The sequence below is a fragment of the Trichomycterus rosablanca genome, chromosome 12 (genome assembly GCF_030014385.1).
Source record: "Trichomycterus rosablanca isolate fTriRos1 chromosome 12, fTriRos1.hap1, whole genome shotgun sequence".
Taxonomy (NCBI): Eukaryota; Metazoa; Chordata; class Actinopteri; order Siluriformes; family Trichomycteridae; genus Trichomycterus; species Trichomycterus rosablanca.
The window spans coordinates 38,636,639-38,769,112 of NC_085999.1; the positions used below are offsets into that span (position 1 = coordinate 38,636,639).

Consider the following 132,474-nt stretch of genomic DNA (forward strand, 5'->3'; position numbering starts at 1 on the left):
CGTACACTCGCTCAGTGGTGATCATGTTCCTCCATAGGGCGTCTACATACAGACATGATCAGTGTCGTGGGGAAATGAGATAATATGTTTGATATTTTGCTGCTTGTGCATTAAATATTTATAGTTGTTAGATCCTTATGTGGCTGCTTGAGATGTTGCTGTGATTCTAAACTACAGAGATAAGCAACGTGTCTGTTGTAGGCAGATAAGAAACTACAATTAGCACAGAATGGAGGTTGCAAAGTCCAACACCTAATGTGATGTGACTAGAGCAGTATGAAGGGAGGCCCACAGTTCTGTTCCTTGTTCTTCAGTTATTTCACTGCTGTAAGAACCCCCGATCGTGCCAATAAATTCTCCAATCCAGTCAAGTGTAATCTTTGGTTTTTTTTATTATCTGACCTTATTTTTCCACGACATTGGCATGTCTTATCCTGGATGACCACACACACCCACATGACAGAAGTGACCACTAAGTCATTTGATGGGTATGAAAATAATAAATGACCTGCTATGGTTTACAATCACTAGTTCAGCCCAGGTTAACATGTTTGGCAGACTTCGGAGTGATATTTTAGACAGAATTTTCCAAATCCACTATTAAACAAAACATTTATTGGATTTAATTTGAAACAATGGGGTTCTAACCTGTCAGAACAGTCCCAGACGCTTGAAGAATCGGGGGTGAGGTGAAACACTCCTGCTTTATTGTGATACGGATTCATTTTATTTTCATCCCGTCTGTGCATGAAGTGGATTTAGCGTCTGCACACGAGTGGATACGCATGACTGAGTACACACACACACACACACACACACACACACACACACACACACGCCTGCGTCATCCACTTTTATCATTCCAGTGCTGACTCACTGACACAGGAAAACGAGTTTTGTGGTCCCACTTGTGTTCATGCCATCTCTTCAGGCCATGAATGAACACGAACACACACACACACACACACACACACACACTCAGGAGAGCAGCACTCTTACAGGGATGGTCCTTATCAGGACCTTGAGCTGCCACGTAGCAGGTGTCTATACTAACTAGCTCTTCTTTCTAGCACCCTTCTACACACACCGAAAGCATCATCGCACCTGATTGTAGCCTAGTGGTCAAGGTACTGGACTAGAAGGTCACTGGTTCAAGCCCCACCTCTGCCAGGTTGCTGCTGTTGGGCCTTTGAGCAAGGCCCTTAACCCTCAACTGTAAATGTATTATAATTGTAAATTTGGATAAAGGCGTCTGCTAGATGCAGAAAATGTAAATGCATTGCAAGACCATAATGCATGACTACAAGGGGGCAAATATTTATGCAAATGCACATACAGTATATTTCTGGCAGAGTGGTAGAAACCCAAAGGGTCTGGGTTCAATTTATGATCTTCCTCAGCAATCTCTCTACACAGAAACATTTAACATCATCCTACGCTCCAGAGAAGAGGGCATGTCTAAATTCTTACATCCCTTAACATGCTTCCCTTAAATCTGCCTTATGAGTTCCATGTCGCATTAGAACCCTCTCGACTGAGGCAGCTCACCAGTTTCTCAGACAGACCCACTGTATATAGACGTACTCTATAACGTACAGGAAGAGCTGCAGGATGGTGGTATCACGCGTCTGCAAACCGATGGAGCCACAAGCTTCCTGTCTCACTATCTCTCATACGCTTTCCTTCTCACTGTGGCTCTCCACTCACGCATAAACACTCGCAAAAACATCCAGCACCTCTCGAGTGCAACCCCCCACCACCACCACCACCCTTATTGACGTCATCGCTGTACCCATTCTGATGTTCATGCACGCTGGCACATTCTTAGATGACGGCATGTTGTCAGTGCCAGCTCGGTGTGCGAACGGGGCCGTGTGTGCACCGTCGCTGGTGATGATTTCATAAATATGTGCCGCCCAAACATCTGGATGAGAATCGCTGTTCATTTAAAACTGAAAGTGCTGTTGTGGATTCAATATACCAGATACACTGTTCTGTTTCTACACTCACTGTCCATTTTATCAGCTCCACTTACCATATAGAAGCACTTCGTAGTTCTACAATTACAGACTGTAGTCCATCTGTTTCTCTGCATGCTTTGTTAGCTCCCTTTCATGCTGTTCTTCAATGGTCAGAGCAGGTATTATTTAGTGTGTGTTGTGCTGGTATGAGTGGATCAGACACAGCAGCGCTGCTGGAGTTTTTAAACACCTCACTGTCACTGCTGGACTGAGAATAGTCCAGCAACCAAAAACGTCCAGACAACAGTGCCCTGTGGGCAGCGTCCTGTGACCACTGATGAAGGTCTAGGAGATGACCGACTCAAACAGCAGCAATAGATGAGCGATCGTCTCTGACTTTACGTCTACAAGGTGGACCGACTAGGTAGGAGTGTCTAATAGAGTGGACAGTGAGTGGAGACAGTGTTTACAAACTCCAGCAGCGCTGCTGTGTCTGATCCACTCATACCAGCACAACACACACTAACACACCACCACCATGTCAGTGTCACTGCAGTGCTGAGAATCATCCACCACCTAAATAATACCTGCTCTGTGGGGGTCCTGTGGGGGTCCTGACCATTGAAGAACAGGGTGAAAGAGGGCTAAAAAGTACAGTATGTAGAGAAACAGATGGACTACTGTCAGTAATTGTAGAACTACAAAGTGCTTCTATATGGTAAGTGGAGCTGATGAAATGGACAGTGAGTGTAGAAACAAGGAGGTGGACACCCTCTTCTCGGGTTGTGTAGTGTGAACTTATCATAGGTAAAAATGGTGTATATTTAATTCTGTACAGAATCATTCCCTAAAGTTCTCTCCCACCGTATATACTGTACTTTTATAACCAGTCGGGGCGCGTGCGCTTGTTTAATCACGTCGAACTTGATAACCCGTACGTTGAGCGCTCAGGTGAATAAGCGGCCGATAGATCATCGGGTCGTTACATCAGCATCAGCACTTACTCAGCCCGTACTGACGCACTTACAGGCCGAGCCATCAAACGACTCTGACATTTTCAGCTCCCTAGATTATAGCACGCACTAGAAAGCATAACGCTCAGGGGGGACGGAGCGCGTTTGGACCGCTGACCTGTCCGAGAAGAGTCTGAGAGAATGTTACGGCGGCAGACTGGAGCTTAAGTAAAGGTGTGAACACAGTGATATTATTTAGACCAGGAATGTCCACACGTTCATGGCGTGAGATCTATTATTTCAGTCGACGGATCATCGTGATCTACTGTTTAAGGCTGGCCTCTATAGGTTGCCTATATCGATAATCAGCATTACAGGGTGAGCGAGTGAAATATCACACTGACCTTATTCTGATGATTTACTCTGAACGGTGTCGGTCAGTTCATGTATCTGGACAGGAGCTGCTGATGCTAATTCTCAAGCAGCTTCCAAGAGTTCATCAGTGTGGAGAGATACTTAGACTCATTATTTTTATGATGGAAAAGGCCGATTCACACAAGTAGGTCGATCCAAAAATGCTGTCAGTCAAATATGTGGCAGATTTTTATATGTTTGGATATTTTTCCTCAGCCAGCAGGTTCCAAAACTGTCCAGCAGAGGCGCTCGACTTCATATGAACGTCAGATTGAGGGTTCAAATTTCTCCGTCAGCCTCTTCCCCGAATCGAAGCGTTTTTGGTTTCTTTGTGCTCGGTTGTGCACAAACAGTGCAGGTTACAAAAGGAAAAATGCGAAAATGGCGCAAACTGGCTACTGATGAATGAAAACTTTCTAGATTTGCGGTGCTTTAGGTGGGCTGAGGCGTAGCTTTCGTAACGAACCACAAATTAAAGAAACAGTGGCCACATTTCATGTTGATCATGTCGACCTGTTTGAATGAGGCGCGATGCGATCGAGTGGTAGATCGCGATCGACGTATTGGGCACACCCGATTTAAACTAAAGATATATTTAAATGATAAAGAGGGTAGACAGAGGGTAGGGACAGATAGACCAAGGGAAGAAAGTTATATTATTTATATTTGGACACGGGCTTAATCATACACTATGATATGAGATAAATCTAACTTTTACCACAAGTAAAATCAATTAATTCATATTTATATGCACAAAAGATATAGTAAACTCTATATTTATGAATGAAGCACTCGGATGGATATGCACAAACTGCAGGAAATCACCCTTGTTTACTGAAAAGTGCTTATATATATTATATAGTGCATATACAGTGTATCACAAAAGTGAGTACACCCCTCACATTTCTGCAGATATTTAAGTATATCTTTTCATGGGACAACACTGACAAAATGACACTTTGACACAATGAAAAGTAGTCTGTGTGCAGCTTATATAACAGTGTAAATTTATTCTTCCCTCAAAATAACTCAATATACAGCCATTAATGTCTAAACCACCGGCAACAAAAGTGAGTACACCCCTTAGTGAAAGTTCCTGAAGTGTCAATATTTTGTGTGGCCACCATTATTTCCTAGAACTGCCTTAACTCTCCTGGGCATGGAGTTTACCAGAGCTTCACAGGTTGCCACTGGAATGCTTTTCCACTCCTCCATGACGACATCACGGAGCTGGCGGATATTCGAGACTTTGCACTCCTCCACCTTCCGCTTGATGATGCCCCAAAGATGTTCGATTGGGTTTAGGTCTGGAGACATGCTTGGCCAGTCCATCACCTTTACCCTCAGCCTCTTCAATAAAGCAGTGGTCGTCTTAGAGGTGTGTTTGGGGTCATTATCATGCTGGAACACTGCCCTGCGACCCAGTTTACGGAGGGAGGGGATCATGCTCTGCTCAGTATTTCACAGTACATATTGGAGTTCATGTGTCCCTCAATGAAATGTAACTCCCCAACACCTGCTGCACTCATGCAGCCCCAGACCATGGCATTCCCACCACCATGCTTGACTGTAGGCATGACACACTTATCTTTGTACTCCTCACCTGATTGCCGCCACACATGCTTGAGACCATCTGAACCAAACAAATTAATCTTGGTCTCATCAGACCATAGGACATGGTTCCAGTAATCCATGTCCTTTGTTGACATGTCTTCAGCAAACTGTTTGCGGGCTTTCTTGTGTAGAGACTTCAGAAGAGGCTTCCTTCTGGGGTGACAGCCATGCAGACCAATTTGATGTAGTGTGCGGCGTATGGTCTGAGCACTGACAGGCTGACCCCCCACCTTTTCAATCTCTGCAGCAATGCTGACAGCACTCCTGCGCCTATCTTTCAAAGACAGCAGTTGGATGTGACGCTGAGCACGTGCACTCAGCTTCTTTGGACGACCAACGCGAGGTCTGTTCTGAGTGGACCCTGCTCTTTTAAAACGCTGGATGATCTTGGCCACTGTGCTGCAGCTCAGTTTCAGGGTGTTGGCAATCTTCTTGTAGCCTTGGCCATCTTCATGTAGCGCAACAATTCGTCTTTTAAGATCCTCAGAGAGTTCTTTGCCATGAGGTGCCATGTTGGAACTTTCAGTGACCAGTATGAGAGAGTGTGAGAGCTGTACTACTAAATTGAACACACCTGCTCCCTATGCACACCTGAGACCTAGTAACACTAACAAATCACATGACATTTTGGAGGGAAAATGACAAGCAGTGCTCAATTTGGACATTTAGGGGTGTAGTCTCTTAGGGGTGTACTCACTTTTGTTGCCGGTGGTTTAGACATTAATGGCTGTATATTGAGTTATTTTGAGGGAAGAATAAATTTACACTGTTATATAAGCTGCACACAGACTACTTTTCATTGTGTCAAAGTGTCATTTTGTCAGTGTTGTCCCATGAAAAGATATACTTAAATATCTGCAGAAATGTGAGGGGTGTACTCACTTTTGTGATACACTGTATGTTATATGGTGGATCCCTGATTGCAGTCGAGGTTGATATATTGCTGCTCACACCTCATCCGACCCGCGCTCAGCCCTTAGCCGAACCCTTTTCCCGCCATGCATTCTGCACAGGTGCCTCTCTATTTGCCAGTCAGGGTCCTTACACAACGTTTGAAGAACCAATCCACATAGTCCGGTCATCCCGCTCAAGCAGAAACGTGTCTGCTCCAGGCATTGCCAATTATGCCCACTAGACGGTGCTCAGCTTTAGTTTAGTTTAGTTTAGTTTAGTTTAGTTTAGTTTAGTTTAATTTAATCTAGCCGTTCAGGACAGCAAAGTGCATGTTTGGTTTTAAGGCTAATAAATAAAGCTTTAGCTTATTTTACAAACAAGTAATACAAATAAATCTTCTGCACAACTGCATGCCCACACGTTTCCCTTAAAATCACATTTAGTTTATACGTTCCTTCACCTGCTGATCATTTTATTCGCATTTTCCCCCAATTTTTTCCTCCCAGTCTAATAAAAACAATAGAATTTCATTTAAAGCGCCTTTCAGGACACCCAAAGACACTGTACAATTCAAGTATGATTAAAACAACTTACCAACAATAAAGTACAGTAAATATAGATAACAATACAAACAACACAAAACATCAAAGCAACAAGAAAGGGGAAAAAAGAAAACTTAAAGATTATGAGACCAAGAATAAAAAGAATACACAGTTAAAATAAGTAGCATTTAAAAACTCATCTTCTTAGGATTGTGTTTCCAAGTTTGTAGTTACTTATTTTAGGCCGACCGCTTCTTTTCGCCTGCACAAGGTGGGTTTAAATAGGGAGATCAAAAATTTACGCACTGCACTCCATTATTCCACGTCTCATTGTGCAGACGGCATCGCAAATCTAGGATATATGATTTCAAACGTTCATAAAAATTTTTATTTTTTTTGTCTGCACTCTCTTTATGACACTTTACAATTAAATATAATATAATAGAGTCAAATCTGTCAGAAATTCTTTAATCCTGCAGTGATCGGTGACTCCAGATCACATCCATGTTTTTAATCTTTATTTTCCATCAGAAATGTAGAATAATGTGGTTAAAATCCATGTTTTAGTCACTCAGTCCTGTTACCCTCACATTTACCCTCAATACTCTCATCAATCGAGTCACATTATGAACAGAGATGTTCATCATCTGTATTTTCTGAAGGTCACAGGAAGAGCATTAGTAGGTTCTCCCTTTTTCCCCTGTATGTTTGATAATATTGTAACTCTGACTGAGAAGATTCGTCTCCACGGTCATTCCTGTTACCCACATTTATTCTTAGTTGTTATTTGATTACATTTTGTGATGAATTACTAGACGGTGCCTGGTGTTCTTGTACTTTAGCATGTTCTCCACTGTGCTATATTTCATGCAGTACTAATTCTAGGTTAAAATTAGAACCCTCAGTCCTCTTACCGTCAGTCCTGTTACTCATATACAGCTCATCTTCCACTTAGAAACCTCGTAAAAATGAAACATAGGTGCCCTACATTTGATCAAAACACATTTTGATTAAGTGTGTGTGTTACTAGATTCACTGTTGAACAAAGATCTAATTAACAGTGATCTCATTCACTGGACCAGAAAAACCAGAAGGATTGTGGCCACCCGGATAAACACAGACGTACTTTCTACCCTCACATCAGTAAACCTGCAGCGCTGAACAGCCTGGCCATCGAAACGTGTCTTGCATAAGATGTTTATACAGATCACTTTAATTTTAGGGCGCTTCGCTGACGCAAGGGGAGCTCGTGTTGCAACAGACACCCACCTTTACCCGAGAAAAAGGTCGGTTCTTCACACAGCTGAAGAACTCTCACACTGTCGACAGAGTTACGCAGCCTGTACACACCTCAGCGTCAGTCCTCTTACTGGCAGTAATGTGGAAACTCACCTCATTTACTCCCGGCTCTGAATTGTGCATTGACACTGGAGGGCATAAAGGGTGGTATGTTTTGGGGCACGGTAAGAAACAGCGTGGGCCTCAGGGCGAGAGTGTACTAATATTACTCTCACTTTTATTTCTCAGTGGCACAGCGGTGCATTTCAGCGTCTCAAGAAGAAAAGCTGATACTCACAAAATACAGAGATTAAACACAGACAGAATTACTCAACAGTTATTTATATTTATGTGCCTGGAACAAATAAACTCAAGGATTAAATGAAGTAAACAAACTTGGTACCAAACATTACAGCGCACAAAGCTACGCTAAGCCGTGTTTTAAAGCACTAAATTCCACTACAAAAACAAACATTTCACCTCGTCTTTAATTCCACAAAGCTTTTGTTCTTATCTGTGTATTAATCAATATGTCTTCTGCTGCTGGTGGATCCCTGATTGCAGGTGAGGAGGGTATATTGCTGCTCACGCCTCCTCCGCCTTGGTGCAGACCTCAGCCGAACCCTTTTTCACCCATGCATTCAGCACAAGCGCCTCTATATCTGCTAATCAGGGTCCTTACACAGCATTTGAACACCACGCCCACATAGTCTGGTCATCCCGCCCTAGCAGAAACGTGTCTGCTGCAGGCACTGCCAACTACGCCCACTAGATGGCGCCCAGCTGACCGGTTTCGAACCGTGGAGTTTAGAATCTCGGCGCTGTATATGTGTATTGTTGTACGTTCTATACTACTGCGAGGTGAGTTTGCAACCCTGTACAGACGTGTGTGCAAGCAGGAATTACAGCCGTCCATTATTTATGTACGCTTATCTCAAGCGACCCACATTTTACCACGACCCAGGCAACACAACTAAGCATCAAACTCAAACACAACACAAAACTACATTTACTTTATTAATGAAAATGGTGGTAGTCTGGTCCCACTGTGGTTTACAAGGTGTAAAGTAAAGCCTCCACAAGAGGGCGTTAGTGTACAAGTTATTTTTTTAAGTGCCTGTTAAATTCCTTTATTTATTTATTATTATTTTTTTTTTTTCTGCAATCCATTTTTTGACCCACCCAAGGGTTGCAGCCCCTGATTTAGAAGATGCTTTTATCCAAAGCAACTCACAACTGCGACCGAATACATTCCAAGCAATTGTGGGTTAAGGGTCGAATGATTTTTCTAAGCTACACTTTCTTACCCCCTGGGAGTCTCTATTTCCAGCGATTGTTTTGCTTTGTTGTGTAAATATGATGCCGTCCAAGAAATATTAAAGCTGTTTTAGAAGCAAACCGTGTTTCCAGTATTTTGTTCACCCTCAGCACATTGGTGGCTAAAACTTCAAGTCCTGTGTATGAACGTGACCAGAATACAAGTGCCAAATTATAAAAATGCTCAAACAAATTGGACATGCAGCCAAACACGTAACTCTAAGCACCAGTGCTGCAATTCGCATGGTGGTTTTCGGCGTATATATTTTTCCATAAGAAAGTACATTATGTGCCGTGTCCCAATGGTGCCTCTTCCAGACCTCCCATTAATCTTCCAGTTAGGGTCTGATGTCTGAAAGGGAAGCATGTTTTACATCATTTGTCTTAATATATCAATAATCAAGGATTTATAAATTGGATCCTAGATCCAAGAAGATCTTCTGTCCAATGGGTTACTTACTAACTCATAAGAACAAGTAAAACCTGTTTTATATATGTAAAAAACTGCCTTTCAGTTCTTTTCAATTGGAGACGTGTCTGGACTGCAGCCTCCTGGAACGAATTGTAAACAAATACTGAGTCAGATCCCACAACAACCCAGAAATAACTTACTTGAGCCTTAATAAAACCTTCAGATTTGTTTAAAGTATGTAAGTATGTAAATAAATCTTGTAATCTTGTTTTTATCTTGCACCTTTTTATGTAGCATTCATCTTCACTACACATACAGTAGTAAATGTTACTTAATGTACCGGCTTTCCTTCACTTTCTTTCTATTTTCATAACCCTAATTATTGTAGTGATAGTTCCAGTGGCATCTGGTAAACGCTGGGCATAGTGGGCACCACACACTCACAGTTAGGGGCTGATTCAAGCAGCCAGTTCACTTTCTGCACACTTTCATGAGGAAGAAGGAAACAACAGTCACACAAACACAGGAAGAACATGTGAAACTCCTTGAAGAAAGTGATCGGAGGTGTTTTTCAAACCCTTTAAACAAGACATTGGGCTATTTTAATTGGGTGTGTGTGTGGGGGGGGACACACAGGTCCAACACCAAACTTTTACAGGACCCTGAGCCCTACAGGATGGAATCGTGCACCCCTGCTTTTACTGTGTATGTAAGGATCTATTACCTTGTTAACCAGCGCCACCTGCTGCCTTCCACGCGTAAAACGATCTCAGCATTGAATCGATTCAAGTGAGTCAATTCTTTTGATTCACTTCACTGCCTTCTGAAGAGTTTAGAAGTGCTCTATTCTAGAATCAAAGAAAAGTCCACAAAAGTCAGCTCCATATTTAGTCATTATTAACTATTAATAATAGTCTTTTAATAGGGTTTGGGTCAGGAAATTGGACTGATCTTGATTCTTTGGTGCGTATTTTGTAAGGATTTGAACATTTTTGGATCATTGTCCTGCTAAAAACGACAATTCCACAATTTAGTAGCCAGATTTAATGTCCACAGTTTCATGTACATGTACTTAATAGTTGGGACTACTTTCATTTTTGTATTGCCATTGGTTCAGCCATTCTTCCACCAAAGCCTGTGGAATTGGTGGCCTTGATTGTTTATTGCCAAAAAGCTGTATTTCTGTCTTATCTGATGAAATAATACTTTATTGATCACCAAACAGAAACCACAGAACCCAATTTCTGTATGTTTCAGTAGCGTCTAGTAAACTTGGTCTAACATTTGTGCCTAGATTCATAGATTTAAATCTAATTGACCAATCATTCTAAAATGACTACATGCTACTGAACCTGCACATACCTTTTTGTAAACAAGAACTTACTTTAGTGGTTAAGAATGAACTTTATTAATGCATAATGACTATTTTGTAGTAGTATTCTGAATAATATCATGTATAGTAGCTATGGAAGTGATAATACAGTATAAAAGCATCCTTTGTAGTTTCAGACTGTCACCAGCTTATGAACTTAGCAAAGTGGTAAATAATAAGTGGTGTAATGTAAAAAGAAATGCATTTCATTATGCAAAACTAACTAAATGAATAGACTATCATGTAAATAAATATTTTGTATTTAAGAAACTTTGAAGTGTATACAGCAATTAAATAAAAGTATCACTACTAATAACATACAATGGGAGAAAATATCCAGTAATACATTTAATTGATATTTTAGTAGACACAGTATAGTTGGGCCCAACAGGTGAGGCGGTCCGGGTCCTTTCTGTGCGGAGTTTGCATGTTCTCCCCGTGTCCGCGTGGGTTTCCTCCGGGTGCTCTGGTTTCCTCCCACAGTCCAAAAACATGCCACCAGGCTCATTGGAAACACTGAATTGTCCTATAGATATCATATGATCCGCCGAGAGCCGACCCCGCAACCGAACGGGACAAAGGCCGAGGGAGAAGAAGAAGAGTATAGTTGGGCCCAAAATAATGAAGGAAAACAACTGGTGTAATTCAGTCCAATCCTATGGAATGAATGTTAAATAAAACATTTATGTAGTCATTTATTTCATTTACAGCCACCTAACTATGCAGGTTTGGTTTCATATTATATCTCAGCTTTTGCAAAGCCAGTTTCTGGTGAGACCCTGATGTCAACATTGCAAAATTAATAAATAAATAAATGGATTAAAAATGAATGAATTAAGTATTTGAAAGCTTTCAATTAGCTGATACCTAGACTGGCTTGGTGGAGCCTGTCTGGTCTGTTTGTTAGGAGTTTGGTATGTTCTCGCCATGTTCTTGTGGCTTTCCTAATATTTGCATGCAGAAGGTGGATTGGCTGCTCTAAATTGTCCCTAGATAAAGTATAAGTGAATACATGGTTCGACTGGCAACCTGTGCAAGGTGTTTTACTGCCAAGAATTGAAACGAAATAAATGACGAGTTCAGAAGAGTTGTTTAAAAGATCCGATTCATTTGGGAATCGAATTCAGACCTGTGTAGGAACAGACGCAGCAGTTAATAATAAACACGTTGTGAAGACGGATTGTACAACTTTCTCTTCTGCAGGACGGCGGAATTAGTACACAGATTGATATCAGGGGTTTGGAGAAAACCTATATTACAGTGGAAAAGGATTAAATGCATCGATTGGGACTAAATTAGAAGCATGCTGAACCCCTTAGCTGCCAACGGGGAGTCTCTGCATGTTATTACAAACTACGTGGAGGAATATCTGGATCTGGTCGAGTCCCTTCCACTGGATCTGCAGAGATGTGTTTCATTAATGAGGGAAACAGACGGAAAATATCAAGGTTGGGTATTAAAATGCTTTATTTTTTTTGTCTGATTCAAATAGTAAGGAAGAGCAGTTGTGGCTTTGGTTAAAACTATGCAAAATAGAGTTAATAAGGTTCATTTGACGGGTTTTTATATATAAACAGTAGTACATTGAGCTGTAGTTGTACAATATCATTAATAACAATTAAGTTTACACTGTTTACGAAGCACAAACTGCGACTTAAACAGCATACTACCATACTACCATACTACCTAGTATGCTACACAAGAACATACGGAGCAGTGGCGCTTGTATACTTGCATACTATCTAGTAGGGTAGTATTTATTTCTAAATACAGTCTGTAGTAGCTCAACGCCGTGTTTTATTTTATCGAAATTGGCTTTCCTTTATTCGTTATGAAAGTGTGTATTTACTTTAAAACCTAATAACTTAATAAATAAGCCAAATTTTGCGAACACGTTCATATCTCATCCAAGTGCCCGCCTGTTAGTGACGAAGATAAACAAGCTAAGCTAAACAACCGAGCTAAAGTTATCATTTATAGTGTACATTTAAACCTTAGATGACATTGACAACACGTTTACAACTTCTAGTTGCTGTAAATTACTAAAATAAGTCATATTCGTATTTAGATTCATTAATCTCGTAGCCAATTGCCAAATTAGCTCAGCTAGGAAACAAGCCTTCGTAGGAACTACGACAAGGAGTCAAACTCTTAAGAGTCGAATCTGCGATTCAAGAATTGGGAATCGACTCCTTCAAAAGTAGCCATAACTGGGTCGTAAACAGCATACTACCGTACTACCTAGTATGCAACAGTCGAACATACCGAGGAGTGGCGCTTGTATATTTGCATACTATTTAATAGGCTAGTATTTATTTCTAAGCAAACAAACAAGCCAAGGAGTCAAACCCTTATAGTCGGATCTGCGATACAGGAGTTGGGAATCGACTCCTACAAAAGTAGCCATAACTGCGTCTTAAATAGGATACTACCGTACTACCTAGTATGCAACAGTACAACGTACCGAGAAGAGGCGCTTGTATACTTGCATACTATCTAGTAGGGTAGTATTTATTTCTAAATACAGCCTGTAGCAGCTCAACGCTGCGTTTTTATTTATCGAAAGTGGCTTTCCTTTATTCGTTACGAAAGTGTGTATTTACTTTAAAACCTAATAACTTAATAAATAAGACATATTTTGCGAACACGTTCATATCTCATCCAAGTGCCCGCCTGTTAGTGACGAAGAAATGAAGCTAAGCTAAACAACCGAGCTAAAGTTATCATTTATAGCGTAATTTTACACCTTAGATGACATTAACAACACGTTTACACCTTTTGTTTATTTCCCAAAATGTCCTGGTTGCTAGAAATTACTAAAATAAGTCATATTCATTTAATCATCTCGTAGCCAAGTGCCAAAATAGCACTAGTGGGAACTATGACTCGGAGTCAAACTCTTAAGAGTCGAATCTGCGATTCAAGAATTGGGAATCGACTCCTACAAAGGGTCCAATTCTTAAGCTTAAATGTCTTTTATATTTTGATTGCAAGTGTCATCCAGAGAAACTAATGTGTGTATATACATAATTAGAAGCAGTTATGCAAAACTATGTCTAATTACTAATTTTGCAGAGATACTGAAGGAGCTGAACGATGCCTATGAAAAACACAAGCAGGAGTCTGACCCGGTCCAGAGGCGTCGCCTCCTCCACTGCATTCAGCGCTCTCTGATCCAAACCCAAGAGCTGGAAGATGAGAAGCTGCAGATCGCGAGTCAGATGGTGGAGCTGGTGGAGAATCGCACCCGGCAGTTCGAGTGGCAAGTGGAGCTCCTCCAGGCCTGTCAGAGTTCGCCCGAGAGCCCGGTGTCCGTGTGCAGCACGGCTTCTCCCGCCGTTACACCGGGGAGCCTGACCCCGCTGTCCACTCCGCTGCTAGCGCTGGGCAAAGCGAGCGCAGACAGAAAGCGCGAGGAGACGCCAGGGTCGGCGGATAAGTCCGGCGGGAAGCGCTCGCGGAGGCAGAAGAGTGGCTCGGAGAACAGAGACAACTCCAACTACAGCACCGAGCAGCTCGAGGACACGAGCGCCGGGACGCCGAGGGAGAAGAAGGCCAGGACGTCGTCGACGTCGTCGAAGAAAAAGAAAAAGGGGTCGAAAACCAAACAGGAGCTCGACGAGTCTCCGGTCGAGCCGGCCATCGATCCGGACGAGCCGACTTACTGTCTCTGCGAGCAGATCTCGTATGGGGAAATGATATGCTGTGATAACGATAGATGCCCTATCGAGTGGTTTCACTTCTCCTGTGTGGGTCTGAACCATAAGCCCAAGGGAAGGTGGTACTGTCCCAAGTGCAGAGGAGAGAACGAGAAAACCATGGACAAAACCCTAGAGAGGTCGAAAAAGGAGCGGGGCTACAGTAGGTAGCCTCCGACCGAGGGTCTTATGTGCTGTAGTAATACGGTGGATTAACACTGTACAGCTCATTTACTGTCCAATGGAGCAGAAGTAAATGTGAGCGATAATGCTAGTCCTCTTTTTTTCTTTGTTTTATCCTATTTCTGCATCTAATTTGCAATGACTTCACTGCTGCAGACCCCAACCCTGACCGAGGAGGGGTATACTGACACATAAGCAGTAGCCGGCCGCTTCTTTTCACCTGTACGAGGTGCGTTCACACAGGGATCACGCAGTGATGTCCATTATTCACCGTCTCTCAACCAGCCAGAAGAGGCCGCAATTGCAGCAATCGTGAGGAATCTGTTCCCCTCCCTTCTTCAGACATAGCCAGTAGGATTAATCGTAGAATGTTCTGTGAACGTATTTAAAACTGATCTGTACAAATATTTGACAATGTTGAGTTGAAATCTTGTATGAATAAAATCTCCACCCTGTAATCTTGCCTCTTCTTGTTGAATCTCACACACACACACACACACACATACAGCACATACACCGATCAGCCATAACATTAAAACCACCTCCTTGTTTCTACACTCACTGTCCATTTTATCAGCTCCACTCACCATATAGAAGCACTTTGTAGTTCTACAATTACTGACTGTAGTCCATCTGTTCTTAAATGGTCAGGACCCCCACAGAGCAGGTATTATTTAGGTGCTGGATGATTCTCAGCACTGCAGTGACACTGACATGATGGTGGTGTGTTAGTGTGTGTTGTGCTGGTATGAGTGGATCAGACTCATGTCACTGCTGGATTGAGAATAGTCCACCAACCAAAAACATCCAGCCAACAGCGCCCCGTGTGCAGCGTCCTGTGACCGCCGATGAAAGTCTAGAAGACGAGCGACTCAAACAGCAGCAATAGATGAGCGATCGTCTCTGACTTTACATCTACAAGGTGGACCGACTAGGTAGGAGTGTCTAATAGAGTGGACAGCGAGTGGACACGGTGTTTAAAAACTCCAGCAGCGCTGCTGTGTCTGATCCACTCACACCGGCAAAACACACACTAACACACCACCACCATGTCAGTGTCATTGCTCTGTGGGGGTCCCGTGGCTACAAGCTCAACCCAAAACATTGTTTGCTGACGGCATTAAAAAGTCGGAACGACGCTGGAACAACGCATCAGAAGGCGACTGTGTAGTAAAGTCACGTCATTTGTTTTTGAAATTTTGAATAAATAGAGTTTAAAAAGTGATAAAGTTTTGAAGAACCCTCTTATGTATGTATGTATATATAATTATCAATACATTCTGTACAGTCAGTTTGAGAGAATCGGCACTAACAGGCTGAATGATGTTTATCTTTACTTACGGCAACTCGTTCATTCACATCCTCATACGGACACGGAGAAGGTTCGTGTGTTTGATACAGTAAAATAAAATAAACACTTGGCATGAAGAACAGGACAGAATCAGACTAAGCTGTGATTGATTAGAGATTACTCACCTGTCCACACCATGTCAGTGCTCACATGACCTTAATGAGCCAATGATTGGTGCGTTGATGCTTAAAAAAGCCAATTTTATTCCCTTTATTTACATTTTTGCATTTAGAGGACGCTTTTATCCAAAGCGATTATAACTTATTTCTATTCTATGGGTTTTAGGTTTAGTTGTTAGCCCATGTGTGCAAGTTTAAACCTCTCCTCTCGTGCATTAATATTTTTATACTTTTATAACAAACATTTAGGGCTGAAGTGAACCCGGATCATTACATTTAGTACTTGAACAATGGTGCTCGCTGCAGTCAAAACAAGGAAGCCGCCGTGTGCAGAATAGCTGCTTTGAAGCTTCTAAACCACACGTAGAGCAAAATGTTCTGCTACCAGGTTTATACTCTTAACAGGAAAACCACACGACACAGTACTGAGGGTACCTGCTTTTTATTTCCATTATTTACAAGTGCTGGAAAATGACTGATAACCAGTGCAAAAAATCTGTACATATACAGTACATTCTGTTGTGTTTCTTATATACAGGATTACCGGCTTCTGCTACGAGCTCAGGCGTTCATGCACGTTATAGCGTACGACACGAAAACGGCGTTTACTGAGATACTGAGTGAAGTGAGAAGGGAAACGTCTGAAAACACCTAGCAGGAAATTTTAATGCAGAATAGAGAAAGCTAGGTGCTCAATTTCACCTGATCATGAGAAATAAGAACCAAAAATGTAAATCAGCCAAGAAATGAATGCTGGCCAAACTTACGTTCTGTAACTAACAAGTAATAGAAGCTTATAGCCATGAGTAGCTGTCGTAGATTTGTTAACAATAATAATGACTGCATATGAATCTATCCTGGTATCGTGTGTAGATGATGTTTTGAAGCTGATTTGAAGTTGGAACTTAATAGTTTGGGTTGTATTTTACAGCATTTTATCAGTTATAAATCACATATCACTATAAAAAGTCACGAACGATTTAATTTGCAGGTTCTACCTTAATACAGGTTTGATTTTGTTCATGTTTTCAGGTGTCGTGCCATCACTTATATAAACATTTTTAAGCTGAAATGTCGTTTATACTTTGATGACATAATAACAAATGAATAAATGTGTATGTACATAATCAGAAGAAGTTATCCGAGTATGAGTCTGAGGTTCTACACAGTCTAATCACTCATTTTTGATATTTGATATTCAGTCCCAGTATTTTTCGTTTCACGTTTGTGCCTCATTTTTCTCTCACGTACGTTTAGAGGCAGAATTTCCACATTTTTTTATCATTCTGTTGTAAAAATGTGACGGGGCGCCCGGGTGGAGCGGCGGGATATTCCGCCAGCACACCAGCGCCGAGATTCTGAACTCCTCGGCGTTGCCACCGGTCGGCTGGGCGGAACGCAGGGCGATAAGAGGAGGGCTGTACACGTGTCGGAAGAGGACGTGCTCTCCTCGGATGCAATGGTTGCAATTATGCACCAGTCTAAATGACAATATCTAGAAATAAAACAAAAGAAACTCCTGCATAAGTTTGTAATAGTTAATGTATACAGAGATTAATTTGATATTTACTATAAGTCACGTTTAAACATCATACTACACACTGCTCCCGTAATTCACTTAAATAACATTTAATATAGTGTGTTTACATTTTTGGCCCCCCTCTCTCTCTAAATATATATATCTATACATCTATAGATCATATAAAATGTTAAACTTGTGTGATTTTCCCTAATATAAATCGTTTTAAAGCGAGTCAGTTCAGTGCAGAATTAAATCAGGCAGCAAACACATCTTGGCTGATGTACGGGCACTTTCGCGAACTATTTCAGTACAGATCCAGAGAACCGATCGTCCCACATCCGAAACTAAGCAGACGGAACCGTGCACCACACGTGGAATACCATATCTCCGATTCCTGTACGTGCTCCACCCGGCAGCTCTGCTACACGAACTGAAAAACATGGACTGGTGTGCGACGTGCTAAAGCCAGGCAGGTTTGTAACTGAACGTTTTAAGTCGGCCGTGCGTTAATAACGAATGCTGTCGAACACAAAAGTGCATTAAAAAAAAAAAAACTTTAAAACAAACGTAGGAGTAAATATTCTTCCACAGACAGCCACGAAGGAGTGAGGGGGGGGAAAAAAACACATCAGGTCCGAGTGCGTGGTCAACTGTCTCTCCAGCTCTGCTCGACGATGGCCGACACCCGTTTCTCGTATTCGCGCTTGTTTTCCTGGTACAGCTGAGCCGCTTGGCTGTTCGCCGGGCTGTTGGGATTCGGCTCATCTAGAAGGGACTGTAGGGAAAGGAGGAGGAGTGGTGATGAGATAAACATCAAATAGACATCATAACTCTTCTACAGTATATCGCAGGGCGTAAATAAAACAGAGGTGTAGGTGGTGCGTAGTATCGGGCATCGCATTGTACTGCGAGACTAAAACATGAATTAGCAGGACTAACACAGTTTTGACCACAGGGTGCATGTTGTACACAGTGCAACCATACAGAAGCACTCTGTAGTTCTACAATTACTGACTGTAGTCCATCTGTTTCTCTTTCACCCTGTTCTTCAATGGTCAGGTATTATTTAGGTGGTGGATCATCCTCTGACACGGTGCTGATGTGTTAGTGTGTTGTGCTGGAGTTTTTAAACACCTCACTGTCACTGCTGGACTGAGAATCGTCCACCAACCGAAAACATCCAGCCGACAGCGCCCCGTGGGCGGCGTCCTGTGACCACCGATGAAGGTCTAGAAGACGACCGACTCAAACAGCAGCAATAGATGAGCGATCGTCTCTGACTTTACATCTACAAGGTGGACCGACTAGGTAGGAGTGTCTAATAGAGTGGACAGTGAGTGGACGCGGTGTTTAAAAACTCCAGCAGCGCTGCTGTGTCTGATCCACTCATACCAGCACAACACGCACTAACACACCACCACCATGTCAGTGTCACTGCAGTGCTGAGAATCATCCACCACCTAAATAATACCTGCTCTGTGGGGGTCCTGACCATCGAACAAGCCTCCAGATGGACTACAGTCAGTAATTGTAGAACTACAAAGTGCTCCTATATGGTAAGTGGAGCTGATCAAATGGACAGTGGTAGTTTGTTATATATATTTCTCATGAGTGGTTACAGACCTGAATTGATGTCAGTATAGAGGAGACGTCGTACGTCGGACTCCAGCGATTTTGAAGAATATCCAGGCAAATGCTGCCGTCTGCGTATACTATCGTATACAGACAGGGAGAGCACTTAAAACCAGTTACACTTACACAAATCAACAAGTACACACTATTATATATCATTTATACGTATAACGACTACATACAAGTAAGATACTTTAAATATTTTGATGTCTTGATGCAGCGGTGGACTGTGTTAAATGACAATGGTTTTCTGAAGTAGTTCCCAGCCCAAGTGACTAGATAATCGCAGCAGTTTCTCACACAGTGCTCAAATGGGTCGAAAGATATTCAACATGGGTTTCTGGCCTTGCCCTATACGGATTACGATGTCCCCGGCTTCCCTGGATCTTTTCACAATATAATGTACAGTAGATGGAACATACGAAAGCAAAGCTAGTGGTGATTTGACATTATTATGTTTGAATCCCTGATCAAATTCATTTGAACCTCCTACTCATTGTTTTTCGGCCCGTGGACAAACAGCTGGAGTAATTTTTAGCTGAATTTTATCGTCCTGTGAGAGTAATGCACTTGATTTTTGTACAGTTAGACACAGAACAGGCGCTTGAGTGGCGCAGCGGTCAATTACGTTAGCCCACCACCTGGGTGTGAATCTTAGACGTGCTATTGGCCAGCCGAGCATCTACACATTTACATTTTCGGCATTTAGCGGACGCTTTTATCCAAAGCGACTTAGGCAAGGCAAGTTTATTTGTATAGCACCTTTCATACACAGTGGAAATTCAAAGTGCTTTACATAAGGAAAAAAAATAATTGAAAGCATTAAAACATTCCTGAGATCTAAAACCTCAGAAAGACTTCTAGCAAACATTTACTTACAATTAAGAACATGAAATTCAAACAAGAGATAAAAAAAAATTAAGAACATGAAAACTAAAAGAAAATATAGTAAAATATACCCTACAATTTAGAAGAGCATGAAAAACTAAAAGAAATATGGTAAAATGAGGGTAATAGCAAAAATTTTGAGCTCAATCATAGGCACAAGAAAAAAGAAAAGTTTTTAACCTGGATTTAAAGATTTCTACATTTAAGGTACATCTAATATCTCCTGGCAGTCTGTTCCAGTTATATGCAGCCCAACAGCTAACTTACAGTATACAGTCTAAGCAATTGAGGGTTAAGAGCCCAACAGTGGCAACCAGACAGTGGTGGGGTTTGCACCAGTGACCTTCTGCTTACTAGTCCAGTATCTTAACCTCTAGGCTACAACTGCCCAGCACAGACATGATTGGATATGTCTGGTGGTGGGGACGAAGATCTGTGATGGATTGACGCCTATTCAAGTCATCCTGTCTTGCCCTAGTGTTTCCCAGTGAAACCAGAACCCACCAAGACCCTGACCAGGATCAAGCAGTCGATGACAATGAACAGCAGAAGTAGTTTTTCTTATTATTAACTTAAGACATTAAACGAGTGAGAACAACTGACCGTTCGGATGAAACATCTTCGAGACGAATCGCACAGTCGGAGGCTTGTTCGGATATTCCTCAGTGAACTCCACCGTCAGCTTGAACGTACCTGCGTTACAAACACGCAAAGCACGTTCAGTTTGTGCTGGACAGCATTTTCAGCCTATAAAATGCTGCATGTCAGGATTTATAAGACTTACCATCTTCAAACGGTGTTCCCTCTGGGCTGCGTTTAAAAAACACACACACATTACAAATCTATACGTACAAACACACATCAGAACGTTGAGAAGGGAACACAAATGTCTCTACTGACCCAAAAATTACGGCATTCCAGACCATTATGTTGTTTTCGGATGGGGCGCCGCTCACGCCAGCGGGGGGATCCTCCTGGAGCCTAAACAGCCAAATATCATTTATATAACAACTACATACAAAAGAGATATACACCGATCAGCCATAACGTTTCTACACTCACTGTACATGTTATCAGCTCCACTTACCATATAGAAGCACTTTGTAGTTCTACAATTACTGACTGTAGTCCGTCTGTTTCTCTACATGCTTTGTTACCCCCTTTCATGCTGTTCTTCAATGGTCAGGACCCCCACAGGACCACCACAGAGCAGGTATTATTTAGGTGGTGGATCATTCTCAGCACTGCAGTGACACTGACATGGTGGTGGTGTGTTAGTGTGTGTTGTGCTGGTATGAGTGGACCTAGTCGGTCCACCTTGTAGATGTAAAGTCAGAGACGATCGCTCATCTATTGCTGCTGTTTGAGTCGCTCATCTTCTAGACCTTCATCAGTGGTCACAGGACGCTGCCCACGGGGCGCTGTCGGCCGGATGTTTTCGGTTGGTGGACGATTCTCAGTCCAGCAGTGACAGTGAGGTGTTTAAAAACTCCAGCAGCGCTGCTGTGTCTGATCCACTCGTACCAGCACAACACACACTAACACACCACCACCATGTCAGTGTCACTGCAGTGCTGAGAATCATCCACCACCTAAATAATGCCTGCTCTGTGGTGGTCCTGTGGGGGTCCTGACCATTGAAGAACAGGGTGAAAGGGGGCTTAGAAAGCATGCAGAGAAACAGATGGACTACAGTCAGTAATTGTAGAACTACAAAGTGCTCCTATATGGTAAGTGGAGCTGATAAAATGGACAGGTCAGTGTATATAAAGTAAACAAGGGAGTCACTGATTCTGTCAAAAAAAATCTTAAAGATAAATATTACTATTATTAGCAATTTTAGAAAAGTTGGGACAGCATGTGAAATGCAAACACAAAAGCAGTGGTTTGTAAATCCACTCTAAACCTAATCCACACATGCAGACACTTACAAACAGAGGAGAAACGTAAACAACAATAAACGCTCCAAGTGTTACGTTCCAAGGCACGTAGTCAAAGTGTGCTCATGTGAGATAAAGAAACGTCACGAGAAAACACACATGACGTCACTCTAGACGGTGATTGAGTGAATAATCTACACCAGACTCTAGATTAAACATTTACCTATGGTTTTTGGGGTAAATGTTTAATCTTGAGTCTGGTGTAGATTATTATGTTTCATATTCACCAGTCGTATTAATAATAAAACCAATATTTTTTATATCCATACAGTGCATGTTCTGAAACGTATTAAAGCAAGACACTCTCTGCCGTGGAAGACAAAAGATCCTGGATCCCTTATGATTCTGGATATATTAACTGTTATTCATTGGGAATTAGGCTGGACAATTTCAGACAGGTCCTTGGTATCCCGTGAAACTTTACGTATGGATCATGTATCATTCCTTGATAATTTAATTTGGTTAACAAACAAACAAACAAACAAACAAATAAAACATTTAACAGTTTTGAGCCCCAAACGCCAACTGGCCATTTGGATCAAACATCTTTGAGACGATTTAATAGATCCTAGAAACAGAAAGCAATAGATCCCAGTCTATTATGATTATAGGACATATTAAGTGTTAAATGAAGCATTATATTTGTTTAGTACAGCCAAGAGCTTTTTATTTATTACTGTACAATCCTCCAAGTCCTCTACAACACAACAGGTCTCATCTTGTGCTGAAGTTGACGTTGTCTTTGTTTAAAAACATTGAAACAAGTATTAAAATAATAATAATATTAAGTGTCAAAAATCATAGATACTTTAAGCAGTGATATTAATTCATTTTAATTTAAATAATCCGAATATAAGGGTAAAATTAAATAGATGAAACTATAAGGTAAACAGAGAAGTGTAGGAATATCTTGACCTATACGGTTTTTTATTCATATTTATTTTCAATAGTGTAATTTTACGCTTTTAAAGTGCACATTAGTCTATTTAAAAATATGTACTAATATGGTAAAAATATAAAGCTATAAATTTAAAGAAGTGTCTCAATATTTATTCTAGCTTGTTGTTGACTTGTTTTTTTACTAACTTCCTAAGCTAACCAAATGAGCCGAGCTACAATGTTCTGCTAAAATAATTTACATTTAATTGATCAGATTTTGTTAGACATGATCAGTATATATAAAAAATATAATTTAATAATTAACACTGTACATTTTCTGCTTCTGTACGACAAATCACTCGAGCTACCCGAAATAGCCGGTGTTCTGTCGATTTGTCCTACCCTATCGAAACTTCCTACCGTAGCGCAGATTTATAGATCTATCTGTCGATTTGTCCTACCCTATCGAAATGTATTCCTGTAGTAAATATTTAAGTTTTATCGATCTGTTCTTATTAAAATTATGTCTATCATATTATAAATTATAGGTATCTTATTATAACTAGTGGTAGCACATCTCGATAGGTATGTATCTTATTATAAACAATAGGTAGGACATCTCGATAGGTATGTATCTTATTATAAACAATAGGTAGGACATCTCGATAGGTATGTATCTTATTATAAACTATAGGTAGCACATCTCGATAGCTCTATATCTTATTATAAACTATAGGTAGCACATCTCGATAGGTATGTATCTTATTATAAACAATAGGTAGGACATCTCGATAGGTATGTATCTTATTATAAACAATAGGTAGCACATCTCGATAGGTATGTATCTTATTATAAACTATAGGTAGCACATCTCGATAGGTCTATATCTTATTATAAACAATAGGTAGGACATCTCGATAGCTCTATATCTTATTATAAACAATAGGTAGGACATCTCGATAGGTATGTATCTTATTATAAACAATAGGTAGGACATCTCGATAGGTATGTATCTTATTATAAACAATAGGTAGCACATCTCGATAGGTATGTATCTTATTATAAACAATAGGTAGCACATCTCGATAGGTATGTATCTTATTATAAACAATAGGTAGGACATCTCGATAGCTCTATATCTTATTATAAACAATAGGTAGGACATCTCGATAGGTATGTATCTTATTATAAACAATAGGTAGGACATCTCGATAGGTATGTATCTTATTATAAACAATAGGTAGCACATCTCGATAGGTATGTATCTTATTATAAACAATAGGTAGGACATCTCGATAGGTATGTATCTTATTATAAACAATAGGTAGCACATCTCGATAGGTATGTATCTTATTATAAACTATAGGTAGCACATCTCGATAGGTCTATATCTTATTATAAACAATAGGTAGGACATCTCGATAGGTATGTATCTTATTATAAACAATAGGTAGGACATCTCGATAGGTATGTATCTTATTATAAACAATAGGTAGGACATCTCGATAGGTATGTATCTTATTATAAACAATAGGTAGGACATCTCGATAGCTCTATATCTTATTATAAACAATAGGTAGGACATCTCGATAGGTATGTATCTTATTATAAACTATAGGTAGCACATCTCGATAGGTATGTATATTATTATAAACAATAGACAGCGCATCTCGATAGATCTATGTCTTATTATAAATAGTGTTAGCACATCTCGATGGGCTTATATTTTATTACAAATGATAGGTAGCACACTTGATTTATTGACCTGTCTCTCAGACATTTATCTTAATTTTTAATTTATTTATTAGGATTTTAACATCATGGTTACATTCATGACAGGGCAGGTAGTTACTCATTACACAAGATTTATTAGTTCACACATTTAATATCAAACACAGTCAGAGACAGTTTTGTATCTTCAATTTACCTCACTTGCATGTCTTTGGACTGTGGGAGAAAACTAGAGCACCCGGAAAAAAAACCCCACATACACATGGGGAGAACATGCAAACTTCTCACAGAAAGAATCCACCTGTAAATGGAGCCCAGGACCTTCTTGCTGTGAATCAACAAAGCTACCCACTGAGCCACTATACAGCCCATACATCTCAAATAATTGTGTAATTTTTAAACTAGTTTATTAACAACAACACATCCTGAGTCTCTGGTGGATGTGTCTACATTTTTTACATATGTATTTTGGGTGTGATTTGTTATATTCTGCACATTAAAATGTACCCATCTACTGTCACACTGCACCTGAGTAAAACAGGTAACAATGCTGTACAAATCAGTAAATAATGTTCACAATAACTTTTTAATAATAAAGGTAAAATTAGATAAAATATATCTGTATATCTGTATAATATAGCTGCTCTAAATATCTATCATTTCAATCATGCTCTTGTCAGCTCTGTCTTGCAGCATGGAGCAACTTATGCAGTAATCCTCTGCATTGTCTTAAATCACCACTCAGCCCTGCTGTCATGAAGTTCACTTGGCTTTATAATTCCTATTAATTAATGGAGACAGTGGCAAAATCTGGTTTAGCAAAATTCTAACTAGTTTAAAATATTCAATAACAATATTACCTCCAGCTATTTATACATGCATATGAACTTGAGTTCATCCTGAAAAACTTATCATGTATAAGCACTCTGTAGTTCTAAAATTACTGACTGTAGTTCATCTGTTTCTCTACATACTTTTTAACCTGCTTTCACCCTGTTCTTCAGTGGTCAGACCCCCTACAGGACCACTACAGAGCAGGTATTATTTAGGTGGTGGATCATTCTCAGCACTGCAGTGACACTGACATGGTGTTAGTGTGTGTTGTGCTGGTATGAATGGATCAGACACAGCAGTGCTGAGTTTTTAAACACCTCACTGCTGGACTGAGATTGGTCCACCAACCAAAAATATCCAGCCTACAGCACCCTGTGGGCAGTGTCCTGTGACCACTGATGAAGGTCTAGAAGATGACCGACTCAAACAGCAGCAATAGATGAGCGATCGTCTCTGACTTTACATCTACAAGGTGGACCAACTAGGTAGGAGTGTCTAATAGAGTGGACAGTGAGTGGACACTGTATTTTAAAACTCCAGCAGCACTGCTGTTTCTGATCCACTCACACCACCACCATGTCAGTGTCACTGCAGTGCTGAGAATGATCCACCACCTAAATAATACCTGCTCTGTGGGGGTTCTGACCATTGACGAACAGCATGAAGGGAGCTAACAAAGCATGCAGAGAAACAGATGGACTACAGTCAGTAATTGTAGAACTACAAGCGAGTTCTTTTGGCTATGTAGTGTGTATATGTAGTGTTGGCTATGTAGTGAGTATTATATGTATATACAGTATGTATATATATATATATATATATATATATATATGTGTATGTGTGTATGATGTATGTATGATGTATGTACATTTTGATTTTGTAGTAAATAATATTCTAACCCGAAGAACATCTTAATCTCAAATAATTAGAACTAAACTGACAGGGGAGCAGCAAAAAATAGTTGTACATATACAAATAACTGAGTACATAAAAAACGTAATAAATGCTCAACATATTCATTCAGTAATTCACTTTAAACTCAACTTTAACTTCAAACAACCGTTACTGTACATATTGAACTGCTAATAAAGCACAAAACTGAAAAATAACCTAATACATTTTGTGTTGTCATAATGTTAAGGTCGCAGATGGTTATTTAAAAATGATTGGCTTTTCTAGATGTATGAAAAACGCATCTAAAATTACCAAAGGCATGTATAAACGTGGTTAAATACAACGTTAACACAGCATTATTAAGATACACAGTTATTTAACTGTAATCAATCAAGTACAGCTCATTTAAGCACTTTGAATATTTTTATATAGCTTTTTTTTTTTAAAGTCACATAATAACAGCATTACATATACATACACTTAAACTTTAAACTTTTTAAAGAATTAAAACGAAACCATACGTTACTAACCGCTAGAACAAATAAATTAGGCAAAGGTAGCACAGAATTATAGGCGTTCCCCGCAACGAGTCAAAACCGATGTGCGCATGCTCAGTAGGACAAATCGATGGGTAGGATAAATCGACAGAACACCGGTTCCTGTATCTAACCAAATAGTAAGTCGCGTTTTCTTTCATATCCGTATTCTGACAAGCGTGCCATCTGTATTTTGATTGGCTGTTGCCTCATAGATACAGCTGCTCAATGGCGGAATGTTCATGAATGGCGTTAAAATCAACCAATCAGCAAACAGAAGGCGGGCTTTGTACGAAAACGGGTGCGAAAACGCCTAAAAAGGCAGTTCGCGTATTTCTCTAAACTTACCGTTTAAAATCTCTCATCAGTCGTCTTCTAGCAGGAGTTGACATTCTTATCCGATCAGGGTTCGAAAATTAGGACGGTAATGTGGCGAAACTGGGGCGATTTAATAAGCTAAAATAAACTACAGCTAAGCTAAAGCTAGCGACTACTTAACAGAGCGTCCTGCTGTTCTCCTTTTCGTTACACGCTCTGGAATGAACCATACTGAGCACGCAGGGGTGTGACGGTAAATTTGAATTGAAAATAATACTAAACATTTCCAATCTTTACGCTAACGAATTAATAGATTCACACTGTACACGTACAAATGCATTAGGAATAAATGTAAATGTTGTACAAATGTGGAAAAAGTGTTAGGTGTGAAACATTTATAAATTATCCCCTATAAAAATCGCTTTGGTACAGTCTGTATTGGATGGGCAGTAATGAGGTGTTAGTTGGTAATGCGGAACTGTGGAGGCTGAAAGGTCGATGTACTCTCATAGATTACATCAATACCACCACTAATTCATTAATACTTCTATTTTTGGTGTCTCCTCGTTGTAATACATCATTTAACCCCATGAATGTGATAATAAACTGGTTAGTTAACCCAACACGGCATGTTAAAATAAAGAAACACTAGAATATGTTTGTTTATTAGGATTTTAACGTCATGTTTTACACTTTGGTTACATTCATGACAGGAACGGTAGTTACTCATTACACAAGGTTCATCAGTTCACAAGGTTATATCAAACACAGTCATGGACAATTTAGTGTCTCCAATTTACCTAATTTGCACGTCTTTGGACTGTGGGAGGAAACCGGAGCACCCGGAGGAAACCCGTGCAGACACGGTGAGAACATGCAAACTCCACACAGACAGGCCCCAGACCGCCCCGCCCGGGGATCAAACCCAGGACCTTCTTGCTGTGAGGCGACAGTGCTACCCACTTATCCACCGTGCCGGTATTCAGGCTTAAGAAACACCTCAAATTTACGGTGTTGACAGAAACCAGAGGCATTATATGAAAAGGAAGTTTGACTCTAGAGTTAATGTTTATTTATTAGGATTTTAACGTCATTTTACACACTTTGGTTGCATTCATGATAGAAACGGTAGTTACTCGTTACACAAGATTCATCAGTTCCAGTTCTCCCCGTGTCTGCGTGGGTTTCCTCCCACAGTCCAAATACATGCAAGTGAGGTAAATTGGAGATACTAAATTGTCCATGACTGTGTTTGATATAACCTTGTGTAAACGAATAAACCTCGTGTAATGAGTAACTACCGTTCCTGTCATGAATGTAACCAAAGTGTAAAAACATGACGTTAACATCCTAATAAATAAATCATCAGTTCAAAAGTTTAATATCATACACAGTCATGGACAATTTAGTATCTCGAGTTCATCTCACTTGAACGTCGTTGGACTGTGAGAGGAAACTCACGCAGACACGGGGAGAACATGCAAACTCCACACAGAAAGGACACAGACCGCTCCACCTGGGAATCGAACCCAGGACCTTCTCGCTGTGAGGCAACAGGACTATCCACTGAGCCATGTGCCACCCCTAGAGTTACTTAACAGTTGCATTTACATTTTCAGTATTTAGCAGACGCTTTTATCCAGAGTGACTTACAGTACTGTGACAGTATTTTGTCTAAGCAATTGAGGGTTAAGGGCCTTGCTCAAGGGCCCAAAAGTGGCAACCCGGCAAGTCCAGTACCTTAACCACTAGGCTACAACTGCCCTACACTAGTAGGTTGAGTGCCACCAGCATCAATCAGCTATTAGAGATTTTACTATTATCACTTTAAATGTAATACATAATGTAATGTCCCAAAGCAACACAATGCAACTAAAAGGCTCCCAGAAAGACCAACAGTATGTGAACAATTTGCTGTTATATCAGTTACAATAAATGATAAAAAATTTACTGTCAAACATACAATTCAGCAAATATGAACAGTGATCAATAGTCAGTGTATTGTTTTATATATCATTTGGCACAGATACAAAAATTAGGCAGGTGATACATAAGTGATATTAGCAACTAATTGGTGTAAAGTCCATAATTTTAAAGTTTCCCCATAGACACTCATTTTCAACGGACCCATTTCTACAGGTAACATTTAGCTTGTGTTTTATTACAGTAATTCTTTTAGGCACATAAATAATCAAAATCAAATCAAAAATCTACATTAACCTTTTTCTGTCTTGCGATCAGCCCCACTCACCTAAACCAAAATGTCGCAATCTTTCGGTAAGCATGACCGGCCTATTGGGGGAACTGTACCTACTCGGGTGATAAATCTTTATTGGATGGATGAAGTTTAATTCTAGTTTGCCTCAAATGATGTTTTCTGTATGTAGGAGCCAGATGAACTGAAGGTGGAGACTTCGTAGATTTCTGCACAAGCCTCTCAGCACTCGACTCAACTTTGAAAGCATTTACCGAATAAATAAAAAATGAATCTATAAATTGGAATTAATCCTATAGGTTTACACTGTGCACGCAAACACAGACACACACATTAAACCAGTGAGCTGATGATAAAATGATGGAACGTTTAATGAATACAGAACGCAGTGACAGTAAAGATTTCGCTACAGATACCATAAATATATAGACACACACCAGCCTGATCGTCCTAAACACTACACCTCTGTCCATGGGTAAAGATATACTGTATACGCTGTATATGTGAAATCATAATAAAGCTTTTTGTGAATAGGCATCAAAGCTAATCTATAAGTACTGTATAAAATAAAAAAGCTAATGCAAAACAGCAAATTCCCTCAAAGATTCAACGTTACATTTAACCTTAAAAGAAAAACAATTTATTATTGAACCGCCAGTCTTAGTACTTGGTGGACCAATATTTTTGCTTGATAACCTCTAATATACATTTCATTAAGTGCTAACAAGCTTCTGTTTATGTTTAGAGTTACAAATCCTTATTCTCTTAAAGGAAAGGGTTGAACATTTCTGATATACAGCATCATAAGTTCACACATACACATTCACACAGAGTACAGATTTGCTTTGGCATAAAAATATTCTTTATAAAAGTAAGAAATAAAGAAACAAGGGATTAAGGAGACCTTTCTAAGCGAAAAATTTCTTAGACAGTCAGTGTAAACCACTGAGTTTAACATGTTCCCATACACAAGTGCAAAAGCTGTTCTGGGGAAACACTAGTGTTAGTGCACAGGTTTATTCAGTGCACAATGTCACTATGATCAAAATAGAATTAGACATTTATTCAATGAACATAATGAACACCTTAGTGGTGAAAAGTAATTGTGCATTTCCCAAAGCTAGTAATTTAGTCTAGATGCTATTTTATATCCCACATGTCAGTACCAAAAGTGTTTTTTTTGCGGCTGGCCTTAGCATATGTGCATTTTGCTTGTAATAGGGACGTATTTAATATGAAATGGTAATTACCAATGGGGATTATTAGGACAGACAAACTGAAACTACTGATAAATGTCATTTTTGAGGTAGCTAAGCAAACTCCAATAGTTTATGGTTAAAACTGCGAGTGACTGTGGGTTTCCTGTTAGGCATTTTAATGACATTTCTGATTCTGATCAATACCTTTTGCACTAATGGAACCTTAACACAGGCCAACAGCAGCAAATCTATATATCAAACAGACCATAATATGGGAAAGATGTTGGCTTAGCATGTGGGTTGACATATAACATCACAACCCCGTTGAATAAACCAGTGATGCTTTCGTTGCATCTTGGTTAACGCTGTGTGAGCAATATCTGGTAGGTCGATACAGGCGATATAGGCTCGGTTATTAATGATTTATAGCAAACAAACAATAAAAAAATGGCAAAAACAAGAATTCGAGCACTTAGGACAGAATTGAACAAGAACAATCGTAAAACAAAGGTATTTAAAAGAAAGACATGTCAAAAGTACATTTTCAATTCCAATTATTGATTAGTCAGAAATAGGGATGTAACGATGCACCACAAGGCAGGTAAAAATCGGTGCACATGTGCCACGATTCGAATCGGTTATTAATTTAAGATAAATCGATATTCACTTTAAACAGCAGAGGGCGCTGGCGCTATTCACCCCGCCTGGTTGACGTCACTACAGGGTTGCCAGGTTCGTTTGTACCTACCTCAGAAATAAAAGGGCATTCATTATTTAGATAAATAAAAGATAAGCACAAATACAGTATTTTTTTTTTATTTTTTTAAAAGAAATAATAAAAGGAAACTTTATATAATAATTTGTCTTCAATTTCCTTTTGTTTAAAAAAAAAAACGGGGAAAAAATCGTACCGTGAACCCGGTATCGTGAATCGTATCGCATCGTGGGTAGAGTGTATCGTTACATCCCTAGTCAGTACCATTTGAGTTGTAATAACATCGACTCCTGACTGTACTGTCCAAATAATCACAAAATTCATCACTTGTTTGCCTACAAATACGAACAAAATGCTATTAAATAGCTGCTCTTTTAACTAGTGTGTGTAATAAAATAAAAACAAATGCAAATAAACTCATTATGGATGGAAACTATATTATATATACTATATTTATACCATAGAAGGAGGCACCAATCTCAACATTATAAAAATGCACCAGGCAGAGATGTAGTTTTCTGTATTTAAGCTACTGAATGTCTTTTCTGGATATTTATAAGAGTAAGAAGAATCACATATTGCACAGTGGAGCTTTAAAAACCTGCATACTACCTAAAAACTGACTAAAAAACAGTATTTAATATTGTAATAAGCAGTACACACAGTGAGCCAAAACACGACTATTTAGGCCAATATTCTCAGTATAAAAACAAACAGTTACTGTGCACGTACTGCAACTCTGCAATACAAGGTAATTATTTATGTTTAAAATAATCGTATCGGGTAATTTTACTGAATAATACATAATACTGTGTAGATCATATACACTGATGAGCCATAACATTAAAACCACCTCCTTGTTTCTACACTCACTATCCATTTTATCAGCTCCACTTACCATATAAAAGCACTTTGTAGTTCTACAATTACTGACTGTAGTCCAGCTGTTTCTCTACATACTTTGTTACCCCCTTTCATGCTGTTCTTCAATGATCAGGACCCCACAGGACCCCCACAGAGCAGGTATTATTTAGGTGGTGGATCATTCTCAGCACTGCAGTGACACTGACATGGTGGTAGTGTGTGGTGTGTCAGTCAGTAATTGTAGAACTACAAAGTAATTCTATATGTTAAGTTGAGCTGATAAAATGGACAGTGATTCACTGATTAATTTTTTAATAATTAAGGTTATTTTTGTGTTTATTTAAGTAAAAAAACGTTTTTAAATACACAATATTTCTGGAAATGATTAAGGATTGTGTTTAATTTCTGTAATTTCTGACAGCTTAATACTTGGACCATACAAAAAAACAGCAAAAATGAACCATTTATTCTTGGCTTTAACCAAGAGAAATAAAATTTTGAGTAACAATAAGTGAAATTAAAAACTCTACACACAAACGTGAGTAGTACATTTTGCAGTACGCCAGTTCGAACGCAGCCCGTGGCTTCAGGAACGTTTCCAAACAATTAATAAAAGAATAAAATATAAAGAGAAACAGACTAAAACATCCAATCAAGTGCTTATTATTAGGAGTAGCGACGCTGCTCTGAGTAACACAGGTACTGGCGTGATTTTTTTGGCCCGATATAAAAGCCCTCGCCCCTGATGAAGGTACCAGCTACAGGTAGGCGTAGGAGTTAGTGCAGCGACAGGGTATCTGCATGGCAGCCACGGTGAAGATCTCCATCTCTTTCGGAGCAGGGGAGGACGAGTCCTTCATCCCGAGCCCCTGATCCGCCTCCACCATGCAGCCAGCGTCACCGGAGCTCAAAGGAAACGAACCGTTCATGGATCCGTTCCCACTGGGCCCAAAGTCCACGTGCACGGTCTCCATCGGGTCCTCTCGGCCAGAGCCGCTCATCCCGTTCATCAAGGTCGTCTGAGGATCAGGATCTGCGGTTAGATAGTAGTGAGGAGTCAAAGCGTTCTAATTGTACTGGTCTCCAAATATAAAAACAAATTGTGAACTATTTCATCTTTAATTGAACTGATGCAGTGGATTCAGGCGCCTTGACATCTTGCAGACTTTATTATTTTGTGAATTTGATTTTGACATCATTGCCACTTTACTGATGAGTCTAAACTTGATCAATCACAAAACATGGTTTTAACATTTGCTGTAGCCCTCCAAATTGGTCAGGTGGATCCTGTTTACTTTAATTACCCTTGAGACGTGTCTAGAACTCAACTGAAATCCACTTGGGTCTGTAAGGGACCCCAAATTACACTGCATCGAAGTATCCTTATTGAGTCTCCTAATGTCCATAAATGGTCCCTTCAAAGCCCAGATTTACACACCATCTAACTTCTTTGTGGAGGCCTGAAGATCCCAGTTTATAGACTCTTACCATCCAATCGGCTGAAGCTTAAGAGTCTCTGCCATGAAGGATGGGATAAACTGCCTAAATCCAGGAGTAGAAGTAGAAAATATCTACTATTTCCCATCCTGCCCTGCCATTGATAAATCTTGGAGCTTCTAGTTTATGCCACTAGACTGAACCCTGGGTGGCATGTCCAGGCCTGTCCAGGTATTGTTTTGCAGTATTCTATGCTGTATTTTGTCCCACTTGTAATATGCTTCGATTTTAAAGCACTTGCCAATCGAATAAACAAATACAACATTGACTCCTGACTTTACTATCAAAATAATCACAAAATTCATCACTTGTTTACCTTTTTAGACAAGGGGAATACATAAAGGCTAAATGTTACTATTAAATAGATGTTGTTTTAATTAGTATTGTTTGTAATAAAACACACGCAAATAAAATATTTGTGGATGAAAACTAATAACAAAAACAACAACGACGATATTTTAAAAATGCATTGGGCAGAGATTCATTTCTCTTAGTGTACACTACTGACCAATGCTGACCAAAAGAATTAAATACTGGGCAGTGAAGCTTTAAAAAACCTGCATACTACTTATAACACACCAAAAAAAACCAGTATTTAATACTGTAGTAAGCAGTATGCACACAAAACCAATATTTCCAGTGAGCAAAACACGACCAATATTCTCCGTTTAGAAAATCGCAATACAATGCAGAATTTGATTTCCAAAACAAAAAAATGTGAATTAACTAAATAATTCATATTTATGCATCATTTACTCAGCATCATGTTGAAACCTACCGCTGGTTCTGGCCTTTTTAAACTGACTGGACTCCATGTGGTCGAGCGACCTCTTTCTGCTGGACGAGCCGTTCAGGAAGCTCCGTGCCTGGTCCAGCACCGAGTTATGGATGGGGAAGCTCGTACAGTGCCTGAGCGGCTGATTCTGAGCATTGGCCAACAGCTGAGCGCACTCATGGAAGCCCTGGGTACGGGCTATGTCCGCCGCGGTCACGCCGTTAGCGTTCCTCAAGCTGCGCAACGATAAAAGTCACGTGTTAGCGATCCTGGTCTACGGTGAGAGAAACCCAACCACCCGCCATCATACATACAGACAGTGTAAACATCAATCCATACAGTTTATTCCTTAACATATCGACATGATTATTTTGTGTTATAGGTTTTGACTGCAACAGAAAATGAGGAACGTTTCAAACAGCCTGAAACCACGTATAAGAGAAAATAATAAAAGGATCCGCTGAATGAAAGTGGATCAAGTCGTTTAAGCACCAAGATGACGAGTTTAAGACCACAAATGGAAGGTCTACGCCAGATAATCCAGATCCGACACACCAAGCCAGGACAGACGTCTTGAAGAAGTGAACATGATCAGATTTAGACTTCAATCCCTCTGGTTTAAAAGGCACAAGACGTCTTGAATCCATCAGAAAATCCATCAGAATACAGCCGTGTGGGTAGAATGAGAGTCTCGGGTAGAATTAGGACACAGCCAAACATCCCATGTTGAAACAAGAGGCTAAAAATAAGCTGAAAATATGTATTAAATCTTCTATATACATTTTATTTCGGCAGATTTAGTGTTGAGGTAAAAGCATCTCTGGAGAAAGTAGAAATACAGTAAAGCAATATCTTGACGAGGAGTGTTTTTCTTCATAGGGAAGGATGGTCATCATTTCCTCGTCACCAAATGGAAGCATCAATAAGAAACTCACTCATTAAGAAAGACATTTTCATTAAAACCTAAGAAAAATGTATTAAAAGACCAGTTATTAGCTGATAATTTCCTTATAATAGTCTTAAGAACCATAATAATTACTGGGGAATCAAGTGTAAACAACAGAGAGTGACGTCTGGAACAAGAATGTGAGAACTTGGTTCATCATGGTTCAGGCTCATGTATAAAAACGATCTCTATCATCATATTCTATTGCAGTCAAAAACATAAACACACACACACCACACAACATGGACAGTATGGATGAACAAACCATTAGGCAGCAGTTTCTGCTCCGGTTCATTAGCCGTCCCGAATGTTCCGCTTGGTTGCACGTCACAGATTTCATTACGTCCTTCTTATATCATTAGCTATTTTTAATAAAGGTTGATTGAAGACGTGCACAGTGTCAAATCCCTGTTTTATAGCTTTACAGCAAGTGATTCATCTCGAACCGCCAGTAAAAATTAAAAGACCGCTTGAAAATGATCAATTAATTTCACCCAAATTGTATTATTTAGTTATCATGGGGCGGCACAGTGGCTCGGTGGGTAGCACTGTCGCCTCACAGCAAGAAGATCCCCAAGGAAGCAGAACCACAGGGTTCGATCCCCAGGTGAAACGGTCCGGGTCCTTTCTGTGCGAAGTTTGCGTGTTCTCCCTGTGTCTGCGTGGGTTTCCTCCGGGAGCTCCGGTTTCCTCCCACAGTCCAAAAACATGCAGTCAGGTTACAGACATTGCCCTATAGGTTAATGGGTGTGTGTGTGTGCCCTGCGATGGACTGGCACCCCGTCCACGGTGTTACCTCGTGCCTTACGCCCATTGAAAAGCTGGGATAGGCTCCAGCTGAAACTTGGGCTCATCAGAGAAGAATCCTCTACTGGAGTCTGGATTAAGATCCCAACTATTTTTGCAAACCTCAGCCCTGCTTCTGAGTTCATTCAAGTCATTTGACATTCTTATTGTAGGTCACTCGATGTCCTCTGACAGTTGTTGAGTGACATTCGAATGAGCTCTGTTCTAGCGCCGAAGTGGTGGAATGAACTTCCTCTGTCTGTCCGAACATCTGAGTCTCTTGCTGTCTTTAAAAAACGATTAAAAACCTTCATCACCTTTTTACTAAACACTTAGGCTGACTTGTACTTATTTACTAACATTTTGTTCCATTCTTTTCCATTTCCAAAAAAAAAAAAGAAAGGCACTTTGGTTCTAACAGGTTTTAGCAGATTTATGTTCTTCGACTGTTGTTTACCTAAACTTGAGAAATGAAATGTTCACTATAGAAGCACTTCTGTAAGTCGCTCTGGATAAGAGCGTCTGCTAAATGCTGAAAATGTAAATGTAATGTAAATGTAAAATGTAAATGGTCATCCTAGTCAGTAGAGCCGTTTCTATCTGTCGTCCCAAATGTCCACTGCTTCTAAACATTGTTTTTATGATCCGATGTCTTTGAAAATGTAGGACGGAAGCAACCTGATGCAGAATTGAACCCTTCTGTAGTTATTTTTTTATTTTGGTCACATTTAAGGTTTGACTTGCACTGTTTCTGCCACCTAACTATTTCCAAGAGGACAGAAATGACTACAGTAGTGTTTTTATATGTTTCAGTGTTAAATAAGATTTGGTTTGAGTGATACATATTATATGTAGTGATGCTGATTGCAGAAACAGAAATGTGTGTGTATACTTATATGTATATAAATATTTCCAATAATAAAAACAACTCTATAGTGTTTTTGTGGCATGACGAGCATTTTTTTCTCTTTTTAAGCATGACCCAAATGGTGTAGACAGTGTATATAAGGTCAGCATATCCAATCACCCTGGTTGCGTTACGCTTCACTTCACCTCATCCGATACAACCCTCCACTGCTGACTGAGGAGCTTCGCAACTGACGCACGCCCCCTCCGAAACGTGAGCAGTACCGACTGCATCTTTTCACCTGCGTGAGGCGAGTTCATATGTGGATCAGCCTTGTGTACGGAGAGCCACACCCTGATCAGCATTATTCCTCGACTCTGCACAGGCGCCATCAATCCAGTTATAAGGAACCCTGGTCCGGCCCATCCCATCCCTGAACAACAGCCAAACGTTGTTCATGTGGCCGCCCGATACGATGTGCTCGAGATCCCAGCTCTGGTGTGCTAGTGTATTTTACCACTCGTGTTACGCCACCTGAGCGACTGAATTCCTTACTAAGGCTGGTATGGACTCCACAAGTCTGTGCAAAATCTGATGATCCATGTAATCATAATCTCACAATATTCCAGAGAGCATCTTGCGATGTTACTGAATGTTTGGTTTCTTTGGCTGCGAGTTCTCTATGAAGGCTTGATAAGGTTTAGGTTCAGGTGACTGTGAACTGTAGAGGAAAGTCGACACCAGTCACCACTCCTTGATCTTCAAGTAGCTTTGGGATTTGTAATAAAACAAAAAAACATCATATTGAGAATTTTTAAGATTTTCACCAGGGGTCTCAGACTGTCGGCACCAACCGTATGTGTAAAGATCCATAATGAAAAGTGAAGCTTGATCATGACTCCCACGGTGCTTCTTACAAGTGTTTATAAGCTATTAACACGAGGAACATTTATACTGGGGATATAAGAACACTACATGAGAAAGCACAGTCCATATTATTATTATTATTATTATAGTGGGATATTAACTAGGACAAGGTGGAAGGACGATAAATCAAACCATGTGTGTGAAAAGTCTTAGTATTTCATATTTATTTCTATTCATTTTAACAGTATTAAATAAGAAGATAAGATGTAAGATGTATGAATGTGAGATCTGTGCAGCGCAACCAGTGAGCATCATTCAACATTCACTCCTCCCAATAAAACCAAACTGGACGTGTTTGTTCATCCATGATCACATTGCATCGTTCAAATCTAAATATCTGACTTTCTAAACCAACGTGACACTCAATCATTCACTCATCGACACACACAAACGCATTTCAAAAACACACTTTTAAACACTGCTGGATGAAAATTAAAGTTCAAACACAGTTTCAGCTCAATTCCTACCCAGAGTTAAAGAAAAATAATAAAACACTAACAAAAAACAAATGCTTTCCAATAGTTCTGCAATCAAGAGAGTTAAATGAATAATAATAGAAATGTCTTGTTTTAGATCAGCAAGGTGGGTCTCAATTCTCTTTAACAAAACACATTTTTATATTTTTAATTTATTGGATCATGATTTTATACGACATTAGTGTAAGTGCGTTTAACTATTTTATCAGTGTTACTAAGATTTAGTTTGTAGTTTTTATGAGTTTCCTTAGAAACTCCTTACAGAAGAAAGCAAAAACTAGGTCATTTGAGTCACTCATCCTCTAATATCATATAATTATATATGGATTAATTATAATTAATCTTATCATTTCTCCTATTTTAATTCAGATATCCAATTAAAATTAAGTTAGATTAAATTGACACACAAAAAATAAACAAAATAAAAAATACCTGTGTTTAATACCCTTCACACACTACACCATTTCTTATGCCTGGTTCACACTACACGATTTTTGCCCAGATTTTCCGGCTCGGGAGCAACTCGGCGTTCGCTCGGCGATCGAAACTCTGCTCTCAATCGCCAAGTGTGAACTACCCAACAACTCGATCCGAGCGGCTTAACTTACATATCTAGCTTGTCAAATATCTGGATCCGACTCGGCCGACTGGCAACGAGTGCTATGTCTAACAGCCAATGAGAACGCAAGATACGGTGTGAGGGGAAACGCAGGGTAGGAGTGTGAAAACATGGTACAGGGGGGTAATATAGTTTATATCAGAAATACATCAGCACACACACAAGTTTTATAGTATTTCTGACCTGACCGTTCTTTATTAAACACCCACGCTGCATTGCAAAAAAATATTTATTAACCTCCAACTTACTATAGAACAATCCATGCTGTTCGTGTTGCCAAATCCACTCAGATTCATTTATTTTTCCTCTTTGATTTTAGGCTGCACATCAGCGCACAAACACTTTGATCACTCGCTTCTTGTTGACGTGCATTTTTGGACGTGGTATCATTAAACCCCTCGTCACTTCTCACGTTTGTTTTCGTGACAAAACGTAGTTTGGGAGACCAGAGAAGCTCGCCTGCGATTCCAGTCGGTGATAGATGGTGTAGTGTGTGACCCCCTATCACCCATCAGTCGTGTAGTGTGAAATACACACCGACTGAAAGACTCCCGATTACAAGAGATCCAGTCGTGTAGTGTGAACTGTACAGCGACCCGACCACTTGGAAAGTCGTGTAGTGTGAACTTGGCATTAGTCATCACCAGTATCCTTATTGTGTCATAAAATCCTAGTGTTTGTTTGTTTATTAGGATTTTAACGTCATGTTTTACACTTTTGGTTACATTCATGACAGGAACGGTAGTTACTCCTTACACAAGATTCATCAGTTCTCAAGTTTATATCGAACACAGTCATGGACAATTTAGTGTCTCCAATTCACATCACTTGCATGTTTTTGGACTGTGGGAGGAAACCGGAGCCCCCGGAGGAAACCCACATAGACATGAGGAGAACATGCAAACTCCACACAGAAAGGACCCGGACCGCCCCACCTGGGGATCGAACCCAGGACCTTCTTGCTGTGAGGCGACAGTGCTACCCACTTAAAAACCCTGCCGCCCTTATATAGTATTAACATTCGGCTGCTCATCCGTACGTTGAGAATGCCTGCTGTACATTTCCATTCTGAGTAATTATATCCTAATTAAATCTAATAAAAATTAACATTTTTTTGTTTATATCTAAAATATGTGGTCGGCTCTTTTTCAGTGGGTTTGATAAAATTTCTTTATTGATCTCAGTGGAGGAAATTCAAGTGTTACAGCAGCTCCTGCACAGAGTAATAAAAGACTATATATGTACATGTAATTATTAAGCAAACTGATTTGTGCAGTGATTGTAGAACATTATAAGTTCTAAAATGTAAACAATCAGAATAAAATGATGAACAATAACTCTCACACGTTTGATTAATGTAACGACATCTTTTACATTTCAGTTCCTTTAAATACAAGAAGAAAAAGACGCTGAATGACGCCGAGGTCTGAGGATTGAGACCCACCAAGCTTTGAGCAAGTTTATTACAATGTTTATTTATAACAGTTTGATTTAATGAAAGCATTTATTTTTCTTTCCTATTTTCTTCAGTTTTTCTGCTTCATTCTGCTGCCTACAGAAAGTCCCTTCACTTGTCGCCTCAGCCTGACACATCCTAAACACAGACCATGCTTATTCTGAACGTGATGAGCCGAAATGATTAGACTCGTCCTACACAACAGTCCTAGGGTTAGTTTATAATTAAATTAAGAATTATAATCATACATTAAGAAACAGTTCTGATTTAAGGGCATCATTCTGCTAGCATGCAGGACTACAAAGCAAAACATCCTTGACGTCTGAAACATGACTACGTACAATAAGTGCCTATCAGTAAAACCAATCACCGCAAGAAATACCTCGACAGTTTGTGCCAGTGTGTAGATACTGAAGGAGCGATAGTGTGAACACTCCTAATGCCACAACAGTGCAGTTTCGCTGAGGGAACTGGGAGTGAGTCCGCAGTGCCTATTTGGATTGCTCTCCCCCTTTTCTAGGATTACTTGAAAAAGTCAAGTCATTTCGAACTCAATAGCTGGAAAAACATTGAGACGTGTAGATTTGTTCCTTTATTATAGTTTGTGGCAACAATTAACAAAATCAAATACGTTCAATCTGCAGAGTTTACTAGCTGTGTCACTTTCCTAAGGATAAAAGTGACAACATTAATAAAACATCATGTATCACTGTAGCATGGACATTAAATTAATAATTAATAATAATAATAAATAACCTCTGCAGATGACATTTGGAACAAAATACACTGAGCATGAACATAATACAGATCTAGTTTTACACACTTTATTATTCTGAGCTTCATCCTACTGCTGTTTCTAACTAATAAAGATCTAAACTCTTCAGTCTTTTTTTTAACCAGAGGATTAAGGACTCAGGAGAAAATAAATAAATAAATATATACATATTAAAAAATATATACTAATAAAGAAAGAAAGAACCAAAGCATGTCATTATTAGATTAAAATCTGCAATATTACATTTATCTAAAACAAATGAATACAAATGTGGACTTATAGTTCCAAAGCAATTTACACAACTAAAAGATTTATACCTTTAAACTTTATATTATTATTGTTGTTGTTATTACAGTTATCTTTATTTTACTATTATTAATATTTTTGTTTTTATAATTTTATCATTTATATTATTATTATTACCAATCCTTGAAATTAGTCTTTTTGCTTTCATTTAATAATATGCTAAGATTTAACAAGCATCTCCCCAAACACAACATTAAATATAAAATAAAGAGCCTTTTTCCCTCTTCACTGTTTTTTGTTTTACAAAGGATTAAGGGCTCAGGAGATGTGTATGTAAATATGTAAATATATACATGTAAAAATATATACTAATAAAGAAAGAAAGAACCAAAGCATGGCATTATTAGATTAAAATCTGCAATATGAAATATATCTAACACACACTGTTTTTAAAATGATTTAACCTATCCTATTAATTTAGAGTTAAGTTTTAACACCATGTTTAACACATAAGTGTCATTTATTGGCAATATAGATATATAAGTATGTTTCTGTCTGTTTATTTTATCTGTTTATTGTTTAATTGTGTGTAATGTAAGCTTGTATTTAAGATGTTTACAACTGTGGGCTCACAGTTCCTAACCAATTTACACAACTAAAAATGTTATACCTTTGTACTTTATATTATTATTATTATTATTATTGTGGTTTTTATTGTATTTCTATTATTAATATTATTTTTGTTGTTATTTTATAAATATAATTTTTGTGTTAAACATATTATTATTAATTTTTTGTGTAATTGTTTTTATTATTAGTTTTAAAATTATTATTATTATTTTATTATTATTAATATTATATTGTTGCTGTTTTTATTTTATAAATAATATTTTTAGTTTATTATTATTATTATGAATTTGTTATTGTTTTTATTATTAGTTTTTTAATTATTTGTATTATTATTGTTGTTTTTTTATTTCTATTATTAATATTATTTTTGTTGTTCTTATTTTGTAAATATAATTTAATTTTATTACTATTATTACTTTGTGTTGTTTTTATCACTATTAGTTTTTTAATTATTATTACTTTATTATTATTTCCCAATTTTCATCAATATTAAATAAAAAAAATAAGAGCCCTTTTTCCTCCAGCTCCTAACTGTACATTTCCTCCAAATCTACTGAATTTAGATGCTAACCAAGCTGTAAACCTGTCACAAAATAAAATAAATAAAAATAAACATACATACGACATTCCTCCGTTCTACGATAAGTTGTAAGCTGATAGTCCTACTGACATAAACAATCATACAGCAATAACAAAATTCACATGTGAACACATCCAGGTAAAGAGGAGCTGCAACATGCACAGTTCTTCATCCATTCAAAGCACCGGGGGATAAAAACGTTCATACACGATATTTTATCAGTAAGATCAGTAAGTCTGAATTCTTGAATAGAATTAAGTAAAGATGACAATATGCATTGATTCAGTTTTGTACTTCAGCACATTTGATTAGATTTAATCTGATATTAAACATCGCCTGTGAGGTTATAGTGCAGAAATCACAATATTAAATAAGAGCTTCAATATCAGAGTACGAAATCAACAACTCACTTAGAAATCATTCTTACTTTAGTATAAAGCCAAAATGCTTTTAATTTCCAAGAATAATATAAATATACCATACATTTAAAGCCATCATCTGATCTCGAACCATCCAATCATGCTATGAAATTATGCATAATTTGTTTATAGTTCTGATAACAGAACATAAACAGCAATAGAATAATGTATACATTTTGACCAAACCCTTTTAGGTAGGTGTCTTAGGAAGGGGTGTCCCCATGTCCAGTCTGGTTTGCCCAGCCGTGACAGTAGGGCTGTACAATCTTAAATGGTCAAGGGTCGATCAGAATTGGTCCATTTTAGTCCTGCAAATGAGACACAAGAGCTGATATACTGGTTTGTGTCACACTATTATGATGCGTATATACTATAAATAAGTGCAAACAAGTAAAAAGTGAAGCTTTAAATGTAAATGCAAACTTCTATTCTATTTAGCATTTAATTCTAAACAGGCAAGTCATTTTTAGTTTAGGAACGAGCAAAATGAAGCAGCAAATAAAAGTGAAAATGTGCAGATTTGCTTATAATAATTATATTAACAAATTCATATCAAATGAACTGTTTGGGGAAGCGATTGATACCCGTGTGAATGTAAAAACTACTGGCATTCAGACTTACTGAAACAGCGTTTTATTGATTTATTGCTCTGATTTTACAACGTTGGCCGATCTGCTGTTTTACTGATGGCAGCTTTTCATCTAAATTCCACATAAAGCAGAATTTTACACTTTTGTTCAAGTTGTGTTTGTAACTACGGATCTAAATCTAAATACGTCCACAATATGTCTATCAAAACAACCCAACAGAATAAAAACCTGATGATTCAGTTTTAAAGGTCTGAAAAGACGTCACGTTTTAAAAGGAACTAAATCCAAGTTAGTCTAATTAGTCGTACCGCATTCCAACAATGACAACAATAGCACAATGTAGTACAGACAGGGTGAATAGAGCTCATGTCCTGTATTTATTTCTATCCAAATAGATAAATAAATCATTTTAAAAGTCTATAAATTACTTTTTGTTGTGAGATTGATAGATTTGGTTTCAAAAGCTGCAAGTCCAAAGACGTCGAGCGAGCATATTCTTCCTAATTATACTACAGACACAAATTACCATTACAAAGTAAAAATGATGTAGTATATTCAAAGCAATTTAGTCCAAATAGATAAATATAAAGCTTTGAAAGTTTGTAAATTACTTTTAGTAGTGAGATTGATAGATTTGGTTTAAAATATGAGCCGCAAATCCAATAAAGTCAATCCAACAAGCGAGTATAATTTCTTCCTATTGTTATAGACACAAATTACTATTAAAAAATGAGGTATATTAGAAGCAATTCAGTTCAAATTGATAAATATAAAGTTTTAAAAGTTTGTAAATTACTTCTAGTAAGTTGATCTTTAGATTTGGCTTAAAATACGAGCCGCAAGTCCAACAACGTCAAACTGAGGAGTATAATTTCATCCTAATTACCCATACAGACACAAATTACCATCAAAACTATTTGTAATTAATATAGTGAATTATCACTTAGTATAAAGGTGAATCAGTGAAACAGCAGATCGTGTCAAATCCCAATGAGTCGTTGGATTATTTTTTGTTTCTTATTGTAAAGAGATGCAAACGGAGACATCACACACCTTCATTTAATACTTTTACGTTACTTTAGTTAAATATGTGACTCGAATTTACACCTGTAATGATTCACTAACTAAAGCAGCTTATTATCGATAATAATCCATCAAGTTCTGCAGGACCCATCAGGTTCTTGAGCAGGTATTCAGCTGCGGCGGTTAAACCACCACACCCGCCTGAACCCGGTCCTGCTCCACCCGCCTGATTCATGCCTCATAAAGCAAGAGACTAAAAATAAATATGTGACATTTAGCTTTTATTTCCTTTAACCATTGTTCTAACGTTTAAACGCTGCTGGAATGATTGTGGAGATTTGATTGCTCATTGTTCAGAGTAACTTGTTGTTCCTGCTGTTTTCAGGACGTCCCGCACACTTCTCTCTGCCCTTCATTATTATTAGTGTGAGAACTTATTGAAATATTGCGCAGCTCAACAATTTAAGTACAAATTATTTGTGTTTTCTTTAATTTTTCACTTACAGAAGATATAATTGTACCGACGGAGATATTTAAGGTATTTGCTATGGTCCTGTATTGATTAATAATGTACAGAGTAAAAGCTCATTTACCTTCACCATATTTCTTTTATAAAAACGGGCTATTTTTTTTTTACTTATTTGCAGCAAACAATTTAATATAATAAATACATGTTTTGACTTTCTCTATCACATTTATTAACATATCAAAATTAGATGTTTTTTGTTTCAAATCCAAATTATTTAAGCTCATCAAAAACAGATTCAAAAGAATAAACAGTTTTAAAAATACTACTTATTGTACTTATAGTACTCATAATAATAAATAAAATATCGTATTAACAAATAAGCAGCACATCATTTAAATGTGCTTCTTTTTTTTTATATAAACGAGCAATTTGTTATATACATTATACAGTATATGGACAATTTAATATAGTGAATACATGTTTTCCCCTCTATCAAATCACAAAAAACATGTTTATAATGCGTATAATACAATGCTTTTGTACATTATTTGTACATTTTTACACTTGTATATATACACAAGTGTAAATATAAAGTGTATAAGTCAAAGTCGCACCCATAAATTAAACACTGTGGGGGACTAAATCTACCTTTGGGAGGTTTGGGGGTATGGTAGTCTTGCCCTTCTAAAACATTCCTACGATATCAGCAACTAACAGGAACACTGACGGAAATTATTTATATTTTTTACATCATTATATTGAGAAAACATATATTGTGATTAAAGCATTGATATAAGTAAACTAAATAATAATAAAAGCGCAAATAGTTAAGCTTTCCCGTTAACTGTACACAACTCTGTTAGCAAGTATTAGCAATTAGCTACCAGTTCTGTTATGACAGGTTAGCATTAGCGGTTAGCGATTACTGCATTTCGTGTTGCGATCATATTTTCCGCAATAATTTAAATCTGATAAACGTTTTATTTTGCACATCTAAAGCCCCAATCACGCCTAAAATAAACAAATCCCAATTCTATATTAATCTAGAGGACCAAATCACGTCCGTTATGTAGAAAATGTTGGTTGGCTCACTTGCCAGTGTGACTAAATTAGCTGTTAGCAAACTATTCATTTTAAATAACAATTCATCTCATTTATATTTTTATATTGACATGTGTCACAAGTAATGCTGTACGAAGCTGCTGTACATTTTAATACACATTAAAATAAAAATGATTACTGGACTGAGTAATAATAAATACATTTCAGCATGTACACTGTGAAACCCTATGTAATAAATATATAGAATTATTATATTTAATAGAATGAAAGAAATTCTGTAATGTAAAACGTATTAAGTTTGTAACTGTGATAACTGTAAATAAATTATAAAGATTCTGGCCACACGCAGCATTAATTTTAATAGTTAAAAGTTACACATTGAATAGAAACCCAGTTTGACTTTGAAATACATAAACGCACTGACAAGCAGAATTAGAATGTCTACAGTGATCAAGAGTTCCTTTCTCAGCGATGTTTGCATCTCTCGACAATGGAAAAGAGCCTCAACACACCAACACACCTAACAACGGATCAGTGCTTTGAATCTCTGATGAACTGTGCATCTGACTTTGCAGCGTGATCATAAAAAAACATACTTACCCCCCAAAAAAAGTAAAAACAAAAACATAAATAAAAGGAACATCACCTCTGCACATGATAACATGTTATTATAGACAAATAATCAATAATCAATTCCAATTTCATGATCACATGACATATTTAAGCCAAAATCGTATTAAAAATATATTATTTTTTATCAGATCTGGCAAAATATTCAAGCAGGACTCTCATCAAAAACAGATTCAAATGAATAAACAGTTAGAATAAACAATAAACAAATACTAAAATCATAAATCACAGGTTTAAATTGACAAATAAGCAGCATATTGTTTAAATGTGTGGTGTTTATTATACCAAATCAATTGTAAATATTCAAACCCCCCCACCAAAGACAAATGTCGAACTCTAAACCTTTCTGCAGAGCTTGATTTGTTTAAAATTAACAACATTTACGAACAAAGACAACTAATGATGTTGGATCTTAGATTAGCAGGATGTTCAATTATTCAATCCCTACAGAATACTGCTGATCTTACTACCTACTGCTAGTCTGTAGGACCTACAGTTGGGTTACTACAGGATTAAACCTTTGGGAATTCATCAATGACTCTTGATGTGCTTCAGCTCTGATGTTTTATATAAACACTACCCTGAGATTAGAGTCTTGAAGGTGTCACAAAAGCTGATAGAAGATCAGTTCATGGGCACCAAAAGGGCCAAGCAAGGGTATGAGAAGATTCCTAGAGAGCTGTAGGAGAAAGTCCAAAATGAGCAATCTGACCAAAACAATGAAGAAAAATCCATGTGTTACTGCAGAGGACCTACAGAACGACCTGATAAAGAATGGAACAAATACGTCAGTGGAAACCATGGGAAGATCAATTAACAACCGAGGACTTCGTGGTCAGACTCTTTGACTCACGCCACTCTTGATTACGAAGGACAGGAACGGTGGACTGGAATACTCCAGAAGGAACTTGATAGACCTGCAGAGCTCTGGGACACACTTCTATAGAGGAACGGATCAAAACTGGAACTGTTTGGTTGCATAGACCAGCGGTTTGTCTGGCACTTTATTGAAGAACGTTCTGCCTCCTGTGCTGAAATTGAACCTTGGTGATAATTGGACTATCCAGCAAGATGACAATCCTAAACACTTCCGAATCAACTAAAGCTTGGTTAAGGAATCAGTCGTGGAAGATCCTGGAGTGGATCTTCTCAGTGTCCAGATTTGGATCCCATAGAAAGCAGCTGCAGAACGAAAGCCATCAAACCTCAATGAGCTGGAAGCTTCTGCAGGAGAATAATAATGAAGGTTCCACAAGAGGAGTCAGACGTTCCACCAGGTACTGAGACTGGGGGTTGAATATTCGTGCATGTGGATATTTATCCAGTTGCCATGGTGATGGTGGACGCTGGCGCATTTGGCTGCCGCTACCGTTACCGTATTTTACCGTATTTTATTGTATTTTTTATCGTTTTTCGTTTTCATCTTTTTACACACCTTGTGGATCTATTTCTTTTATGTTACTTTTGATACTTTTATTTGTGCTTTTGATACTTTTTGTTCTTTCTACTGTACATCGCGTCTGCGGCCGGTGGTGAACGGTGGATGAGTTTTCCTGGGATCGGCACGATGTTGAACTATTCCGTTGACCAGCTGAGGAAGTTCAACAACTGCACTACTCCATCGTGTATTTCAGTCATCAAACAGCTTGGACTCCTTCGCCGGCCTCGTTATATTCACAGGGGCTCCCGGAGAAAGCTTGTTTATCTTCGAAACGGTAACGCTATTCCATCCTTCTGGTCAGCCGTGCGCACTGTCGCTCCGCAAACACGTCATCAGAGCGCTGCTGCCTTGCACACCAGTAGCGGTGTAGTCTCCATGACAACGCTGTCCACGGAGTGGGATGGGAAACGCGGAGTGGACTTAGCAAATCTCCGTTCTCTTCCTCGTTCCTCACAGCCAACTACACAACAATACCACTTGAAAATGGCATTGCTTAATGTTCGTTCACTCAACACAAAAAGTACTGTACTTAGTGAATTTATATCTGACAGTGAACTAGACTTTTTCTGTCTCACTGAAACTTGGCATAAACCCTTGGATTATTTTACGTTAAATCAGACCACGCCAATGGGATACTCGTATATTGATGAACCTCGTATGGAAGGGCGAGGTGGTGGTGTTGCTGCAGTCTATAGGGATGATATTAAAATAACCACTTTGTCTTTTCCTGCTGCTCTTTCTTTTGAACACCTGGCTTTCAAGTTGTCAGGGCCTACTCCTCTGGTCACTGCTGTAGTTTATCGTCCGCCAAAGCCAAACGCTTCCTTTCTCTCTGATTTTTCAGATTTTTTAACCCAGCTTAGTGCCCTCTCATCCTCTGTACTGCTTATGGGTGATTTTAACATCCATATTGATGACAACAACTGTAAATTTGCCAGGGAATTTTTGGAATTGTTACAGTGTTTTAATTTCACACAACATATACATTTTCCAACTCATAAAAAAGGTCATACTCTTGACCTTGTCTGCTCTACTGGTGTCCTAGTTCATCAGCCGTCCAGCCATGACCTTACTGTCTCTGATCATTTGACAATCATCATGGACATTGAGGTCACTAGGCCCATCACTAGAGCTAAACGTAAAATATCCTTCAGGAATCTTCAATATATCTCTCCCTCTGCTTTCTCAGATTCTCTTGTTAAAAAGATGTCTGTCTGTCCTGTACTGTCTAGTAATTCATCTGACCTTGTCGATTACTATAATGACATACTCGCCTCATGTCTTGATGAGCTGGCTCCTTTGAGAACCAAATTTGTTTCATTTAGTCATTCCGCACCATGGTACACAATTGAGCTTCACCAAATGAAATCCCGTAAACGCCAGCTTGAAAGACTTTATAAGAAAACCGGTCTAACAATACATTATCAGATTTATTCTGATTATCTTCAACATTACAAAGACGCTCTTACGGCAGCCCGATCCACTTACTATTCCGAACTCATACATGCTGGATCAACAAATCCTAAGACTCTCTTTTCCACAATAAATAAACTTCTCAAACCAGTTGACAATACTACCAATTCCTTTACAGTTGACAAGTGTAACTCTTACCTCTCATTTTTTCAAACAAAAGTTGAGAATATCCACAATTTTCTGACAGTTTCCCCTGTCATCTCTGTTTCTCCGCCTATCTCATCTCAATTTATTACCCAGCCTCTGTCTCAGTTCTCACCTGTGTCTCTTTTGGACCTATCTGAGATCTTAACAGGGATGCGAAGCTCCACTTGTGTTTTGGATCCTGCTCCATCAAAACTTGTTAAGGGTTGTTTTCCAGTTATCTCATCACTTATCACAGAGATAATCAATTCCTCTCTTAGTTCTGGCTCAGTCCCTCAATCACTCAAATTGGCTGCTGTTACTCCCATACTTAAAAAACCTGGACTTGACTCTAACATTATGAGTAACTTTCGGCCCATTTCCAATCTTCCATTTCTGTCGAAAATACTGGAACGTGTTGTTGCCTCACAGCTCAAAGATCACCTAAATTCCAATAATCTATTTGAATCATTTCAGTCTGGTTTCCGCCCCCAGCACAGCACTGAGTCAGCCCTCCTCAAAGTCACAAATGACCTTCTTCTTTCCTCAGACTCTGGACAAATTAATATTCTCGTCCTCCTTGATCTTACTGCAGCTTTTGACACCATTAATCACTCCATTCTTCTGTCCCGCCTTGAATCCTCTGTCAACATCACTGGTACTGCCCTTTTGTGGTTAAGGTCATATCTCATAAACAGACAACAGTTTGTTAATATCAACAATTGTAGTTCTGCCATTGCTCCACTGTCCCAAGGCGTTCCCCAAGGCTCAGTGTTAGGTCCCCTTTTGTTTATTCTTTATATGCTCCCCCTTGGTGACATCATACGTCGGCATGGTTTACATTTCCACTGCTATGCTGATGATATTCAGCTTTACATCTCCTCCAAATCCATTAATACTGAACTTCACTCCACTCTGACAAATTGCATCACTGAAATGAAATTGTGGATGAAAGCTAATTTCCTCAAATTAAACTGTGAAAAATCAGATATGATCATCGTAGGTCCTACAACCCTGGCAAAAACCACAAAAAATTTTCAAATTACCATTGATAATGACACTTTGTCTCCGTCTTCTAACATCCGAAATCTTGGTGTAATTTTTGATAGCAACCTCTCTTTTGACCGCCATGTAAATCACATCACCAAAACTGCTTTCTTTCATCTAAAAAACATAGCACGTCTACGTCCATCACTCTCCTTTTCTGCCGCCGAAACCTTGATTCATGCTTTTATTACATCCAGAATTGATTATTGCAATAGCATCCTTTATGGTACATCTAACAAAATCCTAAAAAAACTTCAGTATATCCAGAATTCAGCTGCTCGCCTCCTTACTCATACTCGCTCCCGTGATCATATTACACCTGTTCTACAAAAACTTCATTGGCTTCCCGTTGCTCAACGCATTCAATTCAAAATTCTTCTATTCACTCACAAAGCTCTCCATAATCAGGCCCCATCCTACCTCACCGACCTGCTCCATCAGCACATTCCCTCCCGTAGCCTTCGCTCTTCTGAGGCTAACCTACTGTCCATACCCTCTAGGACCAAGCACCGGACCTGGGGTGACAGGGCCTTTTCCATAGCTGCTCCATCTTTATGGAATGCTCTCCCCAAACACCTACGAGATTGTCCTGACCTGTCCAAATTCAAGTCACTTCTCAAAACTCATCTATTCAGAGTGGCATTTAACTTGTAACAACACAAAATAAATGCTTTTATTTTTGCTATTCTTTTTAATAGTTTTTATACTTAGATCACGACAGAAATGTGAAGTCCTAGATCCTAAAACTTGTAAAGTTTTCAGTTTCCTGATTGCATGTAAATCTGTCCTGTTTCTGTCTAATTTTAAGAAATTGTTCTATATTTGTTGTTCTCTCTCATAATTTAGCTAATTTTTAATGAACTGTCTTATGCTGCTCTCTTTGTTTTTATCTTAATTATTCTTGATGTTGATGTACTATTTTGATTTTGTACTATGATTTGTATGGTGTATGTACGTATTTGTTTTGATTATTTGTCTTATGTAAAGCGTCTTTGAGTATCTTGAAAAGCGCTATATAAATAAAATGTATTATTATTATTATTATTATCTAGACGTTCTTCCATTAAAACTCAACATTATATGGACTGATGTTCTCTGTTTACTGGGACGTCCTGTTTTTTACTCATTTCTGCACATCAGTGTAAAAGCTTTTAAATCGAGGGTGGGTTGAATATTTACGACTTATATAAAGCTTTTAGCAGAGGCTAAGTAGAAGATGCACACACCACTTAGTGCGTCTAGTTGTTTAGGTTAATTTAAATAGCATTTAACACAATTTGTTTGTGTATTAAAGTGAAACTGTAGTATCAAAACACAGATACCTAAAAATATCTAATATTTATACGGTCTGAATAATTAGCATGATTGCTTTTTATTATTCCACTCGTTGTTTGTCCGTTCCAACTCTAAATCGTCCGTGCCGGTGCTGACACCACGGCTTGTACACAGCTTTTGGATACGTGCACCCGTTCACCCACCACGCTCGTTTTAATACCCATTTTCTGCAGGTTGATCTACTGAACCTCTACATGCATGACCAAAGGAACTTGGACGCCTACCAGCGTTGAGCTGCAATCACACTCACATTTTCTCTAGTTAAAAGCTATTTTGGTTTTAAAATCAGGTTCATTAAAGCTTAATTTAACTTAAAAGTACACTGTAAATAACATCTGATGACACATCAATAGAGTAATTATATATATTTATTTTGACTGAACAAATTTAATAGTACGAGTGAATTAGAATTTTGTGCTAATATTTGTTAGCTAATATTGAAATAGATTTAAATTCTAAATATTTACACGTTATGTTGTGTATTTTAAAAGTGTTCCCAGGCTTGAACCGAAAGGGTCTTTGATGCACCCAAATCAAACCCCAAAACTGTGGAATTATAATAACAAACACTGACTTGTAACCTGTCATTTAGCGCAGACGTAATTTTTGATGAGAGTCCGTACTGAGTCAGAGCTATTAAAGCATGTTCAGGTAAGCTCCGGGTACAGAGATGCAGGTAAAAGCATTTTGCAGCCTTTAGGATTTTTCACTTACTCAGCTTTCACCCCCTGCGTCAGAAGAGCGTTTACGCACTCGGTGCTGCCGGCGCGCGCCGCCTTGTGAACCGGGGTTTCTCCAACATAGTCCTGATGAGAAGGAAGGATTCGATTAAAGAGAGTGAACAGAATAGGAAGGAAAAGACGAGAGAAAGAAACAGAGATGTGAACTCAACTTCGATATTTAAGCACAGAAATTTGAGCAACATGGCGATTTGTGTCAGTCACAGCGCCAGAAATATGCGTGATCATTCCCTGCCCTCTGGCAGACATGCCCTGTTTACCAAGGGAGAAAGCCACAAACGAGACTAAATGTTCAGCGACGTTCTCTCTCTCGCTCGCTATAATTTATGAAGGGAATAAGGTCTGTTTGGTGCCTGGCACTTGATGCCAAGCAAAATCATGCACAATATAGAAGACTTGAAGGAACGGACAGGTTTTTTTCATGTAATAATCATCAATTTCATGCAGCAAACCTAAAAATAAACAAACTGCTACGTGTCACTGACCCATTAATCTGATTTCTCTGCTCAGTGTCAGTGTTGTAGAATCAGAAATACTTGGTACAAAATGGGCATGACTGTACTTGTTTGGCTCAAGAAACATGGGCATGGCCGAATTGGCTCATGCCCACAGATCACACAAGCAGCATCACCTCTTTGTGTGATTTATTTTTTGCCTGTTCACTCATCATCAATTTTGCCTACTGGGGGGCACCCAGCCGACTGGTAGCAGAGCTGAGATTCGAACGGAGAGCTCAGAATCCCAGTGGAATATCCGTCTGTGCCACCTGGGTGCCCAAGAGAACATTTCTTGTGCTGTACAATATTGTTCATATTAAGTTCGTTTGTTGTTATTTGTTTGAAATTATTCCCCAGTCGTGCAATAAGCAAAGCCTTCTATAGACGTAACCTCTTACACGTTCATGATGCACGTCGTGTTCTGAGCATTACTCACCTGCATGTTGATGTCGGCCCCGGCCTGCAGGAGCCACAGAAGGCATTGTGGGTGGCCGCCGAAGGCAGCGATGTGAACGGGAGTCTGAGCGAAACGAGACGTCATCAAGTTCACACTACAGCCCACCTGCACCAGCTGCATGATGCACTCCAGCTACAGAGAGTAAGAGACCGAAGAGAGGGTAATAAGTCAAGGTGGATGTTTGAGGTAGAGTAATAATACAGCATAAATAAAACAACAAAGCAAAATTAAGCAGGACTGGACGTTGACCATCACCCTACGTTCAAACCGGCAGCGGCATCTTCACCAGTAGGCGTTTGGTTGGCATGGTTAAACTGGTCACAAATCAGATCCCTTCCCACCAGTTTTTTTTTTACCACAACTCAGACGTGTTCCCACTAAAAATAAAAATCCTGGAGGAAAATCGCTCGTCTATAAATTTGATCTGTTTGCAGAAGTATTACACAGCGCTAATGAGTTTCTCTTTCAACTCTAGCAGAAACTATAATTTAGGAACCAAAATGGAGTGTAACATTTCACTGTGGCGTAGATAAACTCAGATAAGTTCAGAAATCAAAGCTTTCATGCATCTTGGCATGGTTTACACCAATCCTCTACAATGCTGTTGGGTGGTGTAACGCCACTCCTGGAACAAAAATCCTGGGAGCTCGGCTTTGTTTGATGGCAGACCATGACAGGGTCTTGATCTGGTGCATCCTCAGATTTGCAAGAACTCTGACAGATCAGAAGGAAGCAATTATGTACATGACTTGATCCATGCGTCACTCACAAAAATGAATCTGCCCGAATCCACCTTTGCTGAAGCACCATGAGATCATTACTAATCCTCCACCAAATTTCACAAAGGCACGAACAAGAGACGGTGTCTTGCAGGACTCTTCAGGTTCCTATCCAATGATTAGACCACTAGTTGATGAGCAAAGCTGAGAATTTGGCTTAACATGGATGACAACCCAACTCCAATCCTCTACACCAGGGGTTTTCAACCTGTGGGGCACACCAGATTTTTTTTTACTTTTAAAACTAAAGCAATTCATTTTTCACCCACAGGTGAAATGAGACACATTTGATTATTCTTGCTGACCACGGACGTTTAATGTTATCCAGTTCAGTCTGAAAAAAACCTTAAAAATAGGGCTAACAGTAAAGATAAATCGGTGACAAAAACAATGACTGCTGTTATAGCGTCTGTGTGTGTCTTTAACAGAGATGCTCTGTTCACAGTAACGATATAAGTGATTCAGAAGTCGATTCATTTTATGCGAAGTGTAAGTTTCTTTTCTCAGTCGTCTCTCTGTGTTTACTGTTATTAATGATGAATGCTGCGGTTTTAAATAAACACCGGCTGCTAGAGAAACATTCTGTGTGACTCACTTACCTTAAAAAGCTCAGGCTTAATTAAACTGAGTATTACCACAGAGCGGTAACCGACTCAGATTCGTTCTGTCTGTGGAGCTAAAAGTTTTCTGTCAGTCAGAGCAGATGATCCTGAACTAACCAACTTAGTAACTGATGCACTTTTGCCTCTGCTCGGCTCTGTAACGTTTTTTGCTCTCATCTACATCAAAAGCAAGAACCGCTCACGATTTACAAAAGTGAACCACGAATTTATATAATGTGCTCATAAAAAATGCTCAGATGGAGTCGGGCTAAATTATTTTTCTGAAGTAATATTTTCAATCAGCAAAACTGCACATGTCCAAAAAGGTTTTAAACCCCTGCTCTACACTCCAATCCTTAAGAGTTTCTTCTAGCTTTGAAGAACTTCAGTCCTGCCCTGAGAATCACCCCAGCAGCCGTTTCGCTATTTATTTTGGTCACTTGATGTCATCCTATGGTTGTCGAGTGACATTCGAGTTGGTGTAAGTCCTTTTTTACAATATGCCAGTCTACAGCTTTGTTATTCCTCCTCATTTTAACGTTTTAGAGTAAAAGCTACCTGAGGCTCACCGGATCCATCAGCCAGTACAGCTGGAACTGAATCCTTCTTTTCCTCGCTCAAAACTTCTCTTTCCCACTCATCAATAATCAGTTTTTAATTTTATTCCAGTTACTTTTTGAGGTACTACTTGCACCGTTTTTAGAGACACATCACAGGCGCCCACCACAACTTCCCTCCATTGAAAACGTGCAACACAAACACTCTGTGAGAACATTATCAGAAACAGTTCCTATCCGAATCCTGGACTGTTAGAACTTCTACCATCAGGAAAGCATTTTGAGAACCTCTGGCTTCTTTTACTGTGCTGTCAATCTCATCAACAGCTCCCGTCAACCACCACCATACTGTCTATATTACTGTTTAATTTAAATAAGTACCCTGTTATGCTTTGTTATACGTCTGGTTTCACTATGTTTACTGCTATCCTGCCTTTTAAACAAGTTTCTGCTCAATGTTATTGTTCCATATTTGCACATTAAATCTACCTCATCAGCATTTGTACTATTTATCTGTGCACTTCTTTGCACTTCTGTTTAGATGCAACATGTTTTATAGACCTGTTTGTATATATCGGTTATAATCTATATTATTTTATCTACATATATTGCTATTATCCGTATAATACCACTCTTATACTCAGCCATACCTATATCTGATATATTTTATATCTGATACACAGTCTATATTCATATTCTATTATATATGTATATATTTATAATTATAACAATATCTCTATATTTATTCTTATATAACTGTATATATTGTTTATAAGAATAGATACACTACCAGATGCACAATTTGCACATACTGTTTTTCTGTTGCATACCATATGCTGTATAAATGCACCTTGTTTACTTACTTACTTAATTTGTATTTGTATTAGTTTCTCTTCTTTCGCTTGTTAAACTACTGGAGACCAATAATTCGGGATAAATAAAGTATCTATCTCTTTTTACATGCTTTTACTCATGTTTAAGTTTAACTATGCAAATAAAGACACTAATTTAAATTGAACCTGGTAGGTGTGGTTCAAAAATGCATGTTTGCTTGGCGTACCTGACAAAGTGACACTAAAATATGATGACATTATGATTACACTGAATAATACAGTAAGAGAACGACGCCAGCTCTAAGGTTGCAGGTTCTAATGATGCACCCTGCTAAATGGAGAATATCTGTACAGTAGGGGTGCAGTGTTTTACCCTGCCGAAGTGTGCAGCCCAGTGCAGAGGGGTCCATCCATAAAACGAGTCCTCCACACACAGAGCCTCTCGGTGTGTTAGTGTCTGCAGCAGCGCGCTCAGAGTCTCCACATCCCCGTCCCTGCAGGCTCGGTGCAGGGGGAAGCGTAAACACAGAACCTCCTCACTGGAGAAGCCGAACTCTCCTCCTGCAGACATGACCAGCAGCACCACCAGGACCACCAACAGCACCAGCAGCACCACCTAAATCTCAATTCTTACTAAATTAAAGCCTAAAGTGCAATGAAGGCCTGCACACGCGCTGGAGGCGCCCACACCAAACAAAGCACGCATGCGCAAACGGAAGAAGCGCTATACACCGCTCCTACCAAAAAACAAATAAAGCCAGGACTGGATTATAGAGCCGGACTGGAGTCATCAATCCATGACTGGATCCGTAATCTTAAACATTAAGAGTGGAAAGCGGGGACAAATATACGAATGTGAAGGAAGTGCCCCTTCCATTCTTTCCTCTAGTACATGTACCATCGCTACAATGACTGATATTTTAATTACTTTACTAATTAAAGTCTCATTAGTGTCAGTCACATAGATTCGTTGTACTGAAAAGGCAAAAAGGAAAACCCGGAATGGATTTCACTGCTAATTCATTTATTTTGTTATTTATTTATCAGGATTTTAACGTCATGTTTTACACTCTTTGGTTCATTCATGACAGAACAGGTAGTTACTCATTACACAAGGTTCGTCAGGTCACACTTGGACAAGTCTTGGACAATTTTGTATCTCCAATTCACCTCACTTGCACGTCTTTGGACTGTAGGAGGAAACCGGAGCACCCGGAGGAAACCCACGCAGACACGGGGAGAACATGCAAACTCCACACAGAAAGGACCCACACCACTCCACCTGGGGATCGAACCCAGGACCTTCTTGCTGTGAGGCGACAGTGCTACCCACTTAGCCACCGTATAATGACACGAAGTACGTTTAGACCCAGGACCCATTTTATTCACACTTTACCCCACTTAATAGCAGGTACTGTTAATTGGAAGGTTGTTTGTTCAAGTCCCATCACTGCAAGCAGGTGGACTATTTTACATTGCCACTAAGTGTGGGTGAATAAACAGGTTCATGCACTAGACATCCTGCGATAGACATTGGGCTGTATGTTAAAATTGGGCTTCGAATGCACCGCAACCCTGATCAGAATAATGTAATAATGTAATTGTAAATGAATTCATGTATAAATGATAGAAAAACGTTTACTGATGTACATTTGGGTGACTACAGTTAATGAGTAGGCATGCACATTTCTTAACTCTTTAAACAAAAACAACAACAGCAGGTTTGCATTATTCATTCATTCATTCATTCATTCTAAAAGACTTTTATTACCATTTCAATTAACAATTTTAAGATAATTAAACATTAAATCGTAAACAAGTTTAACAAGCATGTCAGTTCCCAGCCTGTGCCAAGCCCAAGTCTAGACTGTGTATTAGGCAATGGTTGCCACATTGTTGAATACTCCTCCCAAATCTCGTCGTAATGATTTGGGCTGGGATAAATAGCTGGGGTTGGTTAGTGCGCTTTACTTTTGTTTTGTTTGGGCCAAACCCACTGTATTATGGGCTATAGCATTATAATGTCTTACAAAAGGCCTCAGATCGACTTTAATCTCATACTTTATATGCAATCAGAGGGAGGATTTAAAATGGTGTGTCTGATACCAGGGTAAATTATCTAGTTATGATAATTATTGAGTAATTTATTTAATTTTAATTAATTTTTTGAAATACTACAATGATGTATAATGCTGTACTGATATATAGAAAATTCTTTTGGGCTTTGCAATATACCTTTTGTGAGTTTAAGTGGTGCTGGACACGTCATGACCCTGATCCAAATAAAGTGGTCAGTAAAGATAACTATTCTTTTAATCTCTTGCACTTTTGCTGGTAGGTTCAGTTATTTAACACAGTAAAATTGCTCCTGATGTCCTAGTTCTGATCCCTGTGTAGGACTATTATCTGTAATGAATTTTGCATATTCTGTCTCTGTTGAAGTGACTGTGTTGGTTTCTCCTCGGTTCTCCTCCCACCTTTCAAATCAAGGCAGAATGTGAATTGGCTCCTCTGAGAAGCCTGTAAGTGTAAGCGAGTGTCTGTGAGGTTTTGATTGTTCTGTCTCTGTGTAGATTTGCTCCAGGTACTTTTGTTTATTCACAGCCCATTTCTCAAACGTGTATCATGGGTATAAGTTCAATGCCCTGTGATGGAATGATGCCTTCATCAATCAATTTGAAGTGTGTCTGCTAACTTATCTGCTAGGGCAGTCGTAGTCTAGTGGTTAAGGTACTGGACTAGTAATCGACATGTCGCTGGTTCAAGACCAACCACTGTTGGGCCCTTGAGCAAGGTCCTTAAGCCTCAATTGCTCAGACTGTATATATACTGTAAATGTAAAATGTAAGCTATGTAGGGCGGTTGTAGCTTAGTGGTTAAGGTACTGGACTAGTAATTGAAAGGTCGCTGGTTCAAGACCAACCACTGGCAGGTTGCCACTGTTGGGCCCTTGAGCAAGGCCCCTAACCCTCAATTGCTTAGACTGTACACTGTCACATTACTGGATAAAAAAAAAAAGCATCTGCTAAATGCCGAAAATGTACATTTTCCAGATAACTTTGCTGTGATAGCTAGACAAGCCAGGTTGCCAATGTTGGGCCCTTGAGCAAGGCCCTTAACCCTCAATTGCTCAGACAGTATACTGTCACAGTACTGTAAGTCGCTTTGGATAAATGTCGAAAATGTAAATGTATAATGTAAGCTATGTAGGGAAGTTGCAGCCTAGCGGTTAAGGCACTGGAGTAGTAATCAGAAGGTCGCTGGTTCAAGCCCCACCACTGCCAGGTTGCTGCTGTTGGGCCCTTGAGCAAGGCCCTTAACCCTCAATTGCTCGGACTGTATACTGTCAGTCTTTTTGGATAAAAGCGTCTGCTAAATGCCAAAAATTTAAATGTAATGCTATTGCTTGTTTCTACTTTCTAACATGTACTGACACTTTGAATATCTGAAAACAGACAATATTTGGATAATAAACTGTATATTGTGATTACAGGCTTGATCCTGAGGGTGAAACCGCCCTAACTAGTGCACTACGTAGTAAACAGGGTGTGGTTTCGGACACACTGTTCCAGACACACCCAGGTTTAACCCAGCGATTTAGAAATTCGTGTTTTTGAAATGCATGGCAACCCGACTCCAGACGGTTTCTCCTCTCTCCACCAATCAGAGGGCGCGCAGGTGTGGTTACGTCATGTAGAGAGAGAGAGAGCGAGTGTGTGTGACAGAGCGGGTTGAACCGGCTCCCATAATAAACCAGTAACTTTGATTCACCAGTACAGTTCTGTTCTGCTCCCAGTTTATAGATGAGGTACCGGTACTGGGTCAGGTCCATGTTCTGCTCTACACTGTCCACACGCACTGGGACCAGTGATGGACAAACTGGTTTATTATCCTGCGGACCAGAAGAGCTAGTGCTTGTTCAAAACCAACTACAATAGAATTGCTGGTGAGTTCAAGTTTTCAAGTTCAGGCTTTTATTTCATTTAGAATTGTTAGAATTGATCAGAGCTGCAGTTTCATCAGGGTGCTAAATTATATGGTATCATTATTTAATGATACATTAATAATAGAACAGATTAATAATTCATAAGAGCTGATCATCTATAGTGCTTTATGTGCTTAGGAGTCGAGTTTACAATTTTATTTCGGGTTAAATAGAATATATTATTTTCATTTATTATTGTCATTTATTTTCAGTGCATGAATACAATTCAGATTAATATATACGTATATATTCGCAGCATTGTGGTTCAATTTTGGCTCATTCCTCTTGCTTAGAGGAGTCAAGTTCAATATTTTAGTTCAGGTTTAGTTTTTTAATAGAAGAAGGGATGTGAAAGTGTAAAGCTGTTTTAAAAAAATCAGTGCTGCTTTCTAAAATTGTTTATAAGAAAATGCTGAAGACTGGACCAGTGATGTCACCGTGCCTTCAGTGCATATATACACCGATCAATCATAACATTAAAACCACCTCCTGGTTTCTACACTCACTGTCCATTTTATCAGCTCCACTTACCATATAGAAGCACTTTGTAGTTCTACAATTACTGACTGTGGATGATTCTCAGCACTGCAGTGACACTGACATGGTGGTGGTGTGTTAGTGTGTTAGTGTGTGTTGTGCTGTGCTGCTGGAGTTTTTAAATACCGTGTCCACTCACTGTCCACTCTATTAGACGCTCCTACCTAGTCGCTCCACCTTGTAGATGTAAAGTCAGAGACGATCGCTCATCTATTGCTGCTGTTTGAGTCGCTCATCTTCTAGACCTTTGGCTGGATATTTTTAGTTGGTGGATTATTCTCAGTCCAGCAGTGACAGTGAGGTGTTTAAAAACTCCAGCAGCGCTGCTGTGTCTGATCCACTCATACCAGCACAACACACACTAACACACCACCACCATGTCAGTGTCACTGCAGTGCTGAGAATGATCCACCACCTAAATAATACCTGCTCTGTGGTGGTCCTGTGGGGGTCCTGACAAAGCATGTAGAGAAACAGATGGACTACAGTCAGTAATTGTAGAACTACAAAGTGCTTCTATATGGTAAGTGGAGCTGATAAAATGGACAGTGAGTGTAGATGTGTACTGATTAACCTCTGGTGTCTGAAAGGTGTACAAGATTTCAGAATGTGCCTTTGGAATTTGTGACCATCATTCGGAAGGTCATGCACATCAGGTCTGGTTTGCAATTGGTATTCCAGTTCATCCCAAAGCTGCTCAGATATCTTTATGGTCTTCATCCATAGTGTGTTGGACATGGGCACAATCATGTAGAAACAGGAAAGGACCTTCCCTAAAGTCCAACCGGGTGGCACAGAAGTTGAATGCATATTTTTTATTATAATTACAATGTCACTAGACTTAACCATATAGGCTACGTTGGCTTAATGTACATCTACGGCTTTCAGCAGACGTTTTTATCCAGAGCGACTTACAGTTGTGACCGATACTGTACAGTGCAATCAAACGAGGGTTAAGGGCCTTGCTCAGGAGCCCAAGAGTGGCGAATTGGCAGAGCCGGGGCTTGAACCAGCGACCTTTTGATCACTAGTGGTTACAGTAAACACTGGGAAATCCTGGATGGTTTGACTAATATTTGATGTGTGGATTGGTTACAGTGTCGGGTGTGGTGAGTAAAGACAAGGTTAATGTTTTACCTTCAGAATTCTGCAACATGGGCGGCACGGTGGCGCGGTAGGTAGCGCTGCCACCTCACAGCAAAGGGCCTGGGTTCCATTTCCCGTCCCGTCTGTGTGGGTTTCCTCCGGGCGCTCCGGTTTCCTCCCACAAGTCCAAAGACGTGCAATCAGGACAACTGGAATAACGTGTGGGTGTGCGTGCCCTGTGATGGACTGGCGAACGTCCGGGGGTGATCCCTCAAAATTGAACCACAAAGCTGCAGAGGCTCAGCTGGGCGCCCCCTAGCAGGCACGATCGGCCGTTGGTCTGCCGGGTGGGAAAAGACGGGACTAAACAGTGGGCGGGGTCTTCGACGCCATGTAAGGTCCCTGGTTAGTAGCCCGAGGCGCCTGTACAGAAGTGGAGGAACGTGGAGATCAGGGCGTGACTCTCCATGAGTGAGACCGACCTCATGTACCGATGTGAGCGATCCACCCAAGTATGGGGGGATAAGAAGGGGTCGGTGGAGCGCACACGCGTCGGAGGGAGGGCGTGTCAGGAGAATATACCCTCCTCAGTACGCCATAGGGGTCTCCAGCAGCGGGAGAGGAACTGGGTACGACCAAATAGGGAGGAACAAGGGAGAAAACGATAACGTACAAGCGTCTGTGTGTTACCAGTTTGGTTTGAAGGTCAGATACGATCGTGAGTAAATCGTGTCTTTGTGCCCCCTAGTGATGGCGAGCGATCGCATGGCAATTCTGACCGATGATGAGGAGGATCAGAAAAGGAGGTACGTCCTGGCGGAGCCATTTAACACCCTGTCTCTGGGGCAGACCGAAAGCGGCCCGCCGCCCAGTCAAACGCCGACACATCCGTCCACCGACGCACCGCCGCCGAGTCCGGCCTCGCCCGCTCCGGACTGCCTGCAGGGACTCTGCTCGAGAATCGATAAGCGCCTGCTGGTCTCCAAGATCTTCTACTTCTCCTTCTACTCGGCGTTCGGCTCCTTGTACCCGCTCCTGGCCGTCTACTTCAAGCAGTTGGGCATGGTGCCCAGCCAGGGCGGCCTCGTCCTGGGGATCCGCTACTTCGTGGAGTTCTGCAGCGCACCGTTTTGGGGCGTGGTGGCCGACCGGTTCAATAAGGGCAAGGTGGTGCTGCTGTTCTCCGTCTTCTGCTGGGTGGCGTTCACCTGCGGGATCGGCTTCGTGAAGCCGGCGGACATGACGTGTGTGGCGCAGGGTTCGGGGTCGGATCCCCAAACGAACGCGAGTGCAAATCACACCAGATTTAGAAGGTTCTTATCTGGTGAGATGTTCGGCCCGTCTGTGGGTTCGTATGAACGTCTCGGTCGCGGTGCTAGGTCTTTAAGTAGCGATAACGGAAGTGAAAGCTTGGCATCACTCACCACCATGTTAGCGTCCGAAAAAAATATCGTAACCTACGATAAAGACCAGGTACGTATGATTTTCCTGATTATCCTCCTGGTCATCCTATGTGGCGAGTTCTTCAGCGCTCCGACGATGACCATCGTGGACACGGTGACCCTGAAGTACCTCGGGAATCAGCGCGACCGCTACGGACTCCAAAGGATGTGGGGCTCCCTAGGCTGGGGTATAACCATGTTATTAGTGGGCATCTGGATCGACCACACGCACATCACCCCGATAATCAAGGGGTCAGGGTGCACCCCGCCGGACTTTAAGAACTACCAGATCGCCTTTATCGTTTTCGGCGTCCTCATGACCGTGACTCTTATCGTCGCCACGCAGTTCAGCTTCGAGCCCCGGCCCGCGCCCGAGCCCGAGCCCGGGGAGCAGGGCAAGGAGGTCGAGATCCCTCACGTGGTTCAAAATGTGTCCGAGTCCAGCACGGAGGAGGTCCCGGTGCGTCCCACCTCGGACAGCCGGCAGCCTTCTTCCTACAGTGACCTGATCAAGCTGCTGTGCGGGATTCGTTACGGCTCGGTGCTCTTCGTGGCCTGGGCCATGGGATTCGGGTACGGCTTCGTCTTCACCTTTCTCTACTGGCACCTGGAGGACCTGAAGGGGACCACCACGCTGTTCGGGGTGTGTTCGGTGCTCAGCCACATCTCCGAGCTCGCCACCTACTTTGTCTGCCACAAGTTCATCGAGCTGGTCGGACACGTCAGGTACGGAGTGATAAATAAATACGAGTTTTGTTTTCTGATGGGACCAGTACACCGATCAGCCACCTCCTTGTTTCTACACTCACTGTCCATTTTATCAGCTCCACTTACCATATAGAAGCACTTTGTAGTTCTACAATTACTGACTGTAGTCCATCTGTTTCTCTGCATGCTTTGTTAGCCCCTTTCATGCTGTTCTTCAATGGTCAGGACCCCCACAGGACCCCCACAGAGCAGGTATTATTTAGGTGGTGGATGATTCTCAGCACTGCAGTGACACTGACATGGTGGTGGTGTGTTAGTGTGTGTTGTGCTGGTATGAGTGGATCAGACACAGCAGCGCTGCTGGAGTTTTTAAACACCGTGTCCACTCACTGTCCACTCTATTAGACACTCCTACCTAGTCGGTCCACCTTGTAGATGTAAAGTCAGAGACGATCGCTCATCTATCGCTGCTGTTTGAGTCGGTCATCTTCTAGACCTTCATCAGTGGTCACAGGACGCTGCCCACGGGGCGCTGTTGGCTGGATGTTTTTGGTTGGTGGACTATTCTCAGTCCAGCAGTGACAGTGAAGTGTTTAAAAACTCCACTCATACCAGCACAAAACACACTAACACACCAGCACCATGTCAGTGTCACTGCAGTGCTGAGAATGATCCACCACCTAAATAATACCTGCTCTGTGGGGGTCCTGACCATTTAAGAACAGGGTGAAAGAGAAACAGATGGACTACAGTCAGTAATTGTAGAACTACAAAGTGCTTCTATATGGTAAGTGGAGCTGATAAAATGGACAGTGAGTGTAGAAACAAGGCGGTCAGTATCAGGGGGACCTGTGGGGAAAGTTAAAATGTTAAAACTGGGTTTGTGGTAGCTTGCTCCTCCCGTAATTTTAACCATCTGAACCCATATGTATTATCCCCGAGGAGACGTCACACACACTGTGGACCTGTTGCACAATGTAGCGTGACGTATATCCGCTTTCCGAACATGCTAGTGCCTCAACCGGACTGTAGGAGTCGCTGTTACAGCAGGGGTCACAGTCGAGTCTCTCGTTCGTGCCAGGCTGGCGTATTAGGCCGCTCCGCCATCCAAGCGCTCTAAAACTAACGTCACTAGGATAACGGGTCGGGTAAACGATGCAGATGCAGCTTTTCAAAACACTGGAAGGACTCGGCAAGGATTTAGGTGATAAGACGGCGCTCAAGACGTTCCTCAAAGACCTCGAGGAAGAACAGAGTGTTTCTGGAGTGATTATCTAAATATAAATAAAGATTTAATAAATCAGGTCAAGATCACGACTCGGGTGTGGCGAGTTTCTCCTGCCTGGGATGTAGATCTGATTTATTATTGTAAAACTGAGACTGTTTTAAATATTTACTCAGGTTGGCTTGTGTGGTGTTTACACCGATCAGCTGAGACTCCTTCCTGTCTTGAAACTCTTCAAATCTGTGTGTACGTTTACTTTGCTGCAGAGGGTGTGTTTACTTCCATCTTTAAACGTCAACAAAAGTCTCATTTGGCCGGTTCTTATGGCGTTACATCAGCCATCAACAATCACTGACTGTAGTCCATCTGTTTCTCTGCAGGTATTATTTAGGTGGTGGATGATTCTCAGCACTGCAGTGACACTGACATGGTGGTGGTGTGTTAGTGTGTGTCGTGCTGGTATGAGTGGATCAGACACAGCAGCGCTGCTGGAGTTTTTAAACACCTCACTGTCACTGCTGGACTGAGAATCGTCCACCAACCAAAAATATCCAGCCAACAGCGCCCCGTGTGCAGCGTCCTGTGACCACTGATGAAGGTCTAGAAGATGACCGACTCAAACAGCAGCAATAGATGAGCGATCGTCTCTGACTTTACATCTACAAGGTGGACCGACTAGGTAGGAGTGTCTAATAGAGTGGACAGTGAGTGGACACGGTGTTTAAAAACTCCAGCAGCGCTGCTGTGTCTGATCCACTCATACCAGCACGACACACACTAACACACCACCACCATGTCAGTGTCACTGCAGTGCTGAGAATCATCCACCACCTAAATAATACCTGCTCTGTGGGGGTCCTGACCATTGAAGAACAGCATGAAAGGGGGCTAACAAAGCATGTAGAGAAACAGATGTACTACAGTCAGTAATTGTAGAACTACAAAGTGCTTCTATATGGTAAGTGGAGCTGATAAAATGAAGGAGGTGGTTTTAATGTTATGGCTGATCTGCTTTTTGGTTCTCAACACTTTTGGCGCTATTTTGATGCCCAACATCCTGCATACAGCTGCTCTGTACTGAGCGTTTACTGTAAACTCTCTGTATCTCTGACGGTTTGGAAGGATGGACTCTCGAGTTCTCGCGCAGCGGCTTTGATGTGGTTAAATTATCAGCAAGGTGCTCGTGCAGCTTTCCGCCGAGAGGGCCGATGTTGTACCCGCGTACTTTTACACATTTGCATCAGCTAAGCAAGGAAGCTGCTGTGTGTGTTACCAGACGTTTTTCTGCTGTGTCATGTCTTCAGTACACTGAGCGAGAAGCAGATTCTGGAAAGTAAATAAACTGGAACACAGCAGACCAGGCAGTTGTAGCTTACTGGTTAAGGTACTGGACTAGCAATCAAAAGGTCAGCCATAACATTAAAACCACCTCCTTGTTTCTACACTCACTGTCCATTTTATCAGCTCTACCTACCATATAGAAGCACTTTGTAGTTCTACAATTACTGACTGTAGTCCATATGTTTCTCTGCATGCTTTGTTACCCCCTTTCATGCTGTTCTTCAATGGTCAGGACCCCCACAGAGCAGGTATTATTTAGGTGGTGGATCATTCTCAGCACACTGACATGGTATGGTGGTGGTGTGTTAGTGTGTGTTGTGCTGGTACGAGTGGATCACCTCAACTAAACACGTCACTGTCACTGCTGGACTGAGAATAGTCCACCAACCAAATATATCCAGCCAACAGCGCCCCGTGGGCAGCGTCCTGTGACCACTGATGAAGGTCTAGAAGATGAGCGACTCAAACAGCAGCAATAGATGAGCGATTGTCTCCGACTTTACATCTACAAGATGGACCGACTAGGTAGGAGCGTCTAATAGAGTGGACAGTGAGTGGACACGGTGTTTAAAACCTCCAGGAGCGCTGCTGTGTCTGATCCACTCATACCAGCACAACACACACTAACACACCACCACCATGTCAGTGTCACTGCAGTGCTGAGAATCATCCACCACCTAAATAATACCTGCTCTGTGGGGGTCCTGTGGGGGTCCTGACCATTGAAGAACAGAGAAATAGATGGACTACAGTCAGTAATTGTAGAACTACAAAGTGCTTCTATATGGTAAGTGGAGCTGATAAAATGGACAGTGAGTGTAGAAACAAGGAGGTGGTTTTAATGTTATGGCTGATCAGCTGCTACACACACAAAAAAGTTGGGACGGCGGCGTGTTCCAGTAGCGTTCTTATTAATGCAACTTTTTAATGGTCAAGGACACTAATGGTTGAGGTTTTGCAACCAGACTAGACACAACAGTACGATACCCATCAGGTGTGGTCTGTCTGGTTCCTCTTAAGGTTTCTTCCTGGGATTTTAAGGGAGTTTTTCCTTGCCTCCATATAAGTAGAGCGTCTAAATAATCTGCCTCATTAGTTCCATGTCTTATTAGATTAAATTGGATCCTCCAGGCTACATATGGAGGACGTGGGTCCCTGTTTAGTCTGGTTCCTCTCAGGGTCATTTTAAGGGAGTTTTTCCTCGCCATTGTCGCCCTCCTGGTCCTGGATGCTGTAAAGTTGCTTTGAGACGAAGTCTATTGTAAAAAGCGCTATACAAATACATCTGACCTGACCTTGACTTTGACGACATTTGTTCACCGTACTCTGCTCTACCAAACAAAGCCATAATTAATTTACGATGTTACCCCGGCAGTGCAATAATGAAGGCTCTCTTTACTTTAATTCAGCGCTGAGGGAGTGTTCTGTTCCAGTTTGTTGACTTTAGCTCTAGAACTGGCACCACGGACTGAACTGGGAGTTTATAGGCCGTACAGAAGCAAACAACACGTGATCAAATATTGTCAGAGCTCCGGATACCGTACGGTCCGAGAGGCTCGTCAGCTCTTTATAATAGCACAAAAATAGATCACAAAGGTGAGCGGGGTGAAAAATAGAGTTCCTAAAACCTGCTTACATTCATATGAGGAACGGAATTAGGCAACACCCCTGTTATTCTTCTGAAAGTGTCATTCCACCTTCACGTAGCAACTGGTTCCACTAACTTTGGCCACAATCGAAGCGCTTTTCTATTTCTAAAATTTCTATCATTTCATACACTATATGGACGAAGGTATTGGCCACACTGCAACCGTTGCTACCAGGTGTAATAAATCAATTATAAAAAAGAAAACCATCTGTGCAGCAACAGTTTAGGGAAGGCTCTTTCCTGTTCCAGCATGATTGCGCCCCCGTGCCACAAAGCAAGATCTATAAAGACATGAAGAGCTCGGTTTAAAAACCAGGAAACTCCGGCGGCCTGCACAGAGCCCTGACCTGCACTCAACAGCTTTGGGATGAACCGGAATGCCAACTGATTAAACCATTATGACTGAAAGGGCACAAATTCCCATACACGGACACACTCCAAAGTCTTGCGAGAAGCCTTCTCAGAAGAGCGGCCGAACAGATCACACAGAGGTCACTCTTGTTTTAATAGCGTCTGTTTTCTAAATGGGACGTCCGACAAGCTCATGGTCAGGCGTCCGAATACTTTTGGCCATGTCGTGTGAATTCGGTATCTCCCAGCTCGCTTTGCTTTAAGCTCTTGCTCCAGCACGTCAACTGGACTCAAATCAGGACAAAGCTTCAGTTCTGTTTCTTTACAGGAGCGGGCACACTTGTGGCACAGCAAAGCATGCCAGGCTATCGTACCACCACTGCCAGGTGAGAGTCGTCCTGGCATGAGAATGAAATGAAGTGTTTATATCGATTGTTGCGTTTACGTTTACAGCATTTAGCAGATGCACAACCTTCTGATTACCACTTCAATAGTAAGCAGCTTACAGCCTTGCTCAGGGGTCCAACAGTGACACCTTGGCGTTGGTGGTGCTTTGAACCATTGACATTCTGATTTAGTATAAAAGCTCTCTTGTTAAACAGCCTTTACATTTCCAGCATTTAGCAGACGCTCTTTATCCAAAGTGATTTACAGTACTGTGACAGTATACAGTCTAAGCAATGGAGGCTTAAGGGCCTTGCTTAAGGGCCCAATTGTGACACCCTGGCAGAGGTGGGGCTTAAACCAGTGACCTTTCAATTACTAGTCCGGTACCTTAACCACTAGGCTACAACTGCACTCTACTGTTTTTAAATAAGACGCAACCCGAACATTCACTTTAAAATCAAATGCAAATATAAACACCGATCAGGCATAACATTATGACCACCTTTCTAATATTGCCCTGTGACGCCTTTCTATCAGAACCAGCATGAACGTCTTCAGCAGTTTGAGCTACAGTAGACCCTGTCGCCGGTTTGGAGCACTTCTGATAGATCCTGACCACTGCAGACCGGGACACACCCCACAAGAGCTGCAGTTTTGGAGATGCTCTGAGCCAGTCGTCTAGCCGTCACAATTTGGCCCTCAGATCCTCACGCTCGCCCATTTTTCTGCTTCTAACATCAACTTTGAGGATAAAATGTCACTCGCTGTGTAATATATCCCCCCCACTAACAGGTGCCGTGATGAAGAGGTGATCAGTGTTATTCACTTCATACAGAATCTACAGAAACTGCGTCCTTACTCAGCCGCCTGATTTCAGTCCTGCGTAACCCGACCCGTCCATTAGCCGGCCGTGCTTAATCTGTGCATCATGGATCGATCTCGCGGCTCTCCTGCCCTCCCGGATGGATGCAGAAGCGAATCGTCCACGCTACAGTTAGCGACGGGGCAGGCGGAGTCGTTTTCGGATTTGCATGGGAATCTGAGGCGTGCGTCACCGCCGGCGCCGTTTGCATGTTGTAGCTTCTGGAGGGTCACGTGATGCCGGCGGCAGACGAAAAAGTTTGTTTTGTAAAAATCCCTCTAAAGGGGGGTGAGACTCAGCCCTACAGCACATACACCGATCAATCATAACATTAAAACCACCTCCTTGTTTCTACACTCACTGTCCATTTTATCAGCTCCACTTACCATATAGAAGCACTTTGTAGTTCTACAATTACTGACTGTAGTCCATCTGTTTTTCTGCATGCTTTGTTACCCCCCTTTCATGCTGTTCTTCAATGGTCAGGACCCCCACAGGACCACAGTGGATTGGAAACAGCAGCATTGCTGGAGTTTTTAAACACCTCACTGTAACTGCTGGACTGAGAATCGTCCACCAGCCAAAAATATCCAGCCAACAGCGCCCCGTGGGCAGCGTCCTGTTACCACTGATGAAGCTCTAGAAGATGAGCGACTCAAACAGCAGCAATAGATGAGCGATCGTCTCTGACTTTACATCTACAAGGTGGACCGACTAGGTAGGAGTGTCTAATAGAGTGGACAGTGCGTGGACACGGTGTTTAAAAACTCCAGCAGCGCTGCTGTGTCTGATCCACTCATACCAGCACAACACACACTAACACACCACCACCATGTCAGTGTCACTGCAGTGCTGAGAATCATCCACCACCTAAATAATACCTGCTCTGTGGGGGTCCTGACCATTGAAGAACAGGGTGAAAGGGGGTAACAAAGCATGTAGAGAAACAGATGGACTACAGTCAGTAATTGTAGTATTTTAGGATTGGTTTCACACTATAAGACATGTTGGGACTGTTTTACTCTGGTTTTAATGGATTCCCTCCTGTTTTTTTCACTCCCCCTGCAGAGTGCTGTATATCGGGCTGGCCTGCAACACCGCTCGCTACCTCTACATCTCCTACATAGAGAACGCTTGGCTTGTTCTGCCCATGGAGCTCCTTCAAGGTGAGGAAAATAATGTTTGTTCATTTGCAGAACTCCGGCCTTTGTTCGTTTATCAGCCAGGATGTGTTTGTACTGCGTTGAGTTCAGCTCGGACCGCGAATCAGGTTTTAAGCTTCGGTTCGTCTATACCAGGAGTCGGCAACCTTTAACACCCAAAGAGCCATTTGGACCCGGTTTCCACGGAAAAGAAAACACTGGGAGCCGCAAATACTTTTTGACATCTAAAATGAAGATAACACTGTATATATTGTTTTTTTACGTTTACGCTTTGTATAAACAACTATAGTGTGTTGCTTATGAAATCCATGAAGTGCTACAGAGAAAATTAAATTGTATTTATGTAATGAACACATTTTGAACTCTTAAAAAAAATTATAAATAAAACACGCCGAGTTGAAGGTCTCTTTCAAATGAATTAAAAAGCTGAACTTTAATTATTTTATTTACTTTGGGCTTTCGGAGCGTGTAGCGGAGCCTTGACCTGAATTTAAAAAATAAATTGGAAAAACACTATGCCACTAAACAATGAAAAATAAATATTTGCAAAATATCTGCATAAATACTTATTTTACCTGGTTAATGGGACTTCTGCTCCTGAACCTGAACAGCGTCTGCAAATCGGGGCTGTACGAAGTCACTTTCATCTTTACGCAGGACTGTAAGCTGCCGTCTGTGAGGCGTGAGCGGTGTTTATTTTTAACATTGTTCATGGTGGAGAATAGCTGCTCACATACATATGTGGGCAAATTATATATATTATACAAATTATATACTTATAATTAATTTTCCCAAGCCACGCGGAGCCGCAGTATAAGGATGAATGAGCCGCATGCGGCTCCGGAGCCGCGGGTTGCCGACCCTTGGTCTATACTAATACTCCCTTATAATACTGAGACCTCTTCACCTGAGCTCCACGGCACGATACTAAATACCTACCTGAAATCAGAATTGCTGGTATATTTTCCATGTTTGCTAACTCCTATCCGCCCATCTTGGCCTGGCGCTCTCGACTTTGCCCAGTCTTCCCTGCAAAAGTGCTCCAAATCTGTCCGATTGTGAGGGCATCTCCTGAGCAAAGCCCTCCTCAGGTCACCCCACAGATTTCCAATTGGATTCTGGTCTGAGATCTGGCTGGGTCATTCCAAAACATTGATCCTCCTCTGGATAAGCCAATCTTTTCTGGATTTGGGGGTATGCTTTGGGTCGTTGATGTGCTGAAAGGTGAAATTCGGCTTCGTTTTCAGCTTTTCAAAAAGTTCAACCTTGGTCTCCTGAGCAAAGCCCTCTTCAGGTTACCCTACAGATTTCCAATTGGATTCAGGTCTGAGATCTGATTGACTTTAATCTTCTACTGATAAAGCCATTCCTTTGTGGATTTGGGGGTATGCTTTGGGTCATTGATGTGCTGAAAGGTGAAATTCCGCTTCATTTTCAGCAGAGATCTAATGGACTAATATTTGGAACTGTTTAGAATTCCTTTCACCTTGACTCAAGACCCAGTTCCAGCTGAAGAGAAACAGCCCAAAGGCATAATGCTGCCACCACCATGCTTCACAGTGGGTGTGGTGTTTTTTTGGTGATGTGCATTGTTGTTTTTGCGTCAAGTTGAACCTTGGTCTCCTGAGCAAAGCCCTCTTTAGGTTACCCCACAGATTTCCAATTGGATTCAGGTCTGAGATCTGATTGGGTCATTCCCAAACTTTAATCTTCTACTGATGAAGCCATTCCTTTGTGGATTTGGGGGTATGCTTCGGGTCGTTGATGTGCTGAAGGGTGAAATTCCACTTCGTTTTCAGCTTTTTAGCAGAGACCTATTATTTCCTTCCACCTTGACTCAAGACCCAGTTCCAAAGGCATAATGCTGCCACCACCATGCTTCACAGTGGGTGTGGTGTTTTTTTTGGTGATGTGCATTGTTGTTTTTGCATCAAACCTACGGCCAAAAAGTTCAACCTTGGTCTCCTGAGCAAAGCCCTCTTCAGGTCACCCCACAGATTTCCAATTGAATTCAGGTCTGAGATCTGATTGGGTCATTCCAAAACATTGATCCTCCTCTGGATTTGGGGGTATGCTTTGGGTCGTTGATGTGTTGAAAGGTGACATTCCGCTTCCGATTCCGACCTAATTGACTGATATTAGGAACTGTTTATAATTCCTTTCACCTTGACTCAGGACCCAGTTCCAGCTAAAGAGAAACAGCCCAACGGCATAATGCTGCCACCACCATGCTTCGCAGTGGGTGTGGTGTTTTTTTGGTGATGTGCATTGTTGTTTTTGCATCAAACCTACGGCCAAAAAGTTCAGTACTTGCCAGAAGTTCCTACAGGGTGAGAGCTAACGTGCTTCAGACATGTAAAACTAGTATTTGGGGTTTTAAGGTATCTGCACACCCCTGGGCAGGTCAACTTTGCTGAGCAAGGGAGGAGGGCGAGGTCACAAAAGCCTGAAACTGGTTCGGGTTATTGTGTTAAACAGAGGAGATTAGAAGTCATTTTCTCACCTGTAGGGCGTGGCCCATTATGCTCTCACTGTCAGGGAGTGAGGTCATGAATTCCTCATGAGAAGGTCGCAGCTCGTAGATGCTCGGTTCTCTTTACACGCCGTTTCAATAGGACTGAGGTCTGGTGAGTCTTTATCTTAGTGTCCCATTAAACAGGTCCTACACAGATTTGGGCTCATGCACCCCTATAGCTGGTACCACATGGTTGGCAGTTTGGATCCTTACCATGTTCTCATCCTTTAAAAACACAGCCTTAAAACTCGCCTGCCTAATATTGTTGACCCCCTTAAGTCGCCAGTTTATTGCTGCTGAATGGTTTCCTGTTCTATTCACCAATAAACTCCAACAAGCTCATTCTGATTGGTCACATTGGTCATCGCTCTCGTCGTCCAGGTCTCACGCATGCGTCCGTCTGGGCGGCGTGCATCTCGTACGTGAGCGCGGCGGTTCCTCCGGCTCTGAAGACGTCGGCGCAGGGGATCCTGCACGGACTTCATCTGGGACTGGGCCGGGGCTGTGGCGCCATGATCGGAGGAGTCTTCGTCAACATCTTCGGTAAGAAAACCGATGCAGACGTGAGCCACGCCTGTGATGATCGCTCATTGAAGGTCATGTCGTCTTGTATCATCACAGTTCCAACTTATTCTGTCCAAGTAGAATAAATTTGTTTTTAAATAGTTAGTAAATTAATATTTTGACGTGCTTAATTACTGTTGGGCTTCTTATACAAATATGTACAAAAATATATTGTGTTTTTTATTTATAAATTCTTACTATTAATCATAGTGGTGGGCAGCACTGTCGCCTCACAGCAAGAAGGTCCTGGGTTCGATCCCCAGGCGGGCTGGTCTGGGTCCTTTCTGTGTGGAGTTTGCATGTTCTCCACGTGTCTGCGTGGGTTTCCTCCGGGAGCTCCGGTTTCCCCCCACAGTCCAAAAACATGCAGTCAGAATTATTGGAGACACTGAATTGCCCTATAGGTGAATGGGTGTGTGTGTGTGCCCTGCGATGGACTGGCGCCCCGTCCAGGGTGTTACTGAGTGCCTTGCGCCCATTGAAAAGCTGGGATAGGCTCCAGCACCCAGCCGCGACCCTGATTGGATAAGTGGTTAAAAAAGTGAGTGAATTATAGTGGTGGGCAGTTGTAGCCTAGTCACTGGTTCAAGCCTCACCACTGCCAGATTGCAGTGTTGGGCCCTTGAGCAAGTTGGGCCCTTGAGCAAGGCCCTTAACCCTCAATTGCTGATTAACCAGTTAATCCAGGGGGTCAGGGCAGCAGGACTACTTAAACAGGGCGCCAAATCATCACATCAACACACACATTCACTCATTTCCACTGTGGGGCAATTCAGAGTCGCCAATTCATCTTCTGCATGTGTTATTGGGGCATGTTTTGTGGCACCTTCTCTGCCAGCACCACTGTGCCACCCTTAAATTAATCCATACACACATTATATGAAATGGACTGTATATCAATTGTTCATTATAAGTTGCTGCTAAGCGCCCAGGTGGCACAGCGGGACATTCCGCTAGCACACCAGCACCAAGATTCTGAACTCCTTGCTTCGAAACTCTGCATTGCCACCGGTCGACTGGGCGCCCTCTAGAGGGCATAATCGGCGGGGCCTGCAGCAGACTCTAATCGGCTACTGTGTCTGCTAGGGCGGGATGACCGGTTGTTTTTGGACTGTGGGAGGAAACCGGAGCTGCATGGGTAAAAAGAAGGGGTCCACTAGGGCTGTGCACGGGTTGGAGGAGGCGTGAGCAGGAAATCTACCCTCCTCAAATGCAATCAGGGATCCCCGGAAGACAAACTGACTACGATAAACCGGGAGAAAAAGGGAGTTGCTGTTAGTGAAATAGTTTGATGTTTTTGTACAGGGGCGGCTGAAACCTTCAGGGGTTTAGGGATGGCCTTCCTCGTCATCTTGCTGGTCTTTGCCCTCATCCAGAGTTTCATCTGCCAGAATGACTCTAAACGTAAGTGCCGTCTACCGTCCTGACTGAATGTGATCCTGAAATGGAACTGGTTTTCAGTACAGCTTGGTTCCCGGTTTATAAAAACGTTCTGCTGTTCCTGCCACAGGAGACACGACGCTGGCCGAGAACGTCACGGTGCCGTCTGGTCCGGTGCCCGTCGTCTCGGTACAGAGCCAGACACAATCTGAGGTAAGGTCTGAGAGTGTAGCTCCTGCCAAGAAGACCAAACATCAGGAAGAACAGGAGGATGTGAGCAAACCGGCCTGGGTGGCGTCCACTTCCCCCTGGGTCTCCATCACGCTCGCGCTCTGCCAGATTAAAGAAATGATCAGTTCTGCTAGGAGCAACTTTTCTACAGGACCACAGGTACTGAGTTACATACACACTGGTACAGACGCACAATTATATTTAACGTATATAATAATATACATCATATGGCCAAAAGTGTGTGGACACCTGAACATCAGATATGTATGCTTGCTGAACACCTAATTAAAAAACAATAAGCATTTATAGAGTTGGTTGTCCTTTTTTTGGAACATGACTGCTGGAATTCATTTCTATTCTAGTCTATGTTTACTTATGTTCATGCAAAGCAACTTACACTTGTGACCAATGCCGATCCCCGCTCCGATTGAGGAGAACGGAGCTAACCCACACCCCCTCCGACACGTGTGCAGCAGCCGTATGCATCTTATCACCTACACTTTGACGAGTTTAGTGCAGCTCAGCGTTGTGTATGGAGAGACACACCCTGACAGCACTCTTTTCTCATCTCTGTGCAGGCGCCACCAATCAGCCAGCAGAGGTCGTAATTGCACCAGTCATGCGAGAGAGACCCCATCCGGCTTAGTCCCGCCCATATCTGAACAACAGGCCAATCGTTGTTCATGTGGCCGCTCAGCCTTAGCCGGCAGGCAGAGCCGAGATTCGATACGATGTATTCCAGATCCCAGCTCTTTTTTTTACCGCTGTGCCATTTAAGCGGCTGCCCAGCCCTCTTTTGCATCTGTAACAGCCTCCACTCTGCCGAATGGAACTGACTTTGGTGCCACAAGTTCTTTAAAACTTTAAACTTTGTGGCATTTGTGTGCATAAACATCCACGAACACGTGGTTTGACGAGTTTGGTTTGGAGGAACTCTGGCGCCCCTTACTCGACTGCTTCACCACTCGAACTGTCGGCAACGTGACACTCGTGCTCAGACTTGTACGGGTTAAGACGCCCGGCCTTGGATGCCCTTCCAGCCAAAACAAAGGAGCGTGTGCCAGACTAGCTTCAGTAGCATCGCTGTGAACTTATCTAAATTACTGTCATTGGAATGTCGACAGCAAGCCAGGACTCTTGTCCAACATCAGTTTCTAACCTTAAAAACACTCCTAATATTGTGATGGTCCCTCTTTTGCTGCCAAAACAGCCCAGCGACTGTGATGCTCTGTGTATTCTGACACCTTTCTATCAGAACCAGCATGAACTTCTTCAGCAGTTTGAGCTACAGGAGCTCGTCTGTTGGATCCACACGTGCATCAGTGAGCCTTGGTCGCCCATGACCCTGTCGCCGGTTTACCACTCTTCCTTCCTTGGTCGTCTAGCCATCACAATTTGGCCCTCGTCAGACTGGCTCAGATCCTCACGCTCGCCCATTTTTCCTGCTTCTAACATCAACTTTGAGGATAAAATGTTCACTCGCTGTGTAATATATCCCCCCCACTAACAGGTGCCGTGATGAAGAGGTCATAATGTTATGCCTGGTCGGTGTATTGTGGAACGTCTTTCAGAACAGTGCAGGATTGTATAGTTGTGAAGGAGGGTGGGGGGTGGTCAAGTTCACATTAACGTTCATGGTGTTGGCATGGGCTGTTCAACAAACCCTCAGGTGTCCACATACTTTTGTCTTATTAAAATAGCAGCTTTCCTTTTTTTTTCTAACTTGCTTGTTCTTCACTGAGCTGCGGATCTAACGGCTTGTTTCTGAATATTTTTTCTGTTAACCAGTTTCAGAAGTTCCACAACTGACTCTCTTTTTTCCCCTCATGCTTTCTCTGTGCTCAGAACTAAGGTGAGACTTCATTTCTTAACTTGGGAACATACCAAACTCTGAACTCACCTGCACTTGCTTCCTGTTTGTTCTGAACACATCACGTTAACATGTAGCTGAAACCTCACTAGTCACTGACGTAAAGCATTTTATCAGCTCCACTTACCATATAGAAGCACTTTGTAGTTCTACAATTACTGACTGTAGTCCATCTGTTTCTCTGTTCTCCAATGGTCAGGACCCCCACAGGACCACCACAGAGCAGGTATTATTTAGGTGGTGGATCATTCTCAGCACTGCAGTGACACTGACATGGTGGTGGTGTGTTAGTGTGTGTTGTGCTGGTATGAGTGGATCAGACACAGCAGCGCTGCTGGAGTTTTTAAATACCGTGTCCACTCACTGTCCACTCTATTAGACGCTCCTACCTAGTCGGTCCACCTTGTAGATGTAAAGTCAGAGACGATCGCTCATCTATTGCTGCTGTTTGAGTCGGTCATCTTCTAGACCTTCATCAGTGGTCACAGGACGCTGCCCATGGGGCGCTGTTGGCTGGATATATTTGGTTGGTGGACTATTCTCAGTCCAGCAGTGACAGTGAGGTGTTTAAAAACTCCAGCAGCGCTGCTGTGTCTGATCCACTCATACCAGCACAACACACACTAACAAACCACCACCATGTCAGTGTCACTGCAGTGCTGAGAATCATCCAGCACCTAAATAATACCTGCTCTGTGGGGGTCCTGACCATTGAAGAGCAGGGTGAAAGTGGGCTAACAGAGCATGTAGAGAAACAGATGGACTACAGTCAGTAATTGTAGAACTACAAATGTATTTATTTAAAGAAGATATTTGGATCTGTTGAGATCCCTGTTCTTCCATCCTGACTTTACTGCGCTGTTCTTTTAGACGAGCGCTCAGCAGGCATCCGAAGCGCCACCCGCTGGAGACCTTCCATCTCCGTCAACTGAATCCTCCGGCGCACCAGGGGCAGCCGCACCACCCGATCATCCGGATCGGACCGTTTCGCATCAGACCGTCTCGCATCGAACAGACTTAGCAGGTTCGACAGAAGATCCAATCCAATCTACAGACTCCGCACCGGACCAACAACCCCAAGCTTCCCAAACGACTGACCGGTGACCTACGGATCTGTACGTCTGCTGTGAGAACTGAATGTAGAATCTAAACACCGAGTACTGTAACGAATGAAGACATGATATTGGGTGTTATGTATATATAAATATGTATATAAAATAATGTTATAGATTGGTGGAGACTCCTTGAACATGCTTTGCACTGCCAGTGTTTGTAGCCATGATCAACGTACTGTAAACTTCTACAATCAAGGTCTGAAAGCTGGAACAAAGTCACACCCAGTTGTGTTTGCTCTCACTCGGCACACACCGACCCAGCGTGTTCCACTGAGCAGAGAAGAAACTCTATTTAATAAAGATTCACTAAAACTCCCATCAGTTTCACAGAGTTTTGACGTACTGTACATATTTAAGTTAAACATCCATGAGCTGTTCATTTTTCACCCACCTTTTCACCCTGGTCAGGATTGCCGTGTAAGTCCATCACAAAACACCCTCTGGAAAGTGACCAGCAGGGGTGTAGCCAATGTAGACCATGTTTCCTGCACATATAAACAAATATGCTTGGCTTTCTCATGTTAAAAAGGTTTTGAGAAGTGTTTCATACTTCCACACTACACTGTTACACCCTTGTGCCCTTGTTCATGCCCAACATCTACCATGTTACCAAAGTGTCTAGTGAAAATAGGGATTGATACACAGCCTTTGTTTATTGAAGCTGTGTTGGACCAAACATACGTTTATGATGTATTTCCTCAGTTTACTAATGCCTGGTTCACACTACACGATTTTTGCCCTGATTTTCGCTCGGCAACTAGTGGGCGCTAGATTCGCCCGTAAAGTGTGGTGGAGGGGGGGATTATGGTGTGGGGGTGTTTTTCAGGAGTCGGGCTCGGCCCCTTAGTTCCAGTGAAAGGAACTCTTAATGCTTCAGCGCACCAAGAGATTTTGGACAATTTCATGCTCCCAACTTTGTGGGAACAGTTTGGGGATGGCCCCTTCCTGTTCCAACATGACTGCGCACCAGTGCACAAAGCACAAGCTCCATAAAGACGTGGATGAGTGAGTTTGGTGTGGAAGAACTTGACTGGCCTGCACAAAGTCCTGACCTCAACCCGATAGAGCACCTTTGGGATGAATTAGAGCGGAGACTGTGAGCCAGGCCTTCTCGTCCAACATCAGCGTCTGACCTCACAAATGCGCTTCTGGAAGAATGTTAAAAAATCCCCATAAACACACTCCTAACCCTTGTGGAAAGCCTTCCCAGAAGAGTTGAAGCTGTTATAGCTGCATAGGGTGGCAACATCATATTAAACCCTATGGATTAAGAATGGGAGTCACTCAAGTTCATATGCGTGTGAAGGCAGACGAGCGAATACTTTTGGCAATATAGTGTATTTGCATAGTAATGTAACCATGAAATTTGTGAATGGTTGAACCCAAGTCCTAGAACTAGAACTCTAGTGCTGTACAGCATCCTGTAACCCTTTAGCAGCATCACGTTGATGCTCAGCCGCTTCAGGTGAAACCTGTGAGTAAAGATTCTTCACTTGTTGACATCTTCTGTTATTAAACACACAAGTCTGGTATGTTTGTGTTTAAAGAATTCAAACACAAGGGCACAAACCTGGGGGCACGTCCACCAGAGGCATGTCCACACTATTACTGTCATGGTACACTGGGACGTAAACACAGAGTCCAGCCCAGACCTGTTGTTTTTAGCGCCGTGTTTATCCGTCATACACTCGCTGAAATCAAATTGCTTTAATAATTACATTCTTTAGTTATGTCCAAAATTATTTGCACCAAATTTCTTCATTAGAACTTTACTACTGACATGAAACACCAATTTCCAAGAGATATTTCAACAGTAGGTGTTTTAATAATGGTGCTGGAGAGCACTGAACACTCTGTAAGGGTTGAAATGTGGGATGTAATGTGGATAATAGCATCATCAGTGTTGAATAGGACACTTATCAGGATATAGGTACATTTTCCATCACATTATTGAGGTCAGCAGTCAAAATCACACATTTATATGCAGCGAGAAGAAGTGTACTCAAACCATGCTTATAAGAGTATCACAAAGCACCTGGACCCTTTTAATTTAAAGGTCAAGCATTCAGGCCATTGTAATTCTCTTGGTGTATCCACTATCCACACATACCATGAAGCACTTAAAAAACCCTCAGTCACTTAGATCTGCTCCTATTGCCATATTAATCCAAAACAAAAGTCAATTTGGCTCATCATTTCTATACATGTACAGTTTTAGATAGATTAGATAGATAAGATGATAGATAAGATGATAGATAAGATGATAGATAGATAGATAGATAGATAGATAGATAGATAGATAGATAGATAGATAGATAGATAGATAGATAGATAGATAGATAGATAAGATTAGATAGATAGATAGATAGATAGATAGATAGATAGATAGATAGATAGATAGATAGATAGATAGATAGATAGATAGATAGATAGATAGATTGATAGATAAGATGATAGATAAGATGATAGATAGATAGATAGATAGATAGATAGATAGATAGATAGATAGATAGATAGATAGATAGATAGATAGATAGATAAGATTAGATAGATAGACAGACAGACAGACAGACAGACAGACAGCTAGCTAGATAGATAGATAGATAGATAGATAGACAGACAGACAGCTAGATAGATAGATAGATAGATAGATAGATAGATAGACAGACAGACAGACAGACAGCTAGATAGATAGATAGACAGACAGACAGACAGACAGCTAGATAGATAGATAGATAGACAGACAGACAGACAGCTAGATAGATAGATAGACAGACAGACAGACAGACAGCTAGATAGATAGATAGACAGACAGCTAGATAGATAGATAGATAGATAGATAGACAGACAGACAGACAGACAGACAGACAGCTAGATAGATAGATAGATAGATAGATAGATAGATAGATAGATAGATAGATAGATAGATAGATAGATAGATAGATAGATAGATAAGATAAGATAAGATAGATACGTACATACATACATACATACATACATACTTTATTGATCCCGAAGGAAATTAGTTGGTACTTAATTAAAACTGTCCAACTCCACTTTTATTTAGTCACACATGGCTAAACTTTATCAATTAAACTCTCTATGGTGTTTTGTCTATTCAGCACTGTTTTTAATCAGACCCAAAAACAAAACTAAAAAATACATTATAGAGAATTAACTCATCATGATATGGTATGTTGGACATAAAATGATCGAATATCGATGCAATTTGCTTAATATATTTGTTATATGAATTGAAATACTTTCCAAAAGCTTATTTAAGCTAACACTAAACAGATTCAAACACAGAGAACAGTGACGTGAAAGGAATCGACTCCATACTTTAGGTCGACAGTTCTTATTGGAATCTGAGGAATCGAATCTTATTAAGTTCGAATCCTTGCAATTCGAATCAGAACCATGATTTCAAATTATACCCAAATCAAAACTAAAAATACATTATAGAGAATAAACTCACCATAAAATGGTATGTTGGACATAAAATGGTCGAAAATTGATGCCCTAATATATTTGTTATATTAAGTAAATTTAAATACTTTCCAAATGCTTATTTTAGCTAACCCCTGCTAAACAGATTCAAACACAGAACAGTGACGTAAAAGGAATCGACTCCATACTTAAGGTCGACAGTTCTTATTGGAATCTAAGGAATCGAATCCTATTAGATTCGATAAAATCTTTCAAATGTATATTTAAAAATACAAAGTCAGAACGTAGATAGTCATTTTCATTTTATTTTATTCAAAGAGGCAAAGAAAACAGAACAATGAAACTTATTAAATAACAAGCTGAAAATTTGTAAAATTGATGTAAAGTGTATCTACTAAAAACTTATTGTAAAAGAACTTGAAGATAAAAAATGTAAATAAAAAAAAATGCAGATAAAAGCTGATATTACTGATGACACCCAGCCTGAGTAAATCGACAAAGTTCTGTAGATAAATCAGTAAAATAAAACATGTAGAATTATTCTGGAGGCCATCACTAGGGTGCAGTGTTGACCTGATAGATGAAATGCCTGTAGCCTGTCTGGTGTACCTGAGAACAGTGAACATCACCTTCAGAAATATACAGTAGTTTTATATTTATATATACATAGACTAACTATACTGTACAGGACTGAAACTGAGAGCTTAAGCTTAGATTTGTTGATTAAAGGAATAAACCAGCATTTCTGACCTAATCCACCTCTACCACACCCACAGTGTGTCTGATTACTAAACACTGTCACTTCAACGTGTGTGATGATTCCATATTGACATCCTTTACAGTGATTTGTACAAATCCTAAAAGGTGAATGTGTTCGAATGTGTTCGAATGTGTTTGTCACACGTCACCTGTGCTGTGTTCACACACGGTTGTGTTCGTTTGTTTGTTTGTTTATTAGGATTTTAACATCATGTTTTACACTTCGGTTACATTCATGACAGGAACGGTAGTTACTCATTACACAAGGTTCATCCGTTCACAAGTTTATATATATTTAGTGTCTCCAATTCACCTCACTTGCACGTCTTTGGACTGTGGGAGGAAACCGGAGCTCCCGGAGGAAACCCACACAGGCATGGGGAGAACATGCAAACTCCGCACAGAAAGGACCCGGACCGGCCCGCCTGGGGATCGAACCCAGGACCTTCTTGCTGTGAGGCGACAGTGCTACCCATCGAGCCACCGTGCCGCCCCACACATGGTTGTGAAAATATCTAAATTAAAACACTCTAGTCCGATTATTTTATCCTTTTCGACTAAAGCCCGCAGCACTTCCAAGGTTTCCAGGGTTCAACACCGGCTGCAATATTTTACCTATTCTACAGTATATCCACCTGAATTTCCTCTGGGTACTCCGGTTTCTTACCTCCCAAAACATGCAGTGGGTAAATTGGCTGCACTAAATTGCCCCTAGGTTCGAATATATCTAGATGTTGGAGAGGATGCTGCAGGGAGTCAGGAGTTTTACATGTTCGCCCCGTGTACGTGCGTTTCCTCTGGGTGCTCTGGGTCCTCCACTTTTCTTACCACCTCCTGTAGGTGTGTGTATGAATTCGCAACCTGTTCAGGATGTATTTCTGTCCAGAACTTCCACACATTTGTAAACATGATTGTAAACTGTGAAACTAGTAAATAAACGGCACAAAGATTTAGGCATTTTTAAAAACGCTGCTTTTAGGAATCCAGGACTTTTAGGACTAAACAACAACGCATCATTTCAAGAATGGGACTATCAATATGGAGGGACGAATCTGACGTCATAATTATCTTTCTATGAAACTATTTAAGAACCTATTCCATTCTGACACAATTTCTAGGCGTGATTTTACCTGAATCACAGCATTAAACGTTGAGATAGGACACAGAGGGATCTTCAAAAAGTTTCCTCACTGTTATAATGTGGTTATAAGCGGTGGGTGAGGGTGGAGGAGGAGTAATCGGTCGTGTCTGGGAGACGCTTATAGTCCGTATTTAGCTCCATCTGATTTCCACCTTTTTGGACGCTCAAAGAAGATTTTCATGTGATGATGATGTGAAAGCAGCGCTGCATCAGTGGCTACGAGCTCGACCCAAAACGTTTTTTTGCTGACGGCATTAAAAAGTCGGTACGACGCTGGAAAAATGTATCGGAAGGCGACGATGTAGAAAAGTGATGGAGTTTGTTTTAAATTCTTAATAAATAGAGTTAAAAGAAAGTGAGGAAACCTTTTGAAGAACCCTCGTATTAGCCTAAGAAACATTGTTTGTTTGTTTGTTTATTAGGATTTTAACGTCATGTTTTACAAGTTTCATGACAAGTTTAATGTCAAACACGGTCTGTATCTCCAATCCACCTCACTTGCACGTCTTTGGACTGTGGGAGGAAACCGGAGCGCCCGGAGGAAACCCACGCAGACACGGGGAGAACATGCAAACTCCACACAGAAAGGACCCGGACCGCCCCACCTGGGGATCGAACCCAGGACCTTCTTGCTGTGAGGTAACAGCGCTACCCACTAAGCCACCGTACCACTTAAAGACTGGAGTAAACTCTTAAAATGGGACTATAGCTTCAGAGGGACGAATCTGACGACATGATTATCTTTGCATGGAACTATTTAAGAGTGATTCTAGCGTCTAACGTCGAGGTAGGACACCACCAGCAGTGATATATTAGCCTAACAAACATTGTTTTAAGTTAAAAGCCATACATTTGTTTGCTAACATTCAGTTAGTCCTTCTATTTTGACGACTAAAACAAAGACGGTAGCTGTTAAAATCTTAGTAAATACACATTCTGAATATCGAAGGCACGGCTTGCGAGTGCTGTTCCCTAAACTTCTGCAACTACGTTGGAAGCATAGAATTAGTTTTATAGTTGATTTTATATTCCTGTTAGCAGCGGGTGTGGCTGAAACACCTGAACTCTGAGAAGTTGAGGGCTGCACACGTACATTTGGCCATCTAGTGTTAAATCCAAGCTTATATTTCTATTCTTACAGTATAATTGTAAATATTTCTCTCATATTTCTGTATGGTTTCGTGTATGTGGTAAAATTTGTGGTACAAATGCAGTGATTAGAGGTCAGACTAAGACGTGCTGGAAAATTCCTTTAAAATCTATCCGTCCAGTAAAATTAATAAAAAATTGAAGGATATGTACACTAACTGGCTATATACAATCATGATCATCTTAATCTTAATAAACATGATTAAAAAAACAGTAAAAGAGTTTAAAATCAGTCTCTCCGGACTAAAAAAAGCAGTCCGTCTGGGTTAAAATGGATCGTCCTCTGTGAATGCGGACAGGACTGGTGGAGAGTAGGGCATAGGTGAGGCAGCTAGGTTAGGTGGGGTAGGTGGGTAGGGGCAGATTAAGTCTTTACAGGCAGGAGGGGTGGGCAGGGCTAGATAAGAAGGAGGAGGAGGAAGAGGGATGGGAGGAAGAGAGGAGAAGGAGCATGAAGGTCTGGGCTTGTACGTTTTCAGCTCGTCTTCGCTGAGGTCGTCTGACGTGGCGGGCGCTCGGAGCGCGTCTTCGTCGTACTCTGCTCCCAGTCCGTAGTGGTGATCGTGGTTCTGCAGCTCTGAGGGAGTCACCTGTTCTCCACTGCGCATGAACTCCGCAAACCTGAGGGTTTGGACGGAAGATAAGGTCACAGATACACGTCGAGTAATTAAAGAGTCCATTAAAGCCATCACATGCTCACATAGCCATCTGGACCTCATTTTAAATATAAAAGGTGTGGACTGAACCCAAGTCGCTGGAGCTGTGAGCCACCACGCCACCCTTCATAAATATACAGCCATCAGCCATAACATTAAAACCACCTCCTTGTTTCTACACTCACTGTCCATTTTATCAGCTCCACTTACCATAAAGAAGCACTTTGTAGTTCTACAATTACTGACTGTAGTCCATCTGTTTCATGCTGTTCTTCAATGGTCAGGACCCCCACAGGACCACCACAGAGCAGGTATTATTTAGGTGGTGGATCATTCTCAGCACTGCAGTGACACTGACATGGTGGTGGTGTGTTAGTGTGGATCAGACACAGCAGCGCTGCTGGAGGTTTTAAACACCGTGTCCACTCGCTGTCCACTCTATTAGACACGCCTACCTAGTCGGTCCACCTTGTAGATGTAAAGTCAGAGACGATCGCTCATCTATCGCTGCTGTTTGAGTCGCTCATCTTCTAGACCTTCATCGGTGGTCACAGGACGCTGCCCACGGGGCGCTGTCGGCTGGATATTTTTGGTTAGTGGACGATTCTCAGTCCAGCAGTGACAGTGAGGTGTGTAAAAACTCCAGCAGTGCTGAGGATGATCCACCACCTAAATAATACCTGCTCTGTGGGGGTCCTAACCATTAAAGAACAGGGTGAAAGGGGGGTAACAAAGCATGTAGAGAAACAGATGGACAACAGTCAGTAATTGTAGAACTACAAAGTGCTTCTATATGGTAAGTGGAGCTGATAAAATGGATCTTATGCCTTACAGGTGTATTTGCAAAAAGCCTTTCTGAGGTTCTTTTCATTTTAATGTAAAGCACTTTGAATTGCCACTGTGTATTAAAGGTGCTATACAAATAAACTTGCCTCGCCGTCCGGATTATATTTTAACAGATTTTGGTTTGGTACCTTTGTGGGTGGCGGAGTCGTAACACCGTGTCCCAGGCAGGGAATCCAGGTCTGTTGCAGTAATTCCTCAGTTCCTCCAGGGCGGCAGTAGTGCATCTCTCTCCCTGTTCTCGATACTCCGCCTCGCTCAGCAGTCTGATTTTAGAGCGTCGCCTCCTGAACAGTCCCAGAAAGGCTGACAGCAGAGAGTACGTTTGTCTGAAAAGGGGGAAAAACGTTAAATTCCTTTTACATTATTAAATAGAATTAAATAGAATAGAATAGAATGCCTTTATGTCATATATACACATACAGATATACAGTACAAGGAAGCTTGTTTGGAAGAAAGACACTACAGTTAGAAGGTGTGTCTGGATACTTGTGACCACGTTATGTAGCACACGCTTTTGTTTTGCTTGTGATAACATCTTAAACTCTCAGCACCTCAAAATCCCCAGAAGGATGGTTAACACCAGCGGCAGGATCTTCCACACCAGCAGCGCGGCCAGCAGTTTCCAGGACACGGGGGCGTAGGTGACGCCGTGGCACGCCAGCGCCGTGCCCGCGGCCTGCAGCGTCCAGGTCAGCGAGTTCAGCGCGCGCTTGTTTCTGATGGAGCCGACTCTGTAGCAGAGGGCGAAACTCACCAAACCTGAGAGCAGCAGATACCCTGTGGGGAGAAACCGGAGCGGATAGATCGTTTAGGTTAAACCAATAATGTAGGTGTGTAACTACTGTGTGTGTGTGTGTGTGTGTGTGTCGGCCGTAAAAGATTTACGAGTTCGCATGTCAGCAGCTCTTTAAATCAACATATTATGCTGTCGTGAACATGAAAGGAAAAGTGATTAAGCTACCGGCGTTATGCAAACGATCCACCTTTCACATAAACAGTATTGGAACAGGGCCAAAGTGTGTGTGGTTTAATCACGTTCAATACAGAAACACTACAGTCCACATTCACAGCACTTATAAGACGCTTTTATCCCATTGTAAGTGCTAGAATGCAGACAATTGAGGGTTAAGGGCCTTGCTCAGGGGCCCAATGCTGGCAGTCACTAGTCCAGTCACCTTAACCACCAACCACCGTATTCCAGCTTGTTTTGGAAGCTGGAAGCTTGTCATCGTACGGCGCACCTGGATCAGAGAGGGTTAAGGGCCTTGCTCAAGGGTCTGCATGGCAGAGCTGGGATTCGAACTCTCAACCTTTCAGTTGATAGCCCAAAGCTCCACCCACTAGACTACCACTGTCCACCCAAAGGCCAGTTTGGTAAGGGCACGTTCACGTCTCATGTCTTTATTTATGCCTTAATTCTGAGTGGCAAACCGTAGCCTAGTGGTTAAGGTACTGGACTAGTAACCAGAAGGTGGCTGGTTCAAGCCCCACCACTGCCAGGTTGCTGCTGTTGGGCCCTTGAGCAAGGCCCTTAACCCTCAATTGCTCAGACTGTATACTGTAATAGTACTGTAAGTCGCTTTGGATAGAGGCGTCTGCTAAAATGCTGAAAATGTAAAATGAGTGATGGTCTGACGCCTCCTCAGCGCCGAAGATCAATCCGAGCATTCAGTGCGGCACGAAATACTACAAACATGGTGGACGAATCAATGCGGAGCAACCAACAGAGTTCTTTTCAAATGTAAATAAATTCTCATTGATTTTTTTTATGCATTTTCTCACGATCTTTTATCGCGTCCAATTTTTACCCGATTGCGTTATGCTTCCTCTCTACTGGTGCTGACCCCCGCCCCGACTGAGAAGAGCGAACTGACACACGCCCCCCTCCGACACGCGCGCAGTACCCGACTGCATCTTTTCACCTGCACGGGGCGAGTTCATATGCGGATCAGCCACACCCAGATCAGCATTACTCCTCGACTCCGTGCAGACGCCATCAATCGGCCAGCAGGGGTCGTAATTGCGTCAGTTATGAGCTCCCTATCCGGCTCCCTCCCTGGATGAACAGCAGCCGATCGTTGTCCATGTAGCCGCCCAGCCCGGCCGCGTGGCAGAGCCGAGATTCGAATATACGATGTATTCGAGATCCCGGCTCTGGTGTGCTAGAGTATTTTAACGTAAATCAATTCTCATTGATTGAAGTCATATAAAGGTGCAGAAGTGGCATTTATTTGTAAATTCGGTACACGGAGGGAGACGTTAGCTGGCGTGCTAGCTTTCCATCAAGCTCAGACAACAAGCTACTCATCAGTAGATTCTTCACCTATTATATAAAAGTGACCACAACAAAACAAAAGCATTTTTACTGGGGGTTTCAGACTTCAGGCTACCAGTGTGAGTTTCACTTACCTAGAACTTCCCTCCAGTAGAGATTCATCACTTTATCCCATTCGTTTATCAGCTTCTGAAAGCCCAGGTAGGAGAGACCAGAACCAGCACCGAACAACAACACGAAGAGCCCCTGCTGTAACGAGTAACAAGATAAGGGTTTATTACAGTAGCTTTATCACTGTGGTCGATTAGTCTATTATGCTAGATCAGGGTTCGAATCCGGACGTCTGAACTGGCCGAAGCCCTGCGATGGACTATCGCCCTGTCCAGAGCATTCCTGCCTGTTTCCCAGTGGAACCAGAGCTGCCGCAACCCTGTCCTGACCAGGATAAAGCAGTTGATTTATATATTTTTATATGGATTAACGTCATGTTAAACAGGATTCATCAGTTCAAGTGTTTAATATCGAATACACTTATGGTCAACTTTGTATCCTGATTAATCTGACTGCATGTCTTTGTACTGTGGGGGGAAACCGGAGCTCCCGGAGGAAACCCACACAGAAACGTGGAGAACATGCAAACTCCACCTGGGAATCGTACCCAGGACATGAAACGAAATGTACGATCTACCTGTACATTCGTCCATATTTTACATACACAGTGTGTCTTATTTCTGACTAACTGCACTTTAAAAAGCCCTTAATTATTTTACGTAAACAAAGGAGCTGCTCACCTGTGTGTTGCTCACCTCTGGTACAAAGCTTTTTAGGACCAGAAGCAGGAGCACTAAAATCGAGACCGTTCCCAGTAAGATCCCTGAGGTGTAGAAGAACAACGAGCTCCTGGAGGAGAAAGAATAAAGCAAACGGACCGATTCTGACATTAGTGTCGCATTTATGTGCTTTTGTTTACATACAGTGTGATTACAAATGACAGAAATAACCACAACAAAGGGGGCAATTCACCTACTAGCATGCTTCTTACCTGCATATGGCTCCAGCAAAGAAAAACAGCACGAGTCCGCCGACAAACTGTGCAAAACGCACCTTGTCGAACCCTGAAATTAACAATGAATAATAAGAAATTGAAATTCCACTGGGGTGTCAATCACAACTTAATAAACAGTTACAGCTCAGCGAATGCAGCAAACTGACAGGACTTTAGACAGGGAGCAAAGGTCTCTATTGTATTGAGTCTGATTGCAGGTTCATCCCTGCGCCCTCTGTTACTATCTACGCATCTGTAATTCAATGTTTGATTAAAAAACACACACACAATTTCTCATTACATTTTTACTTATTTATTCATTTTTTAACACATTTAGACACTTGTGAAGCCACTGGTAACCATAACACCGTCCGGTATTCATGCTGGTGCTTTGACCAGAGAGCAGGACTAATATTCCATCAGCCAACTGTGTGTGTAGAGCATCCAACCAGGCCAAAGTAGCTACAGAGCCTAGAACCTGGGTTTCAGCGCCGGTGGGGCTGTATTACAGAGCCGAACACGCTCCTATTAACTTTATTTCATTTGTATTTTCGCCTCTACTGCTGCAGACCTCCGCTCCTGACCTGAGAATTAGCCACCGCTTTGGGTTCATACGAGGATCCGTATCGCGCATGGAGAGTCACACGGCGATCCCTATTATCCTTTGTCTCTGTGCAGTACCCTCGATCAGCCAGCAGAGGTCGTAACTGTAGCAGTTCACTGATAGGGCAGTTGTAGCCTAGTGGTTAAAGTACTGGACTAGTAATCAACCAATCAAGCCCCACCACTTCCATGCTGACACTGTTGGGCCCATGAGCAAGGCCCTCAACCCTCAATTGCTTAGACAACATACTGTCAGAGTACTGTAAGTCGCTTTGGATTAAAACGTCTGCTAAATACCAAAAACACTTCACAGATTTTAAAGAAAAGAACAAATCCAGACTCAGTTACCCGAGTCGTTGTTTTAGCTGCTTTAGGCTTCGACATCTTGGACATTTTTACTAAGCGATTGCTAACTGAATTGCTGTAGGATTGAGGCTTGGACGCCTCATAGTGCAGATTAACCAGCAAACGTTAAATCACTAAACACAAACGTTAAAAGTTTAAACTTTACAGCAAATTGTATGCGGGCAACGTTAGGTAGGGCCTTAGGTATGAGGAATCCTTATGGTCTTTCCTCTCTCGGACGAGCCAATCGTTGTCTGTGCAGGCGCCTGGCTGGCTGTTAGCAGAGCTGAGATTCGAACTCTCGAGCTTGAGATGTCAGCACTGCTTTACCACCCTGTTTACTTAAAAGTAGAAGTAGATGTAAGTAGTATTTAAAATATTCAACATTCCTAAAAAGTCTGTTCGCTTGGTTAATACAAAGATGCTTGAATATCAGGTAGAGCTTACTCTGTTTGGACACACGGAGGGTGTACTCTGCGCTGTTCTTCGTAGATTTGGTCATGAAATAAACCTCTTCTCCAGCCAGTGGAATGTTCTCACTCCTCTCCTTCTGCAGACTGTAGGGCCAGTACTGTTCAATCATGCACGTCGCCATCGTTAGAGGATTTTCAGTATCGCGGCAGCTTTTGGACTCCATGGGGTACACAACATGGACTTCATCTTTACTTGATACCTGGACCTGTGGGTTGAGGGAATGCAGCTCAAATGAATTCATTTCCATCAGTGAAAAGTGTGAGAAAAGAGTCGTGAATGACCTGAAACCATAACTTATACAGGGAGTGAAATAAAATCATGCTGAACCACTATTCTTCCCCTGATATATAAGAATATTACATAAAAAATGTTTGTGTGTTCAGTATCACACAGAATAGAATAGAGCGGCTTTATTTGTCACGGCTGGGGTCAGAGCGCAGGATCAGGCATTGTACGCAACCTTTTAATAAACAGCCCAAAGCTCTACCTACTAGGCCACCACTGTCCTGAGGTATAGAATTACTGTATGGAATTAATAGCCTAATATACGAACAGGTGAGTAAAATCAATCATAAAAATTATTCACATGCTTCCAAAATAAAAGCACCCCTACAGTGGCCTGACCAGAACCCTAAGCTCAACCTTCCTAAACACATCTGGGATGAATTGGAACGTCGATTGTGAGTCATGCCTTGTCGTTCAACATCAGTGCCTGACTTTACAAATGCTGTTTTGTGTCACATTATATAAACAGTCACACAGTCAAAAATAAATGAGCCTGTCACACACAGATTTTTTTTTTTTTTAAAGCATTTTGTCTAATATCAAAAGTATTTCATGACCTGAAAAACATAAGTGTGACAAATATGCAGAAATGGAAGAAACTGGAAAGGGGCAAATACTTAACATAATAAAATGATAATAAACAAGAGTGTATTCTATTAAATACCTGGAAGGTGGACCAGTAATCTTTATATTTGATTACTGGGCTGGTGTAACAAAAGCAGCGACCTCCATAGAACGTGTTTTCAAAGTCTCCCTGCACGTAGGTACAATCTGTAGCAAAGAGAATGAATGAATGAAAATAAGGTTAATATAGTAAAAATGGTTAACAAGAAAGTTAAAACAACTCAAAGCTGGTTTCTATTACATAAAGGTTTTTTTGCTTGACTAAAGCCAAAGAATTTTGAATTTTATGGGCAATTAAATGTCACATTTTCTCATTGTATTAAAACATAAGTACAAAGTCATATTATTTGTACATATTTATAGTGAATGTATTGCATTGTATTAAATTTAAATATAGGTGGATATAATAAAGTAAATATATTACATTTAAATAGAGGCAGATATAATAGGTACATGTATTAAATTTAAATATAGGTGGATATAATAAAGTAAATATATTACATTTAAATAGAGGCAGATATAATAGGTACATGTATTAAATTTAAATATAGGTGGATATAATAAAGTAAATATATTACATTTAAATATAGGTGGATAGTATGAAGTGGATATATTAAATATAAAAATATGTAGATAGTATAAAGTGGATTTAAGTGGATATAATAAAATAAATATTTAGGATATATAACGTTAGTTCTAACGGGCTGTGTTCCAATTCTTTCTTAATATTTTGGCACAGAAAGCTGTTTAGGACGCAGCCCTACATTATCATTTATATAACTCACCTACCCAACTTAATTTCAAGCCTTATTTTAATACTGTTTTATTACTTATTTAATTCTACACTATAAACGCCTTATATATTCTCTTTACCAGCTTATTTTTATTTACAATTATCAGGAATTAGCTTAGCCAAAATAACTACAACATGCAAATGTGTTAAACTTACCTGCGTATGAATATCCTCTGTTTCCCTCAGCGTGCCAAATACAAATAAAAACCAAACCTAAAACAGAAGCAGCTCTTATTATTATATCCATGATATCTATAACTAATCAAAATGATAACAGAAATAAACAAACAAGCAAAACAAGCTGTTAGCCGCTAAGCTAATGATGCTAGTCCTGGTTTACTTTCAAATTCGTTCCAACCAGGCATTATGAATCGAGTCGGAGTGCCTCGATGCGTACAGTATTTTAACTTTTCAGCACACTCTAGATGATTTATTGCTAATTGATCAAGTTGTGTATTTGTTCAAATTTAAAATAAAACATAACCGTGCAAAAACAATCAGTTTAAAATGTCTTTAATTGAATCCGATTATCGTGTAAACAGACTTAAGTTCTATTAGTTCAGCCTTAAAATGAGGTTAAATGAAAGTGGCGCTGTGTTGAAAATCACACAATATTTACTGTGTTTCACTATGTAAGCGGTTTATCGTTAAATAAATAAGGTCTAAAAGCTTCATTTATAACATCTAGAGTATATTTGTGCTTTAAACGAGTCTAATGTGTCAATCGCTCATCTATTGCTGCTGTTTGAGTCGGTCATTTTCTAGACCTTCATCAGTGGTCACAGGACGCTGCCCACAAGGCGCTGTTGGCTGGATGATCTTGGTTGGTGGACTATTCTCAGTCCAGCAGTGACAGTGAGGTGTTGAAAAACTCCAGCAGCGCTGCTATGTCTGATCCACTCATACCAGCACAACACACACTAACACACCACCACCATGTCAGTGTCACTGCAGTGCTGAGAATCATCCACCACCTAAATAATACCTGCTCTGTGGTGGTGCTGTGGGGGGTTCTGACCATTGAAGAACAGCATGAAAGGGGGTAACAAAGCATGCAGTCAGTAATTGTAGAACTACAAAGTGCTTCTATATGGTGGAGCTGAGAAACAAGAAGGTGGTTTTAATGTTATGCCTGATCGGTGTATTTACTAATAATAGACCACATGTTATTATCTGGTCAAGAGACTCTAATGCTTTGGGTTTCTCAGAATGGCTTCTTTGTCAGTAATAATTAATAATATATGAACTAACATCCTGTAAACATCTCCCACCATTGTTCTGTAATGTAAGCAGTGGAACAACATCTAAGCAGACAGTGTAAAGTATTATAGCTAACATTTTTTGATCTCATGCTGAAACTGTGATGAATCTTCCTCTTTTATATCCTAAACACACCCCGAGGCGCACAAACGCTGTCAGACTGGGGGGGGAAAGTGTGGAACCAGAAACTTTCACAAAGCCCTGATGAAAATGTCATCTCGCTGCAGTGCTCAGTCTTTGAAATGGAAGGGGATTTTTGTGGTGGGCGTACGCGCAGCAGGCGCCTGCTTTCTCATTTCTCTAGGATGCTGAGATGACGGTGGCTTTTTCTGACAGGCACGCCCACGCAGGGCCGAGGCCTACTGTCATCGACGCTTTCTCTCTCTCACACATACAGCAGAGCTCACAGTAGCGTGCATGATGCTGCTTCAGGTGTGGAAGCTCTAATTGGCATTTTTCCTCCTGCTACTGTTTTACATTCTCAGGTTTCAGGTTTCTAATATTTTTACTCTAGTCTTTACAGAAATTTAAAGAAACTTCGCCGTAATTTTACATTTGCAGGAGCTTTGGGGCAATTCGGCCCTAAAACATGATGTTCCCTTTACCATGCTTTACAGTTTGGAATGGGAGTTGATGTTGGTATGCAAGCTTCTTTTGTCTCATCTGTCAACACCAAATCATCCAAAACACTCTTCTGCAAATGTAGACATGTATTATTTCTTCATCTATTTCACTAACTGCTTCCTCCTGGTCAGGGTCTGTAAGTACGACACCCCAAAACAGTGGATTCTGGTCAGGAATACAAACTTTACAAAGCAGCAGGTTTTCAGACAGCAATATACACTGATCAGCCATAACATTAAAACCACCTCCTTGTTTCTACACTCACTGTCCATTTTATCAGCTCCACTTACCATATAGAAGCACTTTGTAGTTCTACAATTACTGACTGTAGTCCATCTGTTTCTCTACATGCTTTGTTACCCCCTTTCATGCTGTTCTTCAATGGTCAGGACCACCACAGAGCAGGTATTATTTAGGTGGTGGATGATTCTCAGCACTGCAGTGACACTGACATGGTGGTGGTGTGTTAGTGTGTGTTGTGCTGGTATGAGTGGATCAGACACAGCAGCGCTGCTGGAGTTTTTAAACACCTCACTGTCACTGCTGGACTGAGAATAGTCCACCGACCAAAAATATCCCAACAGCGCCCCGTGGGCAGCGTCCTGTGACCACTGATGAAGGTCTAGAAGATGACCGACTCAAACAGCAGCAATAGATGAGCGATCGTCTCTGACTTTACATCTACAAGGTGGACCGACTAGGTAGGAGTGTCTAATAGAGTGGACAGTGAGTGGACACGGTGTTTAAAAACTCCAGCAGCGCTGCTTTGTCTGATCCACTCATACCAGCACAACACACACTAACACACCACCACCATGTCAGTGTCACTGCAATGATCCACCACCTAAATAATACCTGCTCTGTGCTGGTCCTGTGGGGGTCCTGACCATTGAAGAACAGGGTGAAAGGAGGGTAACAAAGCATGTAGAGAAACAGATGGACTACAGTCAGTGATTGTAAAACTACAAAGTGCTTCTATATGGTAAGTGGAGCTGATAAAATGGACAGTGAGCGTAGAAACAAGGAGGTGGTTTTAATGTTATTGCTGATCGGTGTACGTTTAACATGTTAGTATAGAACCCAAGCCACCGCTGACATTCGAACCCTGGATGCCTTTATGTGTCATATATACACGTGTGGAATCAGACTTTCACAAGTCTGACTAACCCTCACCAGACACACGGTCTGAAAGTGACAAGTACTGATTTTACACACCATTCTGTATTCATATACGAGGGTCAAACTCCATCCCTTTTCTACATCGTCGCCTTCCGGGACATTGTTCCAGCGCCGTACCGACGTTTTAATGCCGTCAGAAATAAATGTGTTCGGTCGAGCTCGTAGCCACTGATGCACCGCTGCTTTCACATCATCATCACATGAAAATCTTCTTCCCCTTAGAGCTTTATCAGCTTCTTTGAGCGTCCGAAAAGGTGGAAATCAGATGGAGCTAAATCCGGACTATAAGCGTCTCTCAGTGTATTTTATAATGTTATTTATATTTAGTATTTTTTATACTTAGTGTTATTTCAGTGTATTGGAATTGAGGTTGTATGATGTTTTATATGCTACTGTAAGAGATGTTCATGCTACCTGGGCAGTGTTTTTTTTTTTTACATGATACACTTTATGGCCAGAAGTATGTGAAGATCTCACCGTAAGCTTGTTTTGGGGTCTGAAGGAAAACTTTACACAAGATTCAAAATGTGCCCATGGAAAATTTGTGCAAATCTAGTCAAAAGACAAAGTGTGAGACCAGACAACGATGCTGGACCTGGTTTGTAGGTCATAAGGAAGATGTTCAGTAAGGTGAAGGTCGGGGATCTCTGAAATCAGGGTTCCTTCACACCAAACGAGCTGAACCAAGTCTGGATGGGAGCTGCTTCTGTACAGGAGCCATAAGAATATTAGGATAGAAAGAAGCCTTCCCTAAACTGTTGCTTCATTTTATTTATTATATAACTTAAAACATACATTAAGCACAGGTGGCGCAGCGGATTATTCCACTAGCACACCAGCGCACAGATTCTGAAACTCGGCGTTGTCACCGGTCGTCTGGGCGCCATCTAGCGGGCATAATTGGCAGTGCCTGCAGCAGACACGTTTCTGCCAGGGCGGGTTGACCGGACTATGTTGGTGGGGTCTTCAAACGCTGTGTAAGGACCCTGATTAGCAGATAGAGGCGCCTGGGTGTAAAAGGGTTCCGCTAAGGGCTGAGCGTGGGTCGGAGGAGGCGTGAGCAGCAATATACCCACCTCGACTGCAATCAGGGATCCACCAGCAGCGGAAGACAGATTGACTACGATAAATTGGGAGAAAATGCATAAATATGTAGAAAAAATAAATAAATAAATAAAACCTACATTTGTCTTTATAGTGCACTTGTTTACTGTGACTTTAAGTGATTAAAGAAGTTAAATTATGTTTACTTAAACAACATTATTACTGCTCTGCACAGACTAGCATTTTAACAGCATTTAACTTCAGTCTGTCTGTGTTTATTACTAATTTTACAAAAATCTGAGGATGAAGAAGCACCTCACTGGTTAAATGAGATATTTTTACAATGCACGAGGATGCAGTGTCAGACTCATAGTTGTGTACAGTGTGTGGGCCTGTTGGGTTAGTTTTTCTTAACTTAACAAAAACGAGACCAAAGAAGTCATGCTGAAGACTGCAGCATGTACAGTACAGCAGCTTCTTTTGTTTTGTATGATGCGGTGTGAGCCGCTGAGAGCCGCTGGGGGAAATTATTAGGAAAAAGTGTCACAAACAGACATCCGACGGTTAAGAGGAAGAGTCTGTGGTTTCTTTTAAAGTACAAAAAGTCCCAGTAACAAAAAAGACACGATTCTCTTTTAAATTCTGTCTGCAGAGCTTTTACTACAGAGCTACAACATACAGAACTTAAATTTATAAAGATTTAAAGCATAACAGTGGAAGTCATGAAGATCGCTGTAGACTGTTTATAATATGAGTTAAATATGCTGTAGAATAAAATCCGATCCTTTATTATGTTGTGTAAGAAACAAAGCCACTGCAATATTCGATGCTTGTTTGTAATACTACACTAAAATAAAAACACATTTTTAATTCTGTTTCAGACGTCAACACCAAAAAGATCTTACTAAGTTACAAATTTTATTCATTCATTCATTCATTGTCTGTTTTACCATCGCTTTATCTTATTAATTTACATTCACATGTTCGGCATTTAGCGTACGCTTTTATCTAAAGTGACTTACAGTACTGTGACAGTATTCTGTCTATAGCACGGCTGTCAAACTCATTTTCACCGAGGGCCACATCTGCATTATAGTGGCCCTCAAAGAGCCGATTGTAATGTATCCTGCTGTGATTGCTCTCTGCCTTTTAATTCTTGGACAATTTGTTGTTTTTCTTGGAGGCTAAAATTTATACTGTATAATTATAATGTATATCTACATTTATATTGTTCTCCTTTACCACAGACACGCCTCATAACACAAGAGACGTACCGCTTTCTCTTCCTGAAGCACAAACTTGTTTTAAATTTCCTCCTTCTGCTTCAATTTTCTCTTCTTGTACATTTTGGGATTATTTGTAAATATTTCTCAGCATCACTTGTTGGAAAACCGCCTCAGATAAACACTAACGTAGAAACACCGCCATCTAGTAGCGGGATGCAGGATGCGGTCACTTTGCGGGTCACAAAATCGGCATGCATTGTGGGAGATGCAATTTATGTAGGATTTTACGGTGTATTTTGAGACAATTGTGCGTCTTTTAAGCTCTCAGGGGCCACATAAAATGACGTGGAGGGCCGGATTTGGCCCGCGAGCCTTGAGTTTGACACATGTGGTCTAAGCAATCAAGGGTTAAGGGCCTTGCTCAAGGGCCCAACAGCAGCAACCTGGCAGTATGGTGGGGCTTGAACCATCGACCTTCTGATTACTAGTCCAGTACCTTAACCACTAGGCTACAGCGTCCCTTGTACGTATTCAGGGTTGCGGTGGGTCCGATTCACTGGGTGAAAGGTAGGAAACACCCCGGACCATCGCCAGACCTTCTTGATGTGAGGCAACAATGCTACCCACCAAGATGTAAAAGTGGATCGTGTTTTTATTGACAAGCCTTAAAGGGCGGCACGGTGGCTCAGTGAGTAGCACTGTCGACTCAGCAAGAAGGTCCTGGGTTTGATTCCCAGATGGAGCGGTCTGGGTCCTTTCTGTGTGGAGTTTGCATGTTCTCCCTGAGTCTGTGTGGGTTTCCTCCGGGAGCTCCGGTTTCCTACCACAAGTGAGGTGAACTAGAGATATAAAATTGTCCATGACTGTGTTTGATATAAACTTGAGAACTGATGAATCTTGTGTAATGAGTGACTACCGTTCCTGTCATGAATGTAACCAAAGTGTAAAACATGACGTTAAAATCCTAATAAATACATAAATAAATAAACATCTGGTTTTATTTCAGTAGTTCAGTTAAAAGGAAATAAAGCACCACAAAGTATTTCTACACTTCTAAACTTTCATGGCTGAATTATAAACCCTGTAACTCAAAGACAAAAGCATTTCTCTCTCTCTGTGTGTGTCTGTGTGGGACTCTGAGCTCGACAGATCTGGCTCTGAGGACGGACCGACGCCTCTCCAGAACACAGAGAGGGACTTTTGTGCTCGCTATGATCAGTGGGCTTTAATCTGACACCCACAGAGCCAGTCCTCTAAAGCTCATCCCACACCCTGAAATACTTCCCTGGTCTTAGCGGGGAGTCGAGCTGAAGGGACTTTCAGACGGAGCTCAGCGACGTACCGCTGGGCGATGACCCGCGTGTGGGGGCAGAGGCTGGATTTTATTCCTTACCCCCTTTAACAGTGTGATAAATAATCACAAAGCACACGGAATATAGTTTATTTCTTATTTAAAATACTCCCAGTGCAGATATTCATTTCATATTTAGACACACAATCTATTTACCTTTATATACAAACAAGATGTACGTATGTATAAGCATAAACCTGCTTTTTTTTATTAATGGGGGTAAAACGTATTCAGACTCAATATTAAAGGGTAGATTTGTAAAAAGTGCATAATAATAAATTAAATTCTAGTTATTAATGATATGAATAGACACAATTGTGGACCTGGAAAGTTGAGGCATTTTATAAAATCCAAAAAAAACAAGAATCTGTGATTTATCAGTTTTTAAGTGTATTTTATAGTGTTATTTATATTTAGTATTATTTATACTTTGTGTTATTTATATTAAATGTTATTTATATATAGTTATTTATATTTAGTGTTATTTATATTTAGTGTTATTTATATTTAATGTTATTTATATATAGTTATTTATATTTAGTGTTATTTATATTTAGTGTTATTTATATTTAGTGTTATTTATATATAGTTATTTATATTTAGTGTAATTTATATTTAGTGTTATTTATATTTAGTGTTATTTATATTTAATGTTATTTATATATAGTTATTTATATTTAGTGTTATTTATATTTAGTGTTATTTATATTTAGTGTTATTTATATTTAGTGTTATTTATATATAGTTATTTATATTTAAGGTAATTTATATTTAGTGTTATTTATATTTAGTGTTATTTATATATAGTTATTTATATTTAGTGTTATTTATATTTAGTGTTATTTATATTTAGTGTTATTTATATATAGTTATTTATATATAGTTATTTATATTTAGTGTTATTTATATTTAGTGTTATTTATATTTAATGTTATTTATATATAGTTATTTATATTTAGTGTTATTTATATTTAGTGTTATTTATATTTAATGTTATTTATATATAGTTATTTATATTTAGTGTTATTTATATTTAGTGTTATTTATATTTAATGTTATTTATATATAGTTATTTATATTTAGTGTTATTTATATTTAGTGTTATTTATATTTAATGTTATTTATATATAGTTATTTATATTTAGTGTTATTTATATTTAGTGTTATTTATATTTAATGTTATTTATATATAGTTATTTATATTTAGTGTTATTTATATTTAGTGTTATTTATATTTAATGTTATTTATATATAGTTATTTATATTTAGTGTTATTTATATTTAGTGTTATTTATATTTAGTGTTATTTATATATAGTTATTTATATATAGTTATTTATATTTAGTGTTATTTATATTTAGTGTTATTTATATTTAATGTTATTTATATATAGTTATTTATATTTAGTGTTATTTATATTTAGTGTTATTTATATTTAGTGTTATTTATATTTAGTGTTATTTATATATAGTTATTTATATTTAAGGTAATTTATATTTAGTGTTATTTATATTTAGTGTTATTTATATATAGTTATTTATATTTAGTGTTATTTATATTTAGTGTTATTTATATTTAGTGTTATTTATATTTAATATTATTTATATTTAGTGTTATTTATATTTAGTGTTATTTATATTTAATATTATTATATTAAGTGTTATTTATATTAAGTGTTATTTATATGTAATGTTATTAATATTTAGTGTTATTTATATTAAGTGTTATTTATATTTAGTGTTATTTATATTTAATGTTATTTATATTTAATGTTATTTATATTTATTGTTATTTCAGTGTATTTTATAATTTTATTTATATTTAGTGTTACTGTTAAAGTATTGAGGTTGTATGATGTTATATATGTTACTATAAGAGATGTTTATGCTACCTGGGCAGTGTTTTTTTACGGGCAAAAATATATAAGCAGATTTAAAATTTGATGCTTGCAAAATAAGAGTAAAAGGTTTACAGAATTTGACATCATTACATCGTTATAACGTTCCACACTGAGCAAATTGGTATCAAGTGAGGGATTTACGATCCACCTGGAAACGCTGGGTATAGGGCAGGCACACCCTGAACAGGGCGCCACTCCCAAGCAGGGCTTCTGTGCAGACGCTCGTCCAGGCGATAGCAGTGATGAGATTTGAACCCGGGTCTCAGCGCCTTTAGTTGAGCTCTATAACAAAAACTACTTTCTGAGTAAAGTATAAAATATAAACCCTCGTTCCTAGACGTTTATTTTAGGTTTTTTTTAATAAAGGATGATATGATACCGGGCGAGAAAGTGAGAGAAAGAAAAAGTGAGAGAGAGAGACACAGAGAAAGAGAGAGAGAGAGAGAGAGACAGGCGAGTGATTGACACGAGCGATGAACTGAAAAAAAAAAAGAAGGAAGCGTTGAGACCGAGGCTCGTCGTAGGCGTATGAGTGGGGGGACGGATCCTCAGCAGAGCCGGTTTATAATTACCGTCTGGGAAACATCAAACATGAAAAGATTCTTTCTTAAGATACTCAGGGTTTGGAAAAAAAAACAAACAAACAAAAGAAGAAATAAAACGGTGTGATTTGTGATTTTATATTTTGCCGTGTGTGTTTAACTGTATGATGGTTGTGGATTCAGTTGTTGTTTATCGTCAGAGTCAAACTCACTGTTGGGTAAAAATCTGCAAATAAGTCATTAAGATTAAAATAGGGCTGGCACCGATCTGATACTCGGTATCGGTCCGATATTGGCCCAAATCACTGGATCGGATATCGAAAGGAAAAAAACGTGCAATCCGATCCGATACTGTTGCTTAATGTAAATAACACTTAATGTAAATACACTTAATGTAAATAACACTTAATGTAAATAACACTTAATGTAAATAACACTTAATGTAAATACACTTAATGTAAATAACACTTAATGTAAATAACACTTAATTTAAATAACACTTAATGTAAATAAGGCTGTTTGTGTGTAAAGCAACATTCCAACAGAACGCCGTTTATTGCCAGCGTCTTGTGTCTTAATGACATTATTAATATACATAGATGATTGTTATTGTATTTAAACAGTGTGTTTAGATGTGGCAGTAGTAGATGATTGTTTAAAATGCTAAAAGTTGAAGTAGATCAGTGTGTTTTAATTTCTGAATGGCTGTTGCAGATGAGTTGTAGATCAGTGGCACATTAATAATGTCATTAAGACGCAAGACGCTGGCAGTAAACGGCGCTCTGTTGGAACGTATCTTTGTGTGTTATTTGCTTTACACACAAACAACGGCCTTATTTACATTAAGTGTTATTTACATCAAGTGTTATTTACATTAAGTGTTATTTACATTAAGTGTATTTACATCAAGTGTTATTTACATTAAGCAACAGTATCAGATCGGATTACAAGTTTTTTTCCTTTCGATATCCGATCCAGTGATTTGGGCCAATATCAGATCGATACCGAGTATCAGATCGGTGCCAGCCCTATTTTAATCTTAATGACTTATTTGCAGATTTTTACCCAACAGTGAGTTTGACTCTGACGATAAACAACAACTGAATCCACAACCATCATACAGTTAAACACACACGGCAAAATATAAAATCACAAATCACACCGTTTTATTTCTTCTTTTGTTTTATTTTTGTTTTTTTGTGCAGTTTCCCGTTTTCCTCTTCGAAATCCAGCAGGGTTTTTTAATAAGCGCGTTTTCGGCCGAATAAGATTTTGCATCAAGTCGGTGTTCATCAGGGGGTTGTATGAAATCCTTGTGACCCACCCTGCTCCCTACTACCTACCTGATCAGCTGCCTCAGTAGAGAGGATTGGAACTCATAAGACGGCGATTACGCCGATTCACCTGCATGAGGCGGGTTCATATGGAGATCAGAATAGCGTACTAAGTACATATGAAAATCTGTATCCATATTGCAGGTGTGTATGGAGAGTCACAGCAGCGCCATTGATCGGCCAGCAGAGGTCGTAATTGCAGCAGTTATACGGAATCCCCTCCGGCAATCCCTACGCAACGGACTAATCAAGCTAATCATTGTACAGGTGTCCAGCCTGCTGGTAGCAGAGATTTGAGTTAGAGATGTCAGCTCTGGTGGTCCCAAATATTATAATAAATCATTTAAATAATATAATTATATTACGACATAATAGGACTGATTTCCGGTAAGTTGTCGGTCAGGTGGGTGGGTTGAAGGAATTCCTCATCACTGCTGCAATTACGACCTCTGCTGGCTGCTTAAGGTGCTGCACAGAGACGATGAATAATGGAGAGCAGTGCCTGACTCTGTACGTGATACTGATCTCTGTGCAAACCCGCACTGTGCTGGTGAAAAGAAGCGGTTGGCAACTGCACACGTGTCAGAGGGTATTAGTATTATGTATTAGGTACGGTCCTCCTCGGCCAGAGTGGGGGTCCGTGGCAGTGGAGGAGAGATACAACCAGGGGAATTGGATACGACTAGATTGGGAGAAAAAGAGGATAAATAAATGAATAGAATTTAAAAAGGAAGCAATAATATAATATAATTATACACTGATCAGCCATAACATTAAAACCACTGTCCATTTTATCAGCTCCACTTACCATATAGAAGTACTTTGTAGTTCTACAATTACTGACTGTAGTCCATCTGCTTCTCTACATGCTTTGTTACCCCCTTTTATGCTGTTCTTCAGTGGTCAGGACCCCCACAGGACCACCACAGAGCAGATATTATTTAGGTGGTGGATGATTCTCAGCACTGCAGTGACACTGACATGGTGGTGGTGTGTTAGTGTGTGTTGTGCTGGTATGAGTGGATCAGACACAGCAGCGCTGCTGGAGTTTTTAAACACCTCACTGTCACTGCTGGACTGAGAATAGTCCACCAACCAAAAACATCCAGCCAACAGCGCCCCGTGGGCAGCGTCCTGTGACCACTGATGAAGGTCTAGAAGATGACCGACTCAAACAGCAGCAATAGATGAGTGATCGTCTCTGACTTTACATCTACAAGGTGGACCGACTAGGTAGGAGTGTCTAATAGAGTGGACAGTGAGTGGACACGGTGTTTAAAAACTCCAGTAGCGCTGCTGTGTCTGATCCACTCATACCAGCACAACACACACTAACACACCACCACCATGTCAGTGTCACTGCAGTGCTGAGAATGATCCACCACCTAAATAATACCTGCTCTGTGGGGGTCCTGACCATTGAAGAACAGCATGAAGGGAGCTAACAAAGCATGTAGAGAAACAGATGGACTACAGTCAGTAGTTGTAGAACTACAAAGTGATTCTATATGGTAAGTGGAGCTGATAACATGGACAGTGAGTGTAGAAACAAGGAGGTGGTTTTAATGTTATGGCTGATCAGTGTATACTGTATAATATAATATAAAATACACACTCGGAATAACGCAGGGTGAAAATGCAGTGCCTTGCAAAAATATTCACCCCCTCAAACATCTGAACAAATGTGTGTGTGTGTGTGTGTGTGTGTGTGTGTTACTCATGGTAACACATTGACACCACATGCTAAATGATAAACACGTGTCACGAGGCGAGATTCGAACCCGGCTAACGATCCGCACGACCTCGCGCACCACTCAGGTCGACAGAAGCGGAGCGCCCGTAATGAATCCTCTGGCTGGCGCACGCTGAACCCGCCCCGGCTGCTGGGCCGAGAGCTCCTCATTAGCCCGGCCGTGCAGGAAATGTGCCAGTGGTGGGAGCCCCACCCACACGCCGCGCTCCACCAGGGGCCCCGAGATGTGATTACAGCTCATTATGGCAGTGGGTGCGCGGGAGGTGGGAGGGACACCGGTCATTATGCTGCTCACGTGTAGGCGGTGCCCTGAAAACACACAGGAAACTGTGGGCAGCGCTTACGCCCATGGTGCAACCCTGCAGACACGCTGCGGACGCCGAGGGGAGCCGGCAACGCATAATTATTCAGACTCCAGGACAAGGTGGACGAGCGGCACGTTACCTCAGATAAACCTGAACTGTTGAAGGAATTCAAACGTTTGTGTAGAATATATGACCAAAAGTATGTGGACGCTTGGAGCTGGATGGAGATTTTATTTTAAAACCATGATGTTAAAACCGTGCAGCTAAAACCACCTTTAATCTCACAAGAAAGAAAGAAAGAAAGAAAGAAAGAAAGAAAGAAAGAAAGAAAGAAAGAAAGAAAGAAAGAAAGACAGACAGACAGACAGACAGACAGACAGACAGACAGACAGACAGACAGAAAGAAAGAAAGAAAGAAAGAAAGAAAGAAAGAAAGAAAGAAAGAAGTCAGACAGAGGGACACAGACAGACAGACAGAAAGAAAGAAAAAAAAGGACACAGACAGTCAGACAGACATACGAAAAGAAAGAGAGAACATTCGCTGATGTCACGGTATCTATGGTACATAGAAATGTACTGGACTGGTAATCAGAGGGTCTTTGGTTCAAGTCCCATCTTTTCTGCATCTGGTGGGATTCATGCTTGTATTAAACCTGACCATGTCTTGCTGTTTATTTTGCACCAGAAAGTTCAATCATTGTTTTGCATAGTTGTTTAAAAGGCCAGCGGTTCTCAACCAAGGGGCCACGGCCCTCTAGGGGGCCTCAGTGAGTCTAGCGGGGGGTTGTGTTACATTTAATTGAGAAGAGTAAAAAATAAAACACGTTGGACTACGCCGGGTCTTTGAGAATAAAGGAATATCTACAAAAGTGAAAAGAACAAAAAGCAAAAGGACGGCGGCTACAAAAGATCAGAAGGTGGTTCAAGCCCCACCGCTACCAGGTTGCCACTCCTGGGCCCTTATCCCTCATTAAGTGTCTGATAAATGCAGTAAAATGCAAACGTATTTTAGCTGCTATCCTTGAGCTTTGCGTGAACTAGCATTAACAGAGCAGAACGTGCGTCTGTGTAAACTTGTCGAGAAAGGAAGGGTGACGACTTCATGATAAACTAACGCCAGTGTTGGAAGGCAGCGTGTTGACGGGTGTACCATTCGTCCTACTTCCTCACTTAACCCTGTGGTTCAGACTTTATTTCGGTAAAAAAATCAGACGGTAGAGTCGTAGTCCGATCCGCCGCCGCTGAGCAAAGTCGCCGTGACGCGCGACACGATCGCCCCGCGGCCTCGAGGATCCAGCGTCTCCGGGCTGAAGGGATTACGCCGCCAATCTCCATAACAAATACAGTAATCAGGAGGAAACGGAATCATCTCACTCACTCCCGAACACTATGTGAACACAGTTAGATCGAGCCGATCTCTCTAATCCACTCCATCTAATGTGATCACTCTAATCTGATCTCTCTAATCTGATCACTTGCTCTAATCTGTATGAAATTTTACCTCTCGTTTTCTGTAAGAACGAGTCCAGGTCCTGAGTGTTTACGTTCACTTCATTACAATAAACTGCTGTGATTATGAGAGAGATTACGAGGAAGGAAGGAAGGAAGGAAGTTTATGGTTTCTTCACACATTATTGCAAGGAATTTGGTGAAGGGAGATTTTACCATCTACAGTCCAAAACATTATTAACAGATTAAAAATATTTATTTATTCCTCCTGCTTTTCTTTCTTCCTTCTCCTCATAATCACAGCAGTTTATTGTAATGAAGTGAACGAAAACACTCAGGACCTGGAACCTCGCTGACAGATAACGAGAGGGAAATTTCGTACAGATTAGATCGAGTGATCAGATTAGATCAAGTAATCAGATTAGAGCAATCAGATAAGATCGAGTGATCAGATTAGATAGAGTGATCAGATTAGATCGAGTGATCAGATTAGAGAGATCAGATCAGAGCGAGTGATCAGACTAGAGTTATCAGATTAGATTAGATCATACTCGAACCGCGTTCATGTAGAGTTCAGGAGAGTAAAAAACCTGAGTGAGTGAGTGAGATGATTCCGTTTCCTCCTGATTCCTGAATTTGTTATGGAGATTGGCGGCGTAATCCCTTCAGCTTGGAGACGCTGGATCCTCGAGGCCGCGGGGCGATCGTGTCACGCGTCACGCCGGCTTTGCTCAACGGCGGCAAATCTCTCCGTATGAGCTACCGCCGTGGATAAACCATCCAAGTCTACCGTCTGATTTTTTTACCGGAATAAAGTCTGAACCAGAGATGGGGACTTGTGGACAACAAAAGTCAGCAACATAAGTTACGTGTGACAATTATATATATATATATGATCTGACATCATTTTGATTGTGTCATTTATTTATAATCATATTTCTCTAATAATAATAACGCTCCGGCCGTTTTAAACCGCAACACACACAATGTGTAAATGTTCCAGCCAGCTTCCGGTGTAGTGATGAAGCGTCGCTCCCTACTTAAAATGGTGGAATACGTAGTGCACTTCACAGTAACAGATAATGTGAATGGAACGCTTCTACAGAATCAGCGCTAATGGTTAAAAGAGAGCTTCTGATTGTAATTGTTAGTAAGAAATGCTGTTATTTGCATTTATTCAGTTTGCATCACACAGATGACGTGGTAATGAAACGCTCGATCGGCTTTCCAACGACTTCCTGTTTTACTTCACAACCGAGGTTTTTAATTATAAGCACATTTACAAAATAACGGATTCTATTCCTAATGGGACGCACGCTTATAAATGTAATAGCATCTGGAAGAACAGAAGCTAAGGTAAGCAGTATTATGATGTTTTGCTGTGTTTTGGATTTTGGCCGCTGTGCCGTGATTTGTAATGAAAACAAAACGTCAGTTTTATCTGGTACCCAGGAAAGTAAAGGCACGAAGTAAAACGGCTAAATACACTCGCTAATCTGTTGTTGTTTTTTATCTGAACTTACAGATTATTTCTTTATTTCTACGCTACATTTACAATATATGTTTTGTGTAGATTATATTGACTCATGACTTGACTCAGACTCGTATTTTGTGACTTGTGAACATCTCTGGTCTGAACCACAGGGTTAAGCGGGGACGTAGGGTGCTTTGCCTTCCAACATTGCATTTGCCTTCCATCAATTAACAACCGGCGTTAATCGATCCTTATGAAGTCGCTCCATTAATGCTAGTTCATTTGATCAGGCTCAAGGATAGCAGCTAAAATGCTTGGGACTTGAACCAGGGAACTTCTGATCTTTCGTAGTTGCTGTCCCCTGATCTTTGCACTTTTCTTTCACCAGTATCTGCTTTTGGATTTCTCTGGGTTTTGAATCTGTTAATAATGTTTGGACTGTAAATGGTAAAATCTCCCTTTATAATTCCCTGCAATAATAGAAGAAGAAACGTTAAACTGTTGGATTTGTTGATAATTACACATTGACGCACTCGTGTGCTCTTAAACATCTGGTCGTTTTATTAGTGCTCCGGCGCGGTTCCAGGTCCCGAGTGTTTACGTTTGCTTCATTGCTGTGATTATGAGAACGATTATGAGTCTCATATCCAGGCGTTAGTGAATGAGACGATGTGTGGGCCGAGTCGCCTTTGTGTTCCACGCCGGCCTCCTTCAACCTGTTATTACACACGACGTGGTGTCAGGCGTGCCGTGAACCCGTCCGTTATGAGTTATCGATCGTACGGACGACTTCACAACGAAGCGCTTTTTTAATATCTGAATGACTAAAAAAGGTCTAGACTGTGTCTCAAACCAGCCGAGATCAGTTAAATAAATGTGAATATGTGCAGCAGAAGGTCATTTTTATGTCACGCTAACTTTAATTTATTTACTTTTATTTATTCAGCCGAGACTCGTATTCAAATCATCGTACTCGTGAGAATACCGGGCAAGAGCAGAGCTGTTAAAGAACCTGGCATTCTAACACAATTATATCGTACAATAACAGAACCAGCACATAAAAGCAGCTGGAATTTAAAGTAAAAAAACATTTATTAAAATTAATTAAAAAGGCTGAGCAGCCACATGAACAACGATTGGCCTGTTGTTCAGATATGGGCGGGACTAAGCCGGATGAGGTCTCTCTCTCATGACTGGTGCAATTACGACCTCTGCTGGCTGATTGATGGCGCCTGCACAGAGTGTAGTGTCTCTCCGTACACAACGCTGAACTGCACTGCACTCATCAAAGTGTAGGTGATAAGATGCATACGGCTGCTGCCCACGTGTTGGGGGGGGCGTGGGTTAGCTTCGTTTTCCTCAATCAGAGTGGGGATCGGCATTGGTGGAGAGAAAGCATGAAGCAATCGGGCGATTGGACGCGCTAAAAAAAGGGGAGAAAATGCATAAATAAAATAATATTAAAAAATTAATTAAAAAGCTCTTATAATTATCACTTTAATGTGTCAGGATAAACAGCACATATTTCCCAAGAAGGCGAGTAACGAGGGACCGGACTGCAGATCCTTTTTATCATTAAATCATAAAAATTATATTTAATTACACACTTTAATCGTTTCCAATTTTTCGCTGCAGTTACGTCTTTGTGTGCGCTACGCCCACGCTAACCGAGTGAGCCCACGAGACGAAGCCCCCGGCCACTCGCCAACGTTTTTACGCCGCTCGTGTCAAAGCTTCAGCCAGACAGTAGGAGTCGCTGTTGCATCCAAAAACAACCGACTGTGTCTGTAGTATTCTTGATATGATTTTATTCTATTTTATTTCTGCATTTTCTCCAAGTTTTAGCACATCAGTTATTAGGCGCTTGTTATTACCGACCCCTTAATATTCGCCCCGTACTTCGGTGGATCGACGCGTGAGGTCGGTCTCGCTCATGGAGAGTCACACACTGATCTAAACGTTCCTCCATGTCTGTACAGGCGCCCTACACAACGTCAAAGACCACTAATTTTTTAGTCCCGTCTTTTCCCACCCAGCAGACTGGTGGCCTATTGTGCCTGCTAGGGGGCGCCCTGAGACGAATTATCTAATGTTTAAAGAGGGAAACGTCATGACAGCGTAGAGCAAACATAAACAAACAGCATCAGCACAAGTAATAATAGAAAGAATAACAAGATCTGATTATCGTTTAGCATATTTTCTGCATCTGATGGGATTTATGCTTTTATTAAAGCTGACGATGTATTTAATGCCAAGTTCACACTACACGACTTTCAAGTCGTCAGATCTCTGTACAGTTTACACTACACGACTGATCGGCGACAGGGGGTCACACACTACACCATCTACCATCGGGAGGAATCACAGACGAGTCTGTCCGGTCTCCCAAACTACGTTTTGTCTCGAAAACACATGTGAGAAGTGATGAGGGGTGTAATGACACCACGTCCAAAAATGCACGTCAACAAGAAGTGATCAAAGTTGTTTGTGCGCTGATGTGCAGCGTAAAAGCAAGAAGGAAAAATAAATGAATCTGAGTGGATTTGTGTATGTGACCAGCAGTTCTGTTCTGTAGTGAGTTGGAGGTAAATAAATATTGTTTGCAATGCAGCGTGGGTATGATGGTTTGGCGTGGACGATAAGATCGATGTAGATGTAGTTCGACACAGCACTCGCTGCCACTCGCAACCTGCTCGTAACACCTTTCACACTACACGATTCTGAGTCGCTGACGGGTCCAGATATTTAACATGCAAGATATCTTTCTTGAGTCTGAGAGCACTCGGCGAGCCGCTTGGAAAGAGCCGATTTTTGAGCCCCGAGCGAACGCCGAGTTGCCCCCGAGCTGTCACATCTAGCGGCGACCTGTCTGTGAGCGAAAATCAGGACAAGAATCGTGTCGTGTGAACCAGGCATAAATCGCAACCGTCACTTCTAATGTTTATTTAGCTTAAGAAAGCTCAAGTATTGCTTTGCATAGTCGTTTAAAAGTCAGTAAATCTCAACCAGGGGGCCGCAGCACACTAGGGGGCCTCACCAAGCTTAGATTGGGGTCTGTTGCATTTAATTTAATTAAATTTGCTATAAAATTATTATTTGTGACACAAAATCATACAGAAGATTGAAAAGCTGCTCTAAATGTGAGCGAGTGAGTAAAACAGTAATTCCTCGTCACCCTACGACGGCTTTACGCAAGTCTAACCAGTAACTAGTAAAAATAAATCATTTTAACTTATTTATTCTTATATTTATTGCACTAATTCCACTAAATTTGTTGTATTTAATCCTGATAGATGTGGAAAATAAGAAATGTGTCCTGAAGGACGTCTGAAGGTCAGTAATACTCGTTTATTTACACTCCTAGTCTTTCTAAAAAGCCACTGACACTGTGCTGTGTGTATGTGTGTGTGTGTGTGTGTGTGTGTGTGTGTGTGTGTGTGTTTGGTAAACTTGGGTCCCCAGCTCTCCATCCCGCCACCCACGCTAGCCTTGATTTTTAGAACATCCCAGTTCACACAAACACACTCAGAAATAACCACACACACACACACACACACACACTAAACATTTACGCTCAAGGACAGGAAGTCAGTGTCCTGTTTACACTCTTCTGAGCTCATTTAGTGAGCGTGCCCCTTAGACATTCACAAAACTTAGACTTAGACTTAGACTTAGACTTTGGCTTTTATTTGATGTCAGACAGGATGAACCTGAGATATTTCATCCTTTATCTGCTCAACTTCATTTCATTTATTAATAAACATCCATTCCTGCATTTCAGGCCTGCAACACATTCCAAAAAAAGTTGGGACGGTAAAGCATTTACCACTTTGCAATGTTGCCGTTCCTTTTCACCACTTAAAAGAGGTTTTGGCACCGAGGAGACCAAGTGATTTAGTGTTTCAGCTTTTATTTTGTCTCGTTCTTTCTGCAAACACGTCTTAAGATGCGTCAGTACAGGGTTCAAAAATTGGGAACAGGTCAGAACTGCAGGCAGGCGGCTCCAGCACCCGTCTCTGGAAAAGACGACGCCTTGAAGGCAGCACATGTTGATCTCAGTGTACTTTTCTGTATTAATGCTGCATCACAGAAGTGTAAATGATCTTTACCAAGGGCACTGACACGCCCCTATACCATGACGGACCCTGGCTATTGGACTTGCTGATAACAGTCTGGATGGTCCTTTTGCACAGTAAAGTGTTAAGTATGATTTGTGCAGTAACTCTGTATTGTAGAGCTTGATAAAGGTTTGATAAACTAATCCCTCACCCATGTGGTTATATCAGCTAGTGTTGAGTGGAGGTTCTTGATGCGGCGCCGTCTGAGGGATGGAAGATCACGAGCGTTCAGATTAAGCTCGCACCCTTGGCCTTTATGCACTGAAATTCCTTGAATGGTTTAATGATATTCTGCACTGTAGAGGGAGAACATGCAAATCCCTTCAGATATTTCTTTGAGGTTCATTGTTTTTAATAAACATTTTAATCATTTTCTCACACATTTGTGGACAAACTGGATCCTCTGATCATCTTTACTCATCAGAGACTCTCAGCCTTTCCTGGATGCTGCTTTTGTACCAAACCATGATTACAATCACATGTTTGGAATCACATCATTATTAAGTTCTTTCACCTCATTGCCTGCGTCCCAACTTTTTTTGGAATGTGTTGCAGGCCTGAAATGCAGGAATGGATGTTTATTAATAAATGAAATGAAGCTGAGCAGATAAAACATGAAATATCTCAGGTTCATCCTGTCTGACATCAAATAAAAGTCAAAGTCAATGTAAGAAACTGTTTTTTTTTTTTTTTTTTTTGCATTTTCCATCCCGTCCCAACTTTTTCTGATTCTGTGTCGTAGTTGAAATTCATTTTGGACCGGAAGGGACGTGTTTGCATTATTTAGTCTGAGGAATCCGACTGCATTTATCTTTAGATGGCGAAAACCTTCCGTTCAGACTCACGTACACACACATTCACACACCCAAAACACACCCAGGCTCAAGAACTCATCCCACACTCACACACACACACACACACACTTTAATAAACACAGATGTGAGCTCAGCCGCCCACACACTCCTAAACACTCCTGCACAGAGATACACTAATACGTAAATACCTGCCCACACACACTCGTGCGTAGGTGCACAATGACACGGTACGCCCACGCCCTATCGGTCCACACGCACCGACACGCAGGCGCAGCTCAGGTACACAATGCCCGCCTAAATGTCACTAATCCCCTCGTAGGTCGTGTCTCGTGTGGCGAACTCGCTCACGTACGCGCTCACGGTGCCTCGCTTCACTCGCTCACTCGCTCTCTCCCACACTTGCTCACACACACTTGCACCCTGCCGGGAGGAGAGCACTCGGCTCTGCTGTGTGTGTGTGTGTGTGTGTGTGTGTGTGTGTGTGTGTGTGTGTGTGTGGTGTAGGCGTGGGCGTAGTGTCGGGGAGGGGGAGGTCTTGGCTGCTGATTTGCACTCGCTCTCTGGCAGCTGTGTCAGATGGAGAGATCTGGGTGCGGACGAGTGTGGGCGTCTTCAATTCCGCAGCCGTGATGGATGGAGTGTGTGTGGTGTGTGTGTGTGTGTGGGGGGGGGGGGGTTGGGGGGGGGGGGGTTGGGGGGGTTGTCAGGTCCAGACCAGGCCCGTGTGGCTTGGCCGTAATTGGTACGGCTGAAGCCCAAAATACCCGGCTGCAGGGGCGGCATCTAGGTGTCCACGCTTGCAGAGCTGAACCATCGCTGCACAGTGAGGCGTGTAAAATAAAAATAAGTATCATTTTATTATCTATTAATGTGTATGACAAGCCACTACCTCAGAGACCCGGGTTCGAGTCTCGATGCAGCTCCATAGGAACAGTTAGTCACATCTGAGGAAGAGAAGACGACGGGTCGAGAACTACAGCGTCTTACTCAAAATCACAGAGTCTGTGGTGTAAGTGCTTACACTCCACTTCCCCTTACAAAAAGCTTTTAATTAAAACAGATTTTTCCTAACTTTACCTCTAACCCCTAAACCCTAACCCTACTCTTAAACCCTAACCCTATAGAACTACAGAGAACTTAGCCCTAAACCCTAACCCCTAACCCCTAAACTCAGTTAAAGCCCTAACCCTAACCCATAACCCTAAACTTATTTTCTAACCCTAAACCTTAACCCCTAATCCCTAACCCCAACGTCTAACCCTAAACCTTAACCCCTAATCCCTAACCCCAACGTCTAACCCTAAACCCTAACCCATAACCCTAAACTCAGTTCCTAACCCTAAACCTTAACCCCTAATCCCTAACCCCAACGTCTAACCCTAAACCCTAACCCATAATCCTAAACTCAGTTCCTAACCCTAAACCTTAACCCCTAATCCCTAACCCCAACGTCTAACCCTAAACCCTAACCCCTAATCCTTACTCCAACTACTCCATTCTAACCCTAACTCTAGCCTCTAATTTAACCCTTATCTTCTAATCCTAACCCAAAACCCTGTTTCTTACCCTAATCCTAAACTCTAACCTCTAACCCTAAACTCAGTTCCTAACCCTAAACCCTAACTCCTAATCCCTACCCCAACCCCACATTCTAACCCCTCATCCATAACCTTAAACTTGGTTCCTAACCCTAACCCTAAATTCTAACCCTAAACCCTAACCTTCAATTTAACCCTAACCCTAGCCTCTAATTTAACCCTTATCCTCTAATCCTAACCCAAAACCCTGTTTCTCACCCTAATCCTAAACATTAACCCCTAACCCTTAACTTAATATTTAACCCTAAACTTAACCCTAAGCCACACAATCAAAGTTAAGTTAAGACATACAGGTCGTATGTGATACAATGAGCAGTAAAAAGATCTTCATAACTGCCCAGTCACATTAATACTAATGAGGTTAGTGGTGGGTTAGACGCTGTAATATTTTATATATCGTCTCCTCATCATGTAATAAGATGAATGTTTTCTGAACGCTGGGTCTTGGATTAAAAACAAATATATGCATTCATTCATTCATTCATTCATTTATTGGCTCTGGGTGGCCAGAGTACTTTCTGTTTCCAAAGAAATGCAGCTTAATTGGAGCTTCTAAAACTGCACTAACGGTTTCTGTCAAGCTCCGAGTATGAATGTAAATCTGATCTCCTCTCGAACCGTGGACTTTTTCTGGTTCAGAACGTGAGAGGAGACTCTGATGAATGATCCGGTCAGCAGCTCCTCCGAGAGCCGGGACGTTCCGGCTCGTACGTGATGATTAACAGATCGCCGTCCTCGAATCCTCGACCTCCTGTGAGAGGAAAGAAGAGAGAGGAAGCGGTGCTGAAGCGGTACTAAAGGCGTGATGATGCCGTGATGATGCCGTGATGATAAAGAGAAGAGAAAGAACGTCCAGGGGGACGGGAGAGGATCCAGAGAACCGGACACACAAGTGAGAAAGAGAGAGAGAGGGAGAGAAGAAAGTGCGAGAGGTGAGAAGGAGGTCAGTTCAAAGCTCAGGGGAAATGAGACAGGAGGCGTGGGCGGCGGGCGGCGGGCGCGAGTGGGCGACCGGTTCTGCTTCAGAGGAACCAGTGTCATTACGCTCTGGTTCAAAAACTAAAGCCACAAGAGGAACCAGTTATAACCGATCGTGTCTGAGTGTAAATTATAAAATCATTCCTTTTGATCGAGCACTTTATCCTGGTCAGGGTCAAGGTGGGTTAGGTTCACATGATAACACTGAGCGTGAGACAGGAACACACCGGCGCTGGGCTGATCAGAAACACTGGATTTTAGGGTTTAGGGGGGCGTTTTCGGAACTTAGATCTTTGTAATCTGTACATGTTTATACAAGATTTTCAGTGAGGGAGGTGGTGTGGGTGCTGGACGACTGAGGGATCCGGGGATCTGGGGTCGAACCTTGTGTTTAGTCACTGTCTGTTAGGAGTTTGGTATGTTTTCCTTTTGTCTATGTGGGTTTTCTCTTTCAGTTACTTCTCACATCCTAAAACTGCTACTAGGTGGATTCATTCATTCATTCATTCATGTATTAATTTATGAGTAATTTATGTATTCATTTATTCCTTTTTTTACTCATTCATTTATTCATGTATTCACTCATATGTTCATTCATGTATTTATTCAATCATTTATTCATTCACATATTTATTCATGTACTCATGTTTTCTGTTATGTATGCATTCATTCATTCATTTATTCATCCATGTATCAAATTATGTATTTATTTATTCATTCATTAATTCATGTATTTAGTCACGTTTTAATTAATTCATGTTTTCATTCATGTATTTATGTATCCAATTATGTATTCATTTATGTATTTATTCACATATTCACCCATATATTCATTTATGTATTCACTCAAGCATTCATTCATTTATTTATTCATTTATTCATATATTCATTCACATATTTATTCATGTATTTATGTTTTTATGTATGTGTTCATTCATTCATCCATGTATCTAATTATGTATTTATTCATTCATTTATTCATGCATGTGTTCATTCATTCAGTCATGTATTTAGTCACGTTTTAATTAATTCATGTTTTCATTCAGGTATTTATGTATCCAATTATGTATTCATTCATTAATTAATTCATCCATTCATTTGTTTAGTCATCTATTCATTCATATATTTATTCATGTATTCATTCATCTATTCATTAATGTATTCACTCATGCATTTATGTATCCAATTAGGTATTAATTAATTAATTCATCCATTCATTCATGTATTTCTTTGTTTATTTATTAATTCATTTATTTATTCATCCATTTATTTATGTATTCATTAATTCATGTATGTATTTTTTCATTCATTTATTTATTTACATGTACAAAGATGTGCAGTCAGCTTTAATATAGCTGCTAAAAATTGCACTGAGTGTGTGTGTGTGTGTGTGTGTGTATGTGTGTGTGTGTGTGTGTGTGTGTGTGTGTGTACACTATCAACCTGTGCAGGTTGTTCGCCCAGTGAATTAGACCCCTGAGACCCTGACCAGGATAAAGCAGTGGTAAAACAATGAATGAATGAATAAATTAATTAATGTGTAAATAAAGGAGAGATGGATTGTTCTCCAGTCCAGACTGTATTCCTGCTCGGGACCCCGTGTTGCCAGGGGACTCAGGGCCCACCGTGATCCTGATCAGGATGAATAAGTGAATGAATGAACATTACACGGACATGAACAGGTAATTATATAAATGATAAACAATGCAGTTTATTTTTGGATGTAATTGCTGGTAATGTTCTGTTATAATGAGCGATTATAAGACGCCGCTGGTGATCCGAGGACGATCTCACTCTCACCGAGCGTACGAGCGTATCGAGATGATCTCACGTGCTCGTGGGTTTGGTCTCTGTTATATCTAGAGGATCAGACTGTACCTGCCAAAATATGTGGCGCGCCCTCCGGTCCAGGCGCCGGTTTACACCTTAATAAGTCACGACACATGAATAATGCACCCGGGTTTACCTCCATCATCCAAAGCGACTCAGAGTCGCGACCTTATACACTTCAAGCAGCAAACTGTGGCATCTTGCTGATGGAGGGGTTTGAACCAGCAACCTTCTGATTTCTACATTTTTACAGTGTTTAATTGTTTATGGTTTGTTTCATTTTCATCAAGCGCTTCATCCTGGTCAGCAAACCACGAAGACCCTGGACAAGGTGCCAAACCATCTCAGCGCCAATCCATTTCAAGTCTGGCAAACCCTTTCCCCTCTGATCCCTTCACATGTAGCCAATCATGTTTGTGTAGATGCCTGGCCAGATGGCCAATACCATCGCTGAGATGTCCACTGTAAAGTATGGTGGAGGGTGTGTGATATTATGGGCTGTTCTTCCTCCAAAGGCCCCAGGAACCTTGATAACCTTGTCTCAATTTGCCAGGATCTTGTTGGAACACTGATCCCAAACGTCCTCCATGGACCCCTCAGTCCCCTGATCCGAACCCTATAGAAACCTGTGGTGAGGATCCAGGACCCTGGAGGACCTGGAGAGGTTCTGTAAAGAGGAACGTTCTAAATTTCCCTCCTCCTCAAAACACGGGCCGGTTCTCTGAACAACACCAAGGTTCTAAGAAGCCGGAATGGAAGCAGGTCAAGACCCAGAGCTGTTTTGGCCATGCAGAGAAGTATCTAGTGGTAGCCTTGGATAGTATGACTCGGTCATCTCTTAATCTGGGGTGACCAGATCATGCTGTACCTTCACAAAAGTGCATAAGCAGCTCTTTTAAAGGAGACCACTGTTCCACGTGCTTTGTACCTACAGACCATTCTTCAAACAGGTGTTGTTGGGACCAAACGTTGCTTTGATCCTCTTTCTGAACAGACCGCTCCAGACGTCGCCATTGTGGTGCTCTAAGCTTCGTCTCATGTGCTAGTCGTGCTACAGAAAGAGCACCAGAGCTAGCCAACAGAAATCAATAAAGCAAAATCACATGACGGTTCCACAGAGGACAAAATTAGGAATCCAATCCGAGGTCAACGAGACCACGATGATAAGAACACGAACCAACACACCCTCGTACACATCAGTCAGTGTACAGACTTCTTAAACCTGTTGTAATTGTAAAACTAATTCTGTTATTAATCCTTCATGTAAACCTTTGTAGCTTTGTAGAAGAAATTTCTTTCTGATGTCTATCATTAGGAAGACGGTATCCTCGAAACAAGTTCAATTAAAGTCACATTCAAGAAACATTCAAAACAGGTCAGGGTTTGAATCATAAACAAATGCCGAGCTCACTCCAGTTCATTAAAAAGGTGTGAAAGGTATTAGGCTATCAATCGGAAGGTTGTGGGTCCGAATCCAGGCTACGATGGCTGACTCTGCTCTCTGACCTCAGCTTCCAAACTACCTAGATGATGATTTAATTACATTTTATTGTCATGTTTTATCACAGCTGTATTCTGGTCAGGGTTGCAGTGGGTTTGGCTTCCTTGGAATTACTATGGCAATGTAGTAACACACCCCGGACAGAACAGCAATACACATACATACATACATATACTGTATATACAGTGTATCACAAAAGTGAGTACACCCCTCACATTTCTGCAAATATTTCATTATATCTTTTCATGGGACAACACTATAGACATGAAACTTGGATATAACTTAGAGTAGTCAGTGTACAGCTTGTATAGCAGTGTAGATTTACTGTCTTCTGAAAATAACTCAACACACAGCCATTAATGTCTAAATAGCTGGCAACATAAGTGAGTACACCCCACAGTGAACATGTCCAAATTGTGCCCAAATGTGTCGTTGTCCCTCCCTGGTGTCATGTGTCAAGGTCCCAGGTGTAAATGGGGAGCAGGGCTGTTAAATTTGGTGTTTTGGGTACAATTCTCTCATACTGGCCACTGGATATTCAACATGGCACCTCATGGCAAAGAACTCTCTGAGGATGTGAGAAATAGAATTGTTGCTCTCCACAAAGATGGCCTGGGCTATAAGAAGATTGCTAACACCCTGAAACTGAGCTACAGCACGGTGGCCAAGGTCATACAGCGGTTTTCCAGGACAGGTTCCACTCGGAACAGGCTTCGCCAGGGTCGACCAAAGAAGTTGAGTCCACGTGTTCGGCATCATATCCAGAGGTTGGCTTTAAAAAATAGACACATGAGTGCTGCCAGCATTGCTGCAGAGGTTGAAGACGTGGGAGGTCAGGCTGTCAGTTCTCAGACCATACGCCGCACACTGCATCAACTCAGTCTGCATGGTCGTCATCCCAGAAGGAAGCTGACGCACAAGAAAGCCAGCAAACAGTTTGCTGAAGACAAGCAGTCCAAGAACATGGATTACTGGAATGCCCTGTGGTCTGACGAGACCAAGATAAACTTGTTTGGCTCAGATGGTGTCCAGCATGTGTGGCGGCGCCCTGGTGAGAAGTACCAAGACAACTGTATCTTGCCTACAGTCAAGCATGGTGGTGGTAGCATCATGGTCTTGGGCTGCATGAGTGTTGCTGGCACTGGGGAGCTGCAGTTCATTGAGGGAAACATGAATTCCAACATGTACTGTGACATTCTGAAACAGAGCATGATCCCCTCCCTTCGAAAACTGGGCCTCATGGCAGTTTTCCAACAGGATAACGACCCCAAACACAACCTCCAAGATGACAACTGCCTTGCTGAGGAAGCTGAAGGTAAAGGTGATGGACCAAACCCAATTGAGCACCTGTGGCAAATCCTCAAGTGGAAGGTGGAGGAGTTCAAGGTGTCTAACATCCACCAGCTCCGTGATGTCATCATGGAGGAGTGGAAGAGGATTCCAGTAGCAACCTGTGCAGCTCTGGTGAATTCCATGCCCAGGAGGGTTAAGGCAGTGCTGGATAATAATGGTGGTCACACAAAATATTGACACTTTGGGCACAATTTGGACATGTTCACTGTGGGGTGTACTCACTTATGTTGCCAGCTATTTAGATATTAATGGCTGTGTGTTGAGTTATTTTCAGAAGACAGTAAATCTACACTGCTATACAAGTTGTACACTGACTACTCTAAGTTATATCCAAGTTTCATGTCTATAGTGTTGTCCCATGAAAAGATATAATGAAATATTTGCAGAAATTTGAGGGGTGTACTCACTTTTGTGATACACTGTATATATATATGCACCCACAATGGTTGTTAACAGGTAGATAAAATAAATTATATAAAATATATTTGTTTCCACGTTTGTGCTAACAGTTAGGGAAGGGCCTTTTCCTGTACTACTGTTTACAAATTTTACAAGGTCTACAAAGGTCCATAAAGTAATAGTTTGACAAAACAGAGCACTGACCTTACTTAACCTTACTTAACACCTTTGGGATGAACTGGAACACTTCAAGTCAGTCCTTTTTTTCCTACATCACTGCCTGCCCTCATAAATGACAGATAGATAGATAGATAGATAGATAGATAGATAGATAGATAGATAGATAGATAGATAGATAGATAGATAGATAGATAGATAGATAGATAGATAGATAGATAGATAGATAGATAGATAGATAGATAGATAGATGGACGGACGGACGGACGGACGGACAATTAGATAGTTAGATTAGACAGATTTTACAAGGTCTACAAAGGTCCATAAAGTAATAGTTTGACAAAACAGAGCACTGACCTTACTTAACCTTACTTAACACCTTTGGGATGAACTGGAACACTGACTTCAAGTCAGGCCCTTTTTTCCTGCCTGTCCTCATAAATGCACTTCTAACTAAATGGGCAAAAAATACCACAGACACACTCCAAAAGCCTGTAGAATGTGCCAGGCCAAGTGGAGGCTGCATATGGTGGGATGGTTGGAATGTCGTGGTCGGGTGTCCACAGAATTTCAGCCACTTATCGTATCATCGTATTGCTTTATTTCAGCTTTTACAGATCTCTCAGAACTCATGGCTGATATGTAAACGATCACTGCGCCTGAGCTCCTGTAAACGATGGTCTTGACTCATGTGAGTTGGCGTGGGTTGGTTTCGGTAAGCTTTGGTAATGAACGTAACCTTCCTGATTCTTCATCTAATTACATTCTGGCTCCTCCAGGCGATTATTGTTCATAATCCACGAGAATCAGAGCGCACGGAGAAGCTCAGTGGAACAAAAACTGCTGAAGGAGAAAAAATAAAAAACTTTAACTACTGCAGGATCCATCAGTCTCTTAAATGTACACAGAACATGGATGATAAATGTATGGATGTATAGATAGAAGATAAATAGATAGATAGAGATAGACAAATAGACAGATAGATGGATGGATGGATGGATGGATGGATGGATGGATGGATGGATGGATGGATGGATGGATGGATGGATGGATGGATGGATAGATAGATAGATAGATAGATAGATAGATAGATAGATAGATAGATAGATAGATAGATAGATAGATAGATAGTTGTATGATGGATGGATGGTAGGATGGATATACAGACAGACAGACAGACAGACAGACAGACAGACAGACAGACAGACAGACAGATAGATAGTTGTATGATGGATGGATGGATGGATGGATGGATGGATGGATGGTTGGATGGATGGATGGATGGGTGGATGGGTGGATGGATGGATGGTTGGATGGATGGATGGATGGGTGGATGGGTGGATGGATGGGTGGATGGATGAATAGATAGATGGATGGATGGGTGGATGGGTGGATGGACAGACAGACATTCTGACCGGCTTGCAAAATACATCTTATGGTTCTTGTTTGAGTTTTGGATTGTTTGACTCGGTCATCTCTTAATCTGGGATGACCAGATCACAAAGGTGCACATGCAGCACTTATTTAAAAAAGTATTTATTTTAGTAATATTTTTTTCTAGTACAAACAGTAAACACACAGTGAGCTTGTTCTCGTTATTCTGCTTCTAAAAAGCCGAAGGTAGCAGTGAGCTACAGTGAGATACAGCGAGCTACAGAGAGCTACATAGAGCTACAGCGAGCTACAGAGAGCTACATAGAGCTACAGCGAGCTACATAGAGCTACAGCGAGCTACAGCGAGCTACACTGAGCTACAGCGAGCTACACTGAGCTACAGAGAGCTACATAGAGCTACAGCGAGCTACAGCGAGCTACACTGAGCTACACTGAGCTACAGAGAGCTACAGAGAGCTACACTGAGCTACAGAGAGCTACATAGAGCTACAGCGAGCTACACTGAGCTACAGAGAGCTACAGAGAGCTACATAGAGCTACAGAGAGCTACAGAGAGCTACAGCGAGCTACACTGAGCTACAGAGAGCTACATAGAGCAACAGTGAGCTACAGTGAGCTACAGCGAGCTACATAGAGCTATAGTGAGCTACAGCAAGCTACATAGAGCTACAGAGAGCTACAGAGAGCTACACTGAGCTACAGAGAGCTACAGAGAGCTACAGCGAGCTACACTGAGCTACAGAGAGCTACAGAGAGCTACAGCGAGCTACAGAGAGCTACAGCGAGCTACACTGAGCTACAGCGAGCTACACTGAGCTACAGAGAGCTACAGCGAGCTACAGAGAGCTACAGAGAGCTACAGAGAGCTACAGCGAGCTACACTGAGCTACAGAGAGCTACAGAAAGCTAACAGACAATTTTACATCCCGAACGTACAGTAATTAATTTTGTTTGGCTGATGAACGTGCGACTCCACGGATGCAGCTGAGCCACATACGAGGGAGCCGCCGTAGCCAAAACACAGACGCCTTTTTTCCTCCTGCCTAAATTCCGCCAGCATTCGGCGCTTGGCCCCCCACGGTTCGATTCATCATGCCCTGAAATCTTTGCAGTTCCTCTCGATTTCACAGCGAGGTGAAAAACAAAGCCTGCATGGCACCTACTTCAGGCTGCTAGCTGTTGCTGGCCTACTTCCCAAAAATAGCATCTGATACTGAGGAAGATTCTGAGAGCCACTTCCTTTTTTTAGCTCTATCGCTCATTCAGGCTCGTCTCTCTCGAGCGGCTTCTCTGTTTCTGCAGCTGGTGGCGTTGAGCTGTTATTATTATCGAGCTTCTTTACTCATCGTTCCTTCTTCCTTTAAACGTACAGATTTATTTTAGTCGCTGAGGAGTGACTATAAAAAGAAGCGACCGGGGAGCGGATACTGTACTCTCAGATTATTAATATGGGAAACTAATAACCAGGAATTGAATATTTTGGGGGTTTGGGGAGGTTCCTGCCATCCTAAAACATTCCTGCAATATCATATAATAATATTTGGTTTTTATGTTTATTATATTATATTATATTATATTATATTATATTATATTATATTATATTATATTATATTATATTATATTATATTATATTATATTATATTATATTAATTATATTATATTATATTATATTATAGTTTTATGTGTACTTGGGAAAACAGTTGTTAGTTAACACGGTTTGCCGCTACATCAAGAAATGCATCATCAATATCAGCAAATGAGGGGACACTGGGATGCATTTTGAGCATATCTAAATTTTGGGGGGTACGTGTTTGCTCCAAATATATATGAATATATCCGGATATTGGGGGGGGGGGTAATATATATTTTGATTATGAAGGCGTATAGCTGTGATATACACTTGAAAGCAAAGATTTACATCTGCTTACGTTTGCGAACCCAATTCCAAAAAAGCTAGAACGATAGTTCATTCATTCATTGACTGTTTGACCAGCGCTTTATCCTGGTCAGGGTCGTGGTGGGTACAGTTCACTGGGCAAAAGGCAGGACAATTTTGTATCTCCGCAGCACCCGGAGGAAACCCACACAGATACGAGGAGAACATGCAAACTCCACACAGAAATGACTTGGACCGCTCCACCCGGGAATCAAACCCAGGACCTTCTTGCTGTGAGGTGACAGTGCTGCCCATTATAGTAATAATTAATTATCAATTATTATTATTATATTAGTTATATTATTATATTACATCATATTATATTATATTGCAAGTAGTGATTAGTAAGTTTTTATAGTTATTTATTTATTTATTTTCTCTTTTTCTAAGATTTTCTCCCCTAATTTAGTCGTATCCAACTCCCCTGATTGCATTACGCTTCACCTCTACAACCCTCCACTGCTGACTGAGGAGCTTCGCCCCCTCCGACACGTGAGCAGTACCGACTGCCTCTTTTCACCTGCACGAGGCGAGTTCATATGTGGATCAGCCTTGTGCACGGAGAGCCACACCCTGATCAGCATTATTCCTCGACTCTGTGCACCATTTATGAGGAACCCCGGTCCGGCTCATCTCATCCCTGAACAACAGCCGACCGTTGTTCATGTGGCCGCCCAGCCCAACCGGATGGCACAGCTGAGATTCGATACGATGCATCCGAAATCCCAACTCTGGTGTGCTAGTGTATTTTACTATGTGTCACCTGAGCGACCTTTATAGTTAAGAAAGATTTTGACATGTTTTAGACATAAAATACACAGTATGTTAAATATATTTCTTTAATTGGATTCATAATTTTCTAATCGTTGATGTCTGTTTTAATTTACAGCTGTACTACTATTCTGGGTGGCGCGTTGGCACAGTGTGTAAACTTTTCTCTCATGTAAAGTGACCTTGGGTATTAGAAAGGAGCTATATAAATAAATAAAACGTATTATTATTTTTATTATTAATATTATTCACCAGCTGGACAGCCAGGGTTTCCTCCGGGTGCTCCGGTTTCCTCCCACCAGTCCGAAGATGTGCAGTCAGGTTAACTGGAGCTACAAGTGATGGACTGGTGACCTGACCGGGGTGTTGAATGAAGGAAACCACCACGACCCTGACCAGGATAAAGCACTAGGAAAATAGACAGTGAATGAATGACTGTACTACTGTCCCAGATGTTTGGGATTTAGGTTGTTTATAACGGCAAGTCATGACATTTCAGTGATTTCCTTTCTGAAGTTCTTTTTATTTATTTATATTTATAATTTGTGTTTTTAGGTGTTTTTTTTATCTAAAATATGCTGATTATAAATCTGCTGGGTCAAAAATAAACCCTCAGTGTCCACTTTATAAGCTTCAGCAGTTTTGTACACACATTCATCGGCTATTTTCTGAACTCCACCTAACACTTGTGCTTTGTTCTGCTCTGCAGTGTTGGGATCTTTGAAAACACTTCAGTATCAGGGAAGAATCGGGACTCACCCCTGATAAAAGGCTGGAAGAAGATGATCACAGTGCTCATGGAAAAAAGAAAGTAGCTCCGGTCTCCAACTGTTCATCTCCAGCATGTGCTGACGGGGTGTGTGTTCCTAATAAACAGTATTTAAAACGACATCTTGCTGCTCACCAGCTTTTTTATTTGTATTTTTTTATTAATAACAGACTTTATTTATTTTCAGTGTTTCTATGACTGACAGACCAAAAATCACTCTTCTGTATTTGAACCAGTCCTGTTTATATGGGCACAGAGTAGTTACCATCTCTAGTCATTAATATAAATAAAGAACAGTCTTTAAAATACAATTATAAAATATAAAATAATAAAAATCCCAGAGTTGTGCACGTCCTTTATGAGCGTCTATAAACTTTTAACTTCTGAACGTCTGATTTTGCTTGTGAGGCGAAGTCAGCCTACACACGGGAGTGGGTCAAATCTGTCAGCCATAACAATGTAGTCTAATCCAGCGGCTGTGTGTGTGTGTGTGTGTGATCTATATGTGGGTAGGGAGGATTGTGTGTGTGTGCGTGTGTTTTTTATATCAGTGTGTGTGTGTGTGATGTAGATGTGCGTAGGGAGGATTGTGTGTTCATTTATTTCAGGGTGTGTGTGTGTGTGTGTGTGTGTGTGTGTGAGAGAGAGAGAGAGTTTTATCCCAGGGTGCATACAAGTGTGTGAAGTTGAATGTGTGTTTGGGCATGCTTGTGTGTGTGTGTGTGTGTGTATGTATATGTGTGTGTGTATATGTGTGTAAAAAAAGGATTGTGTTTTTTTATCTCAGGGTGTATACGTGTGTGTGTGTGTGTGTGTGTGTGTGTGTGTGTGTGTGTGTGTGATGTAGATGTGCATAGGAAGGATTGTTATTTTTGTGTAAGTGTGTGTGTGTGTATGTGTGTATCAGGGTGTATACATGTATAGTTAAATGTGTGTTTGGGCATGTGTGTGTGTGTGTGTGTATGTGTGTGTGTGTGTGTGTGTGTGTGTGGTTAAATGTGTGTTTGGACATGTTTGTTTGTGTGTGTGTGTAGTTGAATGTGTTTTTGGGCATGTTTGTGCGTGTGTGTGTGTGTGTATGTGTGTGTAGGAAGGATTGTGTTTTTTATCTCAGGGTGTATACATGTGTGTGTGTGTGATGTATAAGTGTGTGTAAGTGTAAGTGTGTTTTTGTGTATATAAGGATGTATGCATGTGTGTTGTGTGTGTGTGTGTGTGTGTGTTGTTTATATCAGTGTATGTGTGTGTGTGCACGATGTGTGTGTGTAGTTGAATGTGTGTTTGGGCATGTTTGTGTGTGTGTGTGTGTAGGAAGGATTGTGTGTTTTTTATCTCAGGGTGTATACATGTATGTGTGTGTGTGTGTGTGTGTATTTGTGCGTTGGGAGGATTGTGTGTGTGTTTTGTATATCATGGTGTACACGTGTGTATTGTGTGTGTGTGTGTGTGTGTGTGTGTGTTTTGTATATCATGGTGTACACGTGTGTATTGTGTGTGTGTGTGTGTGTTTTGTATATCATGGTGTACACGTGTGTATTGTGTGTGTGTGTGTGTTTTGTATATCATGGTGTACACGTGTGTATTGTGTGTGTGTGTGTGTGTGTGTGTGTGTGTGTTTTGTATATCATGGTGTACACATGTGTATTGTGTGTGTGTGTGTGTGTGTTTTGTATATCATGGTGTACACGTGTGTATTGTGTGTGTGTGTGTGTGTGTGTGTGTGTTTTGTATATCATGGTGTACACGTGTGTATTGTGTGTGTGTGTGTGTGTTTTGTATATCATGGTGTACACGTGTGTATTGTGTGTGTGTGTGTGTGTGTGTGTTTTGTATATCATGGTGTACACGTGTGTATTGTGTGTGTGTGTGTGTGTGTGTTTTGTATATCATGGTGTACACGTGTGTATTGTGTGTGTGTGTGTGTGTTTTGTATATCACGGTGTACACGTGTGTATTGTGTGTGTGTGTGTGTGTGTGTGTGTGCTGATCAGCTTAGTGGCAGCTGAATCACACTGTGTGGGAGTGTAAATATCCTGGAAGAGGAGTGTGTGCTGCTCCTGAATGTGGCAGCGCCGCTCCTCCCCTCTCGCCGCCCTGCTGCTGACCCTGTACTGTACGGGTGGGGGAGGGGGGGGGGGGGGCTTGTTGCTGGGGTCTGTGGCCCCGTGTTTGTGTGTTTTGGCCCCCAACAAGAAAAGTTTGGACCCCCCCCCTGACCTGCACGATGGGTTGGATTGTCACTATCAGAAGGAGCTTAAACCGGGGCCGGAGGAGAGGGCGGAGGGGAGGACTCGGGTTCTGGCCAAAGTCTCTGGTATTATAAACAATCCCTGCCGCCCACTCCATGCGCCCAGCAGTCAGCATGTTAAGTGGCAGAATGTACCCGCTACAGGGCAGAATGAAGGGGTTCGAGGGTTCCTTTTCCCTGCAGACTGTACGATGTACGATGGCATCTAGATCGAGGCTTAGACACTATATGGCCGAAAGTATTCGGACGCCTGATCATGATTGTGTCGGACGTCCCATTTCAAAAGGCTTCTCACAAGACTTGAAAGTATGTCTGTGTGTGGGAATTTGTGCCCGTTCGGTCAGTATGGCTGGACACTGATGTTGACCTCGGTCGATGTTCCGGTTCATTCCAGAGCTGTTCGCTGTAGCTCGGGACGCTGGAGTTTCTTTAAACCGTCTTTATAGATCTTTGCTTTGTGCACAGGGGCGCAGTCATGTTGGAACAGGAAAGGACCTTCCCTAAACTGTTGCTGCAAAGTTGGAAGAGTGTAATTACACCTGGTAGCAACTGTTGTGGCTGAAACACATGAATTTAATCATTAGAAAGGGGTGTCCCAATACTTTTGTCCATATAGTGTATGTTAGTTTGCACTAAGGAACACAAAGCAATTACTTGAGCCTAAAATGCCCTCGTTGGTGACAAAACCACCCCTTATGTTCCCAAACTCAGACATATTTGGGTCAAAACCACCTGCAGACTGGATATGAAGTCAACGATTTAAGGACATGATCAGAAATGAACATAAATATTAGCCAGTACACTATATTGCCAAAAGTATTCACTCCCCCATCTGAATGATTGAACTCAGGTGTTCTTATCACTTCCATGGCCACAGGTGTATAAAACCGAGCACCTCGACATGCAGACTGCTTCTACACACATTAGTGAAACAACGGGTCGCTCTCAGGAGCTCAGTGAATTCCAGCGTGGTACCGTGATGCCACCTGTGCAACAAGTCCAGTGGAGAAATTTCCTCACTACTAAATATTCCACAGTCGACTGTCAGTGCTATTATAACAAAGTGGAAGCGATTGGGAACGACCCAAGTGGTACCACGTAAAATGACAGGGCGGGTCAGCGGATGCTGAGGAACATAGTGCACAGAGATCACCAACTTTCTGCAGAGTCGATTGCTACAGACCTCCAAACTTCATGTGGCCTTCAGATTAGCTGAAGAACAGTGTGTAGAGCTTCATGGAATGGGTTTCCATGGCCCGAGCAGCTACATCACCAAGCGCAATGCAAAGCATCAGATGCGGTGGTGTAAAGCACGCCGCCACTGGACTCTAGAGTAGTGGAGACGTGTTCTCTGGAGTGACGGATCACGCTTCTCCGTCTGGAGATCCGATGGACGAGTCTGGGTTTGGTGGTTGCCAGGAGAACGGTACCTGTCTGACTGTATTGTGCCGAGTGTAAAGTGTGGTGGAGGGGGGGATTATGGTGTGTGTGTGTGTGTGTGTGGGGGGGGGGGGGGGGGGGGGGGTGGGGGGGGGTGCTCGGCTCGGCTCGGCCCCTTAGTTCCAGTGAAAGGAAATCTTAATGCTTCAGCATACCAAGAGATTTTGGACATTTTCATGCTCCCAACTTTGTGGGAACAGTTTGGGGATGGTCCCTTCCTGTTCCAACATGACTGTGCACCAGTGCATAAAGCACAAGCTCCATAAAGACGTGGATGAGTGAGTTTGGTGTGGAAGAACTTGACTGGCCTCAACCCGATAGATAGAGCACCTTTGGGATGAATTAGAGCAGAGACTGTGAGCCAGGCCTTCTCGTCCAACATCAGTGTCTGACCTCACAAATGCGCTTCTGGAAGAATGGTCAAAAATTCCCATAAACACACTCCTAAACCTTGTGGAAAGCCCTCCCAGAAGAGTTGAAGCTGTTATAGCTGCATAGGGTGGCGACATCATATTAAACCCTATGGATTAAGAATGGGAGTCACTCAAGTTCATATGTGTGTGAAGCCAGACGAGCGAATACTTTTGGCAGTATAGTGGATCTATTAATGGAAAATTAAAGACATTGTTTCCCAGATTAAACTCATCGTCGAGGACGCTGTAGGACGTGACGACGGGTTTCTGCAGCTGCAGGTGAATTTAGTAGCGGGGAGGAAGAGAAGGAGGAGGAGGGTAAGAATAGAATGAGTGTGTGGGTGTACAGCAGCCACCAAAAACAAACTTTAATGCAACGACGTTCTTATTTTAGCTGCTATTTTTGGCGTGGTCATCAAGAATAAAGACGCTGTTTTTAAAAACAAAAACAAAACGAGGGTTTTTCAAAGGATCCTGGAATGGCAGCGATGCCAGGGCACAGTGAGACTTTGGTTTGCCAAGTTGCCACTGCTGGTTCATGTTGGCCACTCCTGTATATATACAGATACAAATGGGAGTATGGGGACTACTTGGTATCTCTTCAACCTTCTGGGTGTATGAGTGAGTGAGTGAGTGAGTGAGTGAGTGAGTGAGTGAGTGAGTGGATGGCTGGATGGATGGATGGATGGATGGATGGGTGAATGGATGGATGGATGGATGAGTGAGTGAGTGGATGGATGGATGAGTGAATGGATGGATGGATGGATGAGTGAGTGAGTGAGTGGATGGATGGGTGAGTGAGTGAGTGGATGGATGGATGGATGGATGGATGGATGGATGGGTGATTGGATGGATGGATGGATGGATGGATGGGTGAGCGGATGGATGGATGAGTGAGTGGATGGATGGATGGATGGGTGAATGGATGGATGAGTGAGTGAGTGGATGGATGGATGGATGGATGGATGAGTGGATGGATGGATGGATGAGTGAATGGATGGATGGATGGATGGATGGATGGATAGATGGATGGATGGATGGATGGGTGAATGGATGGATGGATGGATGAGTGAGTGGATGGATGGATGGATGAGTGAGTGAATGGATGGATGGATGGATGGATGAGTGAGTGAGTGAGTAAATGGATGGATGGATGGATGGATGGATGAGTGAGTGGATGGATGGATGGGTGAATGGATGGATGGATGTATGAGTGAGTGAGTGAGTGAGTGGATGGATGGATGGATGGATGGGTGAATGGATGGATGGATGGATGGATGGATGAGTGAGTGAGTGAGTGGATGGATGGATGGATGGATGGATGGGTGAATGGATGGATGGATGGATGAGTGAGTGAGTGGATGGATGGATGGATGGATGGATGGGTGAATGGATGGATGGATGGATGGATGGGTGAGCGGATGGATGGATGAGTGAGTGGATGGATGGATGGATGGATGGGTGAATGGATGGATGAGTGAGTGAGTGGATGGATGGATGGATGAGTGAATGGATGGATGGATGA

The 132,474-nt window shown here is 41.2% G+C and overlaps 5 protein-coding genes across 7 annotated transcripts; 2 read left to right on the forward strand and 3 right to left on the reverse strand.

The window, feature by feature from the left end:
• Positions 1 to 11,897: 11,897 nt before the first annotated feature.
• Positions 11,898 to 15,096, forward strand: LOC134323994 (inhibitor of growth protein 1-like). The gene is made up of 2 exons (XM_063005628.1): positions 11,898 to 12,205; positions 13,833 to 15,096. The coding sequence occupies exons 1-2, from the start codon at positions 12,061 to 12,063 to the stop codon at positions 14,624 to 14,626; spliced, it is 939 nt and encodes a 312-aa protein (XP_062861698.1). The 5' UTR covers positions 11,898 to 12,060; the 3' UTR covers positions 14,627 to 15,096.
• A 1,438-nt stretch (positions 15,097 to 16,534) lies between these two features.
• On the reverse strand, positions 16,535 to 27,488 carry LOC134324513 (ubiquitin-conjugating enzyme E2 A-like). The gene is made up of 6 exons (XM_063006382.1): positions 27,313 to 27,488; positions 21,051 to 21,131; positions 20,935 to 20,960; positions 20,754 to 20,843; positions 19,254 to 19,342; positions 16,535 to 18,405 (listed from the first exon to the last, which is right to left on the reverse strand). Exons 1-6 carry the CDS (start codon positions 27,354 to 27,356, stop codon positions 18,277 to 18,279), a joined length of 459 nt encoding a protein of 152 aa, XP_062862452.1. The 5' UTR covers positions 27,357 to 27,488; the 3' UTR covers positions 16,535 to 18,276.
• Positions 27,489 to 29,844: 2,356 nt separating this feature from the next.
• Positions 29,845 to 57,562, reverse strand: LOC134324512 (ankyrin repeat domain-containing protein 10-like). The gene is made up of 5 exons (XM_063006380.1): positions 57,286 to 57,562; positions 54,121 to 54,273; positions 53,162 to 53,253; positions 34,551 to 34,783; positions 29,845 to 33,308 (listed from the first exon to the last, which is right to left on the reverse strand). Exons 1-5 carry the CDS (start codon positions 57,481 to 57,483, stop codon positions 33,034 to 33,036), a joined length of 951 nt encoding a protein of 316 aa, XP_062862450.1. The 5' UTR covers positions 57,484 to 57,562; the 3' UTR covers positions 29,845 to 33,033.
• Positions 57,563 to 60,674: 3,112 nt separating this feature from the next.
• On the forward strand, positions 60,675 to 79,640 carry mfsd6b (major facilitator superfamily domain containing 6b). The gene is made up of 7 exons (XM_063006471.1): positions 60,675 to 60,858; positions 63,269 to 64,688; positions 71,553 to 71,650; positions 74,544 to 74,705; positions 76,032 to 76,130; positions 76,237 to 76,496; positions 79,078 to 79,640. Exons 2-7 carry the CDS (start codon positions 63,271 to 63,273, stop codon positions 79,309 to 79,311), a joined length of 2,271 nt encoding a protein of 756 aa, XP_062862541.1. The 5' UTR covers positions 60,675 to 60,858; positions 63,269 to 63,270; the 3' UTR covers positions 79,312 to 79,640.
• Positions 79,641 to 83,094: 3,454 nt separating this feature from the next.
• On the reverse strand, positions 83,095 to 94,033 carry nemp2 (nuclear envelope integral membrane protein 2). Of its 3 annotated transcripts, none has more exons than XM_063006533.1 (10): positions 93,924 to 94,033; positions 93,015 to 93,121; positions 92,039 to 92,270; positions 90,641 to 90,713; positions 90,390 to 90,498; positions 89,733 to 89,844; positions 87,875 to 88,100; positions 87,452 to 87,649; positions 86,293 to 86,442; positions 83,095 to 83,381 (listed from the first exon to the last, which is right to left on the reverse strand). In XM_063006533.1, exons 1-10 carry the CDS (start codon positions 94,012 to 94,014, stop codon positions 83,120 to 83,122), a joined length of 1,560 nt encoding a protein of 519 aa, XP_062862603.1. In that variant the 5' UTR covers positions 94,015 to 94,033; the 3' UTR covers positions 83,095 to 83,119. The 3 variants fall into 3 exon arrangements, with proteins under 3 accessions (XP_062862603.1, XP_062862602.1, XP_062862604.1); XM_063006532.1 differs by having other exon boundaries at positions 89,733 to 89,847; XM_063006534.1 differs by having other exon boundaries at positions 83,289 to 86,442; positions 89,733 to 89,847.
• Positions 94,034 to 132,474: the final 38,441 nt, after the last annotated feature.

Bases quoted from the DNA above. Each gene is read 5' to 3' on its own strand.
- LOC134323994 (XM_063005628.1), top strand. From the start codon at position 12,061: ATGCTGAACCCCTTAGCTGCCAACGGGGAGTCTCTGCATGTTATTACA. The intron at 12,206-13,832 runs GTTGGGTATTAA...CTAATTTTGCAG, and splicing joins AACAGACGGAAAATATCAAG to AGATACTGAAGGAGCTGAAC.
- LOC134324513 (XM_063006382.1), bottom strand. From the start codon at position 27,356: ATGTCAACTCCTGCTAGAAGACGACTGATGAGAGATTTTAAACG. The intron at 20,961-21,050 runs GTCAGTAGAGAC...TTTTAAACGCAG, and splicing joins TGGAATGCCGTAATTTTTGG to CCCAGAGGGAACACCGTTTG. The intron at 20,844-20,934 runs GTAAGTCTTATA...TTTGTAACGCAG, and splicing joins GGGAACACCGTTTGAAGATG to GTACGTTCAAGCTGACGGTG.
- LOC134324512 (XM_063006380.1), bottom strand. From the start codon at position 57,483: ATGTCTGCAGGAGGAGAGTTCGGCTTCTCCAGTGAGGAGGTTCTGTGT. The intron at 54,274-57,285 runs GTAAAACACTGC...TACTCTCTGTAG, and splicing joins GGGCTGCACACTTCGGCAGG to CTGGAGTGCATCATGCAGCT. The intron at 33,309-34,550 runs GTAGGTTTCAAC...ATCTAACCGCAG, and splicing joins TAAAAAGGCCAGAACCAGCG to ATCCTGATCCTCAGACGACC.
- mfsd6b (XM_063006471.1), top strand. From the start codon at position 63,271: ATGGCGAGCGATCGCATGGCAATTCTGACCGATGATGAGGAGGATCAG. The intron at 71,651-74,543 runs GTGAGGAAAATA...CTCGTCGTCCAG, and splicing joins GCCCATGGAGCTCCTTCAAG to GTCTCACGCATGCGTCCGTC. The intron at 76,497-79,077 runs GTACTGAGTTAC...CTGTTCTTTTAG, and splicing joins ACTTTTCTACAGGACCACAG to ACGAGCGCTCAGCAGGCATC.
- nemp2 (XM_063006532.1), bottom strand. From the start codon at position 94,014: ATGGATATAATAATAAGAGCTGCTTCTGTTTTAGGTTTGGTTTTTATT. The intron at 87,650-87,874 runs GTGCTGAGAGTT...CCCCCTTTTCAG, and splicing joins ATCCTTCTGGGGATTTTGAG to ACAAACGTACTCTCTGCTGT. The intron at 83,382-86,292 runs GTACAAGCCCAG...CACTGTTCTCAG, and splicing joins AGCGAAGACGAGCTGAAAAC to GTACACCAGACAGGCTACAG.